The following is a 144,179-nucleotide window of genomic DNA, read 5'->3' as shown; positions in this document are numbered from 1 at the left end:
GTTTTGTGGACTTTACTCCACGTTCAAATGTTCTTTTGATAAATTTGTAGGGAGAGAGTGGTCTTGCCATCTTAGCCCTCCGCCATCTTGTTCCTTCCTCCCCAGAACACTGGATTCTTATATTCCACTTGGTCGTGGAGTATCTCTTCACAGCTGCTCCAGCAAGGTGCAGCCGCTGTACCTTACCTTGGACGAGGGGTATCTCCTCAAGGCCGCCCCTCCTGCTTTGAATGTGGAGCAGCTCCTCTCGGCCCTCCAGTGCCCAAGCAGCCACCGCCTCTTGGACGTGGTACAGCTCCTCTCGGCCACCGCCCTAACCTTGGGCACGGGGTAGCTCCTCTCAGCCACGATTCTGCACGTGGTCGGTTGCGCAGGAGCCGGGCGTCTCCTCTCGCGTCTGTGCCGCCGCCAGAGCCGGGCGTCTCTTCTCGCATCTCTTTTTGCTTTATTCTAAGAGTGAAGGGGCTTCCCAGGTGGTGCTAGCTGTAAAGAACATACCTGCCAATGCAGGAGACATGAGAGATGCTGGTTCAATCCCTGAGTCTGGAAGATCCTTGGTGGAGGGCATGGCAACCCACTCCAGCATTCTTGCCTGGAGAATTCCATGCACAGAGGAGCCTGGTGGGCTACAGTCCCTGGGGTCCCAAACAGTCAGACCTGACTCAAGTGATGGAAAAACAACAAGAGAGTGAATACAAATATGTGAGGTGATGGGCGTGTTAAATAACCAGATGAAGAAAATCCTTTCATAATATTTAGGTATTGATTAAATCTTCACGAGGCACACTTTAAGTATCTTAGAACGTTGTTTGTCAACTATACCTCAATCAAGCTGAAATTTTAATTAAAAAAAAGATAGAGAAATTAAATCTAGACAACGAACTCCTGCATTTCCTGACTCATTTCTTCTGATACCTTTTCCTTCCTGGGACAAGAAGATATTGTTTTAAAGACCAGATCAGTAACCGCTTGAGGAACAATAAGAAATTCCATCTTCAAAACATAAATAGGGAAGGTTTACGAAAACCAGAAATCACACAGAATCAGACAGATGAAGACACCACAATCCAGTATGTGAACCTTAGTTCATCTGGAGGGACTAAGGAGCCAAGTTGAAAAGGCTCTCACCAAGGAAGAGACAATTGGAGTGTCAATAATTATAATAATTAAATGGATTCAATTTAGTTCAGTCGCTCAGTCGTGTCTGACTCTTTGCAACCCCATGAATCACAGCATGCCAGGCCTCCCTGTCCATCACCAACTCCCGGAGTCCACCCAAACTCACGTCCATCGAGTCGGTGATGCCATCCAGCCATCTCATTCTCTGTCGTCCCCTTCTCCTCCTGCCCCCAATCCCTCCCAGCATCAGGGTCTTTTCCAATGAGTCAACTTTTCATATGAGGTGGCCAAAGTATTGGAGTTTCAGCTTCAGCAACACGTCAAATAAGTTTCAGTCTATATGTCTACAATGATATTGTAACAAAGCTAATTGGTTGCCACTTTAGAGTACCAGAAAACTATTTTGACTATTATTAAATAAAAAGAAAGAATAAAGCATTTTCCTTGCCTTTCCCATATGAAATATACCAAGAGGTAACCATTACTAGATGAGAGAAAGTTTCTCTTTAAAAAAATAAACCATCTAATAAATGAGGAAAGGATTGTTTAATTAGTACTAATACAGAGTTAGGTATTGATCAGAAATAGCTTCCAAAACCACAGAGAAAAACAAAAAACCTGTAAGTGCCTTTTGGTAGAAGAACATAACATGCCCCGTGAATTAATTTGAAAAGTTAAACTTGAATCGAACCAAACCTCTAATGAAATCCACAGAAATTACTAATGTATAAAATGTTTAGAACAACACAGGTTACAATCTGCAAAATCAACCTACATTAAAAAAAAAAAGATAATAAGTTGGAAGCATATTCAGGGACATACCTACTGGTATCAATGTCTACACTTTATTTATATCCTGATTCAGAGGGATATACTGTAAACCAAAATTGTGTTATTAATACCACAATTGCAAATCTAAATGATGACCAAATATGTGTTGACTAAATATTTTTTAGTTTGAGAATAGATGAGGTGACATTTCTAGAAAACGGCTTCATCTGTAAGTCCAAAGCTCTTGACAGACATTTGGCCTGAAAATATAAATGTGGAAATTATAAACATCTATGAAATTTTTCTGGACACATGAACGTTAGTAAGCTATTAGGCTATGTATAGAGGAGAATTTCCCATTTTTAGCACTGTTGAGATTTGAGGTCAGAGAATTCTTCGCTGTAGAGTGCTATGCTCCTTGTTCCAGGATATTTAGCTGGTCTCTATGCAACTGCTGTTATTGTTTAGTCAGTAAGACATGTCTGACTCTTATGTGACTAAAAGGACTATAGCCTGCCAGGCTCTGTCCTTGGGATTTCCCAGGCAAGAATTCTAGAGTGGGTTGCCATTTCCTTCTCCAGGGGATCTTCCCAATCCAGGGATTGAGCTCTCCGTTTTCAGGAGGATTCTTTGCCACTGAGCCACCAGGGAAACCCTCTGTGCAACTAGAAGCCAGTAATTTTCCCACCACCCAGTGGCCACAACCAAAAATGTCTCCAGACATGGCCCCAAATTGCCTCCCATTGAGAATCACTGATGCAGGGGGAGAAGAGAAGAGAAGGAAGGATGAGGCCGTAAGGAATCTACTGAGATTAAGGTACATCTCCGCCATCGCTGTCACCCTCTCTGCAGGCTTTCCTCTTCTTATCTATAAAATGGAAATGACACCATCAAATCCACTAAGCAGCTGTGGCAAATATTCAACGTGGAGAACACTCCATAACGAGAACACATGTAGCACTCCTCCCTTCGTACTTGCCCATTGCTATTGGCTTTCTTTTCTTTCCTTTCTCCCTCTAAGTTGTTAGTCCAGTTTAGCTCTACAAAATTCCAGAACACAACTTCTCTTTCTCCTATGGCCAAGATACCTGAAGTTTGACTTTATAGCTACTGTGAAGCTGCCCAAGGATGCCTCAGAAACTTACTCTAAGCATCCACCTTCACCCTCTCCCCAACCCTCCATGTGAAAATGCTTTGCAGTAAGAGAAACAAGAAAATACTCTCAAACTTCAAAGATGAGTTATTGTTCTCTTTGGAATTTAAGATCAGAGCCTACACATGCCTCTCAGAGAGTTCTCTCAATTTGACTAAGAGACAGTATAGGCTCATTAAAATTATTTAGATCAAAAACTAAAAAAGGACTTCTCTGGTGGTCGAGTGGTTAAGACTCAGCACTCCCAGTGCAGGGAGATGGGTATGATCTAGGGTTAGGGAACTAGATTTTGTATGCTGCAATTAATAGCCTGCATGCTGCAACCAAAAAAAGAGAAAAAAAAATCCTGCATGCTGCTTCTATGAAGATCAAAGATCCCACGTGCCACAACTGAGAGCCAGAGCAGCCAAATAGCTAAATGAATTTTGTTTTAATGTATATTTTCTGTGATTGAAAAAGATTTCACCAGGGACAAGTCACTCTGTCATAAATGAGGCTCCATATCTTTCTTGGGCTTTGAGAAAATGGTCTGAAGTTCACACTTTACCTCTGTTTATGCATCATGATTTCCATTTAGTGGTTATTAACTCAGAAGAACTGTACAAAAAAGATCTTAATGACCAAGATAGTCACGATAACGTGATCACTGACCTAGAGCCAGACATCTTGGAATGTGAAGTCAAGTGGGCCTTAGAAAGCATCACTATGAACAAAGCTAGTGGAGGTGATGAATTCCAATTGAGCTATTTCAAATCTTGAAAGATGATGCTGTGAAAGTGCTGCACTCAATAGGCCAGCAGATTTGGAAAACTCAGCAGTGCCCACAGGACTGGAAAAGGTCAGTCTTCATTCCAATCCCAAAGAAAGGGAATGCCAAAGAATGATCAAACTACTGCACAATTGCACTCATCTCACATGCTAGTAAAGTCATGCTCAAAATTCTCCAAGCCAGGCTTCAGCAATACGTGAACCGTGAACTCCCAGATGTTCAAGTAGGTTTTAGAAGGCAGAGGCACCATAGATCAAATTGCCAACATCCACTGGATCATGGAGAAAGCAAAAGAGTTCCAGAAAAACATCTATTTCTGCTTCATTGACTATGCCAAAGCCTTCGACTGTGTGGATCACAATAAATGTGGAACATTCTGAAAGAGATGGGAATCCCAGACCACCTGACCTGCCTCTTGAGAAACCTGTATGCAGGTCAGGAAGCAACAGTTAGAACCGGACATGGAACAAAAGACTGGTTCCAAACAGGAAAAGGAGTACATCAAGGTTGTATATTGTCACCCTGCTTATTTAACTATATGCAGAGTACATCATGAGGAACGCTGGGCTGGAAGAAGCACAAGCTGGAATCAAGATTGCCGGGAGAAATATCAATAACCTCAGATATGCAGATGACACTACCCTTATGGCAGAAAGTGAAGAGGAACTCAAAAGCCTCTTGATGAAAGTGAAAGAGGAGAGTGAAAAGGTTGGCTTGAAGCTCAACATTCAGAAAACGAAGATCATGGCATCTGGTCCCATCACTTCATGGGAAATAGATGGAAAAACAGTGGAAACAGTGTCAGACTTTATTTTGGGGGGCTCCAAAATCACTGCAGATGCTGATTGCAGCCAGGAAATTAAAAGACGCTTACTCCTTGGAAGGAAAGTTATGACCAACCTTGATGGTATATTAAAAAGCAGAGACATTACTTTGCCAACCAAGGTCCGTCTAGTCAAGGCTACGGTTTTTCCCGTGGTCATGTATGGATGTGAGAGTTGGACTGTGAAGAAAGCTGATCACTGAAGAATTGATGCTTTTGATCTGTGGTGTTGGAGAAGACTCTTGAGAGTCCCTTGGACTGCAAGGAGATCCAACCAGTCCATTCTAAAGGCGATCGATCCTGGATGTTCATTGGAGGGACTGATGCTAAAGCTGAAACTGCAATACTTTGGCCACCTCATGCGATGAGTTGACTCACTGGAAAAGACTCTGATGCTAGGAAAGGTTGGGGGAGGGAGGAGAAGGGGACGACAGAGAATGAGATGGCTGGATGGCATCACCGACTCTGTGGTCTTTGGTTTGAGTGAACTCCGGGAGTTGGTGATGGACAGGGAGGCCTGGCGTGCTGTGATTCATGGGGTCGTGGAGAGTCAGACACGACTGAGCGACTGAACTGAACTGAACTCTATTAAAACTTTACTGAGATATAATTCATATGCCTTAAAATTTGCCCTTTTAAAAAATGTAATGCAATTGTTTTCAGTATATTCACAAATATTTGCAACTACCACAGCAGCAATTTTAGAACGTCTTTGTACCACAAAGAGAAATATTATACCATTTAGCTACCATCTCCCTATTCCCAATTTCCTCAACCCTACATGAGTATCTTATTTTTAGTAATCCATTTCTGTCTATATCTATTTGTCTCTTCTAGATATTTCATATACCTGGAATCATGTAGCCTGTAGTCTTTTATATATGGCTTTCAGTTATGAAATTTTGAAAAATACATTTTTAAGATTCATCTATATTGCAGCTAAGGTCAGAATTTCATTCATCCTTTTTTAAGTTGTAGTAACATTGCATTGTATAAACATAGCACATTTTATTTTTCCATTCATTAGCTCATCACCATTTGAGTTTGTTCCATCTTTTGGCCCTGATGTATAATTCCGCTATAAATATTCATGTACAAGTTTTTGGTTGGACACCTGTTTGCAATTCTCTTGAGTGTATACCTAAGAGTGGAATTGCTGAGTCATACAAGGAACAACCAAACTGATTTCCGCAGTAGTTAACTCTTACCCAAAAAATAACTTTAGAATGTAGGATCACAATTTGCACTCCAAAACAGAATATCCTGACTCAAATCTCCAAAATACCTAGCTCAGATCTCCAAAAATAAGAGATGGTAGGCATGTAATATAGACATGCAGTCATTTTGAACCATTCTGCATTTATGAAAAATATAAATGCATTTGTATTTTAAATATAAATGCATTTATTCTACATTAGGGGTTTTTTTAATTAAAGAACTTGTAGCATAACTTAGTTGGAGAAGGCAATGGCAAGCCACTCCAGTACTCTTGCCTGGAAAATCCCATGGATGGAGGAGCCTGGTAGGCTGCAGTCCATGGGGTCGCTAAGGGTTGGACACGACTAAGCGACTTCACTTTCACTTTTCACTTTCACACATTGGAGAAGGAAATGGCAACCCACTCCAGTGTTCTTGCCTGGAGAATCCCAGGGACGGGGGAGCCTGGTGGGCTTCCATCTATGGGGTCACACAGAGTCAGACACGACTGAAGTGACTTAGCAGCAGCAGCAGCAGCAGCATAACTTAGTAACCACAACATTATCTAAAACCTTGTTTCTACAGAGAAATGTATTCCGAGTTAAAATTAGTGTTCTAGGAAAACATATTTTCCTGTTTTCACACAGTACCTGGGGCAACGTGACCAGGATAGTTTATCTTCCCTATCTCATCTAGAAATTTCAAAGGACTTTTAACATCTAACTAAGGACTCTTTGGACAGCAAGGAGATCAAACCAGTTAATCCTAAAGGAAATAAACCCCAAATATTCATTGAAAGGATTGATGCTGAAGCTCCAATGCTTTGGCCATCTGATGCGAAGAGCTGACTGACAGGAAAAGACCCTAATGCGGGGAAAGATTGAAGGCAAAAGGAAAGGGGGTGGCAGGGGATGAGATGGTTAAATATCATCACCATCTCAGTGGACATGAATGTGTGCAAACTCCAGGATCGTGGAAGCAATAGAACCCAGGTGTGCTGCAGCCCATGGGTTGCAAAGAGTTGGACACAACTGAGTGACTGGACAACAACAAAAAACCAATTCTGGTATTACAAGGCTGACCAGGTAGAAAGGAACTCTTCTCATTTTCTTCACAATCTAATAATCTCTGGCTACCTATCATATATATATTTATATATATATATATTTATATGCATTTGATTCTGGAGGGATTTCCATTTCTCTTTCCTCTTTCTTTTCTCTGGGATCACAGATCTTGCACATCTCTGAGACGCTCATCAGGCAAGTGTTCAACAATCAGGAAGCATCTTGTCTCCAGGTGAATTCCTTGGCTTGAGATTACTCCAGTGGGGAAACTGGCCAAGTACAAAAAGCCAAGTAAGGTCTCTAATCAGAGTAACCAACAGCAGCCCAAGCCTTGAGGCATGTTAAGTGGTGACAAAGAAGTTCAAGACCAAGGATTAAAAGTAAATCACAAATAAAATAAGGTCTTGAAGTTCATTAAAATAAAAAAATAATAGGTTCTGAATTAGAATGCAAAGTAGGGCAGGGCATATGGATTAAGACAGACTAAGGGCTTCCCTGAGAAATCTGTATGCAGGTCAAGAAGCAATAGTTAGAACTGGACATGGAACAACAGACTGGTTCCAAATAGGAAAAGGAGTACGTCAAAGCTGTATATTGTCACCCTGCTTATATGCAGAGTACATCATGAGAATTGCTGGACTGGATGAACCAAAAGCTGGAATCAAGATTGCTGGGAGAAATATCAATAACCTCAGATATGCAGATGACACCACCCTTATGGCAGAAGGCGAAGAAGAACTAAAGAGCTTCTTGATGAAAGTGGAAGGAGAGTGAAAAAGTTGGCTTAAAGCTCAACATTCAGAAAACTAAGAGCATGGCATCCGGTCCCATCATTTCATGACAAATAGATAGGGAAACAATGGAAACAGTGACAGACTTTATTTTGGGGGGCTCCAAAATCACTGCAGATGGTGACTGTAGTCATGAAATTAAAAGGCATTTACTCCTTGGAAGAAAAGTTATGGCCAACCTAGACATCATATTAAAAAGCAGAGACATTACTTTGCCAACAAAGGTCTGTCTAGCCAAAGCTATGGTTTTTCCAGTAGCTATGTATAGATGTGAGAGTTGGACTGTGAAGAAAGTTGAGTGCCGAAGAATTGTTTTTTAATTGTGGTGTTGGAGAAGACTCTTGAGAGTCCCTTGGACTTCAAGGAGATCCAACCAGTCCATCCTAAAGGAAATCAGTCCTGAATATTCATTGGAAGGACTGATGTTGAAGCTGAAACTCCAGTACTTTGACCACCTGATGCGAAGAACTGACTCATTTGGAAAGACCCTGATGCTGGGAAAGATTGAAGACAGGAGGAGAAGGGAACAACAGAGGATGAGATGGTTGGATGGCATCACTGACTCAATGGACATGAGCTTGAGTAAGCTTCAGGAGCTGGTGATGGACAGGGAAGCCTAGGGTGCTGCAGTCCATGAGATCGCAATGAATTGGACACAATGGAGCGACTGATCTGAACAGAACTGAACTGAAGGGCTTCCCAGGGGGCACTAGTGATAAAGAACCCACCTACCAATGCAGGAGACATAAGAGACAAGGGTTCAGTCCTTCAGTCAGGAAGACTCCCTGGAGAAGGGCATGGCAACCCACTCCAGTATTCTTGACTGGAGAATTCCCGTGGAGAGAGGAGTCTGGCGGGCTACAGTCCACAGAGTCACAAAGAGTCAGACACAACTGAAGAGACTGAGCAAGTGTGCAAAGCTATGTATACTATAGCATCATTCTCAGTTGATTCCCCCAAATTCCTATCCCCTGATTTATAAGCCTTGTATAATTTCTTCTTGGAGTGCCATTGGAATCTGTGATTAGGATGAATTATCAATCTTGTGATTAGTTTCCACTGAATGGCAAAGGTGAAGGGATTTTGAAGATATAATTAAAGTCCCTAATCAATTGACTTTGAGTTAATTCAAAAGGAAATTATCATTGGAAGGGGTCAATGGGCTGTCTACATTTCACCTATCACTAGAATTCAAGAAGTCATTGTACAAAAGGCAGATGTGAATTATTATGGCTTCACCATTCTTTTTCTTTTGATATTACTATGTCTTGCTTTGCATTTTCTCTGAAGATAATCAAATAAAATCTTTCTTATTAAAAAAATAAAGGGAAATTAGCATTGGTGGACTGGACCTAACCAAGTGAAACTTTAAGGCTGGCTTTGAAGAAGTAAGCTGTCATGTTACAGAAGCCTATGGAAGGAGCCATTGGGTTATGGAAGGCAGCTCCTAGCTGCTGAGAGTGACCCTGACCAACAGCTTGGAAGAAAGTGTAGATCTCAGTTATGCAGATACACGAATGGCTTCTACCAACAACCTGAGGGAGCTTGGAAATGGATTTCCACTGTTGAGCCCCCAGATGAGGATGCAGCCAGCCAAGACCTTGATTTCAGTCATGTGAGACACTGAACAAGAAACTAAACTGAAACATGCCAGAAACTAAACTGAAACATACCAGATTGCTGACCCACTGGAACTACAAGATAATAAATCAATATCGTGGTAAATTGCTCAATCTACGGCAATTTGTTTTGTGGAAATAGAAAACTAACATAGGGCCAAAGGCCACAGTGTGTGAACACTGTGTCTTAGGATAACCCAGTGGCTTCGAAACACTGGGCAGATCCTCACACAAATTCTTGCTGTTGTTCTATATGCCTTTTGTGCAGTTATCCTTGACTTTTGCTTAATGTCTAAATTGCTCTTTTTCCACCTATTTTATATGCTCATCTTCTGTAATTAAATTTAATAAATGTTTTTTGTTCTCATCTTAATGCAATGATCTACACAAAGGATTTGCATTTAATGTCTTTTGTGCTCATAAGTGGAGTTCTAAATCTCTAAACCCTGCAAATGCTTTTCTGCTTTGAATCCCAAGTTGCACTTATAAACAGAATAAGATGGAGAAGAAATTAGAGGCTGGCTACAGAGAGATTTAAAGTTCCTAGGGGAGTGGTAAACCTAACAGAAAACCTGCAGTTTGTGTGCATAATCTCACAGACCATTGAGATGTTGATGTTATTGTTTAGTTAGCCCAGAATTATAAAGAAGCCTTAAGCAAGTTTATTTTGGTGATTTCAGAGCACAGAGTGGTATATATCAGTATCATGGGGTTGAAGTTTGAATAAAAATACACCACAAAACAGACTCAGAACCTTCTATTGCATTGCTACAGTGCTATCACCAAAGTCTCCCATTTCTTTCAAAGATAGATGGACAACAAATGTCCTTCTGTTCTTGATACAGAGCTCAAATTGAATGAGATGTATCAAGGTTTCACATCTAATCCCACTTCTTAAAGAGCTCTGGCTGTTAGTTTTGGCTGGCAAGAGAAGGGGAAACAGATGATTAAATGCCAGAGGGCTGAGTTCCTAAGTTCAAAAAGTTTTAAAATAAGTTCTATTTTCTTGTATTTGCATACACCATTCTAATCATAAGCATTTCTAATAGATATCAATGGATCTGAATTATGAATTAATCTAAATGGCCAACCCTTCTTTCTCCAAATAAAGCCAGAATGTCAACTAAATTGTTAGTAATATGTGGATCTGTGCTTGTCACCCTAGAGAATAAAACCAGTATTGAAATTTCTAAGTAACACTATTAAAAATGTAGTCATGAAGTAAAACATTTTTAATTTCTAAATTCCTATAAAATGCCACCCACCCACCCCCGCCCCGGCCTGGAACATCTTGCTCATGAAAGTACTTGCGAAGCCTCCAGCTGTTTCTCTCCATTTTCCCCGAAACTATCATCTCAAAAAAGGCACAATGGGATTTGCCCAAATAATCACCAACACACAATGAAATGAGTTCTCCAGATCTAAGAACTCTCGCAAAGAATTTGTAGGGGATTACTATCTCATTTTCACACAGTGCCCTCTTCAGATGTAGCTACAACCATCCTACAGTTAGAGCAATAATTTCTTGTTGCCACATTTCAGGGGGTCTCCAGTTACCTTAACAACTGTCATGAAATCCTAAAAGAAAATTAAATTTACATTTGTTCTCATAACGAAAAGACTAAAATGTACTCTGTTAGAATTCTTTGAGGTGGGACTTGAGAATCTCTATGCATAAAACAGGTGTTTCCAAAGCAGCTAGTCTGTAGACAAGAGTTTAGAATCACAGAAATTAGGAGATGTATCAACATATTTCATTGATTTGATAGAGTGGTAATTGTGATACAATGCTTGAAAATAAGCTATTCAAATTGAAAATTAAAGAGATAGACTTCTGGTCTCAATCTTTACATTTAGCTTCTCATTCTCCCAGATTCCCAATGGAAAGTCCAAAGGAATTAAAAAATGGTGGAAAATCTGGATCAGCTCTGAAAATCTGGGAAGGAAACAAAACTATTGGGAGGGAAAGTTGAGCAATTTCTGCAGAATATATTACTGTATTGGGACTCTATTGCAAGAACTGATGGCCAACTCATAAGTTGACCCTGAGTACAGAGTAGTAGAGCCTGGAGTGAGAAACGGGCATCGTGAGAGTGGGAAAAGTTTTGTGGAGGAGGTGGCAAATCTAGAGCTAACAAGGGTGAGATTACTCTGCATACTTTGCTCCCAGTTACACTTGAACGATCGAGCAGGCCAAGTTGGATGGGGGCAGTGCCACAGCTGGCCTCTAAAGAAAAAAGCCTTCCCAGTTAGAGCATAGGGACATTATCCCAGCAAACAAAGAGGGAACAGACTATCTTTGGCACAGGGGCAAAATTCCCTGATGTGGTTGCCCTTGGCTATAACTCATACCTACTCTTCAGTGGTAACGGCCCTATCATTTGGCAGTGTAAAACTACATTAGAGCTAACCCCACCTCCTTTATTTCCTCCATCTTTCCTTCCTTCTTTTCTACTTTTTTTCCTCTTTTTCTCCCTTCCCTCTCTTCTCTCCTCCTTGTTCCTCCCTTTCTTCTTGGTTTCAGTTCAGTTCAGTTGCTCAGTTGTGTCCAACTCTTTGCGACCCCATGAATCACAGCACGCCAGGCCTCCCTGTCCATCACCAACTCCCGGAGTACACTCAAACTCATGTCCACAGAGTCGGTGATGCCATCCAGCCATCTCATTCTCGGTCGTCCCCTTCTCCTCCTACCCCCAATCCTTCCTAGCATCAGAGTCTTTTCCAGTGAGTCAACTCGTCACATGAGGTAGCCAAAGTATTGCAGTTTCAGCTTTAGCATCAGTCCTTCCAATGAACACCCAGGCTTGATCTCTTTTAGGATGGACTGACTGGATCTCCTTGCAGTCCAAGGGACTCTCGAGAATCTTCTCCAGCACCACAGTTCAAAAGCATCAATTCTTCGGCGATCAGCTTTCTTCACAGTCCAACTCTCACATCCATACATGACCACGGGAAAAACCATAGCCTTGACTAGACGGACCTTGGTTGGCAAAGTAATGTCTCTGCTTTTTAATATGCTATCTAGGTTGGTCATAACTTTCCTTCCAAGGAGTAAGCGTCTTTTAATTTCCTGGCTGCAATCAGCATCTGCAGTGATTTTGGAGCCCAAAAAAATAAAGTCTGACACTGTTTCCACTGTTTCCCCATCTATTTCCCATGAAGTGATGGGACCAGATGCCATGACCTTTGTTTTCTGAATGTTGAGCTTCAAGCCAAACTTTTCATCTCCTCTTTCACTTTCATCAAGAGGCTTTTTAGTTCCTCTTCACTTTCTGCCATAAGGGTGGTGTCATCTGCATATCTGAGGTTATTGATATTTCTCCCAGCAATCTTGATTCCAGCTTGTGCTTCTTCCAGCCCAGGGTTCCTCATGATATACTCTGCATATATCTTCTTGGTTTAGATCAAGACAATCAAGAAATCACATAAATCTCCAAATAAGGTTGTTGATGCTCAGTCGCCAAGCCATTCCAATTCTTTGCAACCCTATGGACTGCACCATACCAGACTTCCCAGTTCCTCACCATCTCCTGGAGTTTGCCCAAGTTCATGTCCATTGAGTCAGTGATGACATCCAACCATCTCATCCTCTGTCTCCAAATATGGACATGCTTACAATTTCCATTGCCAATTACTTACCCAATCACCCTCTCATTTTCCATTCTACCCATACATCCTTATTTGTTAGGGTAAGCAAAGAGAAAATTATAAAAGTTCAGTAGTTCAAAAAAAGGCAATTAAGCTGAACAGACAGAAAAAAATATATCATCTTTAAAAAAGCCAAAGAAAATTAAAAATTAAAAAGCCAGGAAAAACTAGAAAATCTCTAATATGTAATTCCTAAAAGACTCAAAAGAACATTTTGTCTATTAAGTATAAAAAGCATGAAGTCATAAAAATAGATATAATCTGAGAGCAGAAAGAGTTGCTTTAGGATGAAAAATATGATCATTAAATTTCCTAATGCAATGGAGTTCATAAGCAGAAGATGAGATTCTGTAGAATCAGAATCAACAGATTAGAAAAATAAGCTAGAGAAATTCTTCCAGAACTTCTAGAGAAAATAGAAAACCTTGTCAGAAAAATTTAAAAATGTGTAAGACAACTTCAGTAAGTCTAAAATAATCTTTATAAGACGTCTAGAAGAAAAGACTCAGCAGATGGAACAGCAAAAATATAAAAAGAAGAAAAATGATGAGTGAAGGTTGTCAAAAGGAACAAACTTCCAGTTATAAAATAAGTGAGTTCTGGGGACTTCCCTGGTAATCCAAGAGTTAAGAATCCTCCTGCCATTGCAGGGGACACAGGTTCAGTCCCTGGTCCAGGAAGATTCCAGATGCCACAGAACAACTGAGCCTGCAAGCCACAACTACTGAGCCAGCATCCTAGAGCTCACGTTTTGCAGCAAGAGAAGCCACCACAGTAAGAAGCCTGCACACCACAACTAGAGTAGTTCCCACTTGCTGCAACTAGAGAAAGCCCCCGTGCAGCAACAAAGACCCAGGGAAGCCAAACAAACTTAAATTGATTAATAAAGAAAGAAAGTAAAAAAAAAAAAGTCCCGGGGATGTAATATACCATTTGGTGACTATAGTTAATAATACTTTATTGTATATGTGAAAGTTGTCAAGAGAGAAGGTCTTAAAAGTTCTCATGAAAAAAATTGAAAGTGTATGTGAGGATGGATGTTAATTAGACTTACTGTGATGATCATTTTGCAAAATACGTGCATATCAAATCATTAAGTTGTACACCTGAAACCAATGTAATGTTATTGGTCACAATATAAAATAAGATGAAAGACATTTGAAAATAAAATTAATCTGTGATGAAAAAGCCATGTAATTCCTAACGTAAAGGACATATTTACTTTTAAAAGATTTAAACCTGATATATTCTAGTGAAATATTTAAATTTCAAGACTAGATGAAAAAAATTTACAAGCATCAACATGGTGTCAGGGGTAGGGTGAATATAAGTGATTTACAAAAGGAAAATGTAAACTTTCAAGTTGGCCTCAAGGTTTTCTGCAATACTAAATGATAGAGGTTCATGGAGCAATGTCTTCAGAGTTCAAAATCATTCTATAATCCAAGAATTCCATATCCAGTCAAGCTGATACACATACAAGAGAAAAGCAAATACAAAGCCTGAAACCTATGTGTGCTCATGTTCAGGCATGTCTGATTCTTTGCAATCCCATTGACTATAGCCACTAGCCTCCTTTGTGCTTAGGAGTTCCCAGGCAAGAATACTGGAGCAGGTTGCCTTTTCCTTCTCCAGGGTTATCTTCCTGACTCAGGAATCAAACCCAGGTCTCTTGCATCTCCTGTATTGCAGGCGTATTCTTTAGCACTAAGCCACTAGGAAAGACCAATGTAGACCACCAGAAAAATATATAAAAAGAAAGTGACAGTTCATGGAGACAAAATCAAGACTGGAAACTTAAAAACGGAAAAGACACTATGTAATAATAAGCAGTTTTCAGAGTGGTTGCTATGTGCCAAATATTTTATATTTGTCAGCCCACTTAATCCTTTAAAGGTAAAATCCATAATGGATTTGTGAAAGGTGTGAACTTTTATGTGCAATATACCAAGGCACTACAAAAAAAAAAAAAAAACAACACAACAGCAAAATCTAATGATACAAAGTAAAACTGACAAAATATAACCAGGGTAAGAAGCATGTCAAGTTTTCTCAGTCTTTGGTTATTCAAGAAGAAAGTTTAGTATATAAAACAACTGATATATTTAATATGTTTTTTTTGTAGATAAAATATAAAAATAATAATACAATAATACAGAAATATGTGCAAAGGAAATGGTTAAGGATATGACCTAAAGCGCTCTACAACCTGAGTACCAAATCTGTTTCCCTCACTTACCTAGCTGGGTTTTGGGCAATATACTTGACATTTCTCAGCCTCAGTTTTCTCATTAGAAAGTAAAGGATATAACTGTGTGATGACTAAATAAATTTATATATATGAAATACTTAAGAAGTAATAAGTATAAAATAAATACTCAACCAATTAACTGGTATAAAAACAACTAATGATGATATATACAGAATTTTTAACTTTACCTATACAAAATATTTTTCTTTCCAAATGTCTTGAGGATATTTATGAAAACTAATAATAAAATATGCCACAAAAGACTCAATAAATTATTAAAGGTAGAAATTGTATGAAACATGGATATGCACAAAATTTTACTAGTAGAAAATAAACAAGAAAAAAAATTCAGAATATAAGAAACTGTAAAACACCATCCTAATTAACTCCTGAGTTAAAAGAAGAAACTGAAGTGTATTTTTAAATTCTTTAGAATATAACCCATGTTATATTCTGTGGGGGGGGGGGTTACATAATGTGATTCATACATCTGTCAAGTAACATTGAACTCTAACACTAAAGCTCTTCTTATTTACCTTTATGTAAAATATCAATTGGAGCTCCCCTCATAGCTAAATAGGTGAAGAATCAAGGTTCAATTCCTGGGTCAGGAAGATCCCCTGGAAAAGGAAATGGCAGCCCACTCCAGTATTCTTGCCTGGAGAAGCCCATGGGCAGAGAAGCCTGGCAGGGTACTGTCTATAGAGTTGCGGTCACAACTTAGTGACTAAACCACCACCAAAATATCAATGGGCTTCCCAGGTGGCACTCATGGTAAAGAACCCAACTGCCAGTGCAGCAGACGTAAAAGACCTGGTTCAGGAAGATCTCCTGGAAGATGGAATGGCAACGCACTCCGGTATACTTTCCTGGAGAATCCTATGGACTGAAGAGCCTGGCTGGCTACCATCCATAGAGTTGCGAAGTGTCAGGCGTGCCTGAAGTGATGTAGCATGCATGAATGCAAAATATCAATACACCTCAATAAAAATAAATATGACACAGTAGAGAGAAAAAGGCCAATAAGGTTTTGACATCTTTCCTGCTTCCCATTTGAAAATTGATCTTTCTCTGATAATGTGCCATATGTAAGCTCATCCCTGTCTTTGCTTTCCACATTAGTTTAATAGCTGTCTTCAGGAAGGAACTGGGTCTTGATTCCATTTTTTTTTTAATTCACTGTCTTTCTAGCATAATATTTTTTATACTGGAATTTAATAAATATTTTTAGACATTCTGAGTGAATAGAAGGATGTTAACAACAGAACTTACTAATAGTGGCTCAAACATTTCTCATCTTGCACCATTCACAGCGAATACATTCATACCAGTCCTGGGCAACAGGCATACTCAAGACACATATCATTCCAGGAATCTTCTGGTTTTTCTGGCAATTGTGCTTTTGGATTGGAGAAAGTCACTGTTGTTCGCGCACGCACGCACACACACACACACACACACACATACATTCAATAACTTGATTCTCTCCTACCTTGCAGTCTGCCGAATCCATGAAAAGTCCTCTATTACAGCATGAATTGAGCAGAGCATCTTAACCAAACTGGGGCAGGGGTGAGCAATTAGAATGAAGTGAAGGTGATAGTCCCGCAATCAACTCTTTGTGACCCCTTGGTCTGCCCATGGGATTCTCCAGGCAAGAATAGTGGAGTGGTTAACCACTCCCTCCTCCAGGAGAATTTCCCAACCCAGAAATCGAACCAGGGTCTCCAGCATTGCAGGTGGATTATTACCAGTTTAGCTACACTTAACCTCAATTTAATTCTCAGGCTCTGCCAAAAAAAAAAAGGAAAAAACCCAGGAGTATGAGAGCGTAGAGGTAACAGCTGACCGTTCCTACAGAGCTATTATTCCTGTCCCTCCTCTATCTAGATACCAGCATGTACTTCTGTTGGCCCAATCAACACCCAACTATTAGAGTGCACACTGAAACTATTGATCTAGACCTAGAGAATGGAGCTGTGGACACAGTGGGGAAAGGAGAGGGTGGGAGGAAGTTAGAGAGTAGCATTGACATATACACCATGTCTAAAACAGTAGCTAGTGAGAAGCTGCTGCATAACACAGGGAACTCAGCTCCACACCCTGTGATGGCCTAGAGGGGTGGGGTGGGGCGGGAGGGCGGCTCAGAAGGGAGGGGATAGATGTATACATATGGTTGATTCACATTATTGTATAGCAGAAACCAACACAGCATTGTAAAGCAATTATCCTCCAACCAAAAATAAAGTTTCAAAATAACTTTTTTTGAAAAAAGAAGAGAAATGTATGGATCTGATAGGGTCCATAAATGCTACTATACAGTGAACTTTTATACTGACACTTTTAAATTAATTCCTGTTCAAATTTGGAGATATAAATTTTATTTGAAAACATTCAGCTCTCAAATATACAATCAACAGTTTCTAATAAAGGATGTAACTGAAGACAAATAACCACTTTATTTATGACATACCACTAATATTAAAACTAGCTTCATGTTGAGGTTCGACAGAAAACAACAAAATTCTGTAAAGCAATTATCCTTCAATTAAAAAACAAATTAATCTTAAAAATAGCTTCAGAATAGAAATTTAAAAGTGAAAGTAATAGGAACTAGTGTCAATTTTGAGAGGAAGTCTATGGTAAAAACAGAAATAAGCCTCAAATCTTTCACCATTTGGATGCTTGTACTCACCATCTAGTGCCCTAATACTTCTAAAGTTTTGTCCCATCTTATTGTTTTAAAAGACCTTAATATTTCCTCTTAATATTTCCTTGTGTTAGCAAATCTCTGATATAATGAAATCAAACTCAAGACATTTCCATAAACTATTACTTCTATCAAATTTTGATGTCTTTATTTCCTATCACTTCCTTCCCTTGTGCTTTGTAGCTTTGCAGACTATTAATGAATTTTAATTAGCCTTTCTTGCTTTTTCCTGTTTTCATTCACTAAATTAGAAGCAGTTCTGAAAAGCATTGAAAAAGTTATGGTGGCACTAGTGGTAAAGAACCTGCCTGCCAATGCGAAAGACAAGAGACAGGAGTTTGATTCCTGGATTGGGAAAATCCCCTGCAGGAGGGCATGGCAACAGACTCCAGTATTCTTGCTTGGAGAATTCCATGGACAAAGGCGACTGGCAGGCTATAATTCATAGGGTCGCACAGAGTCAGACACAATTCAAGCTACTTAGCATGCACTTATTGGATGAAACTATTAGCATATGACTCCTATCTTTATTGCTGCTGGTACCAAAAGGCAGAAAATTCTTTAGACTCTCTTTGTTGCTTCAACACCCACGTCCCAACCTGGCAGCCTAATTATGCAATGTGTTCAGGATCCATTGCTCACTCTTCTCTAATTCTGCTAGTACTGCCACTCAGTCCTTCACTGCTCTTTGCAAGGACTTCTATAACCTACCCATGGATGTCCTTGGTACAAGTCTCCTCCCCAGTCCGACCCAAACCTCAGCCTGAACGACCTTTCAAGAAGGCTGATCGATCACCCATTCATCTGCCTATAGAAGAAACTTAGAACTCTTGAGAATCGCCTTCAAAGTTTGTGACTCCAGCCTGACTTTCCAACCTCACTTGAGTTTACTACTCTCAGTCGAGACACCAAACCCCACCAGTCTCAGAAAATACATGACCTTTAGAAAAAGTGCTTCTGATGAAACTCCTTAAACATCAGAAGCACTTGCAAACCATTGTTTTGCTACTACTGCAAATTTTACAATGATCCTACATTTTCCAACCATTTGTTTTTCACTCCCACATTTCTGACCTTTACAAGTAATAGCAAATTTTTCAACTGCAATTTCTTTTTTAAACACCAAGGAATACTAAATTTCCTTCATGCAAACAAATTATCATCTTTGTAACTTGTGTTGCCCACACCCCATCTTTGTGTTTTTGAAGAGAAACATGTAGTTTCACTCATTTCATTTTTTAGAAAATGTCCCAGACTGTTAAATAGAGTTACTCTTCAAAATGACCTGAATTCTTTCATACGTTTCTCTTTTTTCTTAACTCATGATGTTATCTCTGATTGAAAATTCCTTGATGGTCTTCTCCACCTAACTATTAATACATTCTATAGTTTATTCAAGGTGACAAATATTAGAATACTCCATCTCAAAATATGCCCCTTTGGAATATGGATTATTTTGAACAAGCACACACAAAGAAAGCTCTTTGCCTGCATCTAACTTCCAAAAAAAAAAAGAATTATAAATTTCCCTTTTGTAAAGGGAATTTATAAGGGAAATTTGTAAAGATATCTCTATGCCTGAAAGAGATCTGCTCCCAGGAGACAACCCCCCACCTGAGAGACTTTTCTCTACCTAGCAACAGAGCCCTTATACACTAGACATCTCTTCCCCTCACCTCCTCATAACATGCCTGTTTCACCAGAAGCCCTATTTTGCCATCGTTTAACCTAAGATGATATTGGGGTGACCAAAAAGTTTGTTTGGGTTTTTCTGTAATATCATATGGATGTTTTATGTTTGGCCAATATAAAAGGCTCAACCATATGACTGCCTCCCAGAGTCACATTTGTTTTTGTGAAGAGTCAGACACGACTGAGCAATTTCACTTTCACTTTTCACTTTCACGCATTGGAGAAGGAAATGGCAACCCACTCCAGTGTTCTTGCCTGGAGAATCCCAGGGACAGGGGAGCCTGGTGGGCTGCCATCTGTGGGGTCGCACAGAGTCGGACACGACTCAAGCGACTTAGCAGCAGCAGCAACACACCTATAGGTATTTAAAACTATTTTTTCTTATTGATCTGTGTTTAGCAGTTTGTGTTTTTGGTCCTCAGTCTTGAACCTAGGAAGATGGAAGAAGAGGGGTTTTTCTGCCCGGTAAAGGCCCACCCCAAACATGGCTTCCTCCTCAAAATGCTTTTCTCTGGATGTTCCTAGAACATCACCTCACATATGTGTAAGAAGTTGAGTTTACTTAATCTATTTATTATTGCTTATTTGCTAAGCCATGTCCCACTCTTTTGCGACCCTATGGACTATAACCAGTCAGGCTCCTTTGTTGGGGATTCTCCAGATAAGAATGCCAGAATGAATTGCCATTTTCTTCTCCAGGGGGTCTTTCCAACCCAGGAATTGAACCTGCATCTCCTGCATTGGCAGGCAGATTCTTTACCACTGAGCCACCAGGAAATCTGTTCATAATTACCACTAATAGAGGCTCAAGACTGAAGATATATCAAGACTCTAGAAATAAAAAATTTAAGGTTAACTAGTCCACTTTTGTTTCCAATTTTTAAAATACTCATGTTTTCATCCACTCTTTCTTTTGCACTTCCTATTTCCCTTAAATCACAGCTCCCTTGAAACATTCTAACGTACTTCTTGTCTCTCACCCTACACAGGAGCAGGTAAAATGCATTTGTAACTTTTCAGGCCCTGGATAATAATCCTTAAGGATTGCTGAACAGTGAAGGAAGGAAAGAAATGTACGGAGTAGGACCCTCCGGGGCCTTCCTGGGATAGACCCTTCCCCATATCCTCTGCTTTAGCTCCTCTCTCAAGTACCTATTTGATAGATAATAACACGTGATGCACGTTTCCTGAGTGGTTTTGCAGATACTAAAACCCCCACCAAAGAAAGGAAAGAAATTAACTACAAAGGAAGAAATTAACTACTTAATGACCCCAGACTTATTAGCACCTAAAGACTGGTAGCATTAACCCCTGTGACACCACCCTGTCACCTTACCATCAACCAATCAGAGAAGTGTGCACGAGATGATCACAAAGCCTGGGTCACCCCTCCCTCACCTTAGTTTTAAAAACATTCTCCCAAAACCCTTCAGGGAGTTTGGGATTTTTTGAGCACTATCTGGACTCCTTAAAGGTGCAACAACTTGGAGTCTGTAGCTTGACTTTATTCCGTGCGGGTGAGCTGACCCAAGTTTGGTTTGGTAACAAAGAAAGAAAGGAGAAAGGAAGGAAGGAAGGCAAGGAGGAAGGAAGCAACTGTGAAAGAAAAATGAAGAAATCAGTAGGGAAGGAGAGTTTTCCTCCACCCTCCCAGGGTCCCTGACTGGGTCTGAAAATTAAACTGACAAAAACAGATAAACAGAAGTGTGTGTCAACTAGAAAAGTACACACAGCCTAAAAGTTGAGAGTTAGTTTTTATTCGTTGGGAACGTTAGAACTCAAGCCCGGGAGACAGCATCTCAGGAGACCCCAAGAGAGCTGACTCCAAGGAGATGGGAGAGGAACCAGGCTATAAACAAGCTTGCAGCAAAGGGCAGGTAATCCAAATATGAAGAGATTACTGCTAATTAAAGGAAAACTAAATTTCTCACATGAAGAGATTTAGTGATCTTCTGTGTATGGGAAGATGCAGGCTTCCGGGCTTGCTGAAATTCTTTCTTTCCTATGCATCTAGCTATCTGGGGCCAATCCTGCTTTCTTTATTGTTCACATACTAACTCCTTGCTTACTGTCAGAGACGGCAATTGTGGCAGATGGCTCCCTGTCACATCCTCACATTCTCAGTGCTAACTGGGAAGGAGTAGCTGGTGGCTTCCAAATAGCTGGCTTTGTTTCACCTGGTCCCCGATATTTGCATTTGGAAAAGGCTTGTAGAATGTAACGCAGAAAATATTTCACGTCACAAGTATATAAATCTAATCTAAGTTTTACATCACACGAGACCCTTCATAACAAAAAGAAGACTCAGAGAAACAGACCTGAGTATTTCATTCTAGGTTTAGGAAGAGAATCTGCCTATAATTCAGGAAACCCAAGTTCAATCCCTGGGTCAGGAAGATCCCCTGGAAAAGAGAATGGCAACCCACTCCAGTATTCTTGCCTGGAGAATCCCATGGACAGAGGAGCCTGGTGGGCTACAGTCCATGGGGTCACAAAGAGCCGGACACAACTGAGCAACTAACACATACCCAAGAATGAGGAAGAGAAGACAGCGGTAGAGGGATATGATGGGTTAGAGGAGGTCGCGTAACCTTCCTGCTTCTCTTGCTTTCTCAAACTCCTTCAGCTTAAATTATTCACTATTCTTTGGTGCCGTATTTTGGGGTAGTATGTCCCGAACCCCATCAAAATCATTCTATTCAAGCTTCTAAATAGTCTGTCGACCCAAGCTTAAGTTAGTAGAAATGAATGATCTATGACAGAAAGTTATGACCAACCTAGATAGTACATTAAAAAGCAGAGACATTACTTTGCCAACAAAGGTCCGTCTAGTCAAGGCTATGGTTTTTCCAGTGGTCATGTATGGATGTGAGAGTTGGACAGTGAAGAAAGCTGATCGCCAAAGAATCAATGCTTTTGAACTGTGGTGCTGGAGAAGACTCTTGAGAGTCCCTTGGACTGCAAGGAGATCCAACCAGTCCATTCTAAAGGAGATCAATCCTGGGTGTTCATTGGAAGGACTGATGCTAAAGCTGAAACTCCAATACTTTGACCACCTCATGCGACGAGTTGACTCACTGGAAAAGACTCTGATGCTGGGAAGGATTGGGGGCGGGAGGAGACGGGGACGACAGAGAATGAGGTGACTGGATGGCATCACCAACTGGATGGACATGAGTTTGAGTGAACTCCGGGAGTTGGTGATGGACAGGGAGGCCTGGCGTGCTGTGATTCATGGGGTTGCAAAGAGTCGGACACGACTGAGCGACTGAACTGAACTGAACTGATGACGGAAAAATCTAAATTATCAAACTTCCACCAAAAAAAAGAAAGAAAGAAAAAAAGGAATTCTTCTTTCTCTTCCAATAGGTTTCTGTTGGTTACATTGTAGCAAGCATTTGTATATGGAATTAATTACTCTTTAAAAACAGGAAACTTGCTTCTCTACAAATACTAGTTTGTCGATTCTCTTTTTCTTTAATTTTCTTACCTAAAACATCAATTCTGTAAATTGCTGTAGCAGCTTAATTAACAAGCATTAAGTTGTGAGCTCCCTGAGAACATTTACATCTGATGCAGTAATATTTCTCAAGAAGCTCCTGAATACTGGGACGTCAAGATGGCCTACATTTAATGGAGAATATATTGTTATTGGGATTCCCCAGGGCCTCAGTGAGTAACGAGTCCACCTGCTATGCAGGAGACATCCTGTTAGGACCAATGGAGCCCTTGTTCTCTCAATGTCCATCGACGAGGCAGAACACTATGGGAAGAATACCAGTCAGAGAGGTCTCAAAATTGCTCATTTGATATATTTTAATGGTACGTGACAGGAAAAAAGCCTAAGAAAGCACTTTCCTGTCTGAATGCTGTTTGCCTCAGATCAATAATATGCAGAAAATATAATCACAGAACAAATGAGAATCATCTTGCCTCCAATCGTAACACAAAAGGAAAAAAATGGAATGAGATAACTTTTGTCAGTTACAATGCACTGCTCTCAGAAGGCTTTTTTGTTGTCTCCTTAGTCACTCCTATTACATTCCAGTCACTGCTGCACTTGAGATGTCCCAAGGTTAGATTGACTGTATAGGAAACACGGACTTAGTGGCCTTATGACTCGTTAACTTATTAAAAGGCATGTTGTTTCCTGGACAAATTAAATGAGAACGTTGACATGCTCCTAGTATTTGTAAAGTTCTATGGTTCACTTGTCAAATTGTAGGAAATACCAGACTCAGAGCCTCCCTCTCCTCTTGCTTACCCCATAACTGGCTTTAATCTTGGGTTTAAATTCAAATGGTGCATTGCCTTAGAAGGCTGGTAAATTAGCTTTAATATTTTTTAAACAGCAAATACAAGTGAATAAATCTGCTGGACGCTTTACAGGTTCTACAAAATTCAGCCCTTAAAAAACTCTTCTGAAGTTTGTTTTTTGGTTCTATTTGTCACCCTGCTTATTTAACTCATATGCAGAGTATATCATGAGGAACGCTGGGCTGGAAGAAGCACAAGCTGGAATCAAGATTGCCGGGAGAATTATCAATAACCTCAGATATGCAGATGACACCACCCTTATGGCAGAAAGTGAAGAGGAACTCAAAGGCCTCTTGATGAAAGTGAAAGAGGAGAGTGAAAAGGTTGGCTTGAAGCTCAACATTCAGAAAATGAAGATCATGGCATCTGGTCCCATCACTTCATGGGAAATAGATGGAAAAACAGTGGAAACCATGTCAGACTTTATTTTTGGGGGCTCCAAAATCACTGCAGATGCTGACTGCAGCCATGAAATTAAAAGACATTTACTCCTTGGAAGGAAAGTTATGACCAACCTAGATAGTATATTCAAAAGCAGAGACATTACTTTGCCAACAAAGGTCCGTCTAGTCAAGGCTATGGTTTTTCCTGTGGTCATGTATGGATGTGAGAGTTGGACTGTGAAGAAGGCTGAGCGCTGAAGAATTGATGCTTTTGAACTGTGGTGCTGGAGAAGACTCTTGAGAGTCCCTTGGACTGCAAGGAGATCCAACCAGTCCATTCTAAAGGAGATCAATCCTGGGTGTTCATTGGAAGGACTGATGCTAAAGCTGAAACTCCAATACTTTGACCACCTCATGTGACGAGTTGACTCACTGGAAAAGACTCTGATGCTGGGAGGGATTGGGGTGGGAGGAGAAGGGGACGACAGAGAATGAGATGGCTGGATGGCATCACCGACTCGATGGACATGAGTTTGAGTGACCTCTGGGAGTTGGTGATGGACAGGGAGGCCTGGCGTGCTGTGATTCATGGGGTGGCAAAGAGTTGGACACGACTGAGCAACTGAACTGAACTGAAATGATACTTGAGGAGCAGAGAAAGCAATGGGACCCCACTCCAGTACTCTTGCCTGGAAAATCTTATGTACGGAGGAGCCTGGAAGGCTGCAGTCTGTGGAGTCGCTGAGGGTCGGACACAACTGAGCAACTTCACTTTCACTTTTCCCTTTCATGCTTTGGAGAAGGAAATGGCAACCCACTCAAGTGTTCTTGCTTGGAGAATCCCAGGGATGACGGAGCCTGGTGGGCTGCCATCTACAGGGTCGCACAGAGTCAGACACGACTGAAGTGACTTAGCAGCAGCATACTTGAGGAAACTAAAGAGTTAAGGGATCAGGTGTTGGCCCCCGCCCCACCACCCAATCAAACAAGTCCATAGTTGAATACTGGAAGCCCCACAATAATTCACGATCTTTTCTTTGTGTCATATCTGCCTCTATGCTGATCCAACCCATGCTAGTTCCAAATGGCATCCTCTTTATCAAACAGGGTCAAGTTCAGTATTCTCCACCCACCTACCACACCATCCTTAACAAAAATTCAACAGTATGAGAGCAATTTGCCTTATTCCTTCCTTCTCCCAGATGACTAACCTCAAAATAGGTCCAACTAACCAAAATAGGTCCAGAGTTTTCTGATAGAAAACTCTGTGCCAGCTGAGTAATTATAGGGTCTGCATTCCCTTCACCCCTTACTGTAACTGGTCATGATAAGGTACTCAACTTATTTTAGCCTCACACATCATCTTTAAATGAGAAGGTTAACCATCCATTTCCAAAGGATATTTTAGTCTGATTTATAATGGAACTATAAGAATATTTTATGTTGCCTTTAAATTAGCATTTAATCAGTAAATTGCAAAGTAGGGACATTGCCCACAACCTTAAAAAAAAGATACCATGGTCTCTCAACCACACTCTCATGTCACTTGGATTATGTTTCCCTCCCCTCAAAGTCCCTTTTTTAAAGAATGCAATAATTAAAAAAAAAAAAACTGATTGGCTTGTTTTTGTTATTATTTGGCATTTAAAATGTGCTGTTCCTATGTTGAAACTCTGGTAAACAAAGCCTACCAAAACAGAGTGGATTTTTTTAAGATGTTTCAAATTCAGCAGCACTTTGGCAATCAAACAGTAATAAACTGGGATGACAGACTCAGCACTGCTGCCCACAGTGCATCTCGTGGTGAGACTGGTAGGGTCTTAGCAGCATCCTATTAAATTAATGGGAAGCCCTGGCCTCTTTGGCCAGCGGGAGTGAGCAATCTAAACACCTTTCCACCACCCTAGGAAGAAAAGGTGAGATTGAAAGGATAACCAATTCAGTTAAGTGTTTGTCTTTCCATGCAGTTTATCCCCTAGATCAGGCTTTTAATCCACGATTTCCTCAGCTTGGTTTTCAAGATGAGCAGTTGCTAAAACAGCTTTTTAAAGGTATTTAAAAATACCTTGTCTTCTAAATACATGAGAAATAGAAGGACCAGGAATCCCTCCAGATCTCTAAAACTGTCCAGTCAAAGTGACCTTTGAATTGGGATCCATAAAGTGGGCTTTCATTGGATGGTCTGTTGGTTTTTACCATCAGCAACTCTTTAGTCTGCTATATAAAGAAAGGCATTCTGGTTAGTTAAAGGTAAATAAATAAATGGACTGGAATCTAATTTTTCTTGAGATAATGCCAAGACAGGAGAAATGTTGGATTAGGAATGAGTTGTGCTACCAAGAACCTGTGCAGCCAGGAATAACTCATGACCTTTCTCAAGACCTCAGTCTCTTCGTTGATTAAAAAAAAATTGATTTGACAATATGATGGATAAATTTTTCCAACATTTTGAAATATACTGCTCTCTTTGAAAACAAAGATAAATACATTCAATGAGTAGGTAGCTGATGCTGCTGTTGGGATTAAATATCCCAGGATTTATCTTTTCTTGGGCATAGATCTTCTTCTGTAAATGGGAAGACTATTCTATAATATTTTCGTCTCAGCGCACACACAGACTAGAATCCATGGGAAGTTTATATATTGAAGGATAGGCAAACAGCACATTCTTAATATTCTTTACCATGACTCATATAACCTGTTAGACAACATTGATCAACTAGTCTTGAAACAATTTGTTTGTCTTTCTACTTTCTTTAGCCCATAATTTACTTCTCTTAACCACCAGGAAAAAATCCTCAGACACCATTTTGAAAGAGTTCATTTCTGATAATCTTGTTAAACATAGATCATGCAGCGACTGCATTTCCATTGAGTGGATTGATCTTCTATGTCTTTTCTGATTCCTTACTCTGCCTTGCTTCATCATGCCAGTACTCTTCAACACCTTACCCACAAAATAGAAGTTTAAAGAAAGATGATGAATATTGAAGATAATTTATAGGTTTGGATAAAAGCTTTTAAATTATGGAAATATTAATTTTGGAATTAAGGAAATTGTTAATGGAAACATTAACATTTGCACAAAAAAACATATAAGAGTTTGCCAGATCTGTATGTTCTATAGATACCTGAGAGAGTTCATGCCCTACAAAAACAATAAAATCAAAATTTAACATGCAGTTTCTTAGCAGATTTTTATAAAGGGTGTGCTGCAATTCACGGGGTCGCAAAGAGTCGGACACGAATGAGCGACTAAACTGAACTGAACATAAAGAGAAATAGCATCCTTGAATACATATAATTTGTCAAGCACTTTACATGTACTAGCTTGTTTTATCTTGTATTTAGCCCTAAAAGGGTTGCATTTTGAGTCCCGACTTACAAATGAACTGAGACGAGGTGAGGTAAAGTAATGAATGCATGGTCTCAAAGCAAGCAAACAGTAGAATCGGTGTTTCAACTCGGCTCAAGGGCTCTGAAAATGATGCGCTTTTTTCACTGTATAGCACTGCTTCTCTTGCAAAAGTCTGTTAAGAGGGTCCCCCCTTTTTTGTCTTCCTTTCTTTCTCTCTTACTCCTTAAACTCAAGGTGAAGGCTTTTTATTTAACTATTTCTAACCTGCCAAGATTCTGAGCCTAGTAATAAACATTATTTATTTATTTTAAAGTATAGCTGATTTACTGCTGCTAACAATAAATATTATTTTATTATTACAGTTAGTATTTATCGAGAACTGTGTGGCCTAAGCCCTTGGTAAACCTCCTCTAAATACATAACAGGATTTCCTGACGGCTCAGACGGTAAGAGCATCTACCTGCAATGCGCGAGACCTGGGTTCGATCCTTGGGTTGGGAAGATACCCTGGAGAAGGAAATGGCAACCCACTCCAGTACTCTTGCCTGGAAAATCCCATGGACAGAACTACATGATAGGGTAGGTACCTACCTACCTAGTGTTTACACTTGAAACCAAAACTTTAAGATTTTCAACTTGCCTAAGATAAAATCCTTGGCTATTTCTAAAGAAAAAAATTTAATACCATATCCAATTATGAAATTTGTGTTCTTGGCCACTATGAAGAAATCTAGGACTGAGGAAGAAAATATATAGTGAACTATCTTTTATTTTAAATAAGGGAAGTATAATTATATTCAATTTATATTTTAAAAGTATTTTGGTTATCTTTATTCTAAAAAGTCCTTTTAACTTTTTGCTCTTCAGAAATCACATATTTGCCATCTAGAAAAAAACAAAATAGCCAAACCAAACAAATACCATTGGTATTATGATACAGCACTGCCATCCAGTGGCCATTGAGGGAAACACATCGCAAGTGCTTCGTGGCACCAAATGACTCTTAGTGTAATATTTGAATAAGAAATAAAATACTAAGATTGAAGAAAACTGTTCAGGTAATAAAGTTCGACTTTATTATTTATCCTGAGCCTGAGTCACCTCAAAGTGAATAAACTAACTCTGCCTGTGTCATGATGCAAATGGTCGTGTTAGAGATCTTATAATTTAGAAACATGAATAAAAGAAAATGCAGACACTTGTGCAATTAGGAATTTCTCTTTAAATATTTAAGCTTTTTAATTTAGCACAATTTTTATTAGCACATATATCAAAAAATATGTTGAAACTGCCTGTGTGAATGCAGTGCTGGGCTTGACTGATACGCACACTGAGCAGAATCAAGTAGCTTTCTGTTCTTGGACTGAGGATGCTATTATTAAACACAGCCTTCTGAATTTCTTTACTGCATGTAGTTTAATGTGCACCCTTCAAATAAGGTTTTCATTGTTTGCTTGCTTTGTTTGTTTTTAATGTTTGTTCAGACTTTTTTTCTTTATTTGTTGGTTTATTTAAACCAGTGGTACAGAAGAAAGGCAAAAGCCAGAACTCTTGGGTTCAAAAATGTTTTGAATCATGGATTTGAAACTTTGATTTCTCATTTAGAAAATATTTATTAAGATTTGGTGGGCTTCTGCATTTGCAGTAAATATGGAACAGTCTTGCCTTGGAAATAATTACTGTTCACTTCAGAAAACAGAAACACAAATAGATACAAAGCAACATTAATACTGTGAGGAACAGGCGCAGGACCCAGTCTCCTCGTTCACAGGGATATCTTGAGAAGTCAACAAGTGCTTCACACATAGTAAAGACCCAACTGTTGCTGGATGAATGAATGGAGCAGTGTAATTGATGTAAGCATGAGGTGTAACAGCATTCACTCACAATCTAAGAGGTTTCATTAGATTGTCAGTAGCAAGAAACTCGGCTAAGTTGTGGTTAGGTGCAAGCAGTCAAAAGTGATACTAAGCAAAGTGGGTTCAGAAACAGAAAGACAAATACTGCGTGGTATCACTTATACGTGGAATCTGAAATACAACACGAACATATCCACAAAACAGAAACAGACTCACAGACTTAGAGAACAGACTTGTTGTTGCCAAGGGGGTGGTGGAGTGGGGAAAGGAAGGGCTGGAAGTTTGGGACTAGCAGATGCAAACTGGTATATGTAAAATGGATAAAGAACTACTGTATAGCACAGGGAACTATATTCAGTGTCTTGTGATAAACCGCAATGGAAAAGAGTATGAAAAGAAATATGTATTTTATATGTGAAAATAATATATATAACTAAATCATTTTGCTATACAGCAGAAATTAACACAAAAATCAACTATACTTTAAAAAATTAAAAATTAAATAAAATGCAGGAATGAGAAGACAGGGAGGTACACAAACTTTAAAAAAAAATCAAAGACAAAGTGAGATGGAATAATGTGTTTTAGGCAAAGATCAGTAGGTGAAAAGGTCTGGAGGTGACTGCAGAATTATTTAATTAAACTCATTTGAAGAGTAAAGACACTACAAGCAAGTGATTTGCTGAAAGTCACATCACGGACAGTGTCACACGTTTAGACGGGGTTTTCTGATTCCCTGGGGCTTCCCAGGTGGCTCAGTGGTAAAGAATCTGCCTGTCAATGCAGGAGACACAGGTTTGATCCCTGGGTTGGGAAGATCCCCTGGAGTAGGAAATGACAACCCATTCCAGTATTCTTGCCTGGAAAATCCCATGAACAAAGGACCCTGGCAGGTTACAGTCCATGGGTCACAAAGAAGCAGACACAACTGCATGCACACATGAAATGAAATCTGATTCCCTCTCTAATCTGCTTTGACTTATTAGTGCAACTGTGAATGTACTTTTACAAGGAGAAAAAATAATGCAGTGAAAGGGAGCAAAGGAGCTGATGAAAAAGACATATTGAAGGAATAATCTGCAGTACTCAACTAATGGTTGGACACAGACAGACTCGGGATAAAGAATAAGAGCAAAAGTGAACCATCAGATGAACCTTGAGAGCATTTTTTTCTGTTAACTACACACCCATTCATTAAACTGCTGCTATTAATAAGAATAAGAACTATGCATGATGTAACAGTCCTGGACAATGTAGCTAAATGGTTGAGAAACAGCCTCTGAGGCCTAATACATTGTAGGCAGTGTTTACACAGAACACATTTACACTATGGGGGAGCCAAAGAAAGTGGAAGAAATGATTCCTTTTATCAAGTAACTTATACTCAATTTTAGACTTTTTAAAAAACCTTGCACAAATGGGCTATAAAAAAATTACCAGGGCAGCAATAGCACAGTGGGGAGACATCATGGTCCACATGCACTGTCCTGAGTCTAAAGAAGCCCATGAAGGGAACTTCCCTGGCAGTCGGGGGGTTAAGTTCCATCTTCCAATGCAGGGGACGCAGGTTTGGTACCTGGTCCAGGAACTAAGATCCCACACGCTGGGTGGCAGCTAAGCCTGTGAACTGCATCCAGAGAAGCCTATGCACCACAAAGAAGACCCACCACAGCCAAAAATAGTAATAATAAATAAAATTTAAAAAATAAGCAGCCCGTGATCTCATCTGTGGGTCAAGGCTGTTACAGGCTCCATGCTGGCTGTGCTCTGTGGCACACTGTTGCCATACATTTGTATAGATGTTGTGAACATTTTTGGCTAGTGGAAGTAAAGTATCTCAAGTGAAACAGGTCTTTTTAAAATTATCACAAACTAGCCAGTTGGGCCAGTGGAAGGGCTGCTGTCCCTTGACCTTTCTGTCTTTTATGGTCCTCGCTTCAAAGGTGAGCGAGTTGGTCTTTCAAGGGCCCCTGTCAGTCCTCTCCTGATTCACAGTATTAATGTAGTGCATGCTTTTCTTGCCTGTTGAGAAGCAGATCAGCGTGCTTTTTGCAGCCCCTTCATCAAGTCATGTGTTGGATTTTGAAGCTGTTCCCTCGGTCAGATGTGGCCACTAGCCATCCACACTGACCTCTGTGCTAGCCAGCCTCCACCTTGAGCCCTGGTAACTGATTAAACTGAGCACTTCAGAGGCTGCTTCTCCTTGATTCATAATTTATAATTAGCATCTCAAATCCTAATTTGTGACTTGGATTTTACTTTGTATGTCCATCCTATGACATGATCCGCCTGCTCTCCCAAGGAAAATATACTACGAAGACACTATCTTCTTTGAAAATTTCTGTTACAGGAGACTTAAAGGGACTGAAATTGGGTCCTGAAGAAACTACTGGCCTAAACTGCTTCAGAGAACAGCTTGTTCACAGATGGCATTAGGGTCTCTTTTTGACTGAAGGTAGGGAATTTTTCGAAAAAAATAATATAGATACTAAGTATAGGCCAAAGAATTAGAATTTACTTAACATGTAGTTTTGACCGGCAGGAGATATTTTTAGTACTATCAGACCTCAGAGAGATTGTGAGTTCAGTTCTAGACCACAGCAAAGAAATGAATATGGCAAGAAAGTGTGTCACATATGTTTTGGGCCTGTAAGTACATGTAAAAGTTGTGTTTGGGTTACCCAGGTAGCAATAGTGGTAAAGAACCTGTCTGTCAATGGGGGAGACATAAGAGATGCAGGTTCGGTCCCTGGGTCAGGAAGATCCCCTGGAGGAGGGCATGGCAACTCACTCCAGTATTCTTGCCTGGGAAGTCCCATGGACAGAAGAAAATTGTGGGCTACAGTCCATTGGGTCACAAAGAGTGGGACATGACTGAAGCAACTGAACACGCTTGCAAAAGTTGTGTTTACACTCTACTGCTGTGTGTAAAGTGCACAACAGTATAATGGCTAAAAAGCAATGTGTTGTTGTTCAGTGGCCCAGTTGTGTCTGACTCTTTGCGACCCCGTGGACTTCAGCACACCAGACCTCCTTGTCCCTCACAAAGAGACAATGCATGTACCTTAATTTAAAAATACTTTATTATTAAATAATGCTAATCATCCTCCAAGATTTCGACAAGTCATACATAATATTTTTGCTGGTCGAGGGTGCTGTCTCAATGTTGATGGTGCTGACTGATCAGGGCGGTGGTTACTGAAGGTTGGGGTGACCTGTGGCAATTTTTAAAAATAAGACAAGGAGGTTTGCCCATTGATTGGCTCTCCCTTTCAGGAATGATTTCTCAGTAGCATGCAATGTTGCTTGATAGTGTCTTACCCACAGTAGAACTTCTTTCAACACTAGAGTCAGTCTTCTTAAATGCAGCCTTTATCAATTAAGCTTATGTAATATCCTAAATGTTTTGTTGTCAATTTGACAGTTAGTGAAGTTCACCTTCTTATATGGATATAGTCCATGGATCCCCCAAAACAATAATAACACCAAAAATCAATGACCATGAATCATCATGGTAAATATCATAATGATGAAAAAGTTTGATTTATAGCTAAAATTACCAAATTGTGACACAGAGACACAGAGAGAAAAGTGCTGTTTAAAAAGAAAAATGGTGCTAATAGGTTTGCACGCTGCAGGGTTGCCACAAACCTTTAATTTGTTATAAAAAAAAATGCAATTATCTGTGAAACACAATAAAGCAAAGTACAGTAAAACAAGGTATGCCTGTAATAACTAAGGGATTTTGTGATGACCACACACCCTATTCAAGATGGTGTATGCAAGATGCACTAAAATTTAAGAATCCTATACAACAGAACAACCAGTTGAAGATTTTTACTCTGAAAAAGTTTTACAATATGATGGTCAGTAACAACTCAAAATTAGGAGAGCTCTATACCATCAGCAGTAAGCCAGACCTGATGACTTTACATAGGCAAGAATTCAAACCAACTCCAGATGCAAATTTGGTGATATGACTAACAGAAACAAGAGGGGATCTTTTAGAAATTATGATAATTAGCCCAGTTTTAGACTTTAGAAAGTTTCAGGTGTGAGACAGGTAATGTCCTGTCCTGGAATCTGAGCTCAGAAAAGTGTCAAATATGGCAGGAGGGAAAAGATTCAATGTTCAAGAATATATCCATATTCCTGTGCAGAACTTTAGAAAGAAGTCCATTATTGGTGACCATGGATAGTAAGTCTTCTACATAGTGGAGAATTCTAGAGACTAATTTAGGACTAAATAATTATAAGAAAGTTAATATGGGAGGACTTGAAAGGTAAAACAGGGATTAGTTTGGACATGTCAATGAAAATAATGTCACCTGCCATCTCAGTAAGCAAAGGATGTTGCAGCCATCAAGCCGTCACCTTACAGCTGCCTGACTGTGAGCCCTGAAGAAACTCAGGTTGGAAACAGAATGCCTGCCGTCCAGCCAGAAACCTCTACAATCACCCCCACAATGCATTCTGAGGAGACTCAGTATGGGAAAGCTCAGGACACAGGCCCCAGAGAGATGAGATGCAAATAGGAGGAAAGATTTCAATGAACCCAGACTCTCACATCTTCCCATATGTAGAAAAGTACTGAATTATTTCACTTGCGATGTCTGATTTTCTTTAACAGTGATGTTTTGATGTTTTGAGTACCTAGACTTTGTTGCAAATTCGCGTGTATACCTCGATTCCTCCCATACCACTTGGGAGTTGTCTCTCAGAGCTATCTGATATACTGCATCTCAGACTTAGGTCATCAGTTTTGTCTGCCAAATAAAATATAACTCTCAGCTTTTAGGTTGTGCATTTTTTTTTCAATTTACAGAGAGTAGATCACTACCATCCTCATTATACACGTAAAGAGCACCCACTGTGTGCTAGACAATGTAGTGAATGCTGGAAAGAGAAAAGAAATCAACTATGACCTACTCTCAACTGCTAACATCTGGTTTTAGTGCCTTGGTGTCTTCTTCAACACAAACTATATCAACTTTCAGTTCAGTTCAGTTGCTCAGTCATGTCCGACTCTTTGCGACCCCATGAATCACAGCACGCCAGGCCTCCCTGTCCATCACCAACTCCCGGAGGTCACTCAAACTGATGTCCACAGAGTCGGTGATGCCATCCAGCCATTTCATTCTCTGTCGTCCCCTTCTCCTCCTGCCCCCAATCCTTCCCAGCATCAGAGTCTTTTCCACTGAGTCAACTCGTCGCATGAGGTAGCCAGAGTATTGGAGTTTCAGCTTTAGCATCAGTCCTTCCAATGAACACCCAGGATCGATCTCCTTCAGATCTATTAAAGGATCATTCTGAGTCAGAGTTCTACATGTTTTACATTATCTAATTCTTATAGCAATCATATGTTCCCTTAATATATGGTAAGTCCTTATTACCATTTTGCAGATAAAGGAAACGGAAAGGAGTTGTAAGAAATAGTTGACGTAACAGGTATAACTATTACCCTTTGAATCATGTGCTTACATAATCGGACCTTAGCTGGCACCTGAAATTTGAATTTTGGAAGAGTTCCCTCCATTCCTGGAATAGGTAAGAGTAGCCCATTGCTTATAGAAACAATGGTTTATGATAAGCACTCCCAGATAGACTTTTTCTGGGAGTCGAGAATTTTGGTAGATTTGCCAACCAAGGTCCGTCTAGTCAAGGCTATGGTTTTTCCTGTGGTCATGTATGGATGTGAGAGTTGGATCATGAAGAAGGCTGATCGCCGAAGAATTGATGCTTTTGAACTGTGGTGCTGGAGAAGACTCTTGAGAGTCCCTTGGACTGCAAGGAGATCCAACCAGTCCATTCTAGAGGAGATCAATCCTGGGTGTTCATTGGAGGGACTGATGCTAAAGCTGAAACTCCAATACTTTGGCCACCTCATGCGATGAGTTGACTCACTGGAAAAGACTCTGATGCTGGGAAAGGTTGGGGGTGGGAGGAGAAGGGGATGACAGAGAATGAGATGGCTGGATGGCATCACCGACTCTGTGGACATGAGTGTGAGTGAACTTCGGGAGTTGGTGATGGACAGGGAGGCCTGGCGTGCTGTGATTCATGGGGTCGCGAAGAGTCGGACACGACTGTGCGACTGAACTGAACTGAACTGAGGCAGAGGATGCCTACAATATCAGCTCCCAATAAAACCCTGAGCAATGAGTCTCTAATGAACTTAGTCGACAACACTTTACATGTGTCATTGAAACTCTTGCTGCCAGGATTAAGTTCATCCTGTGTGACTCTCCTGGGAGTGGACTTTGGAAGCTCGTACCTGGCTTCCTCCATATTTTCCCCCAGATGCCTTTTCTCTTCACAGATTGTGTTCTGCTTCTTTTCACCACAGTAATTCATAACCATGAGTACAATTATGTGCTGAATTCTGTAAACCCTTCAGGAGAAAAAAAAATAACAGTAGTTCATCATCCTTCAAGTTGTGGGTGCTAAGAATGTCTTGTTTGGTGCTAAGAGAGAAAAAGCAAGTGTAAGGGATTAGTGGAAAGTATATAACCTACCACCTCACTAAAACAGAACACTTCTCCCCTCAGTTTTTTGCTGCCAAAAATGTTTTGCTTTCAATGTCACCTTTCAAGAGGGGAATGAGAAACTGGTTCTTCTAGGGTGTTGGTTTTATAAAGGAAAGTTGACTCCTTATAAAGGGAAAACATCATCTATGCAGTGCTTCTCAAATCTTCTCAAATCTCAAATACCCTAGAGGGTATAAGTCATTGCTGGGTGCTACCGAAGCATTTCTGATTCAGTAGATCTTAGATGGGACCAAGAATTTGCAGATCTAACAAGAATTTGCTGATCGTGGTTGTTGGTAGAGCCACAGATCTACTAATTCACTAGCATCTCCAAGCACACAGGGGCAAAGAGAGAGTATTCTGCTTTGGGAGAAGAAATTGTAGGATGCTTCTTGGCACAAAAACACAGAACAATTGATTCCATATGCAGTTTAAATAAGAATGTTTTTTTTTTAAATCAGACCTTTAACTCTTAACTAAAGAAACTTCCAGAATTATTTCCAGATTGCAACATTTGTATGTGGGGAGAACTTCTAGGGACAAGAAGAAGATCTCAAGAAAATCCTATGATTCTTTGTTGTTGTTGTTTAGTCCCTCCGTCATGTCTGATGCTTTGTGATCCCTGTATACTGTAAAATCTGATGTAAATTACTATAAATTTTGTATATTAAATTTTGCATTTGTGGGCTGTTTAATCATTTGCACTTCAAGCATCAATAGAACTTATTCTCAAATCTATCATTCATTCTCAATTTCAGTATGAAAAATAATTATTCAGAATTTGAAAGAATTTTAACAAAGCCAATTAAAAGTGGAACATTTAAAATTGGAATATTTTCCCCAGTTTTAGTTCTGAAGTCTTAAAATGTATAATTAAAATTACACAGTATTGTGCCTATTTCCCTAATAGTAAAGTTCAGTTCAGTTCAGTTCAGTTCAGTCGCTCAGTCGTGTCTGACTCTCCGTGACCGAGGCCATGAAAACTGGCTTGCCTACCTTAAAGGAACTGCTAAGACCCACTTTCCAGTGTCTGTGAACCGACCTGGATTCTACAGAGACTGAATTTATTTCTTATTAAAAAAAGTTTTTAATGACAAAATTTTGCTATATTCTGTAAGTTGAAATGACCCCAATTCTTCTTTTTTTTTTTGTATGTTCATATTCTTTTTATTTTATTTTTTTCCATTCTTTTTTTTTAATTGGAGGATAATTATTTTACAATATTATATTGGTTGGTTTTGCCATACATTGACATGAATCTGCCCCGGGTGTACATGAGTTCCCCTTCCTGGACCCCCCTCCCACCTCCCTCCTCCCCTTGTCCTCCCTCTGGGTCATCCCTGCACACCAGCCCCGAGCATCCTGTACCATGCATCGACCCTGAACTGGCGATTCATTTCACATAAGATAATATACATGTTTCAATGCCATTCTCCCAAATCATCCCACCCTCACCCTCTCCCACAGAGTCCCAAAGACTGTTTTATACATCTGTGTCTCTTTTGCTGTCTCGTATACAGGGTTGTCATTTCCATCTTTCTAAATTCCATATATATGCATTAGTATACTGTACTGGTGTTTTTCTTTCTGGCTTACTTCACTCTAATAGTAAGAATTATCCAACTGGATTCCTATCTCTGATTTGAGCTCTTCTCCTCAGACCCCTTAAGCATTGATGTGATGTTGGGCTTCCCTGGTGGCTCAGATGGTAGGGAATCTGCCTGCAAAGAAGGAGACTCAGGTTCAGTTTCTGGATTGGAAAGATCCCCTGCAGGAGGAAATGGTAACTCAGTCTAATATTCTTGTCTGGAGAATTCCACGGACAGAGGAGACAGGCAGGCTACAGTCCATGGGGTCGTGAAGAGTCAGACATGACTGAGTGACTAACACGTACCTCAGACCCCTAAAGAATTGATGTCATGTAGTTTGTCACTTAATGCAGGCTGAGTAAACGACTTCAGACATAGCTTTTTGCTTCTTTTCATTCCCTAAGTGCAGGAGTTGATTATATTGCTCAGTTCAGGGCACCTTTAATCTTTGCAAAACCCCTCTTGCTTCTTTTTTTTTTTCCTTCTCATCACTACTCTCATCTCCACCATGGTAACTAGTAAGTGCTACATCCAGGCCTTTTTTTTCCTATCTTTTTTTTCTCTTTTGGAAATCTGATTTGTAAACATTTCTCAGCACATCAGTGGCTCAGATCTTACATGTCATTACTTGTATCTTGAGAAGATCTCTGTACCTCACTAGGTCTCAGATCTTCTTCTGAAGAATGAGAAATGTGATGATAAATTTTATGTATCAACTTCACAGGTCCACAGGGGGCCTAATATTTGGTCAAACATTATGTGTTTTGCTAGAGATGTTTTAAATGAGATTAACATTTAAATTGGCAGACTGAGTAAAGCAGAATGCTCTTCATAAAGTGGATGGGCCTTTTATAGTCAGTTGAAGGTCTGAATAAAACAAAATGCTTAACTTTCCCCAAGTAATAGAGAATTATCCTGCATATGAAACTTCAAACTGACCCATCAACTATTCCTGTCTGATGGTCTTCAAACTGGACATGACCTCTACAGATTTCAGATTGTATAATCATGTGAGCCAATTCTATACAATATATCCATTTATATTGGTTTTGTTTCTTTGGAGAACCCTGATCAATACAAGGAATCTGAGCTTAGATGGTCCAAAATCTTTGAAGGATATGAGTCTAAATAATTCTGACCAGACAAAGATGTACTGATTTTCTTTTCAAGGTCCCTTAAAGTCTTGGCATTCTAGTTTATATTGATATTCGAGTTTGCACTCTCAAAGTACAGCATACATCTGATAAAACTTCAGTGAATAGGAATACAAGATGGTTCTGGAAAGTCGTATCTGCAATTTTAAAAAAGATAAAATGCAAGCAATTATTTTAAAAATTAATAAGAAAAAATTAACCATCCTGAGAAGATTACTATGTTTAACCTAGCTTCTATACCTAGGGAAATACTGGGGAAATATTGGAAAAATTCAATCAAATGAATACTGCCAAGTAACGAAACCAGGTTCAGCAAGTATAAATTGATATGGCTATAGTCAAAGTCAAGTCTCTGTCCCCAGTTTCATAGAAGTGACTTTAGAAAAGGAGAATTCATAGCAGTTCAATGTCACTGTGTTTTGGGATACATTATAGACCCTTGAGAGTTCCTTGGACAGCAAGGAGATCAAACCAGTTTCCTAAAGGAAACGAACCCTGAAATCTCATTAGACGGACTAATGCTGAAGTTGAAGTTCCAATACATAGGCCACCTGATGCAAACAGCTGAATCACTGGAAAAGACCCTGATTCTGGGAAAGATAGAAGGCAGAGTGAGAAGAGGGTGACAGAGGACGAGATGGTTGGAGGGTATCACAATTCGATGGACATGAACTTGGACACACTCTGTGAGATGGTGAGGGACTGGAAGGGCTGGTGTGCTGCAATCCATGGGGACCCAACCTGGTGACTAGATAACCATAGACTGTTTGGCTGTGCCCTCTTCCAAATGTATACGTTGAAATCCTAACACCCAATGTAATGGTGTTAAGAGGTGAGGTGTTGGGAAGTAATTAGATCATGAGGGTGGAGATCTCGTGAATGGGATAAGTGCTCTTACAAAAGAAATCCCAGAGATCTCTCAAGCTCCCTTTCCACCATGTGAGAACACAGCAAAAGAATAGTCTGCAGGAGAAAAAGGGACTTCACCAGAACCTGACCATGCTGGCATCCTAATCTCAGACTTCCAGCCCCTAGAACTGGAGAAACAAATTTCTGTTGTTTATAAACCACACATTCTATGGCATTTTGCTATAGTAGTCCAAATGGACTATGATAGGACTGTTGGAGAAATGTGTCAACTAGTTAAGAATATGTGTACCTGCAAGTACTCAGTGTCTAAGAAGTAAGAAGCTGCCTGGGAGACAGTAACTACTATTTTCATATAGCTTTTGGTGACAAACACTTTATGTTTAGTATCTTAAATTTCTTTTAGAAGTATCATTCTTATTTTATAGAGGAAGAGACTGGGACTCATAGATAAAATCACCCAAGGCCACAAGTAAAACAGTGAAGCCAGGCTAGAAACAAGAACCATCTGGCTCCAAACTCAATCTTCCTCCTTTTCCACATGATTCTGAAATATAAATATAGGACTTCCTTCAAGAAGATTGACCCTGCTAATGAGAGAAACAATAGTTCAGCTCTTTAGAAGCAGAAGGTATTGGACTACTGACCAATCATAGTTGAATTCAAAACTTTCAAGAAGTTAAAGAGATTAGCAAATATTTATTAAAGCAAATTCCAAGGAGACATGAAGATTAAATATAATGTGTTATCCTAGATGGAATCCTGTAACTGAGAAAGGACATTTAGTAAGATGTAAGAAAATCTGAATAGAGAAATCAAGTTAATAATAATGTATTAATTCATTAATCTTTAACATATGTGCCATACTAAGATGTTATTAATAGGGGAAACTGGGTGTGGAGTATATGGGAATACTCTACACTGTTCTTGTAATTTCTTTCTGTAAATCTAAAACTATTCTAAAAAATAAAATATAACATTGAAAAAATTTATTAAAGCAATTTTGACTAGAATTCCTCTCTCCCTTTGCTGGATAGTATCTTTAAACCTCATTCATTTTCCTTCCCTACCTATCCACTGTTTTAGAATCTAAGAGGAATGGTTAAAAAAAAGATACGTGGAAAAAGATTCCACAAGGAAGAAAAGCAGAAAAAATAGACTCTAAAGTTTCCTTATTTCAATTACAATGGAGAAAAAATTCCTTAGTCTATTGTTCTCCCACGGCTTGTTCTGGAATTGATTCTGAACCATGCTCTGTTATGAAAAACATAACAAAAGATCAAAGACAATAGTTTTGTAAAGTACATACATCAGTATTTCCCAGCTTTTGGTCATGCTCTATATTCATTATCCATCATCACAATAATACCTCTTAACAAAACCTCAGTGGTATATGACCATTACCTCCACCACCACCACTCCTGATCTTTGGGTCAGCTGGATGGTTTTATTGATTTGAGCAAGTTGTGGCTGATCTTGGCTGGCTCACTTAAGCATTTGTAGCTGACTAGGAGATATCAATAGGAAAAGGAGTACATCAAGGTTGTATATTGTCACCCTGCTTATTTAACTTATATGCAAGGGACATCATGAGGAACACTAGGCTGGAAGAAGCACAAGCTGGAATCAAGATTGCTGGGAGAAATATCAATAACCTCAGATATGCAAATGACACCACCCTTATGGCAGAAAGTGAAGAGGAGCTCAAAAGCCTCTTGATGAAAGTGAAAGAGGAGAGTGAAAAGTTTGGCTTGAAGCTCAACATTCAGAAAACAAAGATCATGGCATCTGGTCCCATTACCTCATGGGAAATAGATGGGGAAACAGTGGAAACAGTGTCAGACTTTATTTTTGGGGGCTCCAAAATCACTGTGGATGCTGATTGCAGCCATGAAATTAAAAGACGCTTACTCCTTGGAAGGAAAGTTATGACCAACCTAGATAGCATATTAAAAAGCAGAGACATTACTTTGCCGACAAAGGTCCGTCTAGTCAAGGCAATGGTTTTTCCAGTGGTCATGTATGGATATGAGAGTTGGACTGTGAAGAAAGCTGATCGCCGAAGAATTGATGCTTTTGAACTGTGGTGCTGGAGAAGACTCTTGAGAGTCCCTTGGACTGCAAGGAGATCCAACCAGTCCATTCTGAAGGAGATCAATCCTGGGTGTTCATTGGAAGGACTAATGCTAAAGCTGAAACTCCAATACTTTGGCCACCTCATGCGATGAGTTGACTCACTGGAAAAGAGTCTGATGCTAGGAGGGATTGAGGGTGGGAGGAGACGGGGATGACCGAGAATGAGATGGCTGGATGGCATCACTGACTCGATGGACACGAGTTTGAGTGAACTCCGGGAGTTGGTGATGGACAGGGAGGCCTGGCGTGCTGTGATTCATGGGGTCGCAAAGAGTCGGACACGACTGAGCGACTGAACTGAACTGAACTGAGGAGATATCTGAGAGCTGGTTGACCAAGGAGGTTCACAGCTGGAGAGACCTAGCTCTGTTCCATTTGCTCCCTCACCATCTAGCGCACTAGCCTCTGCTTGTTCTAACTGCTCAGCAAGATTTCAAGGGAACAATAATATACAAGGTTTCTGAAGCCCAGGCCTGGAACTAACATTTTGTCATTCCTGCCACACATGTTCTACTGGCCAAAACAACTTGAAAGGCCAGTCCAGAGTCAAAGGCTGGGACACCTTGGGAGGAGCTGCCAAGTCACACTGCAAACAGAAGAAAATTAATCTTGCAATCAGCCTACCATGTTTACCTACCATCTTTAGGAATTTTGCAAATTCCCTTTATCTGTTCATTAGCATGCTTGTTACTTAAGATGTCTACATTAACACAACCATATTTGTAAAATCATGGGTTTAAAGTTTTATTCGTATATGCATTAAAAATTTTAACTAATAAAAACTGGAAAAAATATCACATACCAGTTAAAATTCTCTCAGTGAAACATGCTGAATTAAGTAATTTTCAGAAGCTTTTATGGGATCCAAAGAGAGAGTCTCTAACTTGCAATGAGATAGTCAAAGCAATCTCTCTAACAAGTGCTAGACTCCCTATTCTATCTGAAGTACTCAAATACATTCAGAGGAAGATACTAAGGGCTTAAATCCCATCTCAGGAGAATTTGCAATCCAGGGTGGCAAACAAGATTATCTTGTCCAGCAAACTTGCTAACCCTGAGTGAGTAGAGACAGTACGTGTATCGGACAGAGAATAAGTAAAATAGTATTTCAAATTAGGAAGTGATCATGGAGAGGTAGAGGAAGAAGACATAGATGGAATTGATTTTGAGCTGGACCTTCTCATATGGGTAGAAGAATAGCTAACTTTAAGGTAAGGAGGCTTTTTAAATTGAAAGAAAGCCTCAGCCAGAAGCTCAAAGGAAATCACTAAACAAGCACAATTAGGCCTCAGCAAAATTAGATAAATAAGGTTAAAACCAACATTATTCACATTATAGTAAATAAATTATATTGTATAACACCTGGCTTTGGACTTCAATATGGTGGTCATTGGGCATATCTGAATTTAAGAGAGATGGGGAGGACTATTAAAGACTTGAGAAATGGGATGCACTCTACTTATGGTAATTAGGGCTGCAAATTTTGAACCAACATTGCTATTAAAGGAGAAAAGCTGGACATAATATAAAAGCCACTAGCTAGACTGCACTGGAAAGCTCATAAGGTAGTGAAGAATTGTCAGATCAACATCTAAGAGAAGGTAAAAGCCAAGAAAGTTAACTCCACATTTGGAGACAGATTTTCCTCTGGAGATATTAGCTGCTGAGAGCCTGATCAGCACTTTCGAGAGCCTCTCAGGAATAAAGTCATCAAAGGTGGAGTCCAGGCACATGTTTTAGTTTGGGATCCTAATAATTACATTCTGATGTCAAGTTCAGGTAAATCTGCCCATCTACAGACTACAGTTCGTCTTCAGAGCAGCTAAATCTCTGAAATAAATTTGCGCCCCAGACCACTAGCATTTTAGAAATTTTATTTTGTATACATATATCCCCTCTCTCTTGAGCCTCCTTCCCACCCCCAATCCCACTTGACCGCTATTCCACCCCTCTAAGTCATCACAGGACACCGAGTTGAACTCCGCATGCTATATCGCAGTTTCTCTTTAATTATCTATTTTTCACTATTTAGTGTATCTATGTCAATACTATTCTCTCAATGTGTCTACTCTCTCCTTCTCCCACTGTGTAGACAACAGGTGATTCATACTACTGTACAGCAGAAGCTAACACACATTGTAAAGAAATTATGCTTCAATTTAAATTTAAAAAAAAAAAGAAATTTGGGGGTTTTAAGTTTATTTCGTTTTCCTTTCAGCTGAGTGCTCCTTCGACTGGACACAGAATCTCAAAGAGAAAGGGTGTTCATGAACTACTGAGAAAATATAAAATGGTGTGTGATGCCCAAAGAAATTTTAATTATCACACTAAAGAATGCAGAGCAAAATATTGCGCCTTTATTCAGTAGCAAAACAAAAGCAAGCAAAATTAAACCTTTTCATTGGAACCCAATGGTTATTCATTGGCTTTCTTTTGCTATCTTCTTTACTTGGCCATAAACTGTGGAACATTCTGAAAGAGATGGGAATCCCAGACCACCTGACCTGCCTCTTGAGAAACCTGTATGCAGGTCAGGAAGCAACAGTTAGAACCGGTCATGGAACAACAGACTGGTTCCAAATAGGAAAAGGAGTGCGTCAAGGTTGTATATTGTCACCTTGCTTATTTAACTTATATGCAGAGTACATCATGAGGAACGCTGGGCTGGAAGAAGCACAAGCTGGAATCAAGATTGCTGGGAGAAATATCAATAACCTCAGATATGCAGATGACACTACCCTTATGGCAGAAAGTGAAGAGGAACTCAAAAGCCTCTTGATGAAAGTGAAAGAGGAGAGTGAAAAGGTTGGCTTGAAGCTCAACATTCAGAAAACAAAGATCATGGCATCTGGTCCCATCACTTCATGGGAAATAGATGGAAAAACAGTGGAAACAGTGTCAGACTTTGTTTTTTTGGGCTCCAAAATCACTGCAGATGCTGATTGCAGCCATGAAATTAAAAGACGCTTGCTCCTTGTAAGGAAAGTTATGACCAACCTTGATAGTATATTAAAAAGCAGAGACATTACTTTGCCGACCAAGGTCCGTCTAGTCAAGGCAATGGTTTTTCCCGTGGTCATGTATGGATGTGAGAGTTGGACTGTGAAGAAAGCTGATCGCCGAAGAATCGATGCTTTTGAACTGTGGTGTTGGAGAAGACTCTTGAGAGTCCCTTATACTGCAAGGAGATCCAACCAGTCCATTCTAAAGGAGATCAATCCTGGATGTTCATTGGAGGGACTGATGCTAAAGCTGAAACTCCAATACTTTGGCCACCTCATGCGACGAGTTGACTCACTGGAAAAGACTCTGATGCTGGGAAAGGTTGGGGGCGGGAGGAGAAGGGGACGACGGAGAATGAGATGGCTGGATGGCATCACCGACTCTGTGGACATGAGTTTGAGTGTACTCCGGGAGTTGGTGATGGACAGGGAGGCCTGGCGTGCTGTGATTCATGGGGTCGCGGAGAGTCGGACACGACTGAGCGACTGAACTGAACTGAACTTACTTGGCCATCTGTTGAGATGACTTTTCTATTTCATTGTATGTGGAGATTGATTGTAAAATGTAGAACAAAAATAGTTCTGAGTGGCACATGAATTATAATGTCACTTCAGAGAGAAGCGTACCCAATTTCTGAACATACAACACAGTCTTGTGCATTCGTTTTGGTGGGGTTTGATTTTTATGATGCTTTTAGAAATTCTTGATATATAGTCTCCAGATGTAACTAAGAGTAGGCTCTGCTAAGCAACAGAAGTGAATTGTAACACATGACAATATGGAGGCTTAGTATCTGCTCTTCTACTTAAAATATCCCAGTGTGTCTTCCTATTTAATTCATTTTTCTGATTCTCAATATGTCAGAACAAAATGTTCTCATTCTTTCATTTTTGAAGACACAATTCTTATTCATATAATTTTAATCAGCACTTGTCTACTCTGTTCTTTACAGTGTTTTTGTATGTGGGATGCTGTGTTACATGAGTCAGCAAAGCATGAGCACCAGATGCTGACTTGCAGAAAAGAATGGACCTGGAGTTGGTGATGGACAGGGAGGCCTGGTGTGCCACGATTCCTGGGTCGCAAAGAGTCAGACACGACTCAGCGACTGAACTGAATGTATCCAAGTATGTTCCGTGGTAACATTTGCCATGGCTGAACATTCTAGTGCAATATACTATACAGGAATCTGTGTCTAAATAGTCAAAGTCACTTCAAACATTTAGTAAAATCAATGGCAAACAATGGCCCTGAAAGAAAAGACTGCAAGCAATTATAGCTAGATTAGATACATAGTGTTCTTTCTCTCCCAACCTTCTATGATGGTTAATTTCAAATGTCAACTTGGCTAGACTACAGTGCCCAGTTATTTGGTCCAACAATAGTCTGGATGTTGCTGTGAAGGTACCTTTTAAATGAATTAACATTTGAATCAGTGGACTTTGAGTGGTTTGTCCTCCAGAATATGGGTGAACCTCACCCAATTTGTCAAAGACCTTAAAAGCAAAGACGGAGGTTTTTTTCAAAATAGAATGAATTCTGTCTCTGAGCACCAATATAGAAATTCTACCTGAATTTCCAATCTTTAGACACAATATTGCAACATCAACTCTTAGCTGAATTTCTAGCTTTCCAGTCTTATCCAATGGATTTCAGACTTGCTAGGTCCTACAATCATAGGAGTCAATTCCTGAAAATAGATCTTTCCCTCTGTATACATACGTATATATCCCACTGATTCTGTTTCTCTGGAGAACTCTGATTAATACACCTTTCAAGTTACAGAATTAAGGTACATGCAGTAAACTGCCTATACTCATTTGAAATTTATACAAAAATTTATCAGATGTATCTAACACCCATTCTTAGAGTATATGTTAATATTATGTCTTTGTATTTTGTAAAACAAGTGAATAACAGCCAGAGATGCTTACTCCTTGGAAGAAAAGCTATGATAAACCTAGACAGCATATTAAAAAGCAGAGACATCACTTTGGCTACAAAGGTCCATATAGTCAAAGCTATGGTTTTTCCAGTAGTCTTGTATGGATGTGAGAGTTGGACGTAAAGAAGGCTGAGTATTGAAGAATTGATACTTTTGAACTGTGGTGCTGGCAAAGACTCTTAAGAGTCTCTTGGACAGCAAGGAAATCAAACCACTCAATCCTATAGGAAATCAACCCTGAATATTCATCAGAGGGAAGGATGCTGAAGCATTTGAGGGACTGATGCTGAAGCTCCAATACTTTGGCTACGTGATGTGAAGAGTTGACTCATTGGAAAAGACCCTGATGCTGGGAAAGATTGAGGGCAAGAGGATAAGGGGGCGACAGAGGATGAGATGGTTGGATGGCATCACTGACTGAAAGTACATGAGTTTGAGCAAACTCCAGAAGAGAATGAAGGACAGGTATGCCTGGTGTGCTTCAGTCCATGGAGCTGCAAAGCGCTGGACGCGACTGAGTGACTGAACAACCACCACCACAATCCATTTATCACGTGTTCATTTTTTAGACTGTCCAAGAGAATATGTTCTTCTGACTCTCCTATGTTTCCTTTCTCAGTCTTATCCTACTGTTGCTCCCATACTAATTCTTAACACTAAAGTTTATTTTTTCCACCTGCAGTAAATTTAAACATTTTAATTCTGTCTCTTACAGCCCTTTGCAGATTACTGCTTTAAACCTCTGATTATCTCTGTTTGTTCTTTTTTTCTTTCATGAAAATAACTACTGCCATTATTTTTTTCTATTTTGAAAAACATTAAATTGCCGTATGTTACAATCAATGGAGAGAAATGTTTCTATTCTCTAAAACAGTTCCCAGAGAATTATTATCAAGGACAGTTTATCAAAAGTATGAGTGTTAGGACCATTTCAAGGGCAACTTTTAGTGGTGAAAGGAAACAAAATTAATTCATTGGAAAAGAAGTGAGTTAAGAATGGAGCAGTCTAGAAGAGAAGTGTATATGAGGACTGGTTTTGATATTTTCACTTTCAGCTCTCTCCTCCTGCTGCTGCTGCTGCTGCTAAGTCGCTTCAGTCGCGTCTGACTCTGTGTGACCCCATAGACGGCAGCCCACCAGGCTCCCCTATCCCTTGGATTCTCCAGGCAAGAACGCTGGAGTGGGTTGCATAATCAGGTGGAAGAAAAGACCTGGATTTCAGAGAAGAGGATGGAAGAGAACAGTTAACAAAGTGTCCAAAATTATAAGATCCATTAAACTGGTAATTTTTCAAATGTGGTTCCTTATAATAGTCACTTGGAGATAATGATTAACTCTATCAGTTTCTTCAAAACAATCATGAGTAAGTTTTAACACAGTTATGTAAGAACCCACGTTCACAGGATGACAAGAGAGAATTTTATCTTAGCGACTGGTTCCAATGATCTAAAAATGTTTCAGTCTTGTTTGAGCACCCTAAGCTCTGTTTTTATACATGTCCTCCAGATTTTTTCCAATATAAATCAACAAGTCTTTGATTCCTTGTCATGTGTAGGATTGCAACCTAACTTGCAAGGTTTTATCTGGTGTTTATCTCCTTTATTATACTGACACCTAGCTCTAGCAGCAGGTCTGAATGAGGTTGGGACAGGGTGAGACATAGGATAAGGTGAGGCATAGGTGAGACATGGACTTCCTCCTCAAGGAAATCACTAAGGTGACATGGTAACAGAAAAATCTTTAAACAACTGAGAAAGAGCCATTAGACAGGCAAAGGGAATCTGAGAGCAGAGGATGCTTAGGGGAAGGTGGGGGGAAAAAAACAACTAAATACCTATTTCTAGTTCCCAAATTTAGATATTTGAATTTGTCATTCCCTTTCTTCAGCTGTTTAATTCTATCAGAAGGATCCATGCCACCATGAGCCCTGAAGCCTTGCTGTTATACTTTTGTGGCCACCATGCTCTCTCCCAGAGCTTGTTCCCAAGTGAACACAGGATGTTAGAATTAACAATTTCACAACTCTTTTTCTGTATATTACTAAATTCCCATGACAGAATATTATAGAATTTTGCATACATCTAGACCAGATTATCTGGAAAAGGCAATGGCACCCCACTCCAGTACTCTTGCCTGGAAAATCCCATGGATGGAGGAGACTGGAAGGCTGCAGTCCATGGGGTCGCTGAGGGTCGGACACGACTGAGCGACTTCACTTTCACTTTTCACTTTCATGCATTGGAGAAGGAAATGGCAACCCACTCCAGTGTTCTTGCCTGAAGAATCCCAGGGACGGGAGAGCCTGGTGGGCTTCAGTCTATGGGGTTGCACAGAGTTGGACACGACTGAAGCAACTTAGCAACAGCAGCAGCAGACCAGATTATCAATCCCATTTCTCCATATTTCCCCTGGGATACTTTGTGTGTGTTTATCTATACTCTGTATCAATTAGGACATTGTTTTACAATAAGTAACAGAAATATCTTGTGGCTAGCTTAAGGTGATAGACAGATACATAGAAAATAAAATATTTAAGGAGAAAGACATTTAAGAATACATGTGTATTTAAGGATACATATGTATATAAGAATATATACATGTTAAAGGATATGTATATTTAAGAATATCTATGTCTATCTAAATATATGATATCTGGAGTAACTATATTGATAGAAGGTTCTTCTGAAAGAGCATCTGCTAGTATTTCACTCTGGCTCAGATATGGGAGCTAATGCTCAGAGTAAATTGTTCCTATCCTTGTTGGAATCATTGAATACAGTCCAGGTCATGTTTGAAAAATCCAATTGAAAGGATTAAATCATTATCACTTCCTAAGCGCCAGGGTGTGCCCTGTTCTCTGTGTTCTATGTAGCAGGAAATAAAATGTTGCCTACAAACAAGATCACACAGTGTGGGAAATTATCCCCTAATAGGACACTAAACAGTCCTAAAATGCAATGAGCACTAAAACTTCTGTATCTTTTTGTCCAGCATAATTCCCACATTGACTAAAGTGCACTTCAGTGTTGCTAATTTGTACATGCCTCTGAGAGAACTCTGAATTACTTCCACCCTGGACATATCTTGGCTCTTTTATCCACCATGCTGCAGCTGCTGCTACGTCGCATCAGTCGTGTCCAACTCTGTGCGACCCCATCGACGGCAGCCCAACAGGCTCCTCTGTCCCTGAGATTCTCCAGGCAAGAATACTGGAGTGGGTTGCCATTTTATCCACCATAGCAGGGATCAAAAGCAAGTGTTTTCCATTGTACTTGTTCAGTCACCATGAACATATTAACTTGTGTTGATTGGCAAGGAAGCAGTCAAATAGCTGTCACAATAGCAAAGCTAAGTATCCTTTGATCATAGAAATATCAATAATGTTCATTCACTGGTCTCTGGCACATGGCAATTACTTTTCTATCACAGAAAGGCCATCTTCACTGAACTTGTATTTCCTGTTTCCCAGGCATTTTGCGTAGGAGAAGGAGAGACATTCTCCACCATCTAAGGCAGTGATTTGCATCATTTTAATTTGGTTGGAGTCTTAAACATCCTAAATCCTTATTGTCTTCATTCCAAGCTGTGGGGTGTGGCAAACAGCCCAGTTCTTTTAATTCCGGAAACTGTGTGACGAAGTTTTGTTAAGCCTCTTTTCTGTATACACCCTCATGAAGGGTGGGAAAAGTTTGAACTCTGTGCCTCGGTTCATGTGTTATATGTATTGAATATTCGAATATGTAAGCGACTGAAGCACATTTGCTTGGTTTTGACATTTCCAGCCACTTAGCGATAATTTTCTCAGCTTGCAAAGAGAGAATACCAAGTGAATTTTATTCATCGCTTATTCCCAATAAAGTCAAAGAAACAAATGTTTGAGCTATTAAGGGATAATAAAAGATCAAGCAGTAAGTACCAAATGAGTAGTACAGATAGCAATAGGAGTGAGAAGAAGTTTGCTGCTGGTGGTAGTGGTGCTAATTGTGACTTAGCCCACCCCTCTCCACCAAGTTCTACTTCGAAGAGAACAGTTGTACTTATTTTTTCTTACGTGCTCAGGTATGCTGTGCTGTGCTTAGTCACTTCAGTCATGTCCAACTCTCTGCAACCCCATGGACCATGGCCAACCAGGCTCCTCTGTCCATGAGGTTCTCCAGGCAAGAATACTGGAGTGGGTTGCCATTTCCTTCTCCAGTGCTCGGGTATAAATTAACCAAAAATTATTTTGATGTGTGATTGTTGTCATTTAGTTGCTAGGTCACATCTGACTCTTTTGTGACCCCATGGACTACAGCCCGCCAGGCTCTTCTGTCCATGGGATTTCCCTGGCAAGAATACTGGAGTGGGTAGTCATTTACTTCTCCAGAGGGATCTTCCCAACCCGGGTACTGAACCCAGGATTCCTGCTTGGCAGACAGATTCTTTACCACTGAGCCACCAGGGAAATTGACTTGTGATACTTCTAGATAAGGGTTTCTGCCTTCATTACCAAAGGGAAAGATGCTGTTGTTACCAGAAACATCTGTTCTAATACAACTTTGAATAAAGAGCCCCAAAGCTGTAACAGGTGGTCCATAGTTGTCAGCCTTCAATATTTAAAACTTATTATTGAATCCCAGGTTAAGACCTTGGGAAAGAAAAATCCCTGAATGGCCATATCCAGATGAAAACATCTGATCTTGTGACAAGGAACTTTAAAACTTTTTGCCCAAAGACTGAGGGGAAGTGTTTTCAGATCATACATCCACCTGCAAGTTAATAATCCTAATAAAGTAGATTATGGTGTGGGACTATCTGCATCCATGGCTTAAATGGAATTGCTAGAGTTATACAAATAGAAAAACAAATATCTTCTTAATAAATTGATGTTACAGGAGGAACACAGGAAACTGGCAGAGGGATAGGATGGGGTGACCACTTTCTCCCCCACAAAATCAGCAAAAGAACATTTGAACGCTGAGTAAATCCCACAAAACAACTTCTGAATACCGGCAGACGACATCAGGCACTCAGAAAAGCAGCCCATAGTCTTTGAAAGGAGGTAGGAAATAGTATAAAAGATAAAAAGAGAGACAAAAGAGGGAGGGACGGAGCTCCATCCTGGGAAGGGAGGCTTAAAAAAAAAAAAAGAAATTTCCAAACACCTGGAAACACTGGCGAGTCTGTGGCCAGCCTTGGAACCTCAGAGGGCCACATAACTGGGAAAAAAGACATAAATAATTAAAACCCACAGACTAAGTGCCCAGAGGAAACTCTCAGCGGAGAAGCGGGGCAGACGCCCCACTAGCAGGTAGGGGCTGGGCAGGGAGGCGCTGCTGCAGCTCTTAGAGAGAGGACCAGGCCTGAATGCCCCGAGGGCAAACTGAGGGCACTAACAGGAGGCAGCTAAGCAGACTGTGCAGCGCAAAGCCCCAACCTAAGACTCCGCCAGCCCTGCTCACAGAACAAAGGACTGAGCAGAGTGAGCCGACTGCGGGCGGCCCATCCCCCAGCCCCCGCTGGGACAGGCAGGGAGGGCAGCCAGCTCCAGAAGGGGCAGCTGTGGCCCCAGAGAGGCTTCCCATCCCAAGCTGCAGGCAGGCTTCATTGCTAACCAAGACTTCTTGGGTTCAGGCCGGTCGATATCTGCCTGAGAAGGTGTGCCAGGTGTACACCCAGAAAACCGAGCAGCAGGGACTGGGGAGGTGATAAGTCTCAGCCACCTCGCTCGCCAAACGCCTGGTCACCTGAGCTGCTTGGACCAGGGAAGGCACAAAACACAGGCCCAGCCAAGTCTGCGCCTTTGTGGAGTACCCGAGGACATGAACCTGAGGCGCTCAGACCTGGGAAGTGCATGCAACCCAGTGCCAGCCATGGACAGCTCCCAGCAGAGCAACCTAGAGCCTGAGCAGCAAAAATAGGGAAAGCACACACACCGCGAGCAGGGGCAATCCCACTGTAGCCGAGACACTGCGCGCATGCCCCACAGACCCCAGTGATATTTGTTAGCAGCGTTCCACCCTCCCCACAGCACCACTGAACAGGTGAGCCAGGAAAAAAAACGTCCACCACCGCCCCCTGGTGTCAGGACGGGAATTAGACACTGAGGAGACCAGAAAACAGAAGAGTTTTTTCAACAGAAGGAACTGCCTTGGAAGTAACAGAGGGAGAAGTCTTGAGCCTACAGCAAGAATAAGACTGAAAACCAGAGGCAGAGGCTTAAGTCCAAATCCTGAGAACACCAGAGATCTCCTGTTCCAGAGAACATTAATTGATAGGTGCTCATCAAATACCTCCATACATACACTGAAACCAGGCACCACCCAAGGGTCAACAAGTTTCGGTGAAAGACATACTACACAAACTCTCCAGCAACACAGGAGAACAGCACTGAGCTTCAATTTACAGGCTGCCCAAAGCCACTCCAAACCCACTGACTTCTCAAACTCATTACAGGACACTTTATTGCACTCCAGAGAGAAGAAATCCAGCTCCACCCACCAGAACACCGACACAAGCTTCCCAAACCAGGGAACCTTGACAAGTCACCCATCCAACCCCACACACAACGAGGTAACTACATAATAAAGAGAACTCCACAAACTGCCAGAAGACGGAAAGGCCACCCCAAGTACAGCAATATAAGCAAGATGAAGAGGCAGAGAAATACCCAGCAAGTAAAGGAACAGGATAAATGCCCACCAACACAAACAAAAGAGGAAGATATAGGGAACCTACCTGATAAACAATTTCGAATTTTAATTGTGAAAATGGTTCAAAATCTGGAAAGCAAAATGGAGTTACAGATAAATAAAGTGGAGAAAAGGATTGAGAAGATGCAAGAAATGTTTAATAAGGAATTAGAGAAAATAAAAAAGTCAATATACAATGAATAATGCAATAGATGAGATCAGAAACACTCTGGAGGGAACAAACAGTAGAATAACAGAGACAGAAGACAGGATAAGCGAGCTAGAAGATAGAATTGTAGAAATAAATGAAACAGAGAGGAAAAAAGAAAAATGAATCAAAAGAAATGAGGACAATATTAGAGACCTCTGGGACAATGTTAAACGCTCCAACATTCGAATCATAGGAGTCCCAGAAGAAGAAGACAAAAAGAAAGACCATGAGAGAATACTTGAGGAGATAATAGTTGAAAATTTCCCTAAAATAGGGAAAGAAATAATCACCCAAGTCCAAGAAACCCAGAGAGTCCCCAACAGGATAAACCCAAGGCAAAATACTCCAAGACACATATTAATCAAATTAACAAAGATCAAACACAAAGAACAAATATTAAAAGCAGCAAGGGAAAAACAACAAATAACACACAAGGGGATCCCCATAAGGATAACAGCTGATCTTTCAACAGAAACTCTTCAGGCCAGGAGGGAATGGCAAAACATACTTAAAGTGATGAAAGAAAATAACCTACAGCCCAGATTACTGTACCCAGCAAGGATCTCATTCAAATATGAAGGAGAAATCAAAAGTTTTACAGACAAGCAAAAGCTGAGAGAATTCAGCATCACCAAACCAGCTCTCCAACAAATACTAAAGGATCTTCTCTAGACAGGAAACACAGAAAGGGTATATAAACTCGAACCCAAAACAATAAAGAAAATGGCAACGGGATCATCCTTATCAATAATCACGTTAAATGTAAATGGGTTGAATGCCCCAACCAAAAGACAAAGGCTGGTTGAATGGATACAAAAACAAGACCCCTATATATGTTGTCTACAAGAGACCCACCTCAAAACAAGGGACACATACAGACTGAAAGTGAAGGGCTGGAAAAAGATATTCTACGCAAATAGAGACCAAAAGAAAGCAGGAGTAGCAATACTCATATCAGATAAAATAGATTTTAAAACAAAGGTTGTGAAAAGAGACAAGGAAGGAAACTACATAATGATCAAAGGATCAATCCGAGAAGAAGATATAACAATTATAAATATTTATGCACCCAACATAGGAGCACTGCAATATGTAAGACAATCACTAACAAGTATGAAAGGGGAAATTAACAATAACACAATAATAGTGGGAGACTTTAATACCCCACTCACACCTATGGATAGATCAACTAAACAGAAAATTAACAAGGAAACACAAAAGTTAAATGATACAATAGATCAGTTAGACCTATTAGATATCTATAGGACCCTTCACCCCAAAACAATGAATTTCACCTTTTTCTAAAGTGCACACGGAACCTTCTCCAGGATAGATCACATCCTGGGCCATAAATCTAGCCTTGGTAAATTCAAAAAACTTGAAATCATTCCAAGCATCTTTTCTGACCACAATGCAGTAAGATTAGATCTCAATTACAGGAGAATAACTATTAAAAATGCCAACATATGGAGACTGAACAACACTCTGATGAATAATGAACAAATCATAGAAGAAATCAAAATATGCATAGAAATAAATGAAAATGAAAACACAACAACCCAAAACCTCTGGGACACTGTAAAAGCAGTGCTAAGGGGAAGGTTCATAGCAATACAGGCATACCTCAAGAAACAAGAAAAAAAGTCAACTAAATAACCTAATCCTACATCTAAAGAAACTAGAAAAGGAAGAAATGAAGAACCCCAGGGTCAGTAGTAGGAAAGAAATCTTAAAATTAGGGTAGAGATAAATGCAAAAGAAACAAAAGAGACCATAGCAAAAATCAACAAAGCCAAAAGCTGGTTCTTTGAGAAGGTAAATAAAATTGACAAACCACTAGCCAAACTCATCAAGAAACAAAGGGAGAAGAACCAAATCAATAAAATTAGAAATGAAAATGGAGAGATCACAACCAACAACACAGAAATACAAAGGATTATTAGAGAATACTATCAGCAATTATATGGCAATAAAATGAATAACCTGGAGGAAATGGACAATTTCTCAGAAAAGTACAACTTTGCAAAACTGAACCAGGAAGAAATAGAAAATCTGAACAGACCCATCACAAGCACAGAATTAGAGGCTGTAATCAGAAATCTTCCAGCAAACAAAAGCCCAGGTCCAGACTGCTTCACAGCTGAATTCTACCAAAAATTTAGAGAAGAGTTAACACCTATTCTACTCAAACTCTTCCAGAAAATTGCCGAGGAAGGGAAACTTCCAAACTCATTCTATGAGGCCAACATCACACTAATCCCAAAACCTGGTAAAGATCCCACAAAAAAAGAAAACTACAGGCCAATATCACTGATGAACATAGATGCAAAAATCCTTAACAAAATTCTAGCAATCAGAATCTAACAACACATTAAGAAGATCATGCATCATGACCAAGTGGGCTTTATCCCAGGAATGCAAGGATTCTTCAATATCCGCAAATCAATCAACGTAATACACCACATTAACAAACTGAAAAATAAAAATCATATGATTATCTCAATAGATGCAGAGAAAGCCTTTGACAAAATTCAACATCCATTTATGATAAAAACCCTCCAGAAAGTGGGAATAGAAAGGACATATCTCAACACAATAAAAGCTATATATGACAAACCCACAGCAAACATTATCCTCAATGGTGAAAAACTGAAAGCATTTCCCCTAAAGTCAGGAACAAGACAAGGGTGCCCACTCTCACCACTACTATTCAACATAGTTCTGGATGTTTTGGCTACAGCAATCAGAGCAGAAAAAGATATAAAAGGAATACAAATTGGAAAAGAAGAAGTAGAACTTTCACTATTCGCTGATGAAATGATCCTCTACATAGAAAACCCTAAAGACTCTACCAGAAAACTACTAGAGCTAATCAATGAATACAGTAAAGTAGCAGGATATAAATTCAACACACAGAAATCCCTTTCATTCCTATACACTAATAATGAGAAAATAGAGAAATTAAGGAAACTATTCCATTCACTGTTGCAATGAAAAGAATTAAATACTTAGGAATATATCTACCTAAGGAAACAAAAGACTTGTACATAGAAAAACTATAAAACATTAGTGAAAGTAATCAAAGAGGACACTAATAGATGGAGAAATATACCGTGTTCGTGGATTGGAAGAATAAATATTGTGAAAATGAGTATACTACCCAAAGTAATTTATGCATTCAATGCAATCCCTATCAAGCTACCAACTATATTTTTCACAGAACTAGAACAAATAATCTCACAATTTGTATGGAAATACAAAAAACCTCGAATAGCCAAAGCAATCTTGAGGAAGAAAAATGGAAATGGGGGAATTAACCTGCCGGACTTCAGGCTCTACTACAAAGCCACAGTCATCAAGACAGTATGGTACTGGCATAAAGACAGAAATATAGATCAATGGAACAAAATAGAAAGCCCAGAGATAAATCCACGCACCTATGGACACCTTATCTTTGACAAAGGAGGCAAGAATATAAAATGGAGGAAAGACAGTCTCTTTAACAAGTAGTGTTGGGAAAGCTGGTCAGTGACCTGTAAGAGAATGAAACTAGAACACCTCCTAACACCATACACAAAAATAAACTCAAAATGGATTAAAGAGCTAAATGTAAGACCAGAAACTATAAAACTCCTAGAGGAGAACATAGGCAAAACACTCTCTGACATAAATCACAGCCGGATCCTCCAAGACCCACCTCCCAGAATATTGGAAATAAAAGCAAAAATAAACAAATGGGACCTAATTAAAATCAAAAGCTTCTGCACAGCAAAGGAAACTATAAGCAAGGTGAAAAGACAGCCTTCAGAATGGGAGAAATTAATAGCAAATGAAACAACTGACAAAGACTTAATCTCCAAAATATACAAGCAGCTCCTGCAGCTCAATTCCAGAAAAATAAACGACCCACTCAAAAAATGGGCCAAAGAACTAAACAGACATTTCTCCAAAGAAGACATACAGATGGCTAACAAACACATGAAAAAATGCTCAACATCCCTCATAATCAGAGAAATGCAAATCAAAACCACAATGAGATACCATTTCACACCAGTCAGAATGGCTGCTATCCAAAAGTCTACATGCAATAAATGCTGGAGAGGGTGTGGAGAGAAGGGAACCCTCTTACACTGTTGGTGGGAATGCAAACTAGTACAGCCACTATGGAGAACAGTGTGGAGATTCCTCAAAAAACTGGAACTAGAACTGCCATATGACCCAGCAATCACACTCCTGGGCATACACACCGAGGAAACCAGAATTGAAAGAGACACATGTACTCCAATGTTCATTGCAGCACTGTTTATGATAGCCAGGACATGGAAGCAACCTAGATGTCCATCTGCAGATGAATGGATAAGAAAGCTTTGGTACATATACACGATGGAGTATTTTTCAGCCATCAAAAATAATGCATTTGAATCAGTTGTAATAAAGTGGATGAAATTGGAGCCTATGGTCGCGGAGAGTCGGACACGACTGAGCAACTGAACTGAACTGAACTGAACTGATACAGAGTGAAGTAAGCCTGAAAGTAAAACATCAATACAGTATACTAACACATATATATGGAATTTAGAAAGATGGTAACCTTAACCCTGTATACGAGACAGCAAAAGAGACATAGGTGTATAGAACAGTCTTTGGGACTCTGTGGGAGAGGGTGAAGGTGGGATAATTTGGGAGATTGGCATTGTAGCATGTATATTATCATATGAGAAATGAATCACCAGTCCAGGTTCGACGCATGATACAGGATGCTTGGGGCTGGTGCACGGAGATGACCTGGAGGGAGGATATGGGGAAGAGGGAGGTGGGAGGAGGATTCAAGAGGGGAAATACATGTGCACCCGGGGCAGATTCGTGTCAGTGTATGGCAAAACCAACCAATATATTAATGTAAAGTAATCTGCCTCCAATAAAATAAATAAATAAATAAATTGATGTTACAGAATTCTCCAGTATGAACTCCAGGGTTCCCTCCTTATGTGTCAGCCTTTTTGTCAGTTTTATGTGCATAAAAGTATAAACAAGATAGTCCTGCTGAGCGGGTTGAAGGTCATTCTCTAGCACTTAACATGTGTGGTATATATCAACATTTGAGGGTTCCTAAGTGCAAGGAGATCCAACCAGTCCATTCTAAAGGAGATCAATCCTGGGTGTTCATTGGAAGGACTGATGCTAAAGCTGAAACTCCAATACTTTGGCCACCTCATGCGAAGAGTTGACTCACTGGAAAAGACTCTGATGCTAGGAAAGGTTGGGGGCGGGAGGAGAAGGGGACGACAGAGAATGAGGTGGCTGGATGGCATCACCGACTCTGTGGACATGAGTTTGAGTGAACTCCGGGAGTTGGTGATGGACAGGGAGGCCTGGCGTGCTGTGATTCATGGGGTCGTGAAGAGTCGGACACGACTGGGCGACTGAACTGAACTGAACTGAAGTGTCAAGCATTGTACTAAACAAATTATGGGCACATGGGTATGAAAAGACAGAGAATTCTTCAACATATTCTTGCAAACTCTGCATGCCATTAATGGGTCTAGAAACTCTTTTTTTAAGTTGCAACTTTACCAAAAACTTTTGGAACCCTATAATACAGTGTCCCCACACATTGTTTTTTTCTTCTAACTCCATAGTATAGTAAAGTTCTGGCCCTTAAACTATAAAATATAAGGTGAATAACAAAGTGGAGAAAACTCAATTCCCCAGAGTTTTTTTTTTTTTTTTTGGTGCTATTTGTTGATGGAGGGACAGCAGTAAGATGAGAAGCCTACACTGTGTTTCCCTTGTCCTTGACAGTCACAGGAAAGGCCATGAGATAGTAGCGTGATCTTTTGGAAACAGATGAAGGGAGGAGTCAGTAAAAACAATAAAAAAGATATGACTCATGACATGACCTCACCCTCTGAAATAATTAGGAATTTGTAAGGGTTTAAGAATGTCCAATAACATTTAATTATACAGTTATTTCTAGTTACTTACTCCTAATACATTGCTTAATAAAATTAATAGATAAAATCTATTGTCAGAGACTTCATTTCTGGTCTGGCATGTAGGAAGTGTAGACATTGCCAATCCATCCTAACAAGTAAAACCTGAATAAACCGAAAAGCCAACTACTCTTCTTAGATCCCTGAGAGAAGTAAGGCCACAGAGCAAATTGCTGGCTTCAAAAGAGACTCACGATTTACTGTACCAGAAACTTCCATGGGAACCAGTGCTCCAAGGTAGGAAACTCTGAACTATAATTGACAAATTGCAGAATGGTTAATGTGGACAATTCTAAGATAAAACCTCCAGAGGGACCCAGTCATCAGTGGCCCTCTGATGTAGGGCCCCTACAATTTGTGTTTTACCTCCTGGAGCTCCACCAGGTTATCACAGAAAGTAGAGAAAAGTCTTGTGCTTCCAGCAGAGTAAACGGAAAAGGAACCATCATGAAATAAAGCACGTCATATTTTCTTCTTTAGTAAGGTTTGCCCTCAGGAGAAACAATTTAACCAGAGCTCACCTGCTTTGGTTTCATCAGGGCCTAACTGACCTAGGGGTAGTGTAAGTTCATGCTCAGCTGCTCAGTCCAACTCTTCGCAACACCATGGACTGTACCCTGCAGTCTCCTCTGTCTATAAGATTTTTTAGTCAAGAATACTGGAGTGGGTTGCCATTTCCTCTTCCAGAGGATCTTCTTGACCCAGCAAGAGAACCTATGTCTCTGTGTTGGCAGGTGGATTCCTTATCACGTGAGTTACCTAGAAATGGAAATACACAGTTCCCATCTACCCTGGCTATCCAATCATACCTGAAGGGTTGGTAGGATGTGGCTTCTGAGAAGCACTTAGAAGTTCATAGTCCAGCACACAGGCTCACTAAAAGACTGAGACCTAATCATATGACTGTAGAACATTTCCGTTCCCCCCACACTTCCCCACCACATTACTAAAGTCTGATTCACAACAGTTTCTTTAATCACATACATCATATCCAGCTACTGAGAAAAATTACAAGGCATATCAAAAGACAAAAATCAACAGCTTTAAAAGGCAGAATGAGCATTAGAACAAGACTCTGATGTGGCAGAAATGTTGGACTTATCAGACTGAGAATTCAATATGACTACAATTAATAGTAAATGCTTTAATGGATAAAGTAGACAGTATTCAGTTGTATAGCCTGACAATGGCATACTATTCTGAGCTGAAAAGAAATGGGTTTTTAAGTCATGAAAGGACATTAAAGAATCTGATAAAGACTACCGACCATCTCTCCAAGAAAACAGGCACTTGCATATTTTATCCAGCCACTGAAATCCATCTAGCAGCCCCAGGTTTAAAATCCTCATCTGAAGTTTAAAGTAGTACTTCTCAACCATTTTTCACATTATGAAATTCATAGAAATGATAATATTTTTATAGCACACAGGAATAGATTAAATGGAACTTGAAGGCAATCACATGGTATTTAGTGAAAAATTGGTTTTAAACTATCTCATTATAATGAGAAAAAGAATATAAACATAATGATATGAAATATTGTGTTTGTATAAGCTTCCAAATAAAACCTTGAAGATAAATTAGCAAAAGACGTAGGGAAACTTAAATGCATGTTACAGAGTGAAATAAGCCAGTCTAAAAATGCTACACACTGTATGTCTCCAGCTCTATGGCATTCTTGAAAAGACAAACCATGAGACAGTGAAAAGATCAGTAGTTGTCAGGTGGGATGAATAGGTTGAGCACAGCAGATTTCGGTGACAGAGAGACGACTCTGTATGATGCTACAATCTTGGATATATGTCAGACACATTTGTTGAAACACATAGAATATACAACACCAAGAGTGAATTCTAATGCAAACTGCAGACTTTGGAAGAAATGATGGATCCATGTAGGTTCATCCATGGCAACAAATGCACACACTGTGGGGGATGTTGATAATGCAGGAGGCTATGCAAGTGTTTGGGCATATGAGAAATCTCTGTATCTTCCACTCAACTTTACTCAGAACCTGAAAAGCTCTAAAACATAAAGTCTAATAAGAAAATTAGAAATCTATTTTCTACTATGAACCACAGAACCTGGGTCCTAGGAGCATGGATAAAGATTTTTGAAAAATTAACTCTGTCTTATGATAGAACACAATTACTTGAACTACTTTGCCTGTCTCCTCCTATCTACCCTTCTATATGAATGTTTGTGAAGGTCAGAACCTGAAATGTGAAGAAAATAAGAAAAAAGTGGGGGGAGATATGAATTAAAGTGTTAGTAGCATAAGATAGAAGGCAATGGCAAGCTACTCCAGTACTCTTGCCTAGAAAATCCCATGAATGGAGGAGCCTGGTAGGCTGCAGTCCATGGGGTCGCTACGAGTCAGACATGACTGAGCGACTTCACTTTTACTTTTCACTTTCACACATTGGAGAAGGAAATGGCGACCGACTCCAGTGTTCTTGCCTGGAGAATCCCAGGGACGGGGGAGCCTGGTGGGCTGCCGTCTATGGAGTCACACAGAGTCGGACACGACTGAAGTGACTTAGCAGCAGCAGCAGCGTAAGATATATAGGCTTCCCAGGTGGCTCAGTGGTAAAGAACCCACCTGCCAATGCAGGAGACTCAGGTTTGATCCCTGAGTCAGGAAGATCCCCTGGAGAACTAAATGGCAACCCACTCCAGTATTCTTGTCTGGGAAACCCCATAGACAGAGGAGTCTGGCAGGCTATAGTTCATAGGGTCGCAAAGAGTCAGACCCGACTGAGCATGTTCTCACAAAGGTAGGGGGAGAAAGATGAGGAGAGATAGCTCCTAAAATCATCTTCACAATCGTTTTACCCTCTGACAATAGTTAATCCAATAGTGAAATAGATTTAGTCTGTTTCTCAATTGTGTCTCATTATTTTTGCCTAGATGTTCTGAAATAGCCTCTAGTCTTTTTCTTTTCTGGTCTGTCTTCTGTATTAATTTCTGAAATTATTCTAATTTATGAATAGGATTAGTGCCTGGGAAAGGTAAGCACTCAAATATTTCTTGAGTAAATGAAGGTTTTTCCACGATTAAAACCCTCCCAAAACTTCTAATCGCTCACGGTATAGAGTCCAAATTTCTCAGCGTGATCTCTAAGACTTGAAGATGCTACGCATCCTCTTCTTTTCTAGGTTCTTCCTCACATGTAGTTCCTGGTGACTTTCTGAGTTTGAGATGTTCTCTTATGTTTCAAGTGATTTACATGTACTATTTCCTCTCGCTGTCATGTCTTACTTCCCATTTTGTCTTGAATGCTTCTATTCCTTCTCAAGCCTGTTCCTCAACAAAATCTTCTCTGAGGTTTCGAGACAGATTAAGTTGATCTCATCAAAAAGTTCCCATGATACAAGCGTGCAGTTAAAAGATAAAAAGCCCTGAAGATATAATGTACAACATAATTGTGGTCAACAATAGTGTATGCTTCAAAATTGCTAAAAGATTAGATTGTATTCTCACCAAATATATATATATATGTATATGTATATGTATATATTTATGTGATGTGATAGTTTTACCTAACACTGCAGGGGTACTCTTATTGCAAACATACAAATGTATCAAATTGTCACATTATACACCTTAAACTTACACAATACATAGAAGAAGTGAAGTCACTCAGTCCTGTCTGACTCTTCGAGACCCTGTGGACTGTAGCCCACCAGGCTCCTCTGTCCATGGGATTCTCATGGACAGAATACTGGAGTAGGTAGCAAGAATACTGGAGTGGGTTGCCATTTCCTTCTCCAAGGGATCTTCCCAACCCAACCCAGGGATCAAACCCAGGTCTCCTGCATTGCAGGCAGACTCCTTACCAGCTGAACCACAAGGGAAGTTCAACTTATAGGTTATAGGTCAATTTAGGTCAGTAAAAAGCAATAATAAAACAATTGTTCTTAAAGTTCCCATAAAACTAGCAAAATGTATCCTGCTTTTCATGTGTATTATAAATGGTTGTCTATGTATCTTTTTTTTTCTTTAGACAGCATCTTTTGAGGGCAGAGATCTCAGCCTAATTGTCCATGTCAAGTCATGGAGTATGGCTGAACAAGTAAAGCAGTGATGTTAGGCAAAACTAGATTATATTTCTGGCTTCCTCTGTCTGGTTGCATGACCTGAGTAAACTCAGAAGTTTAGTTTTCTTCTCTAAAAATACAAAGAAAGGTACTTTGGCTGGATCAGCACCTGAAGACAAAAATTTTTATTTCTGAATTAAACATGGTGACATAGAAGCAATGTATGTGTATGTAATTATCAAACTTCCAGAAGATGATTTTAATATTTAATGATTTTTAGTTTTGGTTTTTTTTTTTTTTTGTCAAAGCTGTTCAGTTCAGTTCAGCCTCTCAGTCGTGTCCGACTCTTTGTGAACCCATGAATCACAGCACGCCAGGCCTCGCTGTCCATCACCAACTCCCAGAGTTCACACAAACTCATGTCCATTGAGTCGGTGATGCCATCAAGCCATCTCATTCTCTGTCGTTCCCGTCTCCTCCAGACCCCAATCCCTCCCAGCATGAGAGTCTTTTCCAGTGAGTCAACTCGTCGCATGAGGTGGTCAAAGTATTGGACTTTCAGCTTTAGCATCAATCCTTCCAATGAACACCCAGGACTGATCTCCCCTAGAATGGACTGGTTGCATCTCCTTACAGTCCAAGGGACTCTCAAGAGTCTTCTCCAGCACCACAGTTCAAAAGCATCAATTCTTCGGCAATCAGTCTTCTTCACAGTCCAACTCTCACATCCATACATGACCACTGGAAAAACCATAGCCTTGACTAGACGGACCTTGGTTGGCAAAGTAATGTCTCTGCTTTTTAATATACTATCTAGGTTGGTCATAACTTTCCTTCCAAGGAGTAAGCGTCTTTTAATTTCATGGCTGCAATCAGCATCTGTAGTGATTTTGGAGCCCCCAAAAATAAAGTCTGACACTGTTTCCCCATCTATTTCCCATAAACTGATGGGACCAGATGCCATTCAGTATTATAGTAATCCAAGCCTATGCCCCAACCAGTAATGCTGAAGAGCGGAAGTTGAATGGACCATTCAGCTATGATCTAAATCAAATCCCTTATGATTATACAGTGGAAGTGAGGAATAGATTTAAGGGACTAGATCTGATAGATGGAGTGCCTGATGAACTCTGGATGGAGGTTCGAGACATTGTACAGGAGACAGGGACCAAGACCATCCCCATGGAAAAGAAATGCAAAAAAGCAAAATGGCTGTCTGAGGAGGCCTTACAAATAGCTGTGAAAAGAAGAGATGCGAAAAGCAAAGGAGAAAAGGAAAGATATAAGCATCTGAATGCAGAGTTCCAAAGAATAGCAAGGAGAGATAAGAAAGTCTTCCTCAGCGATCAATGCAAAGAAGTAGAGGAAAACAACAGAACAGGAAAGACAAGAGATCTCCTCAAGAAAATTAGAGATTCCAAGGGAACATTTCATGCAAAGATGGGCTCGATAAAGGACAGAAATGGTATGGATCTAACAGAAGCAGAAGATATTAAGAAGAGGTGGCAAGAATACACAGAAGAACTGTACAAAAAAGATCTTCACCACGAAGATAATCATGATGGCGTGATCACTCACCTGGAGCCAGACATCTTGGAATGTGAAGTCAAGTGGGCCTTAGAAAGCATCACTATGAACAAAGATAGTGGAGGTGATGCAATTCCAGTTGAGCTATTTCAAATCCTGAAAGATGATGCTGTGAAAGGGCTGCACTCAATATGCCAGCAAATTTGGAAAACTCAGCAGTGGCCACAGGACTGGAAAAGGTCAGTCTTCATTCCAATCCCAAAGAAAGGCAATGCCAAAGAATGCTCAACTACTGTACAATTGCACTCATCTCACACGCTAGTAAAGTCATGCTCAAAATTCTCCAAGCCAGGCTTCAGCAATATGTCAACCGTGAACTTCCAGATGTTCAAGCAGGTTTTAGAAAAGGCAGAGGCACCAGAGATCAAATTGCCAACATCCTCTGAATCATGGAGAAAGCAAGAGAGTTCCAGAAAAACATCTATTTCTGGTTCATTGACTACGCCAAAGCCTTTGACTGTGTGGATCACAATAAACTGTGTAACATTCTGAAAGAGATGGGAATACCAGACCACCTGACCTGTCATAGCTCTTAGTGCCACTTAAAATTTGTACCAGATGCTGCCTTTACAAATTCTATTGTAATTATAGATATCTGAAGTACTTGTAATTCTTTCTGGAAATGAAAAGTTGAAGCTTATGAAATATGCTTTAAGTTTTACTTCAAAATAAATTTTCTGAAGTGTTTTCCTTTTATCATCAGACTTAAATCATTTGCTTGAGTTCTAGAACTAGAACTACTAGCATATTGTAGCAGAATATTCACAGAACCTACTAGTTATTTATAGTTAGAATATTCACAGAACCTACTACTATATTGTAACATCAGTATAAGTGCATACATTATTAGAGTAACACAGGTATGAATTAACCGATGAGTGTCAAAATATAAAACTATACATATCCAGAAGTTAGAGTTACCAGTCATACATGTTAAGTCAAACTTGTGACTAGTCTACTTGGAAAAAATGGGTTAATAACTTATTTAGTTCCCAGGATTTCATATTTATCCCAAGCCATCCTGGTCTATTCACATTTGTTTTTTGATTCTTAAGTGTGGAAGTGAGGATGGTTAGAGAGAAATTAAGATAAGTGAACTATTATTGTAATCAAAGATTTAAAACTAAGAATAGCATGAAATGCCATGGAAATCCAAAGCCATTCTCAAAGAGGAAATGTGTAACCAGTCCCATGGCAAGGGATATTTCAACCTGAATTCAGTATGTGCTATCCCTTTGTTGTAAACTAATTGCAAATCAAAACACTTCGAGTATAATGTTTAAAAAAATATACCTTGGATCACATGATGAGATTTATGTCATTACATTCTTTACATTTAAGGATTTGAATTTCCTCTTACTCTATGCATGCAGAAAGAAAGGAATAAAACCAAAACACTCGTTTAAAAAAACCTCCACAACTTGAAATTTGGTTGTTCTCAAAGGGTAAAATTTCTGTCGAATGGATGACAAGCTGTTGTCAAGGCATAATGCAAAGCTTTTGTGCGAGTAGGAGAAGCATTAATGCACATAAGCTATATAACATTTTGAGCTCGCATACTCTTTGAAACAGAAAGAATCTAAATTTCAAAACTTTTACTAATGCTTCTCAATAACTGTAGCATCTCTTCATAGATTTCCAATATAATCTTATAGCATTAATCCTATAAATAAAATTTTATTTTTTTAAGAAATATTAAAATTTTCTCAATGCCGTTTTTAACTTATTACTTTTCTGGAAATCTAAAATAATCCAATTTGTCAAAGAAATAAAAAACATATTTCTCTTACAGATTAATAAGAGTCCCCAAATATTAAGATAATGTTATGTCATCTAGTCACTCAGTTCGGTTCAGTTCAGCTCAGTCGCTCAGTCGTGTCCGACTCTCCGTGACCCCATGAATCACAGCACGCCAGGCCTCCCTATCCATCACGAACTCCCGGAGTTCACTCAAACTCATGTCCACAGAGTCGGTGATGCCATCCAGCCATCTCATTCTCGGTCGTCCCCTTCTCCTCCCGCCCCCAACATTTCCCAGCATCAGAGTCTTTTCCAGTAAGTCAACTCGTCTCATGAGGTGGCCAAAGTATTGCAGTTTCAGCTTTACCATCAGTCCTTCCAATGAACACCCAGGATCGATCTCCCCTAGAATGGACTGGTTGGATCGCCTTGTAGTCCAAGGGACTCTCAAGAGTCTCCTCCAGCACCACAGTTCAAAAGCATCAGTTCTCCGGTGATCAGCTTTCTTCACAGTCCAACTCTCACATCCATACATGACCACGGGAAAAACCATAGCCTTGACTAGAAAGACCTTTGTTGGCAAAGTAATGCCTCTGCTTTTTAATATATTATCAAAGTTGGTCATAACTTTCCTTCCAAGGAGTAAGCGTCTTTTAATTTCATGGCTGCAATCAGCATCTGCAGTGATTTTGGAGCCCAAAAAAATAAAGTCTGACACTGTTTCCACTGTTTTTCCATCTATTTCCCATGAAGTGATGGTACTAGATGCCATGATCTTAGTTTTCTGAATGTTGAGCTTCAAGCCAACATTTTCACTCTCCTCTTTCACTTTCATCAAGAGGCTTTTGAATTCCTCTTCACTTTCTGCCATAAGGGTAGTGTCATCTGCATATCTGAGATTATTGATAATTCTCCCAGCAATCTTGATTCCAGCTTGTGCTTCTTCCAGCCCAGCGTTCCTCATGATGTACTCTGCATAGAAGTTAAATAAGCAAGGTGACAATATACAGCCTTGACGTGCACCTTTTCCTATTTGGAACCAGTCTGTTGTTCCATGTCCAGTTCTGACTGTTGCTTCCTGACCTGCATACAGGTTTCTCAAGAGGCAGGTCAGGTGGTCTGGTATTCCCATCTCTTTCAGAATTTTCCAGTTTATTGTGATCGACACAGTCAAAGGCTTTGGCATAGTCAATGAAGCAGAAATAGATGTTTTTCTGGAACTCTCTTGCTTTCTCCATGATCCAGCGGATGTTGGCAATTTGATCTCTGGTGCCTCTGCCTTTTCTAAAACCTACTTGAACATCTGGGAGTTCACGGTTGACATATTGCTGAAGCCTGGCTTGGAGAATTTTGAGCATGACTTTACTAGCGTGTGAGATGAGTGCAATTGTGCGGTAGTTTGAGCATTCTTTGGCATTGCCTTTCTTTGGGATTGGAATGAAGACTGACCTTTTCCAGTCCTGTGGCCACTGCTGAGTTTTCCAAATTTGCTGGCATATTGAGTGCAGCCCTTTCACAGCATCATCTTTCAGGATTTGAAATAGCTCAATTGGAATTCATCACCTCCACTAGCTTTGTTCGTAGTGATGCTTTCTAAGGCCCACTTGACTTCACATTCCAAGATGTCTGGCTCTAGGTCAGTGATCACATTATCGTGACTATCTTGGTTGTGAAGATCTTTTTGTACAGTTCTTCTGTGTATTCTTGCCACCTCTTCTTAATATCTTCTGCTTCTGTTAGGTCCATACCATTTCTGTCCTTTATCGAGCCCATCTTTGCATGAAATGTTCCCTTAGAATCTCTAATTTTCTTGAAGAGGTCTCTTGTTTTTCCTATTCTGTTCTAGTCACTCAGATGCATCCAACTCTTTGCCACACCATGGCCCACCTGGTTCCTCTGTCCATGGGATTCTCCTGGCAAGAATACTGGAGTGGGTTGCCATTCTCTTCTCCAGGGGATCTTCCCAACCCAGCGTTCAAACCTGGTTCTCCCACGTAGAAGTCAGAGTCATTACCATCTGAGGCACCAGGGAAGCCCATTTAGATGATCAGAAGAATATAATCCATGACATAGAGAGCAGACTGTGACCAATGACAAAGATTCTTTGCTTGACCAAGCTTTATTCTTTAAACAGCTGAACCTTCTCCTGAACAACTGAAGCTCTCCAGGCTCATGAACCTTCTCCTCCGCTCACCTGTGCACGTCTTTGTAAAATCCAGTTTTATCATGATGCCTGCTAGATCAGTTTAGCAAGCGTTCCCCATCCTCTATATCCGTTCACTCTCAACATCTCATTGAGTTTCATTCTCCACCATCCCACAGGTGATGTCCAATCACCGTGTCCTGTGTCTTTAAAAACTTTTTAATTTTTATTTTGTCTGTGCTGGGTCTTCCTTGAGCATGTAGGCTCCTCGTTGCAGTGAGATGACTTCTCTCTCTGCAGCACACAGGGTCTAGAATGAAGAAGCTCAGTAGTTGTAGAGCATGGGTTTAGTTGCCCCATGGCATTTGGGATTCTAATTCCCCAACCAGGGATTGAACCCTCCTCTTCTGCACTGGGAAGTGGATTCTCAACCACTAGAGCACCAAGAAAGCCCCTACCATGGCCTGTCTTTAGGAAAGATCCTGTCAGGTCCATCAAGCTAGAATCTCTCTTCCTGATGTTTCCCCTCGGTAGTTTTCCATCCGCTTACCCCTACTCTGCTTCTCAGCTATAAATGGCCACTTGCCCATATGGTATTTGGAATTGAGCTCAGTTCTATAGTGAGGTCTCTTCTCCTTAATGCAATGGCTCTGAATAAAATCACTTTTACCACTTTAACTAATATCCAGCTCTGGTTATTCTTTGGCACCAAAGGTCATTAGAATCTTTGACATAATTTTATTATTAAATCCTTACAGTAACTACTATGTGTGTTTTACATTTCAAGTTTAGAAATTAAAAGGCAGAGAGAGATTATTACTCATTGAAGATCAAGAAACTAGTTAGTGGTAGAAACAGGACACAAATCCAGGGGGTTTTGTGGATTTTTAAAAGCCCTACTTATTCTGAAAGTTGTGTAATTTCTAATTTTTACCTAGTGTTTCAAATTTTTCTTCAAATATAGAAGACACAGGAGCAGTTAAGCAGGAAGTTTTTACAATATGGGAGCTGTAAATAGCTTCCTCTTCTAAGATATAGTAAATGTATCTTAGAATCAACACATTTTGAAAAGAAGCCATCATCATTATACAAGGGAGTCCCAAAAGGGAGCCAAAACAGAACCTTTGAAAATAGAATCACATGAATCTTTTATTTCATATCCTCTGGGGAAGTAAATGAAGCATCTCTATCCCACATGATAATGCTCCCTGCTGACCGTCCATCTTTGGGAAGGGTCATGTTGCATTCCTGGGATGTTTGAGGTCATTTGGAAAGATTGGTTACATTCCCATACACACCCATCATTAGGGAAAATAGTGTTCAGATTCAGCTAGCTGATGATTATAAGCTATATCAGAGCTCTCATCTGTTCTTGAACTTACAAAATAGCCTTCAAATTTACTTTATAGTGATAATCTTACTGATTTCTAAGGAAATTCATCTCATTTTATTATTAACAATGGTTATTTTTTGTTAACCTCACAACATCCAGGTAAAATAATTTTAGAAATTATTTGACTCCAACACTTAAGAGTGAGGCATTTTACCTGCAATCTGAGGAGAAAAGACGACTTCTATGGACACAAGACACTGCAAAAACACACACTTCCATAAAGCTGTATGGTTGGCTCATGGGCTTCCCTGGTAGCTCAGACGGTAAAGAATCCGCCTGCAGTGTGGGAGACCTGGGTCGATCCCTGGGTTGGGAAGATTACCTGGAGGGAGGCATGGCAACCCCACTCCAATGCTGTTTCCTGGAGATGCCCCATGGACAAAGTAGCCTGGTGGACTGCAGTCCATGGGGTTGCAAAAAGTCAGATATGATTGAGCGACTAAGCACATGGCACACAGGCTGGCTCATGCACATCTTTCTGGCTTGTTGGGATTCACGTTTGAGAAATCAAGAGAATCCCATCCATGTACTTTGTTAACTGAAGATAGTAATTAGGGATAGATATCACTTTCTAGCTGTTTAACTCCTTAAACATGTAATTCCAAGTAAATGGACATAATTAGGAACTTGGACCAGGGCCAGTATAGAAAAGGAAAAAGAATCCTCCTCTCCCCTCTTACATTCTGCCCTGAGCCTGAAAACTAACTGGAAACAAGACAGAGTAACAGGAGAAAAGCATACTATATATATATATACACACACACATATTTTTGTGTGCACCCAGGAGCTGTCATAGGAAAAAAAGTGAAGATTCAAAAGAGCAATTAGGACTGAGAGTTTATAAACTTTTTAACGGAAATTCATAAATTTGTGGAGAAATGACAAGATAAAGAAGACAAGCTTTTAGGGGCAGTAAATTGTGGGAAAGTTACTAGAAATTATATAGGGGAAGTTAATAGAAGATTGTGGTTATTTTAGTAGGTTTATTTGTACAGATCCATTTAGCAATTGATTCCCAGTTGCAGGTGATAAAAATATTCTTCTCTTACTGATAAGGTACCTTTCTCATGGGAAATATGCGCTTTCTATACCTATTGTTTCTTAAGTGCTTTAAGCTCAAAATAATCAATAGGCCAAGAAGGATGTTTTGAGCTGGCATATTCTGAACACCACCATCATTAGCAGTAAAGGAAATATGTACTCTTAGCTCTAGGAGCTTCAGGAAATATAACGCTTGAATGAATGCTGTTAAGAGTCCATTTAATTCATGGTCTCCAACAAGTAACACGGAGTCATTAAAAGAAAAGCTGGGTTTAATAAGGTCTTATTGTTTATTTTTGGTTTTATTTTCATTACTCCAGGAAGAGGATCGAAAAGATCTTGCTTCGTTTTTTTGTCAGAAAGTGTTCTACCTGTTTTCTGAGTTTTATTGTACCTGGCCTTACATCGAGGTCTTTAATAAATATGAAAAGTGATAGTCACTCAGTTGTGTCAGATTCATTGTGACCCCACAGACTCTAGCCCATCAGGCTCCTCTGCCCATGGAATTATCCAGGCAAGAATATTGGAGAAGGTTGCCATTCCCTTCTTCAGGGAATCTTCCTGACCAGGGATCAAATCTGGTTCTCCTGCATTGCAGGCAGATTCTTTACCATCTGAGCGACCAGGGAGGCTGATAAATTAATAAATGTAGGGCACAATAAATGTAATGTGCTTGAATCATCCTGAAACCATCCCCCACCCCCACCCAACCCCTCACACACACATACTCCTGGGTCAATGGAAAAATTGTCTTTAATGAAACCAGTCTCTGGTGCCCAAAATCTTGGGGACTGCTGCTCTAGGGAACTGTACTTTGTATGGAAAATTAAGCACACATTGAGGAACGAATATGGTAAATACTGTAATTAGTACGCTTGGGGTATTGTATCAATTCTAACAAGCAGGAATGGGGAAGACACTGGCAGACAGACCCCCATACATTGAACTCTTCGTGCAGCTCAGTTCCAAACTGAGACCACAATGTGAACTTTGAGTAGTTGACACTATATCATCTGTTAAGAGATCAAAGCACGTAATTTGCTACATAACAAATGCAAAGTTATTTTTCCCCAGGGCTGTATTTAAAATGCCAAGAATCCATTTTAAGGAAAAGAAGTTCCATAGGCAAATAAGACATTTGAATATTTAATGGAATATGATAAGGGGACGTTATTAAATAAATTGTTCAGAGATTATGCTATACAACACTGAAAAAATACAGCCAAGAAAATGGCTAGACTCAGAGGTTGCTTTCCTGACACTTGATTCAAATACAGATGTTATAAAATCAATGACTTCAGATATGAAGGAAGCCTGAAGCTAAAAATTAAGATAATTGTCTTGTCTGATTATTGATTCATATAAACATTACTGGGAATTATCCCTTTGATCATCTTTTAACGGAGCAGTTTACCAACAGGAATTGGGTTAAAAGAAGTCAGAAAATTGTTTTCAGAGAAGAATAAATAGCCCCACCTCTTGTACCTCAATTTTCTTTCACAATAGAGATCTATCAACAAAATAGGAATGACCTTTTCACATGCAGTTTTCCCTAGTCTGTAAGCCTTCACTCAGTCCCATTAGAGTTGGTGTGAAGAAGCATCCATATGACCATATGGAGCAAAGGACAGGCCATGGCCTACCATCTGTCCGTCAGAAATGGACTGGGAGGTTGTCATTACTGATCAGGCATGTCTTGGCACTAAGAGCAGAAACTGGTCATCTGCTGAACAAAACAGTTTATGTTGGATGCAGGAAGTCGTTTTCACACAGTGTATGATAAACCATCTGCAGGGGACAATTTTGCATAGAAATCGCCACATCCTGGTCACGCAGCACTCATTGCAGACTCTGCAGGGATTGTCATTAAATCACTGATGTATTTGACTTCATCTTAGGGCTTCGAAGCTCATTTCTGTCTTTTCCTACCAGTCCTGGAGCCTTTCTATTTTGATGAGAGGAAAAGCTCTATATAAATTAACCAAATTCAAAGACATCTCATGTGTATTCTAGATGGTAATACAGTAAACTTGACTTTAATGGTCTATGTATCAAATTTCACTGCCTATTCCCCCTGATTTCCCATATCCACTTTGACATTATTAATATGCTTTTTCTGGCTTCCAAAAGGGTTTGAGATTCCCTTAGGTCCCAATGAAGAAACAGGGCATAGAGGAAGAGCCTTTATTTGTGAATTTGCTGTTCTGGGTTGAATAATCAAAGCTCTCTCTACATGTGTCTTTGGGAAAAAATATTCCAGTTACAAAGGAGAATCTGAACAGAGTTATGTTCTTTGGTTCCATGCACACTAAGTCGCTTCAGTCATATCCAACTCTTTGAGACCCTATGGACGGTAGCCCGCCAGGCTTCTCTGTTCGTGAGATTCTCCAGGCAAGAATTCTGGAGTGGGTTTCCATGACCTCCTCCAGGGGATCTTCCCAACCCAGGGATTGAACTCATGTCTCCTGTGTCTCCTGCATTGGCAGGTGGGTTCTTTACTACTAGCACCACTTGGGAAGTTCCTGCTTTTTGGTTCAGTTCAGTTCAGTTCAGTCACTTAGTCCTGTCCGACTCTCCGCGACCCCATGAATCACAGCACGCCAGGCCTCCCTGTCCATCACCAACTCCCGGAATTCACTCAAACTCATGTCCATAGGGTCAGTGATGCCATCCAGCCATCTTATTCTCTGTCGTCCCCTTCTCCTCCCGCCCCCAACCTTTCCCAGCATCAGAGTCTTTTCCAGTGAGTCAACTCGTCTCATGAGGTGGCCAAAGTATTGGAGTTTCAGCTTTAGCATCAGCCCCTCCAATGGGAGACCTTAATTGCAAGAGCACTTTATGAGACTCAGGTTAGCGCCTTCAAGTTTAATGAATCAAGTGAACACTGTCATAGTGGATATTACCCTGAATTTTATGCAAATATTGGTATAATTAGAGATTCTTATTATTTGTGGGAACAGAAAAAAATTGATTGACCCACCATATAATATATAGTCAGTCATTGGATGTCTCCAAATAACACTGAGAGGCATTATGTAAACAGAGAGACCTGTGTATTCTGCATTGGCAGGCGGGTTCTTTACCACTTTAAAATAGTATCAGATAAACTAGGTTACAGATAACTAAAAGAAAAAAAAAGAAGAAAGCAGTAGTGCCATGATAATCTATTCTTCTCAGTGTGTTCCTTATGCCTTTTTAGACAAAACCCATTTTCCTATTTATTTTTTGGACACCAATATATGACATACTATATAATAGTATCTTCTATTTTTCGAACACCTACTGAGTACCAAATGCTAAGTTGCCTCATTTTACTTTTAGGTCAGTGTGGCAAAGATAGCCATATTATTCATATTTTACAGGTTATAAATCTAAAAATCAGAGAAGTTAAAAGACTTAGTTAGGCCCTCAGAAGTGATAGGGATTAGAGATGGGCTATAAACCCAAGTATAAATCCAGATCCTTTGTTTCTCCCCCTGTACTTGATTTTCCTCCATATTATATTCCCTTTTATGCAATGGAAACTAATGTAGGTGCTAATGTCAATATTTTTGAAACATGTAATCTATTTCAACAAACGCATATTAGTCATGTTTTGCTCAGCCAGTTTTAGCTTTACTATTTGTATATATATAAGTGAAAAGTGTTTTTCCCACTCACCTCGTACCCCATTCCCCACTCTCAGTTTCCACTGATACACTGAAGCAAATCCTGATGTTGGCAAGTAAAGTCAAATATTTAAGCAAGAACTTCTATAATTAGCTCCCATTTATTCATCTTGTGACATTTTCTTGAGCCCCAAGACAGTACTGCCCTTTCCAAAGGAAATATCAAGCTTTCATACTACAAGCTTGATATGTAATCACACACAGTGCATTTGATGTTTTGGAAAAGATACTTGTATGGCCTTCTTTCTATTCCACTGGTAGCATTGATAAGTAGTTTCTGTAGTTAACAGGGTCAAATGAAATATTTCAGACAGGTGCAAACACAAACACACAATCATCTATATGGAATGGCTGGCCATGATAACCCTGGGAACTATCATCTGATATGTTTTCAAGGGAAAGCTTCAGACTAAAATCTTCAGAGAGTTTTTCCACCTTTCCCATTCCCCTAACTCTGGCAAATTTTCAGTTAATATTCTGTACATGGGATTAAAATTAATCAAAACAGGAAGATAAATGGAGATAACATAAGTTTCCTAGACAGCAGATTTCTTTAGTACTGATTTATTGAATATTTTTTAACATGCCCAATCTTGGTGAAAATATTGGAGCTGCGAATATAATTTTAAAAGACCTATAAAATGAAATCATTCATATTTTGAATGATCTGGGAAAGGTTAAATAACTGATGGCATATTTACTTGTTGGAATAGTTGGCAAACTCTAAAATTGAGAACTTCAAAGACATGAAATTATGAGGAACTGTTTGATAGTATATTAAAGTTGAAGGGAAAATAAAGTACTTGTATATACAGTGAAATTACTGATTTTTTTAAAAACAGTCCTACACTGGAAAACTGATCTTTGACAAGGCAGACAAGCATACATAAAGGAAAAGCATAGTCTCCAACAAATGGTGCCGAAAAAAATGGATATCCATATGCAACAGAATGAAATTAGACTCTTACGTACACCATATACACAAGTAAGCTGAAAATGGGTTAAAAACTTAAATATAAAAACTAACTCTAAAAATCCTGAAAGAAAACATAGAAGAAAGATCATTGACATTGGCCTTGGTAAGTATTTTGATGAAAGAAATTTGTATTTTAAGGAAGGAGGAAACAAAAACTAAACATAAAAAAATCTCTTTCTGTGTGTCTGTTTGGTCCTCCTCCATCCCTTATTAATGTGCAATGAGCATCTTCAGTTACGTTCTGTTTCTCAATATTGTCTGACTCTTTGCAACCCCATAGACTGCAGCACTCCAGGCTTCCCTGTCTATCACCAGCTGCTGAAGCTTATTCAAACTCTTGTCCATCAAGTCAGTGAGGCCATCCAACTATCTCATCCTCTGTCCAGAGCTCCTCAAAGATGGGAGGGCCTGCTCCACTATAAAGATCATTTTTTTCTCTTTCTTCTGATTATAGTAATAAAAGTTCTTTAATGAGTAAGTGTTCTTTCACAGCTATGTAGGGGGTCACGGTGACTTGTTTCCCGCTTTGCAAGTGCTTAGCTGGACTATGCATCTTTAACAAACTTTGTATAAAATATCAGTATGTTGTTTTGATATGCAATCCTTTGTTTTACATTCTAACAGATGAAACAGTTCTCGAAACTTTCTAAGAGTCTGTCTCCCAAGATAAAACCCTCAATGTCACTCAAACAAAATTCCTGTTTTTCTTCATAACTTTATTGTTCATTGAACTTTCATCAACAATTTCTTGGACATTACATAAAAAGCACAGGAAATAAAAGCAAAACTAGATAAACAGGACTATGTCCAATTAAAAATCTTCTGCGCCACAGAAGAAACAATTAACAAAATGAAAAAGCAACCTATGGAACAGGAGAAAATACTTGAAAACTCATATCTGATAAGGAAGAAGTTAATATCCAAAATATATAAGGCATACCTACAACTCAATAGTAAAACCAAAATGAAAATGGAACACATAACTTGATTTTTAAACATGGTCAAAGAACTTGAATAGATATTTCTCCAAAGAAGCTGTATGATGTTGGATGATGACGAAAAGTATCTGAAAAGGTCCTTCAGTTCAGTTCAGTTCAGTCGCTCAGTAGTGTCCGACTCTTTGTGACCCCATGAACCACAGCATGCCAGGCCTCCCTGTCCATCACCAACTCCTCAGTTCAGTTCAGTTCAGTCGCTCAGTCCTGTCCGACTCTCCGCGACCCCATGAATCACAGCACGCCAGGCCTCCCTGTCCATCACCAACTCCCGGAGTTCACTCAAACTTATGTCCACAGAGTCGGTGATGCCATCCAGCCATCTCATTCTCGGTCGTCCCCTTCTCCTCCCGCCCCCAACATTTCCCAGCATCAGAGTCTTTTCCAGTGAGTCAACTCGTCGCATGAGGTGGCCAAAGTATTGCAGTTTCAGCTTTAGCATCAGTCCTTCCAATGAACACCCAGGATTGATCTTCTTTAGAATGGACTGGTTGGATCTCCTTGCAGTCCAAGGGACTCTCAAGAGTCTTCTCCAACACCACAGTTCAAAAGCATCGATTCTTCAGCGATCAGCTTTCTTCACAGTCCAACTCTCACATCCATACATGATCACGGGAAAAACCATAGCCTTGGCTAGACAGACCTTTGTTGGCAAAGTAATGGCTCTGCTTTTTAATATACTATCAAGGTTGGTCATAACTTTCCTTCCCAGGAGTAAGCGTCTTTTAATTTCATGGCTGCAATCAGCATCTGCAGTGATTTTGGAGCCCAAAAAAATAAAGTCTGACACTGTTTCCACTGTTTTTCCCTCTATTTCCCATGAAGTGATGGGACCAGATGCCATGATCTTTGTTTTCTGAATGTTGAGCTTCAAGCCAACCTTTTCACTCTCCTCTTTCACTTTCATCAAGAGGCCTTTGAGTTCCTCTTCACTTTCTGCCATAAGGGTGGTGTCATCTGCATAGTCCTTAACATCACTAATTATCAGGGAAATACAAATCAAAATGGCAGTGTAATATCATCTCACAACCTATTAGGATAGCTACTATAAAAAAAAAGTAATAGTAAGCGCTGTCAAAGATGTGGAGATATTGGAATTCTTTTACACTGTTGGAAGGGATGTAAAAATGATGCACTCACTATGGAAAACAGTATGGAGAATCCTCAAAAAGTTAAAACGAAATGGCCATTATCATCCAGCAGTTTCACTTCTGGATATACAGACAGAACTGAAATTAGAGTCTTAAAGAGATACCCACACTCCCATGTTCATTGCAGCATTATTCAAATAGCTGGGATATGAAGACAACCTAAATGTCTATCAATAGATGAACAGACAAAGAAAATGTGCTATATACATGAAATGGAATATACTCAGTCTTAAAAAAAGAAAATCCTGCAAAAACCATGGATGTACCCAGAGGACATTATGCTAAATGAAATAAGCCAGTCACAGAAGGACAAATACTGCAAGATTTTATTTGTATTAAATACCTAAAATAGTCAAAACATTAGAATGGTGGCTTCCAGGAGCTGGGGGATGGAAAAATGGGGAATTGTTGTTTTAACAGGAATAAACTTTCAGTTACACAAGATAATTAAGTTATAGAGATTTGTTATACAATGTAGTGCTTATAGTTTAAATATTGTATCATACAATTAAAAATTTGCAAAAAGGGAAAAACTCATGTTGAATTTTCTTGCCACAATTTAAAAGAGAGAGAGAAAGAGATAAAGAGAGCTCCCCTTTTTATGAGAAGAGGAGCTACAGGAGCAGATTTATTTCTGTAAGTAGATCATTCTTGTTAGTTGTACAAAGGAAGACCTGGATTAGGAGAGAAACTGGAGAAAGGAAGGGCAGAAGGAGAGCTGGAAAATGGTTGTGAAGCGACACGGTAGAGTGGAGAGGCAGCAATTGTGGGAAAGGGCCAAATTAGTCTTCTCAGTTAAATTAATACCCAACTCAGGGATCTGAGATAAGCTTCTTTACTTCTATTTTTTCACCTGTAGACATGAGTGATGGACCTTCTTCAAAATATCATTGTGAAAATTAATATAAGAGAAAGTATTTTATAAGTTGTTAGACCTTATAAAAATACAAGATTTGAACAGTTGCATTGGTATTAGTTATAAGAATATTAGTATCATTCTTTTGCACCATCCTAATAAGGCATGTATTTTGAAAACGTATATCAAAGGGAGTCAAGGAAAACAGATGAGAATTTTGGCTTATAATAAATTTTGGGGGAAAAGAAATGTGGTGTTGCAGTCATATGGCTGCATTTTATAACACAAGACTTTAGTACTGGCCTAAAACCAGATTTGAAGTTAATATTTTTTATTTAAAAATATGCTGTTAAAAAAGAATCACACAACCTACTTTTGTGATATTGGAAAATCACCAAATAAAATGTTTATTTCAAAAATGTATATTTTAACTGGCTAACTCTAGTGTTAATACAGCTTGAATGTGTGGGTTCTTTCCATCTTTTCCCAAGACTACTTTTTTTAGTTGAAATTTCTTCTTAATAACCTTTAGAAGAAAGGAAATATAACCTTTCCTTTTCTTTGCAAAAAGCATTTTTCTCAATCTTGAATAATAGTTGGGTCCAATTTTTTTAAAAATGCTTAGACTAAATTCCTTTGGATATAATGTTAAATACAAGTAAAACTAAGAATACTTTATAGCAAAAGTACAACCATACAATCAATTTTTTTCAAGTACAGCCAAATAAAATATCTAAAATACTTAATAATGACAGATGATACTGGTTTAGTAGAAAGATGACAACTTAAATCTAGTCCTAGATCTGATCTTTCTGTAGTTTTACATATACCCTGCAAATGTAAGATCTATTTATATATGCATAGTATAAGAAGCAGAACAGCTTCAAAACTTTACTGTTTGAGTAATGACAATTTACCCAAAAAACAATCTTCAAGTGCCAATCTAACACATGAATAATGAACAAAATTATTTTTACTTAAAGTTCAGGTTAGCACCGTCGTTGGTTGAAACTGACATTAAATATTTTCTATTTTATTGATTGCTAGAACTGAAAACAGAAAATTGCTTCACTGCATATTTAGTGCCAACTTATTGTCACTGATTTATTATAGGTTGATATCAGAAACATTTGCATAAAGCAGTCATTTGCCATGTGATTGAGGCGTAGATGTAACCATTGACTCAGGACTTGTCTATTTCAAGTGATTTTAAAACTTTATGCAATGATACAGCCTCCATTTATTGAACACACTGTCATACCCTAATACAGTCTTGGGCATTCATGCAATTGCATTATAAGGTGGATATTTAGATGAAGCAAAATTCATGGGAAAAATTAGGAACCTGAATATACCTTTTGGTGACCTCAATCTGAGACAGTTTGTGCTTATTTGTGAAAAAAAATATATTTTGTTCTAAACTCTAGTTTGCTTTTATTATAGGATTAAAATTTTGGCTAAGATCACAGAAAAAGAGAGTGACTGAACTAAAATTCCTTAGAAAAAGAAAACAATTGACCTAGAACTACTAGAGGAAGAGATAATAATAGTTGGTAAGTAAACAGTATGCAATTTAGGTAAATATGAGAAAACTAACTGGTTGGTCTGTTGCTAGTTTATGGAGTTGAGGTAGGAATGAAATTGTAATGATGTCACTGGAGAGATTAAGACAGTCTACACATGTATATTTTGCTAACTCTCCTTGTTTGTTCAGAGCTAAACAGGTTGTTGAAGAAAAGAATATATAAGAAAGAATACCAAAAAAGTGCTTTTTCTCACCCCTGAGGGAAAAAATCAACCCCTGGGAATATTGTCACAATCGACAGAGAATAATTCAGGGTGTGGAGACATGTTCCCTTTAGAATACATCCCAATGTAAACTTAAGTTGTTAGGTCTTCAGGAAAGCTGTATTTTTGTACTGCCACAAATGGGAGAGCAGCACACCACAATTAATAACCTTATGTTTACCAACTCAGTCCTAAAGCCTCAGGAAGAGCAGGCACTCTTTATCACCACCTCTAATCCAAGCAGCTGTACTAACTGGGAAAATGGAATGATCCAGAGAATGAACTAGGTAGGGTCCCTTATGTCACATGTTTGTTTTTGAATCACTTTCAGTTCAGTTCAGTTCAGTTCAGTCGCTCAGTCATGTCCGACTCTTTGCGACCCCATGAATCACAGCACGCCAGGCCTCCCTGTCCATCACCATCTCCTGGAGTTCACTCAAACTCATCTCCGTCGAGTTGGTGATGCCATCTAGCCATCTCATTCTCTGTCGTCCCCTTCTCCTCCCGCCCCTAATCCCCCCAGCATCAGAGTCTTTTCCAATGAGTCAACTCATCACATGAGGTGGCCAAAGAATTGGAGCTTCAGCTTTAGCATCAGTCCTTCCAATGAACACCCAGGACTGATCTCCTTTAGAATGGACTGGTTTTACTGTCAACATAAAATTATCAACTTGGAGTTGTGTGTTTTTCCTGGTGACTAAGTCACTCAGTCAAGGTCTGAAGTATGTGATAGCTACTTTTCTATATTTTGGCTATTTTTAGGACCTCATCTCTTGGGTTTTTTAAAGAAATCAATGTAAAAAATGTCAGCTCTCATGTCTGAGGTGATTATTTTCTCAGTATGCTTTTCAATTTTACTTGCAATTTTTTGAATAATGATTTTTGGTAATAGTATCTTCCTTTTGTGTTAGAAATCCATTCCAACCCAGATATCTAAAAATTAATTATTGAAATTTCATTAAAATTTTCTTTTTTAGTTTTAAATCTAGTTCATCTGAACTTTCAGTTGTGTGAAGTGCAGATCCACATCCTGTTTTCACATCTCTTTCTTCCATCTTGGAACTTGTTTGACCTCTAACTCCTCTGTTTTTCGACAAGAGCTCACAGCTGGCGCCTGGCTTATTTCAGCTGATAGTGATATCAACCCTTTGAGCTTTAGTTTTCAACAGGGAGTGCTGGAAAACCAAAATCCTTTTAAAGTCCTGAGTATATTTTTTAAAGAATTAATTTAAAATACAAAAAAAAATAATAAATTTCTTCATATATTTGTACTGAAGTGCTTACCTAGAAATTCTGAAGACCTACCAACTAGCCATTGGCCAACTTGTAAACAAGCTATCTTTTTCCTCATATGTACTCTTCCTAAAAAATACGCCTTTTTAAAAATTTTTACATGTAATATGTTAGGATTTCGAGCCCACTCATAATCTTAACTCTGATCAGGACAATGTCAAACTTTAGGCATTTACAGTGAGATACTTAATTTGGGGGGGCTCCAAAATCACTGCAGATGGGGATTGCAGGCATGAAATTAAAAGACGCTTACTCCTTGGAAAGAAAGTTATGGCCAACCTAGACAGCATATTAAAAAGCAGAGAGATTACTTTCCCAACAAATGTTCGTCTAGTCAACAATAGACTGGTTCCAAATAGGAAAAGGAGTACGTCAAGGCTGTATATTGTCACCCTGCTTATTTAACTTACATGCAGAGTACATCATGAGGAACGCTGGGCTGGAGGAAGCACAAGCTGGAATCAAGATTGCTGGGAGAAATATCAATAACCTCAGATGTGCAGATGACACCACCCTTATGGCATAGAGTGAAGAGGAATTAAAAAGCCTCTTGATGAAAGTGAAAGAGGAGAGTGAAAAAGTTAGCTTAAAGCTCAACATTCAGAAAACGAAGATCATGGCATCTGGTCCCATCACTTCATGGGAAATAGATGGGGAAACAGTGGAAACAGTGTCAGACTTTATTTTTTGGAGCTCCAAAATCATTGCAGATGGTGACTGCAGCCGCGAAATTAAAAGACACTTACTCCTTGGAAGGAAAGTTATGACCAACCTAGATAGCATATTAAAAAGCAGAGACATTACTTTGCCAACAAAGGTCCATCTAGTCAAGGCTATGGTTTTGGATGTGAGAGTTGGACTGTGAACAAAGCTGATTGCAGAAGAATTGATGCTTTTGATCTGTGGTGTTGGAGAAGACTCTTGAGAGTCCCTTGGACTGCAAGGAGATCCAACCAGTCCATCCTAAAGGAGATCAGTCCTGGGTGTTCATTGGAAGGACTGATGCTAAAGCTGAAACTCCAATACTTTGTTCACCTCAAGGGAAGAATTGACTCACTGGAAAAGACTCTGATGCTGGGAGGGATTGAGGGCAGGAGGAGAAGGGGACGACAGAGGTTGAGATGGCTGGATGGCATCACCGACTTGGTGGACATGAGTTTGAGTGAACTCCGGGAGTTGGTGATGGACAGGGAGGCCTGGTGTGCTGTGATTCATGGGGTCGCAAAGAGTTGGACATTTTATAGTTACCTTTAGTGTGTCAGGTCTAGTATAGTACTAGAAATACGTACTCTCCATTGAGGCTTTTAGAATCTATGCAATCCTAGCTTAGCATTGATACCACATTTTTAGGAGGATGTGAACGACTTTGCAATGTTCAAGATACTCAGACTTTGAGTGCCTTGATGCACGTGGAAGTTTTCAGACACTGATGGTTATGTGTGATTCACACAGCATGAATTCAGGAAATCATCAAATGCAATTCTCAAAGTTAAATACCAGTATCAACTTTTTCAGTTCTTCTGAGAATAACTACTTATGGGACATGGATTACTTAAGTGACCAGAGGAGGAACAACCCAGAAGGGATTCATTAAAGAATTTGCATGTTAGGAAAGTTCTCAGCCTAGTTAAGGTTTATAAAACTCACTTCTTTGAGATGGACTTACAGTATAGCATCCTGTGTTGCCATGACACTGGCATGCTTCATGGGATCAATAATCTCTGAATCTCAGACTGATCTTTGTTTTCACAGTAATGTCATGACTACCACAGAGAGAAGTCAATGATACTGATAACATTTATTAAATTATGTATGAATAAGAGAGAATTGCTTTAGAAATGTGCTTCTTTTAATGTCTTATATGGTAAGTTTTTGGCAAGATATTCTAGTAAGTGTCATTCTCCGTGTATTGGATGTCTTAATTCAGAATTTCATGGGCCTTTTAAAATTCCTTAAGCCCAATTTCACGCTCTGTATGGATATGTCTTCTAGAGCATCCTTTACAGATGTAATGGGAACTCCACTCAGAAACCTACAAAGATACAGAATGTAGCCTTCCAAGAAAACACATTATAAGTAAGTAAAATTATAGCCATTGTTTTCAGACACATTTTATTATTATACTTATCTAAGATATTTGTCTTAACTAAAATTTCTGAGCTTACAAGAAGTACCCCATTCTTCTGAAGGAGGATTTCTATATGATGATATTATGTCTTAAAAAAGTACAAAAGGAAATAGAGGGAGGAAAGATGGGAAAATCTATTTCCTTACTTGCTTCCCTTTTTTTCTCCACATTTGCCACCAAAAGCTTAGCAAACACTTCTAGCAATTAAAATAAACCTAATAAACATTTTCTAGAAGTTTTATTGAAATATAACTTATACACCATAACATTCACCCTTTTAAATTATACAAATCTGTACTTTTAATATTTTGACCAAGTGGTGTGATGATTATCATAATCCAATTTAAGAACAGTTTTATTGTCCCAACATAAAAGATTTTTTAGTTTATATTGTTCTTTGTTGTTCTTCTTTATATATATAATCCATTTATATATATATAATATCCATATATGTATGGATTCCCTGGTAACTTAGCTGGTAAAGAATCCACCAGCAATGCAAGAGACCCTGGTTCAATTCCTGGGTCAGGAAGATATCAGCTAAGTTCCTCGTGTTGGACAATACATCATTCAGCCTACCTTATATCCATTAGTTTGTACCTGCTATTTCTCCACCTCTGTAATGTCCTTTCCCTTCCACTGATAACCGTTAGTTTGTTGTCTATATCTGTGAGTCTGCTTCTTTTTTGTTATGTTTACTAGTTTGCTGTATTTTTTAGATTCCACATATGTGATATTATACAGTATTTGTCTTTCTATTCCTGACTTATCTAACTTAGCATAATGACTTCCAGGTTCATCCATGTTGCTGAACATGGCAGACTTTCATTATTTTTATGGCTGAGTGGTTTACCATTGTTTGCATACATATATATACCTGTATATATATATACACACATATATGAATGGTGGGTGGTGGTTTAGTCACTAAACAGTGTCTGACTCTTATGACCCCATGAACTGTAGCCTGCCAGGCTCCTCTGCCCATGGGATTTTCCAGGCCAGAATACTGGAGTGGGTAGTCTTTCCCTTCTCAGGGATCTTCCCAACCCAGGGATTGAACCCAGGTCTCCTGCATCGCAGGCAAATTCTTTACCAACTGAGCTATGAGGGAAGCCTTACATATACAAATATATGTATATATACACACACATATATGAAAAATGAAAGCGTTTGTTGCTCAGTCATGTTTGACTCTTTGTGATTCTTTGTACCGTAGTTTGCGAGGCTCCTCTGTCCATGGGATTCTCCAGGCAAGAATACTGGAATGGGTTACTAGTCCCTTCTCCAGGGAATCCTCCCAACCCAGGGATCAAACCCAAGTCTCCTGCATTGCAGGCAGATTCTTTACCATCTAAGCCACCTGAGAAGGCAATGGCACCCCACTCCAGTACTCTTGCCTGGAAAATCCCATGGGTGGAGGAGCCTGGTGGGCTGCAGTCCGTGGGGTCACTAAGGGTCGGACACGACTGAGTGACTTCACTTTTTCACAAGCCACCTGAGAAGCCATATATATATATATATATATACACACACACACATATACTTTACATCCTATCCATTTACCTGTTGATGGACACTTAGGTTGCTTCCAGATCTTGGCAATTGTAAATAATGCTGCTATGAACATTGGAATACATGTATATTTTCAAATTAATGTTTTTTATTTTCTTGGTTATTATACCCAGAAGTAGAATTACTGGGTCATGTGAAACTCCAATACTTTGGCCACCTGATGTGAAGAGCTAACTCATTTGAAAAGACCCTGATGCTGGGAAAGATTGAAGGGAGGAGGAGAAGAGGACAACAGAGGATTACATGGTTGGATGGCATCACTGACTCAGTGGACATAAGTTTGGGTAAACTCCAGGAGTTGGTGATGGACAGAGAAGCCTGGAGTGCTGCAGTCCATGGGATCGCAAAGAGTCGGACACTACTGGGCAACTAAACTGAACTGACTGATGGTAGTTCTAGTTTTAGTTTTTTGAGAAATTTCCATACTGTTTTCCACAGTGGCCACACCAATCTACACTCCCAACAACAATGTAAAAGGGTTCCCGTCTATCCACATCCTTGCCAACTATTATTTGTGTTCTTTTTGATGATAAACATTCTGACAGCTGTGAGGTGATATCAAGTCGTGGTTGTAGTTTGTATTTCCCTAATGATTAACAATGTTGAGTATCTTTCCATGTGCCTTTGGCCATCTGCATTTTCTCTTTGGAAAAAATGTCTGTTCAGTTCTCACACCCATTTTTTAACTGGGTTGTTTGTTTTGATGTTGAGTTGTATGAGGTGTTTATATATGTTGACTATTAATCCCTTATCATGAATTTGAGCAAACTTCAGACAATAGTGAAGGACAGGGAAGCCTGGTGTGCTGCACTCCATGGAATCACAGAGTCGGACATGACTTGGCGACTAAACAACAACAAATCCCTTATCAGTCATATTATTTGCAATTATTTTTCTCCCATTCAGTAGATTGTCTTCGTTTTGTCAATGATTTACTTTATTGTACAAAAGTTTTAAGTTCAATTGGGTCCCACTGTTTATTTTTGTTTTTATTTCTTTAGGAAATACAACCTGTATTTCTGGGTAAATATAAGAGACATTTTTATAGATTTGACAATGGCTGTGTTAAATCTAAAATGAAGGGAAAAATAGGTGAAAATTTAGACAGTTGGCAAGGTAATAAAAACTAATTCTTTTATTTGTTATCTTTAGAAATGCGAATATTTCTAGGAAGAAACCTCAAATCTTAGTTTTCAGTAAAGGAAATTCTGGAAAGTAAAGTGTGCCAAACATTAAATGCTACCATTCAAAATTTTTTAAGCAATAACAGACTGTAACTTACAGGCAAATTTCTACCTCAGATTAGAAAGACATAGTTAGAGATCCTTTTTGAAGTATAGGAAAACAACAGAATGGGAAAGACTAGAGATCTCTTCAAGAAAATTAGAGATACCAAGGGAATATTACATGCAAAGATGGGCTCAATAAAGGACAGAAATGGTATGGACCTAATAAAAGCAGATATTAAGAAGAGGTGGCAAGAATACACAGAAGAGCTGTACAAAAAAGGATATTCATGACCCAGATAATGATAATGGTGTGATCACTCACCTAGAGCCAGACATCCTGGAATGTGAAGTCAAGTGGGCCTTAGAAAGCATCACTATGAACAAAGCTAGTGGAGGTGATGCAATTCCAGTTGAGCTATTTCAAATCTTGAAAGACGATGCTGTGAAAGGGCTGCACTCAATATGCCAGCAAATTTGGAAAACTCAGCAGTGGCCACAGGACTGGAAAAGGTCAGTTTTCATTCCAATCCCAAAGAAAGGCAATGCCAAAGAATGCTAAAACTACTGCACAATTGCACTCATCTCACACGCTAGTAAAGTCATGCTCAAAATTCTCCAAGCCAGACTTCAGCAATATGTGAACTGTGAACTTCCAGATATTCAAGCTGGTTTTAGAAAAGGCAGAGGAACCAGAGATCAAATTGCCAACATCCGTTGGATCATGGAGAAAGCAAGAGAGTTCCAGAAAAACATCTATTTCTGCTTCATTGACTATGCCAAACCCTTTGACGGTGTGGATCACAATAAACTGTGGAACATTCTGAAAGAGATGGGAATACCAGACCACCTGACCTGCCTGTATGCAGGTCAGGAAGCAACAATTTGAACTGGACATGGAACAACAGACTGGTTCCAAATAGGAAAAGGAGTACATCAAGGCTGTATATGTCACCCTGCTTATTTAACTTATATGCAGAGTACATCATGAGAGACGCTGGGCTAGAGGAAACATAAGCTGGAATCAAGATTGCTGGCAGAAATATCAATAACCTCAGATATGCAGATGACACCACCCTTATAGCAGAAAGTGAAGAAGAATTAAAGAGCCTTTTGATGAAAGTGAAAGAGGAGAGTGAAAAAGTTGGCTTAAAGCTCAACATTCAGAAAACGAAGATCATGGCATCTGGTCCCATCGCTTCATGGGAAATAGATGGGGAAACAGTGGAAACAGTGTCAGACTTTATTTTTTGGAGCTCCAAAATCATTGCAGATGGTGACTGCAGCCGCGAAATTAAAAGACACTTACTCCTTGGAAGGAAAGTTATGACCAACCTAGATAGCATATTAAAAAGCAGAGACATTACTTTGCCAACAAAGGTCCATCTAGTCAAGGCTATGGTTTTGGATGTGAGAGTTGGACTGTGAACAAAGCTGATTGCAGAAGAATTGATGCTTTTGATCTGTGGTGTTGGAGAAGACTCTTGAGAGTCCCTTGGACTGCAAGGAGATCCAACCAGTCCATCCTAAAGGAGATCAGTCCTGGGTGTTCATTGGAAGGATTGATGCTAAAGCTGAAACTCCAATACTTTGGTCACCTCAAGGGAAGAATTGACTCACTGGAAAAGACTCTGATGCTGGGAGGGATTGAGGGCAGGAGGAGAAGGGGACAACAGAGGTTGAGATGGCTGGATGGCATCACCGACTTGGTGGACATGAGTTTGAGTGAACTCCGGGAGTTGGTGATGGACAGGGAGGCCTGGTATGCTGTGATTCATGGGGTCGCAAATAGTCAGACACAACTGAGCAACTGTACTGAACTGAATTAATAATGCCATGTTAGTTTCAGGTGTACATCATAGTAATTCTGTTAAACATATACACATATCTATTCTTTTTCAAATATCTTTCCCACATAGGTTATTACAGAATATTGCGTCGAGTTCCCTGTGCTGTACAGTAGGTCCTTGTTGGAAAGCTGTTTTAAATATAGCAGAGTGTACATGTCAACCCCAAAGTCTCACTCATTGTAATAGTCACTACCACACTGTATGCACACAAATATTTTTTAAATGAAAGAATTTTTTTATGAGCAGATCTCAAACTAAACTTGAAGTCACCAAAAAAAAAAGTAAGTGTGTGGACAAAGGAATCCAGAATGAAATAAATATCTTGCATGACTGTTTTAACAAAGACCTCTGATTATTTTGGAGTCAAGAAAATTCTAGACATTTTAGTGAAAAGTTTCCTGATGGTTCAGTAATAACGAATCTACCTTACAACTCCTGCCAATGCAGCAGATTCAGGTTCTGTCCCTGGGTCAGGAAGATCTCCTGGAGAAGAAAATGACTACCGACTCCAGTATTCTTTCCTGGGAAATTCCATGGGCAGAGAAGCCTGGTGGGCTACAGTCCATGGTTCACAAAAGAGTTGGACATGACTTAGCGACTGAACACCACCACCACCCTCATTAGAGTTACTTTTCTGGAGATCCATTAAATCAAAAGAAAATGAACAGAGGTTGAATAGTATGGCAGAAGTCTTTCCTACACCCTGAAATACTCATTTGAAAGTTCTTCTAGAATATTCAATAGAATGACAGAAAGCTAACCTGAAATTCAGCACTTCGCCTTTGTTGTATGTAAGCAAATGCTGTGCAACGCCTTACTCACCAGGAATTATACCTGTTGACTCTTAGTCGCTTGGGGGCACACTCCACTCTGGAGAAGAACAGAGAAAAGATGGAAGAAACAGAACAGCTGACTCTTCAGTTCAAGTGACTGGAATTCTTTCTCAACTTTTGTGTTCCCTGAAAAATGTTGTCTTAATCTCAACTGACAAGAATGTTCTTAAAACAAAACTCAGAGGTAGAAGGCTAGAGGAATGCTTCAGAGCCATCCAAGAAGAACAAACTGAATAGGATCTGCACAGAAATTACATTTAGCAACTGAAATTTGCTACCCACAATTTTAGATACTATATGGAAAGACAAATTGTTCCTTTCTATTTTGGGGTGAAGATTATAATAGATCATCATAGTGGCTTTTCACATTAAATAATGTTTTTCCATTTCTGTAAAAAAATGGCTTAATGTCAAAAAGGAAGGAAAATCACGTAGTCACACTAGTACATGCTCAGTCATTCAGCTGTGTCCAACTCTTCACGACCTCATGAACTGTAGCCCTCCAGGCTCCTCTGCCCATGGGATTCTCCAGACAAGAATACTGGAGTGGGTTTCCATTTCCTTCACTAGGGGTTCTTCCTGACCCAGGGACTGAACCTGTGTCTCCTGCATTGGCAGGTGAATTCTTTATCACTGAGCCACCAGGGAATCCAGTCATATGATGGGAAAAAATAAATCTATGTCATGGCAATAATTCATGTATTCCTCTATCCAGGGGTTTCTAAACACTTATTGTATACCAAGTTTTAGTCTAAGCAAAGAGATAATTATCATAAGGATCCCTACAGAGAATCTCTTTTAACTTTTGGTGGCACTTGCTAACAAAGAACAGGGATGAGGGAATAACTCTCAGAAGAGTATTGTCTACTTGTATGTAGGCAATATGGAGATTTTAGAAATTGAATTTTGAAACATTTTAAAAGAGCATAATAAAATTGTTTCTCTACATAAATTAGGTAAAATTACTATTGCAATCTCTGTGTGCCCTAAGTATATATAACTCACAGGAGGGGAAAAATCAGCTCCATGTCATGTGTGAGAGGGAGGTATTAGATTTAAACATTTCCAAAAATCTAGTCTCCATTTAAAATAACTATTGCTCGTCACAGGATTGAGACAGTATGCCAAAAACTGAAATTAGGAAAGAAGTGTTTCAGGAATACCTGGAGTGAGCAGTCCTGAATCACAAAGCTTTCTTTGTTTTTAAATGTTAATCATCATCATGGGAAGAAGGATTCATTTTACTCTCTAAGGATCTAAGGGGCTCTTTTTCTTTCCCTCCTTCCCTCCCTTCTTCTTCTCTTCCTTCCTTCTTTTGCCAATTAAAAAAATCAAAAACACATAGCTTCAAAGTTGAGATTTATATTTTATTCTAGGAACTTACTGAGAACTATAGCCCAGGAGACAGCCGCTCTGATAATTCTGTGAAAGTGAAAGTTGCTCAGTCATTTCCGCAACCCCATGGACTATACCATCCATGGAATTCCCTAGGCCAGAATATTGGAGTGGGTAACCAAGCCAGAATATTGGAGTGGGTAGCCTTTCCCTTCTCCAGGGGATCTTCCCAACCCAGGGATCAAACCCAGATCTCCCACATTGCAGGCAGATTCTTTACCAGCTGAGTCACAAGGGAAGCCCAAGAATACTGGAGTGATTAGCCTATCCCTATCCCATCTCCAGCGGATCTTCCTGACACAGGAATTGAACTGGGGTTTCCTGCATTTCAGGCGGATTCTTTACCAGCTGACCTATCAGAGCTAAGAGCCAGGATGCTGTGAGGAAAACAAAATACCATGTAGTCAAACATCAAAAGAATTACTGCTGATCACAAAAGAAAGACATCGTTAGTTAATGATTTTAGCCCATTTCTATGTGTCATGGTTTGTTGTTCAGTCGTTAAGTTGTATCTAATTTTGTGATCCCATGGACTGCAACACGCCTGGCTTCCCTGTCCTTCACTATCCCCTGGAGTTTGCTCAACTCATGTCCACTGAGTCCATGACGCCATCCAACCATCTCATCCTCTGTTGCTCCCTTCTCCTCCTGCCCTCAATCTTTCCCAGCATGAGGGTCTTTTCCAATGAGTTCCCTCTTCACATCAGGTGGCCAAAGTATTTAAGCTGAAGCTTCAGCATCAGTCCTTTCAATGAATATTCAGAGTTGATTTCCTTTAGGATTGACTGGTTTGATCTTCTTCTGCCCAAAGGAATCTCAAGAACCTTCTCTAGCACCACAATTTGAAGGCAACAGTTCTTTGGCACTCAGTCTTCTTTATGGTCCAACTTTCACATTCATAAATGACTACTGGAAAAACCATGGCTTTGACTATACAAATCTTTGTCAGCAAGGTGACGTTTCTGCTTTTTAATATGCTGTCTAGGTTGGTCACAGCTTTCCTTTCAAGAGGCAGGAAATAAATTTCATGGCTGTCTTCACCATCTGCAATTATTTTGGACCCCAAGAAAATAAAATCTGCCACTGTTTTCACTTTTTTCCATCCATTTGCCATGAAGTAATGGGACAGGATGCCATGATATTAGTTTTTTGAATGGTGAGTTTTGAACCAGCTTTCTCATTCTCCCCTTTCACCTTCATCAAGAAGCTCTTTAGTTCCTCTTCACTTTCTGCCATTAGAGTGGTATCATCTGCATAGCTGAGCTTGTTCATATTTCTCCCAGCAATCTCAATCCCAGCTTGTGACTTATCCTCCTGGCATTCCACACAATGTACCCTGCATATAAATTAAATAACTTTACATGTATGGGAAGATGCAAGAGTCTGGGCTCATTGAAATTATCCCTTTGACACGCATTCTAATGGTTTTAGGCCAGGATCTTGTTTTTCTCCATCTGAATTCCCTCCAGCATGCACTGTTGGCATAAGGGAGGGAGGCAGCGGGTGGACACAATAGCTGATGGCTTTTTGGAGGGAAAACATTCATTGTTTACTGAAATGGCAGATGCCATTATTTGTCCACAACTTTTCTCTCTTTCTCTATTTATAAATGTCAGACCTCTAAGAAAGATGCATGTGACTTACTTATTTTCAGTCACTCGTTTGTATCCACTCTACGAGTTTCAGGCCATTGCAGAAAAAGAAGTCACTTAGGCTTTCAGCGAGGATTGGAGAGGGACAGAGATAAGGGCTTTTATGCAGGAAGATAATTGTCATCACAGAAGGGAATATGATGAAAGAGAGGAGAGAATGTGAAAAAGATACATTAAACATAACGTTTTCAGCACTGTTGACGTTGCCTTCTAGACTTTCTTAGGAGATCAAGATTTAAAATAATAAATAACAAATGGTTGAACAGTTCAGTTCAGTTCAGTCGCTCAGTCGTGTCCGACTCATTGCGACCCCATGAATCACAGCACGCCAAGCCTCCTTGTCCATCACCAACTCCCGGAGTTCGCTCAAACTCATGTCCACCGAGCCAGTGATGCCATCCAGCCATCTCATGCTCTGTTGTCCCCTTCTCCTCCGGCCCCCAATCCCTCCCAGCATCAGAGTCTTTTCCAATGGGTAAACTCTTCACACGAGGTGGCCAAAGTATTGGAGTTTCAGCTTCAGCATCATCCTTCCAATGAACACCCAGGACTGATCTCCTTTAGAATGGACTGGTTGGATCTCCTTGCAGTCCAAGGGACTCTCAAGAGTCTTCTCCAACATCACAGTTCAAAAGCATCAATTCTTCGGCACTCAGCTTTCTCTATGGTCCAACTCTCACATCCATACATGACCACTGGAAAAACCATAGCCTTGACTAGACGGCCCTTTGTGGTCAAAGTAATGTCTCCACGTTTTAATATGCTATCTAGGTTGGTCATAACTTTCCTTCTAAGGAGTAAGCATCTTTTAATTTCATGGCTGCAATCAGCATCTGCAGTGATTTTGGAGCCCAGAAAAATAAAGTCTGACACCTTTTCCACTGTTTCCCCATCTATTTGCCATGAAGTGATGGGACCAGATGCTATGATCTTAGTTTTCTGAATGTTGACCTTTAAGCCAACATTTTCACTCTCCTCTTTCACTTTCATCAAGAGGCTTTTGAGTTCCTCTTCACTTTCTGCCATAAGGGTGGTGTCATCTGCATATCTGAGATTATTGATATTTCTCCCGGTAATCTTAATTTCAGTTTGTGCTTCTTCCAGCCCAGCATTTTTCATGATGTACTCTGAATATAAGTTAAATAAGCAGGGTGACAATATACAGCCTTGACGTACTCCTTTTCCTATTTGGAACCAGTCTGTTGTTCCATGTCCAGTTCAAACTGTTGCTTCCTGACCTGCATACAAGTTTCTCAAGAGGCAGGTCAGGTGGTCTGGTATTCCCATCTCTTTCAGAATGTTCCACAGTTTATTGTGATCCACACAGTCAAGGCTTTGGCATAGTCAATAAAGCAGAAATAGATTTTTTTTTTTTGGAACTCTCTTGCTTTTTCCATGATCCAGCGGATGTTGGCAATTTGGTCTCTGGATCCTCTGCCTTTTCGAAAACCAGCTTGAATATCTGGAAGTTCACAGTTCACATATTGCTGAAGCCTGGCTTGGAGAATTTTGAGCATGTCTTTACTAGCGTGTGAGATGAGTGCAATTGTGCGGTAGTTTGAATATTCTTTGGCATTGCCTTTCTTTGGGATTGGAATGAAGACTGACCTTTTCCAGTCCTGTGGCCACTGCTGAGTTTTCCAAATTTGCTGGCATATTGAGTGAAGCCCTTTCACAGCATCATCTTTCAAGATTTGAAATAGCTCAACTGGAATTGCATCACCTCCACTAGCTTTGTAGTGATGCTCTCTAAGGCCCACTTGACTTCACATTCCAGGATGTCTGGCTCTAGGTGAGTGATCACACCATTGTGATTATCTGGTTCATGAAGATCTTTTTGTACAGTTCCTCTTCTGTGTCCTTGCCACCTCTTTTTAATATGGTTGATAGTATATGTTCATTCTCTACTTTCAGTCCTTATGCTGCTACCAGAGTCAGGAATAATTTCAGGTCATAGCCTAAGAGGAAAATACTAGTCAAAGAGAAGAATTCCAGGTTCGGTGAAAAGGAAAATGCCATAGTTTTCAGAGCAATGATTAGGACACCTTGCCTTTCGAGTTTGGGGCTGGAGAGGGAGAAAAGAGATAAGACTGCAAAAGTGATGGGATCACCAATGCACTCAGGCAGTAGCTTCCCCAGTTTCAGCCAGTGTTCTCAAACTGCAGTGTTTGGGGAACAAGGAGGGCGTTTATTGAAATGCAGACTACTAAACTCCACAGGAGTGTTTCCAACAGCACACCTCTCCTTGAAAAATATGGGCTAAGAGACAAAGTGCTACAGGTTCCTTTGAACACAGGGTAAAGTTTGTTGTAGAACTAAAAGAAACCAAGTTGACCATTTAACAATTATCAGTTTCTCTGGGCAAATATTGACAGCTCCCAGTGATTAAAGGTAGGCATTGGCTAATGATCATGTAACCTTGCTAGGCCATAGTATGTTAATAACTAAATCAAGTTTTAGATGAAGGCCTGTCTGACATCTTCTAGCAAGCACGGTTACATACACTGTGCTTTTAAGCTTGGGGTATCAAGGGTGTTGAGATGTTCTGAAAACATATTAGCTAACCTTCTGGTTTGGGTCAAGCAAAAGTGTCTCCTCTGAAATAAAGGTGCATCAGCAAATGGAGCTGTGGACCTCGCAGGCTGCTCCAAAGGTGTTGGCTGCTGCCACACTTAATACATCTTGACTCCATCCTCATCCATACTTGTTGGCACCTGTTGCCTCCTCCTACCCAATCACATAACTCAAGTACAATTTCATTTTACTATTTTCCCAAAAGTCATCCTTAATATTTCTTATGAATAAAAACCCTGGTATACCTATACCAAAATGATACTTGACTTGAAATTTTTATACTGTTCTCTCTGAACTGGGATTACCTGGTTAAAATACTGTAAATGTTAAAATTACCTTAGAGCAATGAACATAGGAAGAATTCAAATGTTAGTGAATACTATTTTACTTGCAATTACCATGGTTGTCATTTTCATCTCAGTTATAGTGTATGACATAGTCAACTATTTCTCTACATATGTAACTTACAAAATTGGTGTTTTTCACAGCCATTAGAAGGTTATAAACTCAAACTAATGGTTTCTATGTAGCATTTTTTAATGAAATAGACTAGAAGAGAATAGAAAATTAGAGTATATCAACATTTGGTTCAGTTGTAGGTATATAAACTGAGTGGCAATGGAAAATCTATTTTCTACTATGGGTCATGGTCAAAGAGAAAAACACTATACTAGATTGTATGACTCAATCTAAGGGAATAGGAAACACTGTCTTATTTATGCTGCTTTCTTCAGAGTTCAGTAAATGTGCAGGTTTTTCTTTTTTTCTGCTAAGATGAATTTCACTGTAAAATGAAACCAAAGATATTTAAACCTTTTGCATAATCTGAAACTAAGTATAAGTTAGTAAGCATTTATAACTGATATTTGCAGAACCAAGGAGTAGAAGTGTCTTCTGATACTCTGGCTGGAGAACTGCAATTATTTTCCTAGAAATCTTTACAGCTCACATTCTCCTGTTTCATAGGATTCTACTTTCTAAAAAAAATTACTTATTTCCTTAAAATATATTCCTGTGCCCTTCATACTAGTTTCCTATTGTTGCTAAAACAAATTACCACAAGCACAGCAACTTAAGATAACAGAAATTTATTATCTTACAGTTGTATATAACAGACATCTGACATTAGTCTCACTGGGCTAAAATCAAGATATCTACATGGTTGTATTTATTTTTGAGGCTCTGGAGGAGAATCTGTTTCGTTAACTTTTCCAGGTTCTAGAGGCTTTCCCAGGCTCAAGACTGTTTCGTTTTTTAAAATTTCTTTATTTTTAATTGGAGGATAATGGCTTTGCAATGTTTTGTTGGTTTCTGCTACACATCAACATGAATCTGGCTTCAGTTCAGTTCAGTTCAGTTGCTCAGTCGTGTCCAACTCTTTGCGACCCCATGAATCACAGCACGCCAGGCCTCCCTGTCCATCACCAACTCCCAGAGTTCACTTAAACTCATGTCCATCGAGTCGGTGATGCCATCCAGCCATCTCATTCTCGGTCGTCCCCTTCTCCTCCCACCCCCAATCCCTCCCAGCATCAGACTCTTTTCCAGTGAGTCAACTCATCACGTGAGGTGGCCAAAGTATTGCAGTTTCAGCTTTAGCATCAGTCCTTCCAATGAACACCCAGGATTGATCTCCTTTAGAATGGACTCGTTGGATCTCCTTGCAGTCCAAGGGACTCTCAAGAGTCTTCTCCAGCACCACAGTTCAAAACCATGAATTCTTTGGCACTCAACTTTCTTCACAGTCCAACTCTCACATCCATACATGACCACTGGAAAAACCATAGCCTTGACTAGGTAGACCTTGGTTGGCAAAGTAATGTCTCTGTTTTTTAATATACTATCTAGGTTGGTCATAACTTTCCTTCCAAGGAGTAAGCGTCTTTTAATTTCATGGCTGCAATCAGCATCTGCAGTGATTTTGGAGCCCAAAAAAATAAAGTCTGACACTGTTTCCACTGTTTTCCCCATCTATTTCCCATGAAGTGATGGGACCAGATGCCATGATCTTCGTTTTCTGAATGTTGAGCTTCAAGCCAACCTTTTCACTCTCCTCTTTCACTTTCATCAAGAGGCCTTTGAGTTCCTCTTCACTTTCGGCAGTAGGGTGGTGTCATCTGCGTATCTGAGGTTATTGATACTTCTCCCGGCAATCTTGATTCCAGCTTGTGCTTCTTCCAGCCCAGCATTCCTCATAATGTACTCTGCATAGAAATTAAATAAGCAGGGTGACAATATACAGCCTTGACGCACTCCTTTTCCTATCTGGAACCAGTCTGCCTTAGGTATACATATGTCTCGTCCCGCTGAACCTCTTTCACATCCCCCAACTCCATCCTACCCCTCTAAGCTATCACAAAGGACTGGGTTGATCTCCCTGAATCAAACAGCAAATTCCCACTGGCTACCTATTTTATACTTGGTAATGTATATGTTTCAATGCTAATCTCTCATCTTCAAAGCCAACAGTATAGCATAGACTTCTGTTCTGATGGCCACAACTGCATCTGCGACTTTGTCACAACTGCCTTCCTCTTTCATTCATAAGGACACTTAATATATAAGAACTGCCCCAGGGAACAACCTTCCTGAATCATTTTCATTCTACTTGACTTAATGACATCATCATCTGGGAAATTTCCTTTTTTTTAAATCCCACACCAGTGATTTATTTCACTTTTTATCCAGATTATAGCTTCCCTTATAGCTTAGAAACTTTTTGAAACTCATCCTTTTCAACCAAATTTATAGACCTCAGTGTTATGAATATAGCCTTTTTTGTTCTTGGCTAGAGTAGAATTAGAAGTTTGAAACGGAGAAACCAATAGTGGCCCACTGCAGTCTCTTGCCTGGAAAATCCCATGGATGGAGGAGCCTGGTAGGCTGCAATCCATGGGGTCACGAAGAGCTGGACACAACTGAGCGACTTCACTTTCCCTTTTCACTTTCATGCATTGGAGAAGGAAATGGCAACCCACTCTAGTGTTCTTGCCCGGAGAATCCCAGGGACAGGGGAGCCTGGTGGGCTGCTGTCTATGGGGTTGCACAGAGTCGGACACGACTGAAGCGACTTAGCAACAGCAGCAGCAGCAGAATATGACAAAGGAGACATTTGTTAAAGGGAAAGTAGAGGGAAGTCACAGAAATAGTATTAAACAAAGGAATATAAATGTATATGTATCATAAGAATTGAGACTAATATGGTTTTTAAATTAGTAGGCATTTTGGATAACAGAATAATTTTAAAGTTTTAGTTAAACAGTATATATTCTTTAATTAATAAAAATACAGTAGCTCCGTATTTAAAAACAAATGCAAGAACCACTTATGTAATAAAATGATGAAACTTTGGTATTATATTTGTAACACTGAAACTTGTCTATGTCTACTTAGTGGCAAAAAATAAAAGCATGAGTTGTGAAAATGTAGTTATTAATAAAAAATTCAGACCTAATGCATATCTTTCTGATCTTTAATTATTATTCCCTTCCTGTGAATGGATCATGATGATGCTAGGTTTCAATTGAATTAGTTTTTTATAAATCAACTGTATTACTCCATGTGTTGAAAATATGTTCACATCTTTTTTTCAAATTTCATATGACTCAGGGGATAAGGGTAAATATAGTAACATCACCTGGATTTTAGCATCCTTGGTTTGACAATTTGCTGAAGTTTGTGTAACGATTCTAATGTTTATGCTTAAATTTTAAAAATATATAATTTTTAACATCTATATGGTTTAGTTAATGATCTTAAAAGAAAGAACCACGGAAGTCCAAGAAGGAGGTGTTGTAAGGGTACATATAGCTGATTCACTTCGTGGTACAGCAGAAACTAACAATATAAAGCAATTTTACTCCAAAAAAACAAACACTAAACAAAAAGAATTAGATAAATAGACATGCAATACACAAAATTCTAAGCCAGTGAAGATGGTTTCCTAGTTTATGAAAATGCATAATCTGCATAATACAAACTTTTGGGGAAAGATTATGGCTGTTCAAAGTTCTGCAGTGTTTCCTAAACAATTAGAGGAAGTGATAATACTGTTTTTAATAATTGAAGTATAATTAATTTATAATATTGTATTAGTTTCAGGTGTGCAGAATAGTGATTCAGTACTTTTTCAGACTGTACTCCATCATAGGTTATTACAAGACAATAAGTCCCCATGCTATACCATATATCCTTCTTGCTACCTATTTTATATATAGCAGTTTGTATTGATCAATTTATACCCCTAATTTGCTCCTCCCCCTTTCCCTATTCCATTTGTAGCCACAAGTTTACTTTCTGTATCTGTGAGTCTGTTTCTATTTTCATGTATATTCATTCGTATTTTTTTAGATTTCAGATATAAATGATACTATACAGTATTTGTCTTTCTCCATCTGAATTATTTTGGTAAGAGTAACATGCTTTAGGTTCATTTGCAGTAACCAACATTTCAGCTTTTTACTACAGGTCCCTATTTTTCATGAGAATTTAGATATGCCAATCAAATTTTTACAATCATGGGATTTATCAGCAGCATAGATCCTTTCCTTAGCCAGGAATTATGGCCCTTTACCTAAAATTTATATGCCTCTTTTTAAAATAAAATGTGTTCTGTATAGAAAATTTTTAAATCAAACATCTGTCAAAGGAGTACATGTTTCTCATTACCTCAAAGACATTAAATTGCTCTTATAGATTAGCTTCCCATCTTCTTTATCCAGTCTTTTCTGATTTTCTATGGTTTTTATAGCAAAGTGCACTTGCTGGTTTCATTTGGTTTATTGCTTTCCCTAACAGTAATTTTAATACCTTAAGTCGTCTCATTAATTTGATTCTTTCTAATAGTTTCATTTATAAGTGGTCACATTTTCTCTCTCAGGCACCAATTAATATTTCTACAAACAATGGGGGTAGGTTTGATTTTGAAATTATGCATCTATTTCAGTTTGAAACTACTATTGCTCATAATCAACATTAGATAAGACAAAGTAAATGTTAAATAGTAAATGTTTCTTGGAATGTTTATATTAATGATTCATTGAAAATTGATTTGAGTCAAAGGAATTAGATTGTAAAGCAAGAAAATTCCTACTAGCATCTGGAAGAAATGAACAGTAAACTTTGAAGTCAAACCCAGGTTAGAACCTGACTTTACCTCTGATTGGCTATTATTCGGGGTCCATTATCTGTCCTCTGTGAACATCAGTTTCCTCATGTGTGCAATCTGGAAAGTGCCTGTATTGCAAAATAATGCAAGAACGTGGAGATTGTCAGCCTATTTGTACCATAAGGCCCACAGTAAGCATCTAATCACCAGTAGTTACTATTACCTTGAACGTTTTACTTAAATTTGTAAAAAAAAAAAAAAAAAGTCAACTATTCTTCGGTTCAGTTCAGTTCTGTTCAGTCGCTCAGTCGTGTCCGACTCTCCGCGACCCCATGAATCACAGCACGCCAGGCCTCCCTGTCCATCACCAACTCCCAGAGTTCACTCAAACTCATGTCCACAGAGTCAGTGATGCCATCCAGCCATCTCATTCTCTGTCGTCCCCTTCTCCTCCCGCCCCCAACCCTTCCCAGCATCAGAGTCTTTTCCAGAGTTTTAATTGATACATGCTATAAATATTTTATAAATTTTTTTTATGTGGAACATTTTCTTTAAATTCTTTATTGAATTTGCCTCTGTTTTATGTTCTGGCTTTTTGGCCAAGAGGCATGTGGGATTCCAGCTCCCTGATTACTAACTGAATTCCCACTCCCTGCAGTGAAAGGCAAACTCCTAACCACTGGACCACCATGGTAGTCCCTACAAACTGTTTTTGAAATTACAAGGAATATACAACATGTTAATACTAAATAGACAAAGATCACAATAAATTTCAAATTAAAAAAATTCAACCTATAAAAACTAAAACAAATAATTTTTAATTGTTAGATTGACAATAAACAGAATCTTTTTATGAATAGACTGACATTCCAGGTAAGTGTATGAATGTGGGAAGGTGGGGGATGGATTTTCCTATGAAGGTACAAAGACACTGACACTGTATCCACTGTATCCCCATCTATTTCCCATGAAGTGATGTGACCAGATGCCATAATCTCAGTTTTCTGAATGTTGAACTTCAAGCCAACTTTTTCACTCTCCTCTTTCACTTTCATCAAGCAGCTTTTAATTCCTCTGCACTTTCTGCCATAAGGGTGGTGTCATCCGCATATCTAAGGTTATTGATATTTCTCCCAGCAATCTTGATTCCAGCTTGTGCTTCTTCCAGCCCAGCGTTTCTCATGATGTACTCTGCATAGAAGTTAAATAAGCAGGATGACAATATACAAACCTGACGTACTCCTTTTCCGATTTGAAACCAGTCTGCTGTTCCATGTCCAGTTCGAACTGTTGCTTACTGACCTGCATACAGGTTTCTCAGGTCAGGTGGTCTGGTATTCCCATCTCTTGCAGAATGTTCCACAGTTTATTGTGATCCACACAGTCAAAGGGTTTGGCATAGTCAATGAAGCAGAAATAGATGTTTTTCTGGAACTCTCTTGCTTTTTCGATGATCCAGCAGATGTTGGCAGTTTGATCTCCGGTTCCTCTGCCTTTTCTAAAACCTGCTTGAACATCTGGAAGTTCACAGTTCATGTATTGCTGAAGCCTGGCTTGGAGAAGTTTGAGCATGTCTCTACTAGCATGTGAGATGAATGCAATTGTGCGGTAGTTTGAGCATTCTTTGGCATTGCCTTTCTTTCGGATTGGAATGAAGATTGACCTTTTCCAGTCCTGTGGCCACTGCTGAGTTTTCCAAATTTGCTGGCATACTGAGTGCAGCCCTTTCACAGCATCATCTTTCAAGATTTGAAATAGCTCAACTGGAATTGCATCACCTCCACTAGCTTTGTTCGTAGTGATGCTCTCTAAGGCCCACTTGACTTCACATTTCAAGACGTCTGGTTCCAGATGAGTGATCACGCCATTGTGATTATCTTCGTCGTGAAGATCTTTTTTGTACAGTTCTTCTGTGTATTCTTGCCACCTCTTCTCAATATCTTCTGCTTCTGTTAGGTCCATACCATTTCTGTCCTTTATCGAGCCCATCTTTGCATGAAATGTTCCCTTGATATCTCTAATTTTCTTGAAGAGATCTCTTGTCTTTCCTATTCTGTTGTTTTCCTCTATTTCTTTGCCTTGATCCCTGAGGAAGGCTTTCTTATCTCTCCTTTGGATTCTTTGGAACTCTGCATTCAGATGCTTATATCTTTCCCTTTCTCCTTTGCTTTTTGCTTCTCTTCTTTTCACAGCTATTTGTAAGGCCTCCTCAGACAGCCATTTTGCTTTTTTGCATTTCTTTTCCACGGGGATGGTCTTGGTCCCTGTCTCCTGTACAATGTCACGAACCTCCATCCAGAGTTCATCAGGCACTCTATCAGATCTAGTCCCTTAAATCTATTGCTCACTTCCACTGTACAATCAAAAGGATTTGATTTAGGTCATATCTGAATGGTCTAGTGGTTTTCCCTACTTTCTTCAATAAGTCTGAATTTGGCAATAAGGAGTTCATGATCTGAGCCACAGTCAGCTCCTGGTCTCGTTTTTGCTAACTGTATAGAGTTTCTCCATCTTTGGCTGCAAAGAATATAATCAATCTGATTTTGGTGTTGACCATCCAGTGATGTCCATGTGTAGAGTCTTCTCTTGTGTTGTTTAAAGAGGGTGTTTACTATGACCAGTGCGTTCTCTTGACAAAACTCTATTAGCCTTTACCCTGCTTCATTCTGTGCTCCAAAGCCAAATTTGCCTGTTACTCCAGGTGTTTCTTGACTTCCTACTTTTGCATTACAGTCCCCTATAATGAAAAGGACATCTTTTTTGAGTGTTAGTTCTAAAAGATCTTTTAGGTCTTCATAGAACCGTTCAACTTCAGCTTTTTCAGCATTACTGGTTGGGGCGTAGGCTTGGATTACTGTAATATTGAATGGTTTGCTTTGGAAACGAACAGAGATCATTCTGTCATTTTTGAGATTGCATCCAAGTACTGCATTTCGGACTCTTGTTGACCATGATGACTACTCCATTTCTTCTAAGGGATTCCTGCCCACAGTAGTAGATATAATGGTCAGTGTCAGACTTTATTTTTTTGGGCTCCAAAATCACTGAGGATGCTGATTGCAGCCATGAAATTAAAAGACGTTTACTCCTTGGAAGGAAAGTTATGACCAATCTAGATAGCATATTAAAAAGCAGAGTCATTACTTAGCCCACAAAGGGCCATCTAGTGAAGGCTATGGTTTTTCCAGTGGTCATGTATCGATGTGAGAGTTGGACTGTGAAGAAAGCTGATTGCCGAAGAATTCATGTTTTTGAACTGTGGTGTTGGATAAGACTTTTCTTTTTTTTTTTTTTTTTTTACAGTTAAAAGTATTTTTATTAAAAAAGCACAAATGCAAAGAAATGAACAGAGGAAAATTTATGCGTTGAACCTGGACTGGTCACTTATGATAATATACATGCTACAATTCCATTCTCCCCAATCATTCCACCTTCACCCTCTCCCACAGAGTCCCAAAGACTGTTCTAAATGCCTATGTCTCTTTTGCAGTCTCTTATACAGGGTTCAGGTTACCATTTTTCTAAATTCCATATATATGCGTTAATATACAGTATTGATGTTCTTCTTTCTGGCTTACTTCACTCTGTATAATTGGCTCCAATTTCATCCACCTCATTAAAACTGATTCAAATGCATTCTTTTTGATGGCTGAGAAATACTCCATTGTGTATATGTACCAAAGCTTTCTTATCCATTCATCTGCAGATGGACATCTAGGTTGCTTCCATGTCCTGGCTATTATAAACAGTGCTGCGATGAACATTGGAGTACATGTGTCTCTTTCAATTCTGGTTTCCTCGGTGTGTATGCCCAGGAGTGCGATCGCTGGATCATATGGCAGTTCTATTTCCAGTTTTCTGAGGAATCTCCACACTGTTCTCCATAGTGGCTGTACTAGTTTGCATTCCCACCAACAGTGTAAGAGGGTTCCCTTCTCTCCACACCCTCTCCAGCATTTATTGCATGTAGACTTTTGGATAGCAGCCATTCTGACTGGTGTGAAATGGTATCTCATTGTAGTTTTGATTTGCATTTCTCTGATGATGAGGCCACCATCACCCTAATCCCAAAACCTGGTAAAGACCCCACAAAAAAAGAAAACTATAAGCCAATATCACTGATGAACATAGATGCAAAAATCCTTAACAAAATTCTAGCAATCAGAATCCAACAACACATTAAGAAGATCATACATCATGACCAAGTGGGCTTTATCCCAGGAATGCAAAGATTCTTCAATATCGGCAAATCAATCAATGTAATACACCACATTAACAAACTGAAAAATAAAAATCATATGATTATCTCAATAGATGCAGAGAAAGCCTTCGACAAAATTCAACATCCATTTTTTATAAAAACCCTCCAGAAAGTGGGAATTGAAGGGACATACCTCAACATAATAAAAGCTATATATGACAAACCCACAGCAAACATTATCCTCAATGGTGAAAAACTGAAAGCATTTCCCCTAAAGTCAGGAACAAGACAAGGGTGCCCACTCTCACCACTACTATTCAACATAGTTCTGGAAGTTTTGGCCACAGCAATCAGAGCAGAAAAAGACATAAAAGGAATACAAATTGGAAAAGAAGAAGTAAAGCTTTCACTGTTCGCTGATGACATGATCCTCTACACAGAAAACCCTAAAGACTCTACCAGAAAACTACTAGAGCTAATCAATGATTACAGTAACGTTGCAGGATATAAAATCAACACACAGAAATCCCTTGCATTCCTATACACTAATAATGAGAAAATAGAAAGAGAAATTAAAGAAACTATTCCATTCACTGTTGCAACGAAAACAATTAAATACTTAGGAATATATCTACCTAAGGAAACAAAAGACTTGTACATAGAAAACTATAAAACACTAGTGAAAGTAATCAAAGAGGACACTAATAGATGGAGAAATATACTGTGTTCGTGGATTGGAAGAATAAATATTGTAAAAATGAGTATACTACCCAAAGTAATTTATACATTCAATGCAATCCCTATCAAGCTACCAACAATATTTTTCACAGAACTAGAACAAATAATCTCACAATTTGTATGGAAATACAAAAAACCTCAAATAGCCAAAGCAATTTTGAGGAAGAAGAATGGAACTGGGGGAATTAACCTGCCGGACTTCAGGCTCTATTACAAAGCCACAGTCATCAAGACAGTATGGTACTGGCATAAAGACAGAAATATAGATCAATGGAACAAAATAGAAAGCCCAGAGATAAACCCACGCTCCTATGGACACCTTATCTTCGACAAAGGAGGCAAGAATATAAAATGGAGAAAAGACAGTCTCTTTAACAAGTGGTGCAGGGAAAACTGGTGAGCCACTTGTAAAAGAATGAAACTAGAACACTTCCTAACACCATACACCAAAATAAACTCAAAATGGATTAGAGAGCTAAATGTAAGACCAGAAACTATAAAACTCCTAGAGGAGAACGTAGGCAAAACACTCTCTAACATAAATCACAGCAGGATCCTCCAAGACCCACCTCCCAGAATATTGGAAATAAAAGCAAAAATAAACAAATGGGACCTAATTAAAATCAAAAGCTTCTGCACAGCAAAGGAAACTCTAAGCAAGGTGAAAAGACAGCCTTCAGAATGGGAGAAAATAATAGCAAATGAAGCAACTGATAAAGGATTAATCTCCAAATTATACAAGCAGCTCCTGCAGCTTAATTCCAGAAAACTAAGTGACCCAATCAAAAAATGGGCCAAAGAACTAAACAGACATTTCTCCAAAGAAGACATAAAGATGGCTAACAAACACATGAAAAAATGCTCAACATCCCTCATCATCAGAGAAATGGATAAGACTCTTGAGAGTCCCTTGGACTGCAAGGAGATCCAACCAGTCCATTCCAAAGGACATCAATCCTGGGTGTTCATTGGAAGGACTGATGCTAAAGGACTGAAACTCCAATACTTTGGCCACCTCATGAGAAGAGTTGACTCACTGGAAAAGCCTCTGATGCTGGGAGGTAATGGGGGCAGTGGAATAAGGGGATGACAGAGAATGAGATGGCTGGATGCCATCACCGACTCGATGGAGGTGAGTTTGAGCGAACTCCGGAAGTTGGTGATGGACAGGGAGGCCTGGCGTGCTGTGATTCATGGGGATGCAAAGAGTCGGACACGACTGAGAGACTGAACTGAACTGAACTGAAGACACTAGGGCTTGCTAGGTGGCACTAGTGATAAAGAAACTGCCTGCCAATGCAGGAGACATAACAGATGCGGATTCGATCCCTGTGTTGGGAAGATTCCCCAGAGGAGGACATGGCAACCCACTCCAGTATTCTTGCCTGGAGAATCCCATGGACAGAGAAACCTGGTGGGCTCTAGTCCATAGGGTCGCAAAGAGTCGGACACAACTGAAGCTACTTAGCAGGCACACTCACACTTAGACCAGTAGTTGTTGTTCAGTCACTAAATTGTGTCCAACTCTTTGCAACCCCATCGACTGCAGCAAGCCAGGCTCCTCTGTCCTTCACTATCTCCAGGAGTTTGCTCAAACTCATGTCCATTGAGTCAGTGTTTCCATCCAACCATCTCATCCTCTGTCACACCCTTCTCCTCCTGCCGTCAACCTTTCCTAGCATCAGGGTCTTTTCCAATGAGTCAGCTCTTCACATCAGATGGCCAAAGTATTGGAGCTTCAGCATGAGTTCTTCCAATGAGCAGTCAGTATTGATTTCCTTTAGGATTGACTGGTTTGATCTCCTTGCAGTCCAAGGGACTCTCAATAGACTTCTCCAGAACCACAATTAGAAAGCATCAATTCTTCAGTGCTCAGCCTTCTTCATGATCCAGCCCTCACATCCATATACATGACTATTGCAGAAACAATAGCTTTGATTATAAAAACCTTTTTGGCAAAGTGATATCTCTGTTTTGACAATCAGTTATCTGGGTATAAAGCTGTTTGCAGGGCAGCAATGGAGACACAGACATACAGAAAAGACTTGTGGACACAGTGTGGGAAATGGGAGGGTGGGACAAATTGAGAGAATAGCATTGAAACACATTCATTAGCATATATTAAATAGATAGTCAGTGGGAATTTGCTGTATGACTCAGGAAGTTCAAACCCTATGCTCTGTGACAACCTATAGGGGAGGGATGGGTTAAGAGGTAGGAGAGGGTTTCAAGAGAAAGGGGACATATGTATACCTGTGGCTGATTTATGTTGATGTATGGCAGAAGACAACACAATATTGTAAAGCAATTACCCTCCAATTAAAAACAAAAACATTTTAAAAAGAAAAATAAAAGATTTAGGAAATAATATCAAAAATATCTTTGTATTTTTATGATATAGAAGGATTTATTAATTAAGAAGAAAAGTGCATGAAAGTTTTGACAAATTTGACTACATTAAATTCTAGAATGTCTGTTCATAAAAAAACAATGCTGCAAAGAGAGTAAAAATATAAATCACAGCCTGGGAGAAGATATTTACAGCAAATACATTTCCATGGCAGAGATCTCTTGCAATGCAATTTGTGCAATGTGCAAAAGAGAAGCAACTCTGTAGAAAAATGAGGGAAAAGGTTAAAAGACACCTCAGAGAAAAGAAAATCTGAAGGATCAATGATTATATAAAGGATATTGAACTTCATTACTATTCAGGAGAACTCCACAGTAGGATATCATTTCAAATTTACCTGATTGAGAATGTCAAGAGTTATCAAGGATGTAGAACACCAAATACTTACACACAGCAGGTGGGAGTGTAAGGCTATATTGTCACTTTGAAAACAATTTGACTGCATCCAGAGTTGAAGATGTATTTATCCTACATGTGGCAAAGCAATTGCTCTCCTACACTTATGCCCTAGAGAAACTATAGACCAAGAAATACATATCAAAATACTCCTAGAAGCTCTATTTTTAGTAGAAAAAAAAAAAACTTGAAGCAACCCAAATATCTACCACAACACAATTCCCTCCATCAGCAAAATGAAACAAGTAACAATCTACAACAAAAATGCAAGAAGATAAGTTGGAGAGAAAACTGCAGAAGAATGCACACTCCATGATTTCATTGCCTAAAATTTTAAAATGTAGCCTAAACATCATTTGAAACTTCTTAGTGTTTAGGGTTACAAAAATATGGAAAATCTACAAAGAGAAGCATAAGAATGGTAAACATGATTCTTACCACTATTAACTCTGCGAAGGTAAGCATATAAGAAACTAAAAATAATGCAATATTCTCCATTTTAATGGAATGGTGGGTTCAGGTTATTCATATGATTATAATTCACATATTGTGAATGGTGTTAATAGTATTTTATCAGTACTTAATAAAAATAAATGAAAAAGAAAGAAAAGGGGAGGTGAAGAGAGGAAGAGAAAGATGGGAGGAAGAGGGAGGGAGAATGTGAGTTACCACTCCTACTAACAACCACACCAGGAAGCATTGTTACCCCTGTGTACAGAGGATTCCCAAGTTTAGAATTAAGCTTGTTACTTTGGTGGATTTTACCACTTCTTTTTGTTATCTGAGCTCCATTTACATTAACTGGGACCCCATTGTTCATTGCAGCACTATTTACAATAGCTAGAACATGGAAGCAACCTAGATGTCCATCAACAGATGAATGGATAAAGAAGCTGTGGTATATATACATAACGGAATATTCAGTTCAGTTCAGTCACTCAGTCGTGTTCAACTCTTTGTGACCCCATGAATCACAGCACGCCAGGCCTCCCTGTCCATCACCAACTCCCGGAGTTCACTCAAACTCATGTCCATCGAGTTGGTGATGCCATCCAACCATCTCATTCTCTGTCATCCCCGTCTCCTCCTGCCCCCAATCCCTCCCAGCATCAGAGTCTTTTCCAGTGAGTCAACTCTTCCCATGAGGTGGCCAAAGTATTGGAGTTTCAGCTTTAGCATCAGTCCTTCCAATGAACACCCAGGACTGATCTCCTTTAGAATGGACTGGTTGGATCTGCTTGCAGTCCAAGGGACTCTTGAGAGTTTTCAATGGAATATTCAGTTCAGTTCAGTCGCTCAGTCGTGTCCGACTCGCCGCGACCCCATGAATCACAGCACGCCAGGCCTCCCTGTCCATCACCAATTCCCGGAGTTCACTCAAACTCATGTCCACAGAGTCGGTGATGCCATCCAGCTATCTCATTCTCCGTCGTCCCCTTCTCCTCCCGCGCCCAACCTTTCCCAGCATCAGAGTCTTTTCCAGTGAGTCAACTCGTCGCATGAGGTGGCCAAAGTATTGCAGTTTATTACTCAACCATAAAAAGGAACACCTTTGAGTCAGCTCTAATGAGATGCATGAACCTAGAACCTATTATACAGAGTGAAGTGAGTCAGAAAAAGAAAGATAAATACCATATTCTAACACATACATAGGGAATCTAGAAAAATGGTACTGAAGAATTTATTTACAGGGAAACAATGGAGAAACAGACATAGAGAATAGACTTATGGACATGGGGAAGGGAGGAGAGGGTGCGATGTATGGAAAGTAATATGGAAACTTACATTATCATATGTAAAATAGATAGCCAATGGGAATTTGCTGTATGGCTCAGGAAACTCAAATAGGGGCTCTGCATCAACCTAGAGGAGTGGGATGGGGAGGGAGATGGGAGGGAGTTTCAAAAGGGAGGGGATATATGTATACTTATGGGTGATTCATGTTGAGGTTTGACAGAAAACAGCAAAATTCTGTAAAGCAATTATCCTTCAACAAAAAATAAGTTAAATTAACTGGGATCAAAGTACAGATGTGAAACTCCATTATCTGCTCCCTCTGGTTCAGCCTCTTTGGACACTACAGCATCACAGGCCTGGCCTCATGCTTGCTTTGGCAGAATTACAGTCCTCTCTTCCTAGTCTCATTGTCACAACACCAACTCTCAAAGTCTATCTACAAACCTGGGCTCTTCAATGCTGTAATAAGCTTCCCCTGCTGAACGTTTATCCCCCAAAACTGGGCTGTCTTTACCTTCCTCCCTGTGGCTTCCTTCTACCACACTTTGTCCAAGACCATTAACACAGTGGTAATAGAAGAATTTCTAAAGCACAACTGGCCAATCATTGCCAGAAACACCTCTTATCTCCTCCTGTTCAAGGAAGTTTGTCAGGCACCATGAGAAAGTAGCTTGAGACAAATGCAGACCTCTTTTTAAAATGAAAGCTTCATGTTAGGTTTGAGAAAGTCTTGTTTGATTAGGATGCCAGAGGAAAAAAGATAAGCAAGTGTAGAAACAGGAGACACATGGGTCAGTCCAGATAAAGATGGTCTGAACCAAGGCAGTGGATGTGGCAGTGGAATTAGAAAGGAGAGGGCAGAACTGAGAGAGGTTTGCCTGGATCCTTGTTTATCAGTGGATGAAAAGCTGTCTAGAGAGAATGATGTAAAAGTGAGCCATTCTCTGAAACAATTGTGTATGGACAGACTTAAAATTTTACATCCTAAACTTACTGTCTACAATGACACAAGGAGAAAACAGAATCCATCCAAGAGCTACAGATTATTGGACCAAAATTAGAAACATTAGAGCAACAGAGAAAACATTACTTGTAACTCACTAAAACCTTATGAAATCAATGATGACTCTTAATCATGTGTGTGTGTTCAGTCGCTCAGTCGTGTCCAGCTCTTCGTGGCCCCATGGACTGTCCTTCCTCTGACCATGGTTCCTCTGGCCATGGAAATTTCCAGGCAAGAATACTGAAACAGGTTTCCACTTCCTACTCCAGAAGATCTTCCCAACCCAGAGATCAAACCAGCTTCTCTTGCATCTCCTGCAATGGCAGGCAGATTCTTTACCACTAGAACTACCTGGGAAACCCAAACTTATTCACAACTTGCTATAATTATTAGTGTTATACACAGATTGGGCTAATGTTTAGGATTATACATGATTTGAATCATGTCATTTGGACAATTCTCAACTATTCAAAATTTTCCCTCTTTGTTCCACGGTAAGGAAAAGTAAACAGTATATTGAGAAACATGGATGTGGTTTATAAAATGCTGGATAATTTATTCTTTTAATATTTACAAGCACTTTCTGAGAAAAGATTAAAAAACTATTAAGAAAGTGATTTAAGAATAATTTATAAATGATAATAAAAGATCTGGAGGAAGGGAAGTGGTCTACTTAGATCAACTAATGCCATAGACAGAGTTTTTAAAACTAAAAAGAATTCTGGGGAAAAAAATGTTCAATCACACTGATTTTATCAAGGACAACAAGACAGCATTTAAACTATAGGAAAAAGGAATCAAGGTAAATTATTTTATGACTGTTTTCATCATTTAAAAAGAGCCTCTCAATTTCAGGTATTTGTTTTGCTCTCCCATGGGACAAAGGCAATATTATAAGACAATTTAGCAAAATTTAAGGCCCAAGTAAAATATGCAAAAAATACACTGTAATATCAGTGATAGCTCTACAAAGCGGGGAAATTACCCAAATATCTGTTAAGGAGAAATCAAGATAAGTGTGGCATTTTTTTTATCCTCTCTTACAAGTAAAATGTTTATGTGCTGTAAGTGTTTAGAGTGAAATAACTAAAAATTTATATTTTTTTTCTTTTTCTTTTTTTGTAAACCTCTGTATCTATTGTGTTTGTACTTCAATGCATACAATATCCTAGGAAACATCTTTATCATTGCTCTCATTACATTGCACAATTTTTTTTCTCTTTGTTTTCTCCTTTAGAAAGCTAGTGCACCGAGACAGAAACTGCCATTTTTACCTGAATTTCTTAAGTTCTTTGCACCATGCATGGCACACAATAGATGCTCAATAAATATATAATGAATTGATTTATATGAATGAATAAGCACGTATAATATTTATCACAAGATATTATTCTTCTTTTGCAGTCATTTATGTCCAACTCTTTGTGACTCCATGGACTGCAGCAGGCCAGGGTCCCCTGTTCTCCACCATCTCCCAAAATTTGCTCAAATTCATATCCATAGATGGAAAAACAGTGGAAACAGTGTCAGACTTTATTTTGGGGGGCTCCAAAATCACTGCAGATGCTGATTGCAGCCATGAAATTAAAAGACGCTTACTCCTTGGAAGGAATGTTATGACCAACCTTGATAATATATTAAAAAGCAGAGACATTACTTTGCCAACAAAGGTCCGTCTAGTCAAGGCTATGGTTTTTCCCGTGGTCATGTATGGATGTGAGAGTTGGACTGTGAAGAAAGCTGATCACCGAAGAATTGATGCTTTTGAACTGTGGTGTTGAAGACTCTTGAGAGTCCCTTGTACCGCAAGGAGATCCAACCAGTCCATTGTAAAGGAGATCAATCCTGGGTGTTCATTGGAAGGACTGATGCTAAAGCTGAAACTGCAATACTTTGGCCACCTCATGCGACGAGTGGACTCACTGGAAAAGACTCTGATGCTGGGAAAGGTTGGGGGCGGGAGGATAAGGGGACGACCGAGAGTGAGATGGCTGGATGGCATCACCGACTCTGTGGACATGAGTTTGAGTGAACTCTGGGAGTTGGTGATGGACAGGGAGGCCTGGCATGCTGTGATTCATGGGGTCGTGGAGAGTCGGACACGACTGAGTGACTGAACTGAACTGAACTGAAGGGCTTCCTTTGTAGCTCAGCTGGTAAAGAATCTGCCCACAATGCGGGAGACCTGGGTTCGATCCCTGGGTTGGGAAGATCCCCTGGCGAAGGGAAAGGCTACCCACTCCAGTATTCTGGCCTGGAGAATTCCATGGACTATCCATGGAGTCGCAAAGAGTCGGACACGACTGAGTGACTTTCATTTTCATTTCATTTCAAGTCAATGATGCTATCTCACCATCTCATCCTCTGCCATCCCCTTGTCCTTTTGCCTTCAATCATTCCCAGCATCAGGGTCTTTTGCAATGGGTTGGCTCTTCACATCAATTGGCCAAAGTACTAGAGCTTCAGCTTCAGCATCAGTCCTTTCAATGAATATTCAGAGCTGATTTCCTTAGGATTGACTGGCTTTATCTCCTTGTTTCCCAAGGGACTCTCAAGAGTCTTCTCCAGCACCACAATTTGAAAGCATCAATTCTTTGGTGCTCAGCCTTCTTTATGGTCCAACTCTATCTGTACTTAACGACTGGAAAAACCAAGATACTTAATTTCCCTAAAAATTGTTATCTCTAATTATAGAGTTACATAAACAATACAGACATTCTTATCTTTACAAATGCTCATATAATTACTTTATACTCAGTAATTATATATAAGCTCTGTAGTAAAAATTTTGATTCATCCCTCTAAAATATTATGTAAATTGTATAAACCAAAAAAAAAAAAGCAAAAGTACCTTTTCCCCCATGAAATATAATACAATTAAATGGTTTTCTGATATGTTTGAGAAGGACTATCTCATCCAGATATATAATAGAAAATCATGAATTTTAATACTTTTGTAAAACATAGTATATGGGAGTATGAATCTTCTCTTCACTCAAAGTTACGGATTCTGCTCTGTGGGTTGCTAAGATACACTGAAAACTACAGAAATGCAATTTGGCTCTTTGAAGATAGGCTAGGCAGCTTTCTTATTTCTGATAAATTTAGTGCCTAGAGAATATATATAATCTCAGTACAATCATTTGTTTTAATCACTTTTTGGCCTTAATCAAGCTGTGGTTTGTAAATATTTTAATCTTAGGTTTAATGCTGAGGTCAGCAAAATTATCTGCCAGAATTAACCAAGTACTAAAAGGCAGAGATCTTTTGGTCTCCCACACTTTATTTAGGAAATTGGTAGAGAACAAGCCAGATTTATTTCACTGATTTCAACGTCCACAAGTAGCTAAGTCATATTCTTTGTCATTTCTTCTCCTTTTTGCAGAAAAAGAAAGGCTACACATCAGGACAAAGCCCATTTATTTTGAGGTGCAGTGATGGAGAAAGTGGTGAGTTCTTAGATTATAACAAATCTTTGGCAAAAATATTCTTTCTAGTCGACCCATAACAGATATCTTGGGGTGTGTGTGTGTGTGTGAAAGTTATTCGCTCATGTCAAATTCTTTGCAACCCCTTGGTCTGTAACCTTTCAGGCTCCTCTGACCATGAAATTCTCCAGGCAAGAATACTGGTGTGGGTTACCATTCCCTTCTCCAGGGGCTTTTCCCAACCCTGGAATCAAACCTCTGTCTCCTTCACTGCAGGCAGATTCTTTACCATCTGAGTAACCAGGGAAGCTCAATGGATATCTTTAAAAAGTTCAAACAGAACCTATCACTTGTTTTCAGGTGTCAGTGTTTTCCAACTAAGTGATACTCCTGGTCATGTCCCTGACCACAGTCTGTTCATGGATAAGAAATAAACAGATTTTTCTTTTACATTATCCTGGTTGTAAATTGGTTTAAAAGGAATATATATATATATATGTATACATATACCAACTTAACAACCAGCATATTTACATGCATGCATACACTAATATTTATATATTACGTATACTATAAATTAATATATAACTTCTATCTTTGAAAGTTTGAAACATATTTTTTAACAATTATCACAGACATTAAAATCCCACCTAGATGTCAGGTGAGAATAGAAAAAAGGGTGAGCGTGCCTATTATACAGAGTGAAGTAAGTCAGAAAGAGAAAGACAAATATTGCATATTAACACAGGCATATGGAATCTAGAAAAATGGTACTGATGAACCGATTTGCAGGGCCGAAATGGAGACACAGACATAGAAAGCAGACTCTGAACATGTAGGAGAAGGAAAGGGTGGGATGAATTGAGAGGCTAGCATGGAAACATATATATTACCATATGTAAAATACACAGCCATTGAGAATTTGCTGGATGACACAGGGAGCTCAACCCAGTGCTCTGTGACAACCTAGAGTGGTAGGATGGGGTGGGAGATGGGAGGGGGTTCAGGAGGGAGGGGACATATGGTTGATTGGTGTTGAGGCCAACACAATATTGTAAAGCAATTATCATCCAATTAAAAATAAAAGAGGGAAATAAAGAAGAAAAAGGGTGGGCAATAAATTAATCTCTAGATTCAGAAGATGAGAGATTGGTGAGCTGGAGGCCACTGTTTCCAAAAGACAGTGGCTTCTGAAAGGGTGATAAGTGGCCCCATAGGCAGGACTTGCCCCAGAGCATCAAGGTACAGAGGCTACTAAGTGCTCCAACCAATATATATGCATTATATATTTAAATGTTATAGGATCCCTGGATCTAGAGAGGGTAGATGCAGATCAAAAATCGCTGCCATGGACTATCTCCTAATCCTTAAATTGGTTTCTATTTTTAGTCATCACATTATTAATATTCCCTGTGTTTCTTTTACATCACAGCATCTCTTACTTCTTTGTAGAATCTGATTTCCTTTCCATCTCTCATTCTCAGTTCAGTTCAGATCAGTCGTGTCTGACTCTTTGTGACCTCATAGACTGCAACACACCAGGCTTCCATGTCCATCACCAATTCCCAGAACTTACTCAAACTTATGTCCATAGATTCAGTGATGTCATCCAACCATCTCATCCTCTGTCATCCCCTTCTCTTCCTGCCATCAATCTCTCCCAGCATCAGGGTCTTTTCCAGTGAGTCAGCTCTTCAAATCAGGGGGCCAAAGTATTGGAGCTTCAATTTCAATATCAGTCCTTCCAATGAACACCCAGGACTGATCTCCTTTAGGATGGACTGGTTGCATCTCCTAGCAGTGCAAGGGACTCTCAAGAGTCTTCTCCACCACCACAGTTCAAAAGCATCAATTCTTCAGTGCTCAGCTTTCTTTGTAGTCCAACTCTCACATCTATACATGACTACTAGAAAAACCATAGCTTTGACTAGACTGACCTTCGTTGGCAAAATAATGTCTCTGATTTTAATATGCTGTCTATGTTGGTGATAGCTTTTCTTCCAAGGAGCAAGCATCTTTTAATTTCATGGCTGCAATAACCATCTGCAGTGATTTTGGAGCCCAAAATAATAAAGTCTCTCACCATTTCCATGGTTTCCCCATCTATTTGCCATAAAGTGATGGGACCGGATGCCATGATCTTAGTTTTCTGAATGTTGAATTTTAAGCCAACTTTTTCACTCTCCTCTTTCCCTGTCATCAAGAGGCTCATTCGTTCTTCTCTTTCTGCCATAACGATGGTGTCATCTGCATATCTGAGGTTATTGATATTTCTCCTGACAATCTTCATTCCAGCTTGTGCCTCATCCAGCCCAGCATTTCTCATGATGTACTCTGCATGTAAGTTAAATAAGCAGGGTGACAATGTATAGCCTTGATGTACTCCTTTCCCAATTTGGAACCAGTCTGTTGTTCCATGTCCAGTTCCAACTGTTGCTTCCTGACCTGCATACAGATTTCTCAGGAGGAAGGTAAGGTGGTCTGGTATTCCCATCTCTTTCAGAATTTTCCAGTTTGTTGTGATCCACATTGTCAAAGCCTTTGGCATAGTCAATAAAGCAGAAGTAGATGTTTTTCTGGAACTCTCTTGCTTTTTTGATGGTCCAAAAGATGTTGGCAACTTGATTTCTGGTTCCTCTGCCACTTCTAAATCCAGTTTGAACATCTGGAATTTCACAGTTCATGTACTGTTGAAGCCTGGCTTGGAGAATTTTGAGCATTATTTTGCTAGAGTGTAATTGTGTGGTAGTTTGAACGTTCTTTGACACTGTCTTTCTTTGGAATTGGAATGAAAACTGACCTTTTCCAGTTCTGTGGCCACTGCTGAGTTCTCCAAATTTGCCTGCATATTACATGCAGCACTTTCACAGCATCATCTTTTAGGATTTGAAATAGCTCAACTGGAATTCTGTCACCTCCACTGGCTTTGTTCACAGTGATGATTCCTAAGGCCCACGTGACTTCACACTCCAGGATGTCTGACTCTAGGTGAGTGATCACACCATTGTGGTTATCTGGGTCACGAAGTTCTTTCTTGTATGGTTCTTCTGCATATTCTTGCCGTCTCTTCTTAACATCTTCTGCTTCTGTTAGGTCAGTGTCATTTCTGTCCTTTGTTGTCCTCTTTCATGTGGCATCTCTTATTTTATCAGTCACAGAATTCTATCTTTTCCTTTCTTCCTTCTTCACTATACAGTCTGGGTGAACTTCTTCACTGTCATGTTTCAGCTAATATCTACATATAAGTGAATTTAAAATTTTATCTCAAACCCATTTCTTTATGTTTTTTGTGCTCTAAATTCACTTCTCTGAAGCTATGTTTTCAAATGTGATATTCATAAAACCAAGCTCTATCTTCAGTACTTCATATCTGCTCCTCCTTTTCTGCTTCCCATCTACAATTCTCATGACTCAGATATTGATACAGTCTCAAGTATCTGATCGCAGACTTCTAATAACATTTCCCAGTCCAGTGTCGACCCTCTTTGTCTACCTCCATTTATTTATTTACGTATTTATTTGTTTTACTAGAAAATGCATAAGAGAGGTACAAATTGAAAAAGACGCACGTTCTCGTATTCCTCTCCCCACAGGAACTATGACCGTTTACTGAAACTTTACAACATTTCCCAAGATGGGTTTTACTCTGTAAGCGTATATGTAAATAGCTCTGTGCACACACACGCATGCGCACATGGAGGCTATATATTGTTCACGTTTTTAAATTCAACAATACATTTTGGAACATATCCCGCATAGTTCATGAAATGGTTCCTCATTTTTTTCTTTAACTGTTGCAATTGTTCCATTAAATACATCATGGAGTATGGCATTCCACTAAGGATAGAAAAACAAAATATATGACAAAGGTGCAAGGACTAGGAGAGGAGAAATGGAAATATACTCTGGTAAAGTTCTCATACTACATATGAAGTCACATAATACTGATTTAAGCTAGATTATGGTATGTTAAATATTTATACTGTAAACACTAAAGATGCCAAAATGATAACATTACTTTAAACAAGTTTCACAGATACATGTATGTGTGCTCAGTCGTGTTTGACTCTAGACAACCCCCTGGACTTTAGCCCTCTTCTTCCTCATTAATATAATGAATATCTTTGCATATACAACATTTTATATGGGAGACTTATCTGTAGAATAAATGCCTTCAAGTAGAATTTTTAAATCAAAGTAGAATTTAAAAATTTTACATTTTGAGATGTATTGCCAAAATGCTCTCTACAAGTGGTAGTATGAATTTATATTCCCAAGAGCTTTATGTTAAAGTGAAAGTGTTAGTCACTCAGTCATGTCTGACTCGTTGTGATCCCCTGAACTGTAGCCCAACCAGACTCCTAGGTCCATGGAATTCTCCAGGCAAGAATACTGGAGTGGGTTGCCATTTCCTTCTCCAGGGAACCTTCCCCACCCGGGGATCAAACCTGGGTCTCCCACATTGTAGGCAGACTCCCAAGTGAGCCACCAGAAAAGCTTATGTTAGAGTAAAGCAATTACATTTTACAAGTGTTAAGTTATTGTTGGAACATATCCTCCCTCAGGTTTCCTCCTACACTAAATTGATGCAATTATCCAAGGATTTGCACCACAAAACATTTTGTTCAAAATCTAGGTAAAAGTATCTCTTTGGTACTTCTGTAGGGTGGGGAAAGATGAATTTATCTGGATAATTATACCTGTTTCCCCATTTCAGCTGGTACATCTAAATTTACCGATGTTGAATAGGGGACCACTTCACTATTAGATTTTCTGTAAATCAAATAATAGCTAGACATGGGAAAACTTGTTTTTCCATACATAAATTGTGAAATATCTGAAGTATGTTCAAAGTAAACTAACCACAAAATGACTTAAGAAAATAAACGTTTTAATAAAAGAAAAATTAAAATAGAAAATTGTCTCAAAAGCAATATTTGGTAAATAGGACTCAAAGACTTTTTTAATTTATAATTCTTCATCTCACAAATTCAATGTAGGTAGAAAATTTTCCTACCCTGATTTTTTTTCAACTGTCAAATAAAATTTTAATTGAATATAGTGCCAGAAATAAAAAACAGATAATCTTATGAAAAGCTATAGTAATGTTTAAAGAGACATAATGCTATTTAAATTGAATTATACAAATGGAAGTTTTAAATCAATTTGAGGTTTCGAAATATGTCAATTGCATCTTAAACTAATTTAACATGCATTATGATGATATTTTTTGAATGGTTTTTAATTGAGTGACTAATAAGAATCAATTACTTTTTCATGTTAGCTCATTTAAGACCTACAACAGCTTTGTGAAATAGGAATGCTTCATGTCCCTTTTACAGATAAAACTGGAATTCTGGTAGGTGAAGCGACGTGCACATGTGTGCTCAGTCACTCAGCTGTGCCTGATTCTTTGTGACCTCTTGGACCGTTACCCTCCAAGCTCCTCTGTCCATGGGATTTCGCAAGAAGGAATACTGGAGTGGGTTGCCATTTCCTTCTCCAGGGGATCTTCCCAACTCAGGGATCAAACCCACGTCTCCCACATCTACTGCATTGTCAGGCAGATTCTTTACCACTGAACCACCTGAGAAGCCCTGACTTGAGTTGTTCATAGACATACACAGACATAGGTAGCCATGCCAGATCTCTAGTCCCACAGATATAAGACAGCAGATGCAGTTGTGACTAACAAGAAGGTACTTCCATCTAATTTCTGATGTCAGTTGAACTAGCGCTGGCTACTTAGACATACTCTGACCATTGGGTTTTGACCATTGATTAAGTTCCTACTGTTTTGTTTTTAATTGTCCAAAATAAACTCGAGGAAAAGCATTGTTCTTTGTAACTTAACCCCTTGCACTGACAAGATCTTCAGGCCCAGAGATATACCAGGCATTATCTGTAGCTTTACCCAGACTCCTTTAATATGGTCTCCTTAGTATCATTAGAAAAATGGGCAACTTATTATTGAAAACCTATAGAATACTTTCAGATGTCACAAATTCAAATGTATTCAAGACTCTCACAATTCTAGAAGTAAGAATAAGTCTACAGGAAATAGTAAGTCCAGGGGCTTCTACAAGATGATTATTTGGATTTGACACCAAAAATACAGGTAACAAAGCAAAAATAAACAAGTAGGACTATCTCAAACTGAAAAGCTTATGTACAGTGAAGGAAACCATTAACAAAATGAACGTATAACCCACTGAACAGGAGAAGATATTTGCAAATCAGGTATCTGACAAGGGGCTAGTATCCAAAATATGTAACGTGTGTACACAACTCAATAGTAAACAAATAATCTGATTTTAATATGGACAGAGGATGTGAATAGACATTTTTCCAAAGAGGAAATGCAAATGGCCAACAGGTATGTGAAAATGTACTCAGCATCACTAATCATCAGGGGAATGAAAATCAAATGCACAATAAGATTCCACCTCATACATGTTAGAATGGCTATTATGAAAAAGACAAGAAATAACAAGTGTTGGTAAGGATGTGGAAAAAGGGTATCTTTGTGCACAATTGGTAGGAATGTAAATTGGTGTCACCACCATGAAAACAGTACAGCTATTACTCAAAAAATTAAAAATAGAACTACCTTATAATCCAGCAATCCCACTTCCGGGTTTTTATGAAAAGAAAATGAAAACACTAATTTGAAAAGCTGTATGTGCCCTTCTCTTAATTGCGGCATCATTTATAATGAAACAACCTGTGTCCATCCATAGATGACTGTATAAAGAAGATGTGGTGTCTGTATACAGTGGAATATTGTCAGCCATAAGCAAGAAGGAATTCTTACCAGGTGCAGCAAGGTGAATGACTTTGAGGGCATTACACTGAGTGAAGTATGCCAGATGGAGGAAGGAAAATGACATACGGATTCTCTTGTTTGGAATTTAAAAACAAAGGAAAAAACAGAGGTACAAAGAACAGATTGGTGGTTGCCAGAGGCAAAGGATGGAGGGTGTGCAAAATGGCTGAAGGTGCTCAAAATGTATAAATTTTCAGCTATAAAAAAACTAATATAGCTATACCATTGAGACGATAGCTAATAATACTGTACTGAATATTTGAAACTTGATAAGAGAATCTGTCTTAAAAATTCTCATCACAAGAAGATAAATTTTGTGACTATTAGGGTGACTGATGGATGTGAACTAGACTTATTGTGGTAATTATGTCACAATATATGCAAATATGGAATCATTATGTTATACACCTGATGCTAATGTAAATCATATGTCAATTATTCCTCAATAAAAATATTCCTCTTTCAAGTTCATCCTTTTTCACTGTTTTAAAATTTAAATACAAGTAAAATCTACAAGTGGTAACATAGAACACTAGAAGTAAAATAAGTTCTACTTCTTCATGTTTACAACGTGCTGTCAGCATTTATTTCGACCCACTGTTTAAATATAGGAACATGTACTCTCATAGGTATTAGAGGAGAAACTGCTCCCAAAGAAAACTCAAATGAGACTCAACCACTGCAAACTTAAAGTACAAGAATGAGATTGTATACCTGAGTCTCTGTGTGTGTGTGTGTACTCATCTGTGTGAAAGGAGGCAACTATATCCAGAGAATTTTGCAAAGTTACTTCCATTTAGAATACGATGCTCATTAAAGGGTAACTAAATACACACCAATTTGAAGCTTTCGTACAAGTTATTAAAACACAAAAGTTACCACAGCAATTGCTTAGAATTTAGACCAAAGGATCCTTTTCTAGCAGGAGTATTTTAGCACTGACATTGTTTTGGTGCCTGGTGATAATAAAAAGCAGACCGACTTTAGTTGGTTTTATTGTTGTTTCTTTTTAATCTCCCCACGCAAGGCACTTCTTCATCCCCATTCTGCGCTTGTTTTTCCACTGTCTGAAACCTATTATCCTTAACTGAGATAATGAATGTGAATGTACCGAGCACCAGGCCTCAACATGTTATATTATGGTGGTGATTTCAGTGATGAGTGTAATCACTGGCAGAGTTTATCCCTTACAAACTACACAGGGGCTTCTCTTTAAACCACTTTCAGGTTTAGTATGTCAACTTGGGATTTTTGTTTGGGGTGTTACTGTACATAAATTTGATGTTTTTCCTAATGATACTATGGATTTATTTTCTATTCATGCCCAAATGCATACAAGTTTTTAGCTGTCCAAATTAACTAAATAAAAGGACCCTCTCCTCACTTTTCACTCACCATGATAGCAACATACCAAGAAGACATTAGGAATGCAGGTCCAGAACAGAGTTTATAACTAGCTCTTCAGCCAAAGCTATTGCTTCTTTCCCCCAAGTTCATGAATGAAGAGTAGCTTGAATTTGGGCAAATTTCTGAACATCAACAAGCCTATAAAATGTTTATTACAATAGTACTTGCTTTCATCAAGTTGGTGTCATGATTAAATTAGATATGTAATTCGTATACAGTAGTTCACACAGTATCTGGGAAACTGAGTAACAAAGCATTCAAAACGCTTAGCTAGCAATATTATTAACATCACAATAATTAGGTTATTATTAAACCAAAGCAGTCCCTTGTCTTTCCCTCCTTCTATCTCTCTCTACATTCTACATCGCTGACACCACAAAAGGAACTGCTGTTTTTTATTCTTTGCTCCCTCTAGATTTTAAAAAAAATTCTTTAATCTCTCAGACAATATTGTAACATTGCAAAGTAGTAGTATTTTTGTGTTTAATATGCTGCTGCTGCTCCTGCTAAGTCACTGCAGTCGTGTCCGACTCTGTGTGACCCCATAGATGGAAGCCCACCAGGCTCCCCCTTCCCTGGGATTCTCCAGGCAAGAACACTGGAGTGGGTTGCCATTTCCTTCTCCAATGTGTGAAAGTAAAATGTGAAAGTGAAGTCGCTCAGTCGTGTCCAACCCTTAGTGACCCAACGGACTGCAGCCTACCAGGCTCCTCCATCCATGGGATTTTCTAGGCAAGAGTACTGGAGTGTCTTGCCATTGCCTTCTCTGGTTTAATATGCATGTGTTTGCAATTCTGGATTTTAGCTTTCTAATAGAAGTTGTTGTTGTTCAGACATTAAGTTGTGTCCAACTCTTTGCGATCCCATGGTATTAATAGCAGAATTTAAGCATTTCTTAAGTTAAACACATTACACTATCACATTATACATTACACTATATAGATACTGCTGTTACTGCATGCATGCTGTGCTAGCTTGCTCTAGAAAAAAGAACATATCTAAAATCCATCTTCAATTTATCCTCAAACTCAACTGCTTCAATAACATGATATGTATAAAACATGCTAGCTTAATGTGTGTGTGTGTGTGTGTTGGTCTCTCAGTAGTGAAGAAGGAAATGGCAACCCTTCTTCAGAACTCTTGCCTGGAAAATCCCATGGACGGAAGAGACTAGTAGGCTACAGTCCATAGGGTCGTGGAGAGTTGGACACGACTGAGTGACTTCACTTTCACTTTTCACTTTCATGCATTGGAGAAGGAAATGGTAACCCACTCCAGTGTTCTTGCCTGGAGAATCCCAAGGACAGGGGAGCCTGATGGGTTGCTGTCTATGGGGTCTCACAGAGTCGGACAGGACTGAAGTGACTTAGCAGCAGCAGTGTCCAACTCTGGGACCCCATGGACTGTAGTTGCCAACCTCCTCTGTCCATGGAATTATCTAGGCCAAAATACTAGATGCCACTTCTTTCTCCTGGGGATCTTCCCAACCCAGGGATCAAACTCAGGTCTCCTGCATTGAAGGCAGATTCTTTACCATCTGAGCCACCAGGGGAGCCCCAGATTAAAGTATGAAGTGAAGTGAAGTATTAGTCACTCAGTAGTGTCCAACTCTTTGCGACCCCATGGACTGTAGCCTGCCAGGCTCTTCTGTCCACGGGATTCTCCAGGCAAGAATACTGGAGTGGGTTGCCATTCCTTTCTCCAGGGATTCTTCCTGACCCAGGAATCAAACCCAGGTTTCCTGCATTTCCTACATCTTACCATCTGAGCTACAGGGGAAGCAGATTAAAGTATAATGATCAGCATTATTTTCCCCCATATTAACCTTCCTTTTTTTCTTGCTTTTTGAACTCTATTCTACGATTTCCAGTACACTTCAGACACAGTTTTCGAGACAAATTTAAATGTGTCCCGAACATTTACTTATCTCTACACAGTGTTCTTGCCTGGAGAATCCCAGGGATGGGGGAGCTTGGTGGGCTGCCGTCTATGGGGTCGCACAGAGTCGGACACGACTGAAGTGACTTAGCAGCAGCACACAAGAAGTCAATCAAATGTCTGGTTTTCTTTTCACTTTGTAAATGAAAATATGCTCTAATATATTAATGTCGAAGGAAACAAAGGATTCCATGGAATGTTTTTGATGTCACCTTGAAGAAATTGTCACACACCATCTGCTGGTTTACTGAGTATACAGAATGGAAATTTTGTTGCATTCCTCTTTAATAAATGATACAAATTGACATAGCTACCAGACACACCTTAATGCCAAGAAGCATGGCACAGTATTTTGAAATACACTCAGCTTAGATTATCTATATGTCTTTTTTATTTGTGTATAAATGGATATTCTAAATAATCTATTTCACTTTGTGCTACACTTCATTTATACATGCTGGTAAGTATGTCTTTCAGTCCAGCTCACAAATGACAAGGCTAATAGTCTTCCCTGTCTTCACTGTCCCTGTGGGTTGTCATCTGAGAATTCTCTGCCTCTTAAGAATGTACAGACTAAGAAAAGATCATTCTGGTTGGATGTCAAAAACTATTTCAGAAACCATCCTCTCTGTTTTATTCCTTGGATTTAATAACGTGAATGGGGGATGGTTATAACTTCAGCCTAGAAATGAGAATTATTTCATAAATCATTAATATCAATCAGTGACTCCCAAGCAAAAATGAAATTCAGTGAAACTTCTTAAGCCCCCCACATCGGGAGTGCCAATGTGAGTGATAAGGAGGGAGATAGATGGCTGATATAGACAATAAATAACTAATTTTTTAAAATAAAGAAAGGAGATATTAATGAATTATGTGAAAAAAAAATCATGGGCTATTTCAGAATCTCAATTCTATAGCTTAGTTAATGGATGTCTTTGTTAGTCGCTAAGTCATGTCAGACTCTTTTGTAGCCCACCAGGCTTCTTAATCCATGGGATTTCCCAGGCAAGACTATTGGAAGAGGTTGTCATTTCTACTTCCAGGGGATCTACCTGACCCAGGGATTCAACTCGAATCTTCTGCATTGACAGGCAGATTCTTTATTATTGAGCCACCAGGGAAGCTCACAACTTATTTCATGCTTACACAGAGATAGAGTCAAGAGAAAATAGATCCAGACTGTCATTGGATCGCTGATATTTTGGTATTGCTTATAATTGATTATATTAGTCAGGATTCAATTTAGCAGTTGGAATCACTCTGGATATTTTAAGCAGGAAAGCAATCAAATCAAGGGATTATATAAATTGGTCAGAAGAACTGAAAGTGGGGATTGAAGATCGGGTCGCCATATCCGACTTGCCATAGTCAGGAAAGCAGGGAAGTAGAAATCACTGATGAAACCACAGAGTTATAAAAAATAATCATGGTTATTTTTCTCCAATGATTAAAAAAAAAAAACACTTCCAGAGCAACTCTTACAGCTCCCAGGAAACTGGTGTTAAAACAGTGGCCCCAGAGACCAGCTGCCTTCTCCAGTGCACTTTCCTCCTGACAAGTTTAACTCCACTCCTCAAGTATGTCCAGAAGTAGAACAAAATGTAAAGCAAGCAGGAGATGTCTGCAGCTCACTCTCACTTCCTAGGATCTGGCATCTATGCTGGGGCAACTTATTTTATGAGAGAACCGTAGATACCAGGAGTTACCCCATGTCCAAGGTAAGGATCAGCGGCTGCACTTTGCTGGAGCAGCTGTGAAGAAATACCCCACGTCCAAGGTAAGAGAGACCCAACTAAGACAGTAGGCACTGAGAGAGGGCCTCAGAGGGCAGACAGACTGAAACCACAGTCACAGACAACTAGCCAATCTGATCACACGGACCACAGCCTTGTCTAACTCAATGAAACTAAGCCATGCTGTGTGGGGCCACACAAGATGGACGGGTCATGGTGGAGAAGTCTGACAGAATGCGGTCCACTGGAGAAGGGAATGGCAACAGTTTTCTTGCCTTGAGAACCCCATGAACAGTATGAAAAGGCAAAAAAGATAAGACATTGAAAGATGAACTCCCCAGGTCAGTAGGTGCCCAATATGTCCCTGGAGATCAGTGAAGAAATAACTCCAGAAAGAATGAAGGGACAGAGTTAAAGCAAAAACAACACCCAGTTGTGAATGGTGACAGAAGCAAGGTCCGATGCTGTAAAGAGCAATGTTGCACAGGAACCTGAAATGTTAGGTCCATGAATCAAGGCAAATTGGAAGTGATCAAACAGGAGATGGCAACAGTGAACATTGACATTCTAGGAATCAGCAAGCTAAGATAGACTAGAATGAGTGAATTTAACTCAGATGACCATTATATCTACTACTGTGGGCAGGAATCCCTTAGAAGAAATGGAGTAGCCATCATGGTCAACAAAACAGTCTGAAATGCAGTACTTAGATGCAATCTCAAAAACGACAGAATAATATCTGTTCGTTTCCAAGGCAAACCATTCAATATCACAGTAATCCAAATCTATGCCCCCACCAGTAACACTGAAAAAGCTGAAGTTGAACAGTTTTATGAAGACCTACAAGACATTTTAGAACTAACACCCAAGGGGAACACATGTACACCCGGGGTGGATTCATGTCAATGTATGGCAAAACCAACCAATATCATATTGCAAAATAATTAGCCTTCAATAAAAAATTTAAAAAAAATAAATAAACTTTTTCCTCCAGATTAAAAAATAAATAAATAAATATTCTGGTTCAGTTCAGTTCAGTTCAGTTCAGTCGCTCAGTCGTGTCCAACTCTCTGCCACCCCATGAATCACAGCACGCCAGGCCTCCCTGTCCATCACTAACTCCCGGAGTTCACTCAAACTCACGTCCACAGAGTCGGTGATGCCATCCATCTCATACTCTGTCATCCCCTTCTCCTCCCACCCCAACCTCTCCCAGCATCAGAGTCTTTTCCAGTGAGTCAACTCGTCACATGAGGTGGCTAAAGTATTGCAGTTTCAGCTTTAGCATCAGTCCTTCCAATGAACACCCAGTATTGATCTCCTTTAGAATGGACTGGTTGGATCTCCTTGCAGTACAAGGGACTCTCAAGAGTCTTCTCCAACTTAACTGGTAAAAAAAAAAAAAAAGAACTAACACCCAAAAAAGATGTCCTTTTCATTATACGGGACTGGAATGAAAAGTAGGAAGTCAAGAAACACCTGGAGTAACAGGCAAATTTGGCCTTGGAGCACGGAATGAAGCAGGGCAAAGGCTACTAAGAGTTTTGCCAAGAGAACGCACTGGTCATAGCAAACACCCTCTTCCAACAACACAAGAGAAGACTCTACACATGGACATCACCAGATGGTCAACACCGAAATCAGATTGATTATATTCTTTGCAGCCAAAGATGGAAAAGCTCTATACAGTAAGCAGAGACAAGAATGGGAGCTGACTGTGGCTCAGATCATGAACTCCTTATTTCAAAATTCAACTTAAATCAAAGAAAGTGGGGAAAACCACTAAACCATTCAGATATGACCTAAATCAAATCCCTTATGACTAAACAGTGGAAGTGAGAAATAGATTTAAGGGACTAGATCTGATAGACAGAGTGCCTGATGAACTGTGGACGGAGGTTCATGACATTGTACAGGAGACAGGAATCAAGACCATCCCCAAGAAATAGAAGTGCAAAAAAGCAAAATGGCTGTCTGAGGAGGCATTAAAAACAGCTGTGAAAAGAAGAGAAGTGAAAAGCAAAGGAGAAAAGGAAAGATATAACCATTTGAATGCAGAATTCCAAAGAATAGCAAGGAGAGATAAGAAAGCCTTCCTCAGCGATCAATGCAAAGAAATAGAGGAAAACAACAGAATGGGAAAGACTAGGGATCTCTTCAAGAAAATTAGAGATACCAAGGGAACATTTCATACAAAGATGGGCTCAATAAAGGACAGAAATGGTATGGACCTAACAGAAGCAGAAGATATTAAGAAGAGGTGGCAAGAATACACAGAAGAACTGTACAAAAAAGATCTTCATGACCCATATAATCATGATGGTGTGATCACTCACACTCACCTAGAGCCAGACATCCTGGAATGTGAAGTCAAATGGGCCTGAGGAAGCATCGCTACAAAGCTAGTGGAGGTGATGGAATTCCAGTTGAGCTATTTCAAATCCTGAAAGATGATGCTGTGAAAGTGCTGCACTCAAGATGCCAGCAAATTTGGAAAACTCAGCAGTGGCCACAGGACTGGAAAAGGTCAATTTTCATTCCAATCCCAAAGAAAGGCAATGCCAAAGAATGCTCAACTACTGCACAATTGCGCTCATCTCATACGCCAGTAAAGTAATGCTCAAAATTCTCCAAGCCAGGCTTCAGCAATACATGAACCGTGAACTTCCAGATGCTCAAGCTGCTTTTCGAAAAGGCAGAAGAACCAGAGATCAAATTGCCAACATCTGCTGGATCATGGAAAAAGCAAGAAAGTTCCAGAAAAACATCTATTTCTGCTTTACTGACTATGCCAAAGCCTTTGACTGTGTGGATCACAATAAATGTGGAACATTCTGAAAGAGATGGGAATACCAGACCACCTGACCTGCCTCTTGAGAAACCTGTATACAGTTCAAGAAGCAACAGTTCGAACTGGACATGGAACAACAGACTGGTTCCAAATAGGAAAAGGAGTACGTCCAGGCTGTGTATGTCACCCTGCTTATTTAACAGGGTACTGCTAAATACTCTGCTTATATAAGCAGAGTACATCATGAGAAATGCTGGGTTAGAGTAAGCACAAGCTGGAATCAAGATTGCTGGGAGTAATATCAGTAACCTCAGATATGCAGATGACACCACCCTATGGCCGAAAGTGAAAGGGAACTAAAAAGCCTCTTGATGAAAGTAGAAGAGGAGAGTGAAAAAGTTGGCTTAAAGCTCAACATTCAGAAAACAAAGATCATGGCATCTGGTCCCATCACTTCATGGGAAATAGATGGGGAAACAGTGGAAACAGCGGCTGACTTTATTTTTGGGGGCTTCAAAATCACTGTGGATGCTAATTGCAGCCATGAAATTAAAAGACGCTTACTCCTTGGAAGGAAAATTAGGACCAACCTAGACAACATATTAAAAAGCAGAGACATTACTTGGTCAACACAGGTCCGTCTAGTCAAAGCTATGGTTTTTTTCAGGAGTCATGTATGGATGTGAGAGTTGGACTATAAAGAAAGCTGAGCCCAGAAGAATTGATGCATTGGAACTATGGTGTTGTCAAAGACTCTTGAGAGTCCCTTGGACTACAAGGAGATCAAACCAGTCCATCCTAAAGGAGATCAGTCCTGGGTGTTCATCGGAAGGACTGATGTTGAAGCTGAAACTCCAATACCTTGGCTACCTGATGCAAAGAGCTGACTCATTTGAAAAGACTCTGATGCTGGGAAAGATTGAGGGCAGGAGGAGAAGGGGCGACAGAGCATGAGATGGCTGGATGGCATCCCCGACTCAATGGACACGGGTTTGGGTAGACTCTGGCAGTTGGTGATGGACAGGGAGCCCTGGAGTGCTGCAGTTCATGGGGTTGCAGAAAGTCAGACATGACAGAGTGACTGCACTGAACTGAACTGATAGATACCAGAGAGACTGGATATGATGGACTTGGTCTTTCAGGCTCTGCAGTGCAGAAACAGCTACCAGAAGAAAATCAGATGGATATTTTATCCCAATAAAGCATATTCAATGTATTTACAAAGCGATTCCACTGTCATAGTGATATGAACTCCTCATAAAAACCTACTGGGATAACTAATGGTATGCCCATTTAACAGAGGAGGAAAACTGCAGTTTGAAGTTATTCCATGTCTAATATGACACATGAACTAATATACTAAGAGGAGTAATTTGATATCACAGGTTTGCTTTTGAAATTCTCCCCAGTAATACCATACTGCCTCTATAAGGGTTTGCTGCACAAAGGCATTATTCATATTTTGGTTATCAAGCATCCATAAAAGATTTACCCAGTTAAAACTTACAAGATTAAGCCCATCTAATGAAAAGTAACTTATGTCTATAATAAAGGTGAGGAAGTTATGTCCTGAAATTGATCCTGTTAATCATTTATTGAATCAAAGAAATGGAATGTCTCAAATTGTTGACCTGGAGCAATGGTGATATACCAAGCATCCTGATTTATTTGGAAATGTTTGCTTTTTAATAGTTTTAAATGACTATTTTATTTAAATGATTATTTGTTTTACTTAAAATGACTGTTTCATAACCAGAAGTTACAAAATACTATATAATATTATCTCAATTTAAAAAATCTATAGTGAAGGAAAGGAAAGCCTGGCATTCTGCAGTCCATGGGGTCCCAAGGAGTCAGACACGCCTTAGTGACTGAACAACAATATATGAAAACTACGTCAAAAATCAAGTGGCTATCTCTGGATAACGGTAACGTGAGTGTCTTTATATCCTGGGGAATTTTTTCCTTTTCCAAATTCACATTTTAAGCTAACAGAAATAAATATTCCTCTTAAGATAAAACAAAAGCTTTCAAAAGAACTAAAGCATTAATAAATAATACACAAAGGGCAAGGGTAGATGGAAGAATGGTAGACAGACAAAACTGTTAAAATGAAAATAGTTGAAAGTAAATTTTAAAATGTGTGCTTCCTATTAACAAGGAAAAGAGAAAATCTCAACTTGTTCCCTGTATTTTTTAAAACAAACTCATAGGAACATTACAAATTCTGATACTCAAGGCCAGAGTATGTTCTAAATGGATTTATTTCCTTTTTAAATCATACAATATAATTCACATACATTATTTTTTAAATCTTTTTTGTAAATGCAAATTTTTTTATAATAAAACTAAAGCTGTAAATTAGCACCAGAGTTTGTTCTCAGTATCATCTCTGAATATCTTATGTGATATTCTTATTTCCTTAACTCATTTGATGCATAATCATTCAGACAGGGTTTAAATCTTATTCACTACTTTATATTACTCAACATAGCATTGATCCAAATGAATTTCAATTTTTTCATAAATTGCAACTTTAAAAAATGAGTACTGTGCAAATCTCATAGCAACTGTGGATATAAGATTTTGACTACCTCAATCTCCAAAAAGAACAATAGAAAATAATCTTCAAGTTTATCAAGTCATCTAACTAAAAGAGAGTTTATTTAGATGATAGGACTTAGCAGACCTGAAGTCTAGTGTTTACAATGTCTTATTTAGACTCAAAGAGATAATGTGAGGCTAAAATCATATAGAGAGAAAAATGAGCTTTCAAGTTATAGAAAACAATGTTTACATATATGTTATATGATGGACTGGTTGAGTTCTATATTTTAAAGATAAGTAAATAATTAGAAAAATTATTCCTAACCCAACATTTTAACAGCAGACCATAATCTATGCTTCTACACGTCAACCAATGGAATGAAAAAACAAGTGGAAAGTCTTTCTCTAAATACTCTTCATAGCTGAGTAATTTTAAAATATCTGCCAGGAGTGGGAGGACTATAATTCGGCTTCTCTTTGTTCCCTAAGCCCACTGAAATATAGTTTTTGAAATAAACAGAAGACTTCAAAATAAATCTGAGCAAGTAATCGGTATCGTTTAACTGAAAAATGATTGATCAAAATTAGTTATTGAACAAGTCTTCTGTTTTGTCCTTTTTGTTTGTCTCGGTTTCACTCCCTGGGTGAGATTATTTGGTAAAGCACATATGATTTTGAAAGTTTTACAATGGTTGGTGATTCACTGCCTTTTTAGAATTATAAGTTCTCATTTAATTTGCATTTGCTGTTAAAATGTGTTCAAAGATGAGTCACCGACAATGACTTCTTCACTTGTGCTTTAATTTCTAAAAAATGATAATTATGTAACTTAGATGAATCTAGAAATAATTATTATTGAATTAATATTCCTCTACATTGCCAGTGATTATGATTCATGTATAGTCTAGTTAAAAGTAAAGCTCCCTTTTTCTCATCTCATTTCAAATATTATTGCTGAAATAAAACCATTTTAAATGCTGAAGTTCATTATTAAATGAAAGTTAAATCCTATAGATTTGATACCGAAATTTACCTTAAATACTTAGAAATTGATGACTTTATTTTTACTCCAATAAACTAGAACTAGGATAACACACTTTTCCTTCTGAGACCTTGAAACACTGCACACAAACAAATACACACACGTATCAATAACTCTGATTCAGATAATGTGATTTTTAAAAGCATGTCAACTTAGTTGTGAATTATTGCTCCAATAAGATATAATTAACCAATCATTTATTTCCCTCATGAGTATTCTGAAAATTAATAATGCCATTCCTGAAGTGACCTTTCAGGCTTCACCACTGGACCGTAGTACACCATGCTTTGCTTCACATGATTAATACCCACTTACTAAATTAATTCCGGTGTACGGGATCAAGACATCCTGAAGACACCAGCAAACACTGTACACACATACAAACCTGAATCTTCATAGATAATTTATAGCTTCCTACGTCAAATGTTGATGGAAATCATTTGAGAGTAGGTTGTGGATTATACAGAGATGAAATTTCAAGGGGATTGAATGGGGATTAGCTGCTACTGTTCTGGAATTTCAGGCCTATGGAATGCGGGACCGCTGGGCCTCTCGACTCAGATATTCTGGCGCAACACATTTCATAGTTATTAGTGCCCTCCTGCCTCCAGTGGCCTGCGTCATCTCCTGGAGCATCATGTCTGTTTTCTAGCACTCACTTTTTCTTCCCGAAATATATTTTGATCCCTTTTGGGAATAATTCTTGTTCCCTCCCAAGCCCAGCAGTCTCCTCTCTGACCTCTCTATTTCAAAATGGATATCAGCCAAGACATTTTCAGGATATGATTGTTACTCCATTGCTACTCTACTGGCAGCACTGGAAACTCAGATGAGGTCAGAAGGCCCTCCAATGCAATGATCATACTCTAGTCAACACTGCATCCATATCCATGTGGTTCATTCATTTTGTTTAACTGTGAAGGCTCATTTTTTTCTACCCACCCACTCCACTGGCTGTGTTATGAACTCCCCGTGTTTCAAGTAGTCTTGTGTGTTTAGATAATGCAAACAGATTGAACTATCAGCCCCCCAAAATAATTATAATGTTAATCTATAGAGTCCTGTCATGACCTGACCACAGAACACAGGGATTTATTCATTCCATTAGTTGGGGGAAAACTTATACTTACTTGGAATGATGAAATTTTCAAATTGGGAAAAAGTTTCTTCTTTATGTCGTAATAAGTACAAGATAAGAGAATTTAAGGGGCTGAACGCAGGAAGTGGAATCAGATGAGGAGAGTGGGTGGATGTGTGCTGAAAATGTTTATTTCAGTAAAACATGAAGCCAGAGATACATGCTTTCATAGATCTGCTAAGCACGTCTTCCTCACTTTTCCGTTGTTTTTTCTCCCATTCCCTGAACCCCTGCTGTCTTAACAGTCTGGGTCGGGAATGGCAAGATGGAGGAAGATAAAGGAGAGAGAGTAAAGTAGGACAGAATGGAGTATTTGAGGGGCAGTGGAAGGAATGGAGTTTTTGCTGTCACTGGCAATGTCAGACTGGAGGAGCAGCAGCAGCTCCTGCTGTGAGCTAAGTAGCTGGTGACTTCATTCCAAAAGCAGCCATAACAGAGCTCTTTCCAAAGAGGGAATCAGTAACTGTTTATGTAAAGAGCAGAATTGCCCAACTGCAATCCTGAGAGTTACTTTACCTGTTTGTGCGATGAGTGTTGGAATGTTTTGGGACGCCTGCCATTAATCTGCTTTATAGAGAACAGGTTAGCATTGTTGGGGGAGGTTTAGGGAGAGGTGCTTGACCTCCATCTATCCAAGCCTTTCAGAGATGGACAAAATAATTTTTATACCAGCAATGTGGAAGAGCTGTCAAAGTACAAGAAATCAGCTACGTCAAATATGTCTGAAGTAGGAATTGTATTTGCTTATTAATAATGTGAAATTTTCATTGAAAACAAATCAGTGTAGCATATACCAAACCTACAAATGCTATTGGCACTTTGATTCAGGAATGGTGTAAAAATATTTAATAACTGGTACACCATAGGGGCTTTCTAGGTGGCACAGTGGTAAAGAATCCTCCTGGCAATGCAGGAGATGCAAGAGGTATGGGTTCTATCCCTGGGTCAAGATGATCCTCTGGAGGAGGGAGTGGCAACCCACTCCAGTATTCTTGCCTGAAAAATTCCACGGACAGGGGAGCCTGGAAGGCTACAGTTCATGGGGTTGCAAAGGGTCGGACATGACTGAACTACTGAGCACACACACATAGCATGAAAAATGACCAGTTAAAATGGATAAAGACCAAAGCATTGAAAAAGAGTACTAGAAGACATGGCAGTCCAGGAGAAAGGCTGAGGTGACCGAGACATTACCAAGTATCTCATAAATTAGGAGAGGTGTACCAGCCAAAGAGTGTACCACCTGAATTTCAGCCATGCCTTGATGTAATCAAGTTGTTGATGACATACCATTGACAGATGTTCTTCTACCAAACAGCTAGAATGAACTTGCTAGTTCACAGTGGCACATACTTTGCATCCTTTCCAATATATACATGCATTCCTCTTTCAAGTGTCTTAACATTGGCTAGTTATGATTTTCTTACCAGAAATTTGAGTCACTTGAAAATAATGTCAAAACAAATTCTGTTGCTTTTCACTAAAAATGAGTTTTGTTACTGTATTAATCAAGGATACTAATGTGTGAAATAGTGTATTATTTCATCCAGTGTTCAGTCAGTATTTAGCTAATATATGATAAATATAAATAATATTATATAAGTTTATATTATAAAATAAATTTATATAATCTATATTATAAAATTTCACGTCAGGAGTAAGCAGCAAAATTTACCAGTAAAGGACAAAAGTTCAAAATAAAGCTTGAAATTTTAAAAACTGTTGGTATTAAACATCCATTTCTTAGATTATTTGATGTATGTCTTATTCTACAAAGGTAAAATGTTTAGATATGTTTTCTCAAGTTCAGTTAGGCATGATTTTATGTGATTACTTCAGCTAACTTCCTGTTAAACATAATGATCATGATTTAATAATATACCTATTAGTTTATCAAACTGTTATTGTCACGTTTCCAGAAATCCTTGGCACACCTGGGCTTGGAGCTGCACCACCTCCATCTCTGCCTCCGTCAGCACATGACTTTTCCTCTGTGTCTGTATCCAGATTTCTTTCTTTTTCTAAGGACACTGACTGTTGGATTTAGGGCTCTCCTAATCCAGTATGACTTCATCTTAAGTACATCTGCATAGACTCTGTTTCCAAAATAAGGCCTCCCTCATTCTGGGGTCAAATGGATATAGATTTGGGGGTACACAACTGAACCCACAGTGGTAGGTGAAATGTTGAAAATGAAGGGAACAAGAAGTGCCCGCCAAACAGGAGGTACTTTCAGACAGAAAAATGATGCAGGCAGCTCTGTGTAATTAATGGATTGGTTTATTTTTAAAAAAGTGAGTAAATATTTATAAGAATTGTGTTTACTTTCTAATGCTTATTGAATCTCTTTGCCATTAAGTCTAAAATTCCACACATTGCTGTATTAAAATTCTTCAATTCTTCTGAATTTAAGAAAGTGCATAGTTTATGAGAACTGAATGCTTTTGTAAGCATTTTATGTAATCTAAATTTTAGAAATAAAATAATTTTAAAAAAAGAAACAATTATGAACTGTTTGGAGGGAACACTGAGATGAAATCTAAGCAAAAAATAGTAAAAGATAAATCAAATAGACCAAAACTCAGGAGAAAATTCTTTCCCATCCAAGATGGAAATAGGACTCTGAAGGAAGCAGAGAGCATTTGAACACCACAACTCAGTTACCACAGAATGAATTAATAAGGAGAAATATAACAATCAAGAAGACACATTCCTACCAAGAGTACTAATATCAGTTAGCATCCTTAGCTCACAAGTAATAGTTTCCCAGGTGTTGTAGCTGTAAAGAATCCGCCTGCCAATGCAGGAGCCACAGGAGTTACGGGTTCGATCCCTGGGTCAGGAACATCCCCTGGAGAATGAAATGGCAACCCACTCCAGTATACTTGCCTGGGAATCCCCACGAACACAGTAGGTGGAAGGGCTACAGTCCACGGGGTCACAAAAAGTCGGCCACGATGACTGAGCAATAGTTTTTCTCAGTGAGATTAGCTCCAAAAGGAAAAAAAAAAAAAAAAGTGAGAAGAAAGGAAGGGAGGAAAAGAGAGAGAGGGAGAGAAGAGGAGAAAAAGACTGGCTTCTTTAAACTCTAAATCCTTGAAAATAAGTTTCCTTCGGAATTTACAAAAAGGCTTCATCTAATTTTGCTCACTTAAATGCAGTCCTCAAACACTAGAGTATCAAAAAAGGAAAAGAAAAATATTTTCCCATTCATGCTTTGTATCATAATAATCACAGAAATTATAAAAGTGTTTTCATCAGTAAATTTACTACAAACATATCTTGACATAGCCTTATATTAAACAGGCTTTGTAGGCCACTCTGGAAACTAGAGTCTTTACAATAAAACAATAATTTCTTTGTTCCAAATTGTCAATTTGGAAGTCTGCTTTAGAAACACAGCTAATTGATATGCTAACTGCTTAAGTCAATATATAGTTGTAGAGGGATACATTTATTACGGCATTTATAGTGCTCAGTAACATTGATCATTCTTTGACAAATTAAATTAAATTCAGACTTTGTTTACTAGTTTCAGATATTTTTAGGCGATCTAGTGCTACTTTGTTTTTTCTGCTGCTGCTGCTGCTAAGTCACTTTAGTCGTGTCCGACTCTGTGTGACCCCATAGATGGAAGCCCACTAGGCTCCCCCGTCCCTGGGATTCTCCAAGCAAGAACACTGGAGTGGGTTGCCATTTCCTTCTCCAATGTGTGAAAGTGAAAAGTGAAAGTGAAGTCGCTCAGTCGTGTCCAACCCTTAGCGACCCCACGGACTGCAGCCTACCAGGCTGCTCCATCCATGGGATTTTCTAGGCAAGAGTACTGGAGTGGCTTGCCATTGCCTTCTCCGTTGTTTTTTCTAGATTAAGTTAAATCAAAGGCACAACAAAATATTTTGGAAAATATGTTTTATTTATATTGAATAAAAATATTTTTCCCTTTAGCATATCCACTGATGTCTCCCCCTGCCATCTAGCCCATTCTTTCATCTAGAAAACATTGAAACATTCACAAAGGAGTGATTCTCTATCATTCATGTTACAGTTTCCCTAGAGGTACCAGCTAAAGAAGTCAAATTTGAGCCCATTCCTGGTTTTAGTAAATTAAGCTGAGTCATGTTTCACTCGTGATCCATTTTGTTCCTGTTCAAAGACAACAACTCAGGCAACAAAGGAAGCTTCTAGCACTCAGAGATACATTTTCTCAACTGTAGGAAGCATTTTTCCTTCTGTATTCATCTGTAGTTAGATTTAACCACCGGTATCAGGCTGTCTTGAACACATTGAATGAAATCCTTTCAGAAAGCAAGTAATCCTTCAAAACTTATTTGTTCTTTACTTCAGTTGAGAAGGGAGAAAAGGAAGTAACAGAATCATACAGGATTGAAAGAAAGTTTGTGTCTCCAGACTTTAATTTGTATTCTAATGCCTACCAGACTATACCATTTATAGTTGGCAATTAGTTGGTTTTTATAAGTTCTGAAATTAACTTGTAAATTGAAAAATTATATTTTCTTTCTGAAAGGGTTAATTTGTTTACTATAAATGAGAAGCAAAACTATAATTTTTTTTTGGAAACTATAATTTTATTAACTGTTTTTAGACAGCTTTATTTCTCAAGTGTGTGTGCATGCTCAGACACTTCATTCATGTCTGACTCTTTGTGACCCTATGGACTATAGCTCACCAGGCTCCTCTGTTCATGGGATTCTCCAGGCAAGAATATTGGAGTGGGTTGCCATGCCCTCCTCCAGATTTCTCATGTGTAAGAAGGGTTAAAAAACAAAAAGTAGAGGACTGTGCCTCTCCTCTTACTCATCTCTATAACCTCTGTGTTGAGTGGAGCAGGGGTTGAGGCTTCCCATGAGGCTGCATCCTAGTCATCAGCTTAACTAGAGTCTCACTCATGAGAAACCTTGACTTAAAGAGGCACCCAGATGAGGGGACAAGCAGCAAGGTATCTTCAACTTATCCTCAAAAAGTTCAGAAAAGATTGATAGAGAGATAGGCAGATATATAGAATGATAAAGTAAACGGTGCCGATTGTAAGCAGTTGTTCAATCGAGGTCAAGAACATACAGGAGCTGTTCATATGAGTCTTATAATTTTACACTTTTTGCAATTATATCAAAATATAATTTGCCAGAAAAGCAATATTTAGGATTCCCTTCCCATAATATCAATAACTGATGTTCTTTAAAAGTGAACATTTTTCCCAAAGCACTTGGCTATAGTCCTCTCTTTTAGTTACTGAGTTCAACACAAACTCCACCTTTAATTCTCTAAGGAACTTGGGAGCACTTTCCCAGAATTAAATTTGCATTTCCTACTATAATTACAATGAAACATACTGCTTCTAGGTTTCAAATTGCTGGAAAATACAAAGCAACAAAAAGTCAACTGAAAAGTGTTCAGAATCAGGAGATTAGGCTAACAGTCTAGAGGCGTGAGTTCTCTTTAGACTTTAAATGATGTATATTAGCCCTGTTTTACTCATAAGTACTGTGACTCTTACTGTTCATGGAATATTTTATATACTATTATTTTAAATTAAAATTATTATTGTATATGTTGCGTTTTAATACAGTAAAGAGAATGAGACACCTCCAGAAGGTAATTATACACTCCTCTAGGAAGTATTTGGCTTCCCTGGTGGCTCAGATGGCAAAGCATCTGCCCAAAATGCAGGAGACCCGGGTTCGATCCCAGGTCAGGAAGATTCCGTTGGAGAAGAAAATGGCAACCCACTCCAGTACTCTTGCCTGGAAAATTCCATGGACAGAGGAACCTGGTAGGCTACAGTCCATGGGGTCACAAAGAGTTGGACACAACTGAGAGACTTCACTAGGAAGTATATATATGCTTAGGAATATTTTTAATTATAAGAACAACAGAAGAGAACTGCCCTTACTATTCCACCCACCCTCTAGCCTTCATTGAAAACTCTTTGCTTTTATAGGTAGTAAAACTCAGAAAACACTTGGGGAGAAGTAACTCATTTTTTTTTTTAAATATTAGTTTCACTTTTCACTCCTGGTTCAAATGTGGAATGATTAAACCAGAAATATTTTTCATTCAGTACTGTTAATAAAAACATTCTGTGTCTGTGTGAGTTAAACTTTCTGTGTGTTACAGTTTCAGAGACCAAAAATAACAATGGATAAAGAGTATATATCTTCAGGAATGCAGAGCTTGTTATTTAAAAATGAAAAACAGAAAGTTCGACATACTTTTGAAAATGGATAGATCATACTATTAGATACTGTATGGTTATGACTCTGAATATGATTATAATTTCTTGCATATAGAAAATAGCTATTTCATGAGAATTACACTTACTGGAAAACATCATTTGGAAATTATTACTCTTTAAACATCATTTACTTCTACTAAAGTTACTTGCAATTTTCTTTAATAGTCTTATAAACTCAGCCCCATCAAGCTACTACCAGCTCTTCCTTGGTCTAATGCCATAACTGAATTGATCTCTCTCCTTCATCTCTGGTAAAATTATTCTTTATTTTCTATTAGCACCAAAGTAAATTTTTTAACTTTTTTTGTGTGTTAAAAGTCACATAGTATAAAACATACTATTTTAGCCATGGCTGGTGGCTCAGAGGTTAAAGCGTCTGCCTCCAATGCGGGAGACCCGGGTTCGATCCCTGGGTCGGGAAGATCCCCTGGAGAAGGAAACGGTAATCCACTCCAGTATTCTTGCCTGGAGAATCCCATGGACGGAGAAGCTTGGTAGGCTACAGTCCACGGGGTCACAAAGAGTCGGACACGACTGAGCGACGGAACGGAACCGAACTGTACAGTTAGCACAAAGTACATTCACATTGTTGTGCAACTCCTATCATCATCTCCCAAATTTTTCACCTTCCCAAACTGAAACTCTGTCCCCATTAAACACTAACTTCCCATTTTTCCTCCCCACCTCCCACCTCCCCAGTCCCTGGCAAGAGATTAATCTCCAAAATACACAAACAGCTCATGCAGCTCAATACAAAAAAAAAAAAATGAGCAGAAGATTTAAACAGACATTTCTGCAAAGACATATGGATAGCAAAGAGGCATGGGAAAAGACTGCAACATCACTAATTATTAGAGAACTGCAAATAAAAACTACAATGAGGTATCACCTCACACTGATGAGAATGGCCTTTACCAAAAAGTCTATAAACAATAAGTGCTGAAGAGGGTGCGGAGAAAAAGGAACCCTTCTACGCTATTGGTGAGAATGTAAACTGGAAGAGTCCCTAAGGCGAACAGTATAGAAAGTCCTTAAAAACTAAGCATAGAACTAGATATGACACAGCAATTCCACTCCTGGACATATACCCAGAGAAATATACCACATACCATACACATACCATAATTCAGAAAGACACATGTATCCCAATGTTCATTGAAGCACTATTTACAATAACAAGAATATGGAAGCAACCTAAATGTCCATCAACAGACATTTGTCACTCAGCTGTGTCCGACTCTTTGCGACCCCATAGACTGGCCCCCACCAGACTCCTCTGTCCTTGGGGATTCTCCAGGCAAGAACACTGAAGTGGCTTGCCATGCCCTCCTCCAGGGGATCTTCCCAACCCAGGGATCGAACCCAGGTCTCCCACATTGCAGGCAGATTCTTTACCATCTGAGCCACCAGGGAAGCGTCCATTAACAGAGGAATGGTACATATATACAGTGGAATATTATGCAGAGTAATTTTTTAAACTTTACATCATTCCTACTTAATATTCTCCTATGATTTCGTTGCAATTAGAAATTGAACTTGCATAATCTGGGAACAATCTTCCTCTTCGACTTTGGGCCATCTGATTCTTTCTTGGAGGATGCCATCCTCCGAGATGCCATCGTGTTTTCTGCTTTAAGTCATCTGCACCCTTGTCTCCCTGTCCTTCCTTCAGCACTTTGTAAGGTATTCTTCTTCCCAAGATTCAAGTCTCAACTCAAACATGCCCTTTTTGGATCAGTCTTCCCTTTAACTCTATCCTGATACTTTCTGCATTGTCTTCATAGTATTTATTATTATCTAGCGTTATCTCAGGCTTCCCTCATGGCTCAGTTGGTAAAGAATCCACCTGCAATGCAGGAGACCCCAGGGTTTAACCCCTGGGTGGGGAAGATCCCCTGGAGAAGGAAACGGCAACCCACTCCAGTAGTTTCCGCTTATGAAAACGTTAGTTCCATGAGTATAAGGACATTTGTGATAAGAAGATGCCTGGAGTAAAATCAGAACCCAATAAATATTTGTTTTCTGAATGAATCTTCAAAATAAGTATCCTTTATTTTTTCTTCTGGCTAGAAACTATTGCTTTGTGTTAAGCCCTGAAGTCTCATAGATTGCCTCTTAGCTCTACAGAAACAAAAAATTTCTTTAAAACTAAGATGGGAATCATCAGTTTTTATGTCACTATTTTCATTTCTTTTAAAATTAAACAAATATAGAGGTCAAATTCTATTTGGGAATTTAAAGAAAACATCAAACTTTCTGCTTTGTGTTCAAGTCCAGCTACAATTTAAATGCTATTGCTCTAGTGTTATGAAGTGTGTAGTGTTATTTTTCTTTGAGTATTTACATAACACAGATTCTGATCATTGCTGAGTTTCCAAACAACATTTAGTGGAGAGGAGGAGATGGCAAAAGGCTATGTCTTGCTTCACTGCGATAGAATAATATTTAGTCAGGGTGTTGTTTCAAACACAGAGCAGGCAGTCCATACAGGTCTCCATCTGGGAAATGACAAGTCACATTCTAACCACGCCCTGACTGCATAGTCTCCATTATAATCATAGGTTCAGACAAAACTGAAAACTGTGCACAAGCCTCTCTCAGGTCACTGAAGAAATGCACAGTCAACAAGGAATATGTGCTAAGTTCAGCTGCCCAAGGAGAGGGGCCCAGCTGGATACATGTCCCCAAGCCATGCATACTCGCTGGTGATGGATAAATAAATAGATCAGGTAGGTAAACACCGGCTTCCCTGAGTGGCTCAGACAGTAAAGAATCCTCCTGCAATGCAGGTGACCCAGGTTCCATCCCAAAGTCAGGAAGATTCGTTGGAGAAGGAAATGGCACCCTACTCCAGTATTATTGCCTGGAGAATGCCATGGACAGAGGAGCCTGATGGGCTGCGGTCCATGGGGTCACAAGAGTCAGACCTGACTGAACAACTAACACATAGGTAAGAACAGATTAGGGCTTCCCTGGTAGTTCAGAGGTTAAAGCGTCTGCCTCCTATGCGGGAGACCTGGGTTCGATCCCTGGGTCGGGAAGATCCCCTGGCGAAGGAAACAGTAACCCACTCCAGTATTCTTGCCTGGAGAATCCCATGGATGGAGAAGCCTGGTAGGCTACAGTCCATGGGGTCGCAAAGAGTCGGACACGACTGAGTGACGGAATGGAATGGAATGGAAGAACGGATCAGCTTAACGTATTATCTGTCATCAGTGAATCAAAAAATGTTGTTCCAAAGCTTCATTTCTAAGTCAACCATTTTTCTGTTAGAAAATACATCCCTGATTCTAATGTTAGCTAAGTTAGCCCGTTAAAAAAAGGAGATTTTGTAGTTATTCTTTCATTAATAATTTTTTCTACTGTGTTAGGCAGTGTGGGTTCAATGGAGGAGGGCAGGGAACAGATAGACCTGCACTCATGGAACATATAGTCATCTAGGGAGAAAAAGTGTGATCAACAATCACCCACATATATAATCATGAACTGTGATAAGTACATTTAAGGAAGCTTATGACAGTGTGTGACAAGGACATGTGACTTAGTCTAAAAGGTCAGAAAAGGCTTTGACAATAAGGTGACTTTTGATCTGAGATTGGAAAAACAGTTAAGAATCTAAGTGAGGAGTTTGGGGAGAGGTGTATTTATGGGGAGAGAAGATCATGGATACAGGCCTGAGGTGGAAGGGAAAATGGAACATTGAAAGAAATGACATAATAACAGTGTGGCTGGAGATGACACAATGAGGGAGAGAGCCTGGAATAAGATAGGACTGAAGAGCAGGGCAGGAGATAGAGCAAGGGGGAGGTGGGATTAGAAGGCATTGTTGATGGAAGTTGATAAGTTTTACATCCAGATAACAGGATCAGATTTGTGCTACTGTTTTTCTTGCAACATGTTGAAAGTGGGGCCAAACACAAGGCTTCTACTGGAGACTTGGAACATCTCTCAGGA

This window comes from Moschus berezovskii, chromosome 1 (assembly GCF_049115385.1).
Source record: "Moschus berezovskii isolate FMDL1 chromosome 1, NW_MosBer_1.0, whole genome shotgun sequence".
NCBI lineage: Eukaryota > Metazoa > Chordata > Mammalia > Artiodactyla > Moschidae > Moschus > Moschus berezovskii.
Note: the sequence above shows the minus strand (reverse complement) of the source record.